Source organism: Pseudophryne corroboree, chromosome 3 (genome assembly GCF_028390025.1).
Source record: "Pseudophryne corroboree isolate aPseCor3 chromosome 3, aPseCor3.hap2, whole genome shotgun sequence".
NCBI classification, from domain to species: domain Eukaryota; kingdom Metazoa; phylum Chordata; class Amphibia; order Anura; family Myobatrachidae; genus Pseudophryne; species Pseudophryne corroboree.
The window spans coordinates 349,689,646-349,833,824 of NC_086446.1; the positions used below are offsets into that span (position 1 = coordinate 349,689,646).

General features: G+C 46.1%; 2 protein-coding genes across 2 annotated transcripts; both read left to right on the forward strand.

Moving 5' to 3' along the window:
* Positions 1 to 53,241: 53,241 nt before the first annotated feature.
* Positions 53,242 to 95,552, forward strand: LOC135057776 (melanoregulin-like). Its single transcript, XM_063963530.1, has 5 exons — positions 53,242 to 53,448; positions 72,341 to 72,500; positions 76,148 to 76,238; positions 90,999 to 91,162; positions 95,069 to 95,552. The coding sequence occupies exons 1-5, from the start codon at positions 53,369 to 53,371 to the stop codon at positions 95,282 to 95,284; spliced, it is 711 nt and encodes a 236-aa protein (XP_063819600.1). The 5' UTR covers positions 53,242 to 53,368; the 3' UTR covers positions 95,285 to 95,552.
* Positions 95,553 to 109,698: 14,146 nt separating this feature from the next.
* TCAP (titin-cap) lies at positions 109,699 to 112,250 on the forward strand. Its single transcript, XM_063959732.1, has 2 exons — positions 109,699 to 109,927; positions 110,750 to 112,250. The coding sequence occupies exons 1-2, from the start codon at positions 109,785 to 109,787 to the stop codon at positions 111,165 to 111,167; spliced, it is 561 nt and encodes a 186-aa protein (XP_063815802.1). The 5' UTR covers positions 109,699 to 109,784; the 3' UTR covers positions 111,168 to 112,250.
* Positions 112,251 to 144,179: the final 31,929 nt, after the last annotated feature.

Consider the following 144,179-nt stretch of genomic DNA (forward strand, 5'->3'; position numbering starts at 1 on the left):
GATGAATCTTGCCCTTGGATTGCTAAATCCTACCTTGTTTTGTCCATCTCCTCTGGGCACAGTTCTCTAACTGAGGTCTGGAGGAGGGGCATGGAGGGAGGAGCCAGTGTACACCCATAGTCAAAGTTCTTTTTAGGTGCCCTATCTCCTGCGGAGCCCGTCTATACCCCATGGTCCTTACGGAGTCCCCAGCATCCTCTACGGACTAGGAGAAATAGATTTACCGGTAGGTTTAAAATCTTATTATTCTGTACCCTGAGGGGGGCTAAATGCGTCAGGGTTTTCATATAATAGTGTTTCACAGAATATACTACTTTGGTATTTTTCTTTGTGTTTTACAGTCACCACATACCTCTTAAATCCTCTGTGCTCTGCTTTGCAGTCACACTATACAGGATTTTTTTGTCAGGTAATTTGTCTTCTTATATTGTACTATTACACCCTAAGGTTACGCTTACATATAATGGGTGAGATTCAAATGATATATCACACCCAATTTCCTTTCTGAAATGATCTCCGTTATCACGCATATTGCGCCCATAGTAATCAGATTTAGCTGTGTAAAGGGTTGGGTGCCTCGATACTCCGGGGGTAGTGAGCTGAAATAATGATACAACGTCCCTGAGGGCAGAAACAGAATGGGTGTGGAAAGGGGTGAAAAGAATTGAATCCCGCCCAATGTCTGCAAAACAGGGTGGTAGATCCATGGCTGATCCTGCACCATGCAGTGCTGACGCCACAGACTACTCTGAGGAAAACATAGCAACTGAGGTTTCAGGTACTGGGGGTTCTATATACCCCCTGGTCAGTCTGCAGCAACGGGGGCAAATCAATACTCGCCTTGGGCTGCTTTCTCTAATTTACGGACTACGCTAGTAACTAGACTTGCGCCCCCTATGGGACCTCCTGTGCCATTACAGCCACATATTGTCCCTGCAATTAATCCGCCATGGGCAGATACACTGTCCTCTCAGTTACAGCAATTAAATCAGTCTCTGGCTAAGCAAAATCCTGACTCTCGCCCGCCTAAGACCAAGGGGTCATCTAAACGGGCCATTACTTCCTCACAATCCACACATGTTTCGGATACCTCATCCGGTGAAGATGGCGTATATACTGACCCATCAGACACTGATGCAGATGCTGCTGATGGGGAATCTCTGACACAAGTGGATGTTCCTGACCTCTTGGAGGCTATCAGGCTGATTCTTTAAATCGATGATGACGAAGAGCCTCCAGCTACCTCTAAGAAACCAGATAAGTTTAAACGTCAGAAGGTTACTAAATTAGTTTTACCTCATTCTGACCGCTTGGTTGACATTCGTCAGGAATCCTGGGAAAATCCAGGAAATACATTTTCCCTGTCTAAAAAGATGCTAGCTCGTTACCCCCTCGCTGCAGAGTTAAGTAAAAATTGGGAAACACCTCCGCCGGTGGATTCACAAGTCGCGTGTCTGGTGGTTTCCTCTGCTCTGCCTGTCACTACCGTTACCTCGCTGAAGGAACCTACAGATAAGTGTGTGGAGGGTTGCTTGAAGTCCATTTACACTCTTGCTGGAGCTGTGCATAGACCCACTATTGCGGCTTCTTGGGCGGCAAAAGCTATTGAAGTCTGGCTTCAGTAAGCCGTAGCGGAGCTACCGTCGGATTTTCCTGATAATGCTAGACAATTTCTTTCATATATTATTACAGCCTCTCATTATATTCAGGAGGCGGCATCTGATGCTGGCGGCCACGGCGTCTACTACGTCCATTCTGGCTCGCCGGATTCTCTGGTTGCGGTCCTGGTCTGTAGATCTGGGCACTACAAAGACCTTGGAGGTGATCCTTTTAAGGGGAACATTCTTTTTGGGGAAGAGCTCAACAAGATTGTTGCTGACTCTGCATCAGCTAAGACTGCATGTCTGCCTAGTACTTCTCCTTCGGCTCCGAAGGCTAAGCGTACTTCCTTTCATTCCTTTCGACCTCCAGGTTAAGCAAAGGGTTAGGCGTACCCGAAACAGGCTTGCACGTCCAAAACCTCTAAGCCCACACCTAAACGTGCCTGGGTTGCCCGTCGGCCTGCTTCCAAAACGGCAAGCCTGTTGCATGACAGGGCTGGCCTCCCCCTTCCAAATTCCGTATGGAAACTCTTCGCTCTATTGTTTTGGCTTTGGAGCCCAAGGACTAGATGGTATCCCTGGACATACAGGATGCTTACCTGCATATACCTATTGCAGTGTCGCATCAGCAATACCTGCGGTTTGCTATTGGCAACCTACATTTTCAATTCCAGGCCTTCCCTTTCGGTCTGATCACGGCTCCAAGAATTTTCACTAATGTCATGATGGCTCTACTCCGCCGTCATGGTATCAGGATCCTGCCGTATCTCGACGACTTGTTGATCCTGGCAAACTCTCCAGAGGTTCTCCTCTGTCATCTGGAACTGACGGTCCAATTCCTGCAAGCCCACGAGTGGCTCATCAACTGGAAGAAATCTTCCCTGGTCCCTGCTCAGAGCATGGTGCACCTGGGAGCACTATTGGACACCCACAACCAGCGATTGTTTTAGTCTCCGGAGAAGGTCCTGAAACTTCAGGACAAGATAAGATGCTTCCTCTCTCGCCCACTTGTGTCAGTACACTCGGCGATGCAAGTACTAGGCCTCATGGTGTCGGCTTTCGACATGGTGGAGTACGCTCAATTTCATTCCCGCCCTCTGAAGAGGTTGATACTCTCCATGTGGGACGGCCTGCCTCACCGGATCAGGACTCGCATGATCTCCTTGACTCCGGAGGTCCGCTTGTCACTGAGCTGGTGGCTACAGGAGCAGCAACTGAGCAGAGGTCGTCCCTTCTGGATCTCCAACTGGGTCCTTCTGACGATGGATGCCAGTCTGCGGGGCTGGGGCGTTGTGTTGGAGCAACACTCTCTTCAGGGTCTGTGGTCCAGGGAGGAATCTCTTTTCCCGATAAACATTCTGGAATTGTAGGCAGTGTTCAATGCGTTGACACTAGACGTACCTCTAGTACAGAACAGGCCTGTTCAAGTACAGTCAGACAATGCCACCACAGTGGCGTACATAAATCATTAAGGCGGCACTCGGAGCCGCATGGCAATGATGGAAGTATCAAAAATCCTTTGTTGGGCTGAACGCCATCTGCCAGCCATATCGGCAGTGTTCATTCCGGGAGTCCTCAACTGGAAAGCGGACTTCCCTCCGGTGTCCCTACTGCCCAGGGTAATAAGGAAGTTCAAGCAAGAAGGAGGAATACTACTTCTAATCGCTCCAGCGTGGCCCAGATGGAGTTGGTTCTCAGACCTGCAGGGTCTCTCGATAGAGCGTCCTCTTCTTCTTCCGCAACGCCCAGACCTCCTCGTTCAGGGCCCTTGTGTCTACCAGGATTTGGACTGGCTGGCTTTGACGGCGTGGCTCTTGAAGCTTCTGTACTGAGGGCCAAAGGATTTTCTGAGGCGGTCATTCAAACTATGTTGAAGGCCCGTAAACCGTCTTTTGCTCGAATTTATTATAGGGTCTGGAATTCTTACTTCACGTGGTGTGCTGCTAAGAATTATGATGTATTCAAGTTCAGTATTGCCAATATTTTGGCTTTCCTGCAACAGGGCCTGGACTTAGGCCTTCGTCTGGCCTCCGTCAAAGTTCATATTTCTGCCTTGCCGATATGGTTTCAGAGAAAAATTGCGACTCTCCCTGATGTTCATACATTCACTCAGGGTGTTTTACGGATTCAACCTCCCCATGTTCCGCCTGTGGCTCTTTGGGATTTGTCGGTTGTTCTGGACACCTTTTACAAGAGTCTCCGTTTGAACCTCTTGAGTCTGTGGACCTTGCGTGCCTTACTCTTAAGGTATTGTTCTTGCTGGCTATTGCCTCTGCTAGATGGGTTTCAGACTTGGGTGCCTTGTCCTGTCGGTCACCCTTTCTGATTTTTCACCATGATCGGGCGGTTCTTAGAACTCGACCTGGTTATTTGCCTAAGGTGGTATCGTCTTTCCACCTTAACCAGGAAATTGTGGTTCCGGCATTTACCTCTCCAGGTTTATCCTCCAAAGAGCGGTTTTTGGATGTGGTACAGGCTCTGTATTTATGTGAAGAGAGCAGCTTTTCTTAAGCGACCTGATTCCCTCTTTGTCCTTTTTGGTTTTCACAAACGTTACTGGCCTGCTAATAAGCAGACCTTGGCCAGATGTATTAGAATGGTGATTGCATATGCTTATGTATAGGCTCGCCTTCCAGCTCCTGCTACCATCAAAGCCCATTCTACTCGATCCCACCCTGACGCACCTGATTTGAGGTTCCTTTTTCTCACTAGCCTCTTCCTTCTTGTACGGAAGGGTGTGCATGTGTGTTCTTATCGCCTAATTAGGGCTCTTTATGATGCTCCTGTGTTGAGCTTTGGAATACAACTGATTTGCCTGAGCCAGGAGGCGGGGATCTATGGACGGGCCCATTGCATGCTGGGAGGCCGGAAAGCTTTGACCGATAGGTGAAAATCCGCTGTCGCTTGATCATATCCCATTGTTATCCTGTGGATTTATGAGAAATACCGTTATCAATGGTAAGTTCTTACCATAACATATATTTGATGTGTATATGCTTCTGTAAATACTATCTGCATCAACAATGAATGCTATTGTTACCACTAAATTGTCACAATTATACCATTTCAATGCATACTATTAGCTCAGCCTATGGCTCCTTCAAGGTGTGGTGGCCTGGGATTCATTCCCCAAGAGACTTCCTTACTTTGAGGCACCATTCTCAACGTGACTGCAAGCAGCTGCCCCTCATTGTCTGGGAGGCAGAGCTTCTGCCTGCATGAGTGCCTGGCTGGAAGGGGAGATGAGAGTAGCAGCAGGAGGAGGGGGAGCTGCGCTGGCTGGTGCAGTCACACAATTGCAACAATAGGAGCAGGGGCTACAGCCATCATAGTCACAGGCATCAGATAATGCTTGGACAGTGTCGGCGTTGACCTGTGCTGGAAGCTAGCTGGAACAACCGAGTAAAGGCTAGCTCTTTTGCCTCCCGCAGTTCCGCCCCTTGGTCTTGGGAGACCTAGCTACACACTAGCCTGATACACCCCAATCAAGTGGGCTTTGTTCTCTCCAGACAAGCATTAGACAACACTCTTTGCACTATTGATTTGATCCATTATGTACATGTCTGTATGGGATGTACTTAATATACCGGCTGTCGGGATCTTGGCGTTCAGGATCTCGACGCCGGAATCCCAACAGCCGGTAAAATGCCGGTGGATGGATACCGACCATACCCTCTGTATTCCCACTTGGGTGGAGGGTCCACGCCATCGCCCTAGGTAAAATAGAACCCATGGCGAGCGAAGCTCGCACCTTGCCATAAGTGTGGCAAGCCTGTGAGAGGACTCACTGCACTCGTTGACAGTATTATAGCTGGCGGGATACCTCTGGTAGGATCCTGACGGCCGGCATCCCATCAGCTACGATATCGTATCTAACACGTCTGTACATTAACCTCTCTGGAGCTTGTTTTGGATGCGGAGAGAGCCTTCAATAGAATCTATTGGCCATTCATGATAGAGATGCTCTGTATGTTCAGGTTTCAAGCTACTTAATCTCCCTATCATAACCCTTCTATTAGAATACTGGGAGGGTGACCTGACAGGGTTGCCCCCTGCTCCCCTCATCTTTGCTGTAGTTAGCATGTAGGATCAGTCCCAACCATGATATTTCTGGCATCCAGGTAGGGGCAGAGGTGTTACAAGGTGGATTGTTTTTCCCTTCCAAGGAGTGACACCAAAATGCTGTATCCTCCGCAGTGACAGGAGCCAGGTGCTGCAGTGTGACATCCTGCAGCACTCTGCTCCTGTCAGTGAGAAGGAACCGGCAGTGTTGGAAGAGTCTCTGGGGGATTCTCCTGTGGGGCCATGCCCCCTTTGGTGCTGCCAGCAGGGCTCCTGCGAGACCACCTCCCTCTCCATGAAGCCACACACCCTTTTTGAGTGCGCACCTCAGGGGTTCTTTTGGCCTCATTGGGTGTCATCGTCACTGTGCCGACACTGGGTAAGGGAATTCCCAATACAAACTCTCTTCACGGATGACATTCATCTAAATCTGACCAACCCACTAACATCTCTTCTTTATTCACGGAAATGTCCAAGTTTAGTACTTTGGGGGTGTATCCAATTAGCTGCAATATCGTGGTTTCGCAATAAATTATTGCAAATCCAATGATTACGTATCCTATTAGCGGCGATAAGTTTCCATAGGGTTTATCGTGGATTTCTCTAAACGATCTCGGAGCTGGGGGGATAAGTAGTGCAAATTCCCTAAATTTAAGTTAAAAATGTTAGGATTGGCTCAGAACCCCTGGGCCGCCCCCTTCTCCCTCCTGAATGACTAATAAGGCACTTAGAAGTTTTCAATTATTTTTAATTAGTCAATAACGATGTCGTTTTTGGGGTCAAAACATGAAGAGTGATGTAAATTGGGACAGGTATATTGGGGTGCTTTATGAGTGGGACAAGTGGTTTTAGGCTTGCAGGTGGGAGTAATCGGTCCGTTTCCACTTTTTTTTATTTTTTAAGTCCCCTTAATTGACCCAAATAAATACTTTAATGAGAACACTAATTTTGCAGAAAAAAAAATAGCTCTCTATCATTTTTCAGCATGTTTAAAAAAAAAAATGCATATAACAGCCATTTGACCCGATTAAATGACACCAATTAGTTATATTATGGCCACTAATAGACTTCTATAATATTTTCCGATATTAATTTGTTATTTTGGGGGGTACAGGCACATTTTTCAACGTTTCCCTATGCTTTTGCTGCCTAGAATTATGACGTGATTGCTGTTATTAACGGTTTGAAATAGGATTTGTGCGATAAATGTGATTGCGCAGTCTGCAATAACCCGATTTTTCGGGAAATAGGTGCAGTACCCCCCTTTGTCCAGATATAAAATTAACAAGAAGTCTGAATCCCTCTCTCTCCCTAAACCCTTGCAAAAGCTACTCTGGCTGAGCTTTACATTTTGTTTTTAAACCTGTTTCTCTTACGTCCTAGAGGATGCTGGGGACTCCAAAAGGACCATGGGGTATAGACGGGATCCGCAGGAGATTGGGCACACTAAAAAGACTTTAACTGGGTGTGAATTTTCTCCTCCCTCTATGCTCCTCCCTCAGACCTCAGTTAGACTTTGTGCCCAGGAGTGACTGGACACACACTAGGGGAGCTCTTCAGAGTTTCTCTGGAAAGACTTTTGTTAGGTTTTTTATTTTCAGGGAGACCTGCTGGCTACAGGCTCCCTGCATCGTGGGAGTGAGGGGAGAGAAGTCAGACCTACTTCTTCTTAGTTAAGGGCGCTGCTTCTTAGGCTACTGGACACCATTAGCTCCAGAGGGTTCGATCACTTGGTTCGCCTAGCTGCTTGTTCCCGGAGCCGCGCCGTCACCCCCCTCACAGAAGCCAGAAGAAAGAAGCCAGGTGAGTATTAGAAGAACTGAAGACTTCAGTGACGGCAGAAGACTTCAGTAACGAGGTACAGCGCAGCGGTAGCGCTGCGCTCCATGCTCCCACACACATCACCAACGGCTCTGGCTGGGTGCAGGACGCTAGGGGGGACTGCCCTGGGCAGCCAGTTACTGGAGTTAAATGCCTGCAATACAACAGCATATACGGTGTCCGGACGCTGTGTGTGTGTATATGTGTGTGTGTGTGTGTATGTATGTATATAATTATCTACTGAATAAACATCCCAAGGTAGCTACGTTCTACCACATACCAAAATTACACAAAGATTCACAAAACCCCCCCGGCCGCCCTATTATAGCCGGTATCGGATCATTAACCTCACGTATATCAGAGTTTGTAGATATTTATATAAAGAAATATGTGCCACTTCTAAAATCATATATACGTGATTCTACTCACATTCTACAGGTTATAAATAATTTGGAATGGAAATCTAATTATATGTGGTGTACTATCGATGTACAATCGTTATACACGGCCATCCCGCATTTGAAGGGAATAAATAGTGTTAGAAACATGTTGTTGCAAGATCCAGAATTAAATGCTCTCCTTGTGGACTTCATATGTGAGTGTCTGCACTTTGTATTAAAACGGAACTATTTTACTTTCCTGGATGACTGGTTTTTGCAGTCATGCGGGACGGCGATGGGGACGATTTGCGCACCCAGCCTAGCGAATATATACATGGGTGAATGGGAAAGCCAATCCCTAGATGTCTTTAAGGAACATATTGTACTGTTTAAAAGATTTATTGATGACGTCCTAATAGTGTGGAGCGGTGATGAAAAACAATTAGAAATATTTATTGACACCATTAATGTGAATGACTACAATCTTAAATTCACCCACACAGTAAATAGAAATAAAATTGAATTTTTAGATCTCATACTTGATAGTTCTGAATCTGCTGGGTCAGTAAAAATTAATACTTATACATATTTCAAAAAGATAGACTGTAATAGCTATCTAGAATTTGGAAGTTGTCATTTGCCAAACTGGAAAAGGAATATCCCGTTCTCACAATATACTAGATTGAGGAGGAATTGTGCTAATGTAGAGAAATATGACGAGCAGGCATCCACTTATACTAAGAGATTCTTGGAACGAGGGTATCCAGAGAACCTCATAGAACAGTCTAGGATACGAGCTAGAGAGAAATCCAGACAGGATCTGCTTATTTATAAGGACAAGACACACGCTAGTGGCAAATCTGTGGTAACAGCAGATGCACATGAAATTAATTGCCCCTTTGTTACAGATTATAATGTGGAAGCTGGTGCCATTAAAAATGTGCTTAGAAAGAACTGGCACATTCTACAGTTAGACCCAGTATTGGGTAACCTTCTCCCTAAAAATCCGGGTGTGGTCTTTAGGAGAGCTAAGAATGTAAAATCCTTTGTTTCCCGCAGCCGATTAGAACCAATAAAAGAACAAAAGGATAAACAAAACTTTTTAGAGAATCTGAAAGGTTGCTATGCGTGTGGAGGATGTAAAGTTTGTAAACTAATGGATAAAAACAAGACCACTTTTTCGGATAGTAATAATTGTAAATCTTTCCATGTAAAGAGCTTCATTAATTGTAACACCACCTTTGTGGTTTATATGTTGACCTGTCCCTGTGGTTATAAATACATAGGTAAGACTAAAAGGATGCTGAAGATACGTATTTTAGAACATACTAGAAACATCAAAAATAAAATTAACAATCATAGCATTCCGCGACATTTTCAGGATTGTCATGCCAGTGACCCCACAAAGTTATCCTTTAAAGGTATAGAACATATAAGGTTAAATAAAATGGGAGGTAATAGAGAGAAAGATTTGGAAAAAAGGGAAACCTTTTGGATATTAACCCTTAATACCATTAAACCAAAGGGTCTAAATGAAGGGTTTGAAATAACACCTTTTCTCAACTAGTCGACCAGGAATATACTTGTAGAAAAAATAAAATAACAAATAAAACATAAAAATTGAAAGACATTATTTAAAATAATAATCATTAAAAATAATCATTAAAAACACTTATTAAAAATAAAAATATATATTGATTAGCTAAGAGGTTTTGCATCTAGCTTATAGGATAATAATGGAATATCTATAGATAATATGCATTTTATGGTATTAATGAATGTTATTCTAAAATACGGCTTGGAGGCACTAATTACATCAATCTTAGTGGCCGCATGCTATTTATCCTCAATTAATTATAACTATATATATATTTATATACCACCTTGGAGATACCATCGGAGTATAAGTGACACTCTACAAAAATCTTCTATTGATAAAAATCTTCTATTGATCAATATTTAATAAATTAATATGGATTGGATCTGATTAAGGCGTCCAATGCCGTTTATTAGGTACAAATGAATTGTAATTATGTACAACTATGTATAATTTCACGGGCTTGATCTATAAAAGTTGATCACAGCGTCAGATACTCCAGCCTTCTGACGAAGTCGATGACGAAACGCGTTAAGGCGGAGCTTACTGACGCATGTACTCGCTGGGGCTGTTGAATCCTGAAGTCCACGGCTGATGTGTTCCTACTCGCGGCCCTCAAAAGGCAGCAGCTAACGGCGGGGTGAGGATTCCAATACGGACTAAGTGACTTCTGGTTCCAGCCTTTGTCGGGAGATTATTGTAAAATCATGTGGTAACCAGCCCACACTGGTTACCTTGCGGTACGAGTTTAATCTTATTTTGTACGTCTGTCTATTTTTATTAAATACTTTTATGCACTATGGAGCGCCCCCTATATATGCTTTTTTAACAGATATAATATATATATATATATATATATATAATGTGTGTGTGTGTGTTCCCCCGTCAGTGTGCAGGTTTGAAATTTAGCAGGCTGAGGCACGCCGGGAAGGGGCGGAGCTTAGCCGCATGTTGCTCACCAGCGCCATTTTCTCATATCTCTACAGTGCTGCGGAGACGCTTCCTGGTCCTCCACGCTCCCGCAAGTACACGGGGAGGAAAAACGGGGGGGGGGACACATAAAGTTGGTGCTTTTTTGTTTGTGTTACACAGCGCTGAGCATATATACTAGTTTTTTTTAGTGTATGGGCGCTGAGGTGTGAGCTGACATACTCCCTCTGTGTGTCTCCCTAGGGGCTCTCTGTGGGTATGTCCCCGGGCTTGTGGACTGTGTGGGGGTGTCGACATGTCGGAGCCTGGGTGTTCCTCCCCGGAGGAGGTTATGGGGGGTGCGGAAAAGGAGTTAGGGGGGTGTGTCTGTCGGCACAGCCGACTGCTGATTGGATGACTATGCTGAGTACAATGAATGCGAATGTGGCTTTATTGGCCCAAGAGACTGGATAAATCTGATTCTCAGACACAAGCATGGATGGAGACAGTCTGTGGAGGACGCTTTGTCTCAGGTACAGTCAGGGTCACAAAAGCGTGTTTTTAACCAGATGGCAGATACAGGTACCGACACGGACTCTGACTCCGATGTTGATTTGAATGAGGCCTCTTTGCATCCACGGGTTGTCAAGAGTATTCACTACATGATTATAGCCATTAAAGAGGTTTTACGTATATCTGAGGAACCGGCCGTTCCTGACACGAGGGTTTGTTTATTTAAAGGGAAAAGACCTGAGGTAAAGTTTCCCCCTCTCATGAAACGAATGAGCTTTGTGAAAAGGCTTGGGAGACGCCTGAAAAACGGTGGCAGATTCCCAAGCGAATTTTGATGGCATATCCTTTCCCCTCTGCCGATAGGAAAAATGGGAGTCGTCGCCAAATGTGGACAAGGCTCTCTCGCGATTGTCCAAGAAGGTGGCACTTCCGTCTCCTGACACGGCTGCTCTCAAGGATCCGGCGGATCGCAAGCTGGAGACGACATTGAAGTCCATTTTCCTAAATACTGGTGCATTGCTCAGACCTGCTGTGGCGTCTGTATTGGGTGAGTAGTGCTATTGCAAAGTGGGCTGAAAATTTGGCTTCTGATATGGATGCTCTTGATGAAGATAATATTCTTTTGACTCTTGGTTATATCAAGGATGCTGCGTATTACCTAAAGGATGCGGCGAGGGATGTTGGCCTCTTGGGATCAAGAGCCAATGCCATGGCGATTTCGGCCAGGAGGGCGCTGTGGGTTCATCAATGGAATGCTGATGCCGACTCCAAGAAGAATATGGAAGCTCTCCCTTTTAAAGGTAGTGTCTTGTTCGGTGACGGCCTCGCTGACCTGGTGTCGACCACTATGGCGGGTAAGTCATCTTTTCTTCCCTATGTTCCCACACAACAGAAGAAGGCACCCCATCAGCAGATGCAGTCCTTTCGGCCTAGTAAATACAAAAGAGGTAAGGGCTCGTCCTTCCTCGCTTCAAAGGGTAGAGGTAGGGGAAGGAAGTCGCCTGCAGTGTCAGGCACCCAGGACCAAAAGTCCTCCCCTGCCTCTACCAAGTCCACCGCATGACGCTGGGGCTCCCCTGGGGGAGTCCCTGCCGGTGGGGGGGCCGTCTCCGATTCTTCAGTCAGGTATGGGTTCGTTCAGCTCTCGATCCTTGGGTATTAGACATAGTGTCCCAAGGGTACAGACTGGAGTTTCAGGAGATGCCCCCCAATCGGTTTTTCGTGTCGGCCTTGCCAACTTCTCTTCCCGGAAGAGAGGTGGTAAGGGATGCGATACAAAAGTTGTGTCAACAGAGGGTTGTGGTACCAATTCCCACGTCAGATCGGGGAAAAGGGTTCTATTCAAGCCTCTTTGTGGTGTTATGATACCAGTACGTCTGACCAGAGGTGATCTTATGACGGAGGTCAGAGTACTGGAATGGAATGCTGGTTACGGGAGCAGGAAAGCCTAGTAACCCCTGGCGCCCTAACTCCGTTGTCTCGCCCGTGTTATCAGAAATCCCCTGCGAGACTATGGTTGCTTGAGCCCATGGCAGCCGCGTTTGAAGGGCGGATTATGTCTGCCCAACTCCGATGCCCCCTCAGGTCTTAATGGGAGACAAAGGGAAATCCGAGACAGGGTGATAACAAGGGGCCCTCTGACTAAGCAACCAGGCCAGGGGCTACAAGCTAACTAACTTAAACCAGAAGTATGTGCGGACAAACCGCCAGGGAAAAGGACAACCAAAAATCCACGAATCCGTTACTCCTATCCAGCACCGCTGGATACCAGAGTGGATTTGTGGGAGCGGAATCCTCCGCAAAAGCTCCGAAACACAATATAACCAAATAATAAATAGTAAGCGGTCAAGCCGCAACACACGGCTACGCCGCGACTCACGAACACCACAGGATGTTAAAGGTGCTCGGTCAGGACTCCAGGAAAAGATGACAACTTCCGAGTATTGGACCACTGAGGACAGGAACGACCGGATAGACAGGACTGGAAAACTCTCTGCAACAGACACAGCAAACAGGAAGCTATTACCGGCGTCTGTGAGAAGTCCAGAGAGTGCTTTTAACTGGGAGCTCTCCAATCAGGAGCCAGACAGGGTAATTAACAATCATGCCGTGCAGCTGCATGCTGCACGGCCAGGATACCAATGAGGTGATTAATCTAGACCCAGCAACGGGGAACGCGGTCCGACAGTGGCGTCCCCGTTGCTAGGGTCTGAGCGGCTCCGTGCGCCCGGCGTCTAGCGTTGCTAGGGAGCCGGCGGCTGTCCGCATGCGGCGTCCCTAGTTGCTAGGCGCCGGGCCGCACTGACGGGCGGACCCTCGGCGCCTAACAGTACCCCCCCCTTGAGGAGGGGTCAAGGAACCCCTAAGGCCAGGTTTCTGAGGAAATTCTCGAAAAAATGCCTTTTTGAGCCTCGGGGCATGGAGATCCTCATCCAGGACCCAAGACCTTTCTTCTGGACCATAACCTCTCCAATGTACCAAAAAATAAAGCCGACCCCGGGACAACTTGGAATCGAGAACCTTCTCCACCGAGAACTCCTGCTGACCCTGTACATCTATTGGTGATTTCCCCTGAGAGATCTTCCGAGGAAATCTACTGGAAGAAACGTATGGTTTCAACAGGGAGCAATGGAAAGTATTTCCGATCCGGAGAGTTCTTGGTAAACGTAACCGGAAAGCAACTGGATTGATTTTTTTTATAATATGAAATGGTCCAATAAATTTAGGGCCCAATCTGGCTGAGGTTTGTCGAAGTCTAATGTTGCGAGTCGACAACCACACCCTATCTCCAACTTTAAAAGTGCACGGCCGCCGGAGCCTGTCAGAAAAAATTTTCTCCCGAAATGCCGCTTTTCTGAGAGCAAGGTGCACTTTTCTCCAAATGAGTCTGAGATGAGCGGTCAAGGTCAGTGAGGAGACAGAGGAATGTTGAAAAAAGGAATTAGCTCTGGGGTGAAAACCAAAAACTGTAAAAAATGGAGACACATTGGTGGAGGAATGACAGGCATTGTTGTAAGCAAACTCCGCCAACGGAAGAAACTCGGACCAGTCATTTTGGAGTTTGGCCGAGTACAAACGCAAATATTGTTTTAATGATTGATTAACTCGCTCAGTCTGCCCGTTGGATTGGGGATGGTAGCCAGACGTTAAAGACAATTTCATCTTTAAAGAGGCACAAAAAGACTTCCAAAATTGTGCAATGAATTGTGGACCCCGATCAGAAACAATATCAGTGGGTAACCCATGGAGTCTGAAAACATGGCGGAGGAACAAAACTGCCAATCCCTGGGCAGATGGCAATCGGGGAAGAGCAATGAAATGGGCCATCTTGCTAAAACGGTCAACTACCACCCATATGACTCGGCATCCGGCTGACAGAGGGAGGTCCACCACAAAATCCATGGAAATATGAGACCATGGCCTGAGAGGAACATTCAAGGGCATAAGTTGACCGATAGGCAAGGAACGGGGAACTTTATGCTGTGCACAGACCTGACACGAAAAAACAAACTCCTTAATGTCTTTGGAAAGACCAGGCCACCATACTGAGCGGGAGACTAATTCCAAAGTCTTAGCGATCCCCGGATGCCCGGCAACTTTGCTATCATGAAACTCCGTCAAAACAGTTGCTCTCAAAAACTCAGGGACATAAAGACGACCAGCAGGAGTATTTCCAGGAGCTTGATGTTGAAGCTGCTTTAACTGGGTAAATAAATCTTGTGTGAGGCCTGCCCGAATGACTGAAGACGGAAGTATGGGAGTAACAGGACTGTTATCATGAACTGGAAGAAAACTGCGTGACAGGGCATCCGCCTTGGCATTCTTGGAACCTGGCCTGAAGGTGATAATAAACTTGAAACGAGTAAAAAATAAAGCCCAACGAGCTTGCCGGGCATTCAGCCGTTTAGCTGATTCAATGTACTGAAGATTTTTGTGATCAGTCAAAACTGAAATGGTATGTGTTGCTCCCTCAAGCCAATGCCTCCACTCCTCGAAAGCCCATTTAATAGCCAGTAATTCCCGGTTACCAACATCGTAGTTGGATTCAGCAGATGAGAATTTCCTGGACATAAAGGCACAAGGATGTAATTCTAGAGAATCCGGATCCTTCTGAGATAGGATAGCCCCTACTCCAACCTCCGAGGCATCAACCTCAACAATGAAAGGCAATTCTGGGTTGGGATGTCTGAGGACCGGGGCTGAGACAAAGGCTTGTTTCAAGGCCTGAAAAGATAACTCAGCTTCACGTGACCAGTTGGTTGGATCCGCTCCCTTCTTAGTCAGTGCCACAATGGGAGCAACTAGGTCGGAGAAAGAGTGAATAAATCTTCTATAATAATTCGCAAACCCTAAAAAGCGCTGAATTGCTTTTAAGTTGGTGGGTTGCGCCCAACTAAGGATGGCTTGGAGCTTCTTCGGTTCCATACAGAATCCCCGAGGGGAAATAATGTACCCTAAAAAGGATACCTCCGTGACATGAAATTCACACTTCTCCAGCTTGGCATATAGGTGATTTTCACGTAATTTTTTTAGAACCTGACGCACCTGGGTAACGTGTTGTTCAATAGAGTCAGAATATATCAAGATATCGTCTAAATAGACTACTACGAATCTTCCAAGAAAATCACGGAGCACATCGTTAATGAGATCCTGGAAAACTGCCGGAGCGTTAGACAGGCCGAATGGCATAACCAGATACTCATAGTGACCCGACTGAGTACTGAATGCCGTTTTCCACTCATCCCCTGACTTGATTCGGATGAGGTTATATGCTCCTCTCAGGTCAATCTTAGAAAAAAATCACAGCCGAACGTAGCTGATCAAAGAGGACAGAAATCAGCGGCAAAGGGTAAGTATTTTTTACTGAGATTTTATTCAAGGCTCTAAAGTCAATGCAAGGTCTGAGTGATCCATCCTTCTTCTCCACAAAGAAGAAGCCTGCACTTAAAGGGGATTTAGGCGGCCTGATAAATCCTTTCCCTAGGCTTTCTTTAACATATTCATTCATGGCCACAGTTTCTGGTCCGGACAATGCATATAACCTTCCCTTAGGCAAAGTGGCACCAGGAATTAGCTCAATAGCACAATCATAAGGCCGATGGGGAGGCAGAATGTCCGCATTGCCCTTGGAAAATACATCAACAAAATCCTGGTATTCCACAGGAATGGGTGCGGGAATGACAGCAGCTATTCTGATGGGAAGCGTAATACATTCCTTATTACAGATGGTACCCCACTGTGAGATCTCCCCCGACTGCCAATCAATGATGGGATTATGAAAGGCCAGCCAAGGGTGACCCAGAACCACTGGAACTGCTGGGCAATGGGTAAGGAAAAATTCAATTTTTTCGGAATGAAGAGCTCCTACCGAAAATAGTACAGGAGGTGTACAGAGAGAAATAACCCCATTGGACAAGGGACTCCCATCTAAACCATGCATGGTGATACACCTACCCAAGGCTAACTGAGGAATACCTAAGGCCTTGGCCCACGTTAAGTCCATAAAGTTCCCTGCAGCTCCACTGTCAACAAAAGCCGACACCGAGGAACAGAGGCTGCCAAAGGAAACTTTAGCTGGGACTAACAGTGAATTATTTGAGGAGATAAGCTGCAGACCAAAGTGAACCCCCTCACAATTCACTTGGACGAGGCGTTTCCCGACTTGTTCGGACAATTACGGGCAAAATGTCCCTTACTCCCACAGTACAAACAAAGACCAGAATTTTGCCTTCTGGTTCTTTCTTCAGGAGACAGCTTGGAGAGACCTATCTGCATGGGCTCCTCTATGTCCACAGGAATGGAAAAAACACCAGGAGTAGACCCGACAGATGCTCCTTTTTCAGCCCTCCGCTCTCTGAGACGACGATCAATCTTAATAGAAAGCTCCATGAGTTTATCAAGAGTCTCAGGAGCGGGATACTGAAGGAGACTGTCTTTTATAGACTCAGATAAGCCGAGGCGAAACTGACTGCGCAGGGCTGGGTCATTCCATCCACAGTCGTTCGACCAACGGCGAAACTCCGTACAATAAATCTCTGCGGGATTCTTACCCTGTCTGAGAGCACGCAAATGACTCTCGGCGGATGCCTCTCTATCAGGGTCATCATACAATAGCCCTAAAGACCCCAGAAAGGCGTCTACAGACAACAATGCCGGATCGTCAGTTCTTAAACCAAAAGCCCAGGTCTGGGGATCCCCCTGAAGTAAAGAAATAATAATTCCGACCCGCTGAGATTCCGTACCTGAGGAGACTGGTCTTAAATGAAAATAAAGTTTACAAGACTCTTTAAAATTAAAAAACTGCTTTCTATCCCCAGAAAAACGGTCAGGCAAATGCATTTTTGGTTCAGGAACGACCCTCGGGGAAGTCCGTAACAGATCTTCCTGTGACCTCACCCGAAGGGATAGATCCTGAACCATCTGAGTAAGTTCTTGAATCTGACTAACTAGAAGCTGGCCAGGATTTGGCCCTACACCAGTGGGATTCATGAGGCCGACAAATCTTCCAAACTGAAATAAGGGAAAAAATCAAACCCTGTTTAATTTTAAATTTTAGTTGGGCCGGTAATAATGTTATGATACCAGTACGTCTGACCAGAGGTGATCTTATGACGGAGGTCAGAGTACTGGAATGGAATGCTGGTTACGGGAGCAGGAAAGCCTAGTAACCCCTGGCGCCCTAACTCCGTTGTCTCGCCCGTGTTATCAGAAATCCCCTGCGAGACTATGGTTGCTTGAGCCCATGGCAGCCGCGTTTGAAGGGCGGATTATGTCTGCCCAACTCCGATGCCCCCTCAGGTCTTAATGGGAGACAAAGGGAAATCCGAGACAGGGTGATAACAAGGGGCCCTCTGACTAAGCAACCAGGCCAGGGGCTACAAGCTAACTAACCTAAACCAGAAGTATGTGCGGACAAACCGCCAGGGAAAAGGACAACCAAAAATCCACGAATCCGTTACTCCTATCCAGCACCGCTGGATACCAGAGTGGATTTATGGGAGCGGAATCCTCTGCAAAAGCTCCGAAACACAATATAACCAAATAATAAATAGTAAGCGGTCAAGCCGCAACACACGGCTACGCCGCGACTCACGAACACCACAGGATGTTAAAGGTGCTCGGTCAGGACTCCAGGAAAAGATGACAACTTCCGAGTATTGGACCACTGAGGACAGGAACGACCGGATAGACAGGACTGGAAAACTCTCTGCAACAGACACAGCAAACAGGAAGCTATTACCGGCGTCTGTGAGAAGTCCAGAGAGTGCTTTTAACTGGGAGCTCTCCAATCAGGAGCCAGACAGGGTAATTAACAATCATGCCGTGCAGCTGCATGCTGCACGGCCAGGATACCAATGAGGTGATTAATCTAGACCCAGCAACGGGGAACGCGGTCCGACAGTGGCGTCCCCGTTGCTAGGGTCTGAGCGGCTCCGTGCGCCCGGCGTCTAGCGTTGCTAGGGAGCCGGCGGCTGTCCGCATGCGGCGTCCCTAGTTGCTAGGCGCCGGGCCGCACTGACGGGCGGACCCTCGGCGCCTAACATGTGGTGCCGTAGCCGGACGGCTCGGTCAGACCGATTCTGAACCTGAAATCCCTCAATCCATACTTAAAAATTTTCACGTTCAAGATGGAGTCTCTTCGAGCGGTGATCTCCAGCCTCGAAGGGGGGGATTTTATTGCGTCAGTCGACATAAAGGATGCTTACTTACACATCCCAATATACCCCCCTCATCAGGCCTTCCTGAGGTTCGCGGTGCAGGATTGTCATTACCAATTTCAGGCGTTGCCGTTTGGGCTTTCCATGGCCCCAAGGGTTTTCACCAAGGTAATGGCGGAAATGATGGTCCTCCTTCGCAAGCAAGGGGTCGCAATTATCCCGTACTTGGACGATCTCCTGATAAAGGCGAGGTCCAAGGAACAGTTGTTAAGAAATGTGGATCTCTCACTGTCTGTTCTGCGTCGTCACGGTTGGATTCTAAATCTGCCAAAGTCTCAGTTGATCCTGGCCACTCGGCTGCCTTTCCTGGGCATGATCCTAGACACTGAGATACAGAGAGTGTTTGTTAGGACAAAGCTCTGGAAATCCAGACCATGGTCAGGGAGCTTCTGAGGCCAACAAGTGTGTCGATTAATCAATGCACTCGGGTACTAGGGAAGATGGTTGCGGCTTACGAAGCCATTCAGTTTGGCAGGTTTCATGCCCGGGTGTTTCAGTGGGATCTGCTGAAGAAATGGTCCGGGTCTCACCTGCACATGCACCGGAAAATATGTCTATCTTCCAGGGCCAGGATTTCTCCCTGTGGTGGCTGCAAGGCTCTCACATTCTAGAGGGACGCCGATTCGGAATCCAGGACTGGGTCCTGCTGACAACAGATGCAAGTCTCCGAGGTTGGGGCGCAGTCACGCAAGGAAGAAATTTCCAGGGAAAATGGTCAAGCCAGGAATCTTGTCTCCACATAAATGTTCTCGAGTTGAGAGCCATTTTCAACGGCCTGCTGCAAGCAAAGAACCTTCTTCAGGGTCTTCCTGTCCTGATCCAGTCGGACAACATAACAGCAGTAGCGTACGTAAACAGACAAGAAACAGGGCGGCTATGGCGGAGGCCACAAGAATCCTTCACTGGGCGGAACAGCACGTGAGCGCTCTGTCAGCAGTCTTCCTCCCGGGCATGGGCAACTGGGAAGCAGACTTCCTCAGCAGACACGATCTCCATCCGGGAGAGGGCTCTTCATCAAGAGGTATTTGCAGAAGTGACAAGGCGTTGGGGAATTCCTCTGATAGACATGATAGCGTCTTGGCTCAACAAGAAGCTTCCAAGGTATTGTTCCAGGTCAAGGGACCCCCAGGCCAGTGCAGTGGACGCCCTGGTGACTCCGTGGGTGTTTCAGTCGGTGTATGTGTTCCCTCCGCTTCCTCTCATTCCGAAGGTACTGAGGCTCGTACGACGGAACAGGGGTTCAGGCGATACTCGTCGTTCCAGATTGGCCAAGGAGGGCCTGGTATCCGGAAACTTCAGGAATTGCTAGTGGAAGATCCCTGGCCACTTCCTGTAAGAGAGGACCTGTTAATGCAGGGGCCATGCGTATTTCAGGACTTACCGCGGCTGCGTTTGACGGCGTGGAAGTTGATCGCCAAATCTTTGCTAGGAAAGGTATTCCCGGGGAGGTCATCCCCACTCTCCTTAAAGCTAGGAAGGAGGTTACGGCGAAACATTATCACCGTATTTGGAGAAAGTATGTTTCGTGGTGTGAAACCAAAGCAGCACCTGCGGAGGAGTTTCTTCATTTTTTGCAGGCAGGCGTAGATGCAGGCCTGAAATTGGGCTCCATCAAAGTGCAGATTTCGGCTTTATCTATTTTCTTTCAGAAAGAATTGGCCGTCCTTCCAGAGGTTCAGACTTTCGTGAAGGGGGTGCTGCATATCCATCCTTCATCAGTGCCGCCGGTGGCGCCGTGGGATCTTGAAGTGGGCTTGCAGTTCCTTATGTCTCACTGGTTTGAACCGTTGCGTAAGGTTGAGTTAAAGTTTCTTTTTTTTTTATTCAATACTTTTTTTATTAATTTTCTATTTTTCATTAAACAAATTACAAAGAAAAAACAACAACACAACCCACAGTATATCCCCAACCCAGGGAATACGTAGATTCCCATGTCCACTAGGGACCAATTATCACAGTTATCATAGGAAACCGGTGCAGGCCTAAATTCCGAAACATAGGTTGTAAGTTAGAATCAATATCGCATGTTAACAAGGCGCGTATAGATCAATGAAAGCTGTACACAGACATCTATGGCAACACATCATAAATATTGAGCTAATCACAGAGCTAAAGCAATGGCACGGGAACGGGAATGGCTGACCGCAGGCGCCAGGGGACAACACAAACAAAAAGAGGCAGTGTACCCGATGCAGATCAAAAGTCACACACCCACTCTAATCCCCCGCTGCATATCTAGACACTCCGGGTCCCATAAAGCGGGGACTCAAGTCATCGACCCCACAGGTCCTGATATTTTTTCTCCGCTTTTCTAGCTAGGTATACATATTTCTCGTGAGAGACCGTATTATTTACAAGGGAGACCCAGGATCGTAGTGTGGGTGCATCCTTGGCTAGCCAAAGCCTGGCGATACACACCTTGGCCAGGCCACACAGATTAATTACATATCGTTTGGCAGGGGGGTCCAGGGCATCCTCCTCCACAGCAGATAACACACATGTCGTCGGGGAGCATACAGATGAGGGAATACCCGTTGACACCAGGGCCAATATTTACTAAGAATTTGAGTTTGTCCGTTTTGTGTTTTTTTTTCTAAGTCCCAATCCGGGAATTCACTAAGCACCAATCTCGGCAGTGTTTGGACTATTCGTAATGGTTTGATTTGCAAAGTTCAGAAATACGAATGAATAGACCATCGGTCAAACGCGGCTGTTATTTCATACAATACGGGAATTCACTATTCATTCGTATTTGGGTGTTCGTTTCTGAGTGCTCAATTGCGGTCGTATTTTTTTGCGAATCGGTAAAAAAAGCGGCAAAAAAATAGACCTGCTTTTTTCAATCGTGTTTACATGTGTTGCAACTCAAAAATCAATCACACCTGAGTTAGGATGCCTATAAAAGGATGTTAGGCCCATTTCAATACACCTACACTCAGAAATGGCAGCAGGACTGTGGGCCAGTGATCTTTTGTGTGCTGTGGGATTCCTCAGACTCAGACATCAGCCTGTAAGTACCCAGGGACAAGAAACTGAACATGGTCAGCAGGTTGTACAGGTTCCGCGGAGGCTGCGCAGGCCTCGTTTTTTTAGGGGGCGTTTAAACTTGAACGCATTGTCCAATGATAAGGTCATACAGATGTTCCGTCTAAATCGTAGCAACATTTTCCGTTTGTATGACCTTGTCAAACTGGGCCTAGACCCTGAGACAGCACGCTCTCGCTCTGTCTCAGGCCTGCACAAACTCCTGGCTGTGTTGCACTTTCTGGCTACTGGCAGCTTTCAGGCTGTGTCTGGGGATGTCATAGGAATCTCACAGCCCTCATTTTCCAGAATCTTAACACAGGTGATGTATACCTAACTACCTCTTCTGTTTTTTGTTTGTTTTAATTTCTTGGTGGCCAGTTCTGTCCTAAAATCTCATGTTTATTGTTCTTTAAAATATACACACAGGTGTTGGCTGTTTTGCAGCCCCACATCGAGGCCTCAATCTGCTTCCCTACCCAGGAGTCTCAGTGGCATGCCGTCAGGGTAGATTTCTATGAGCTGGCTGGCATGCCCAATGTGCTTGGAGCCGTAGATTGCACACACATTCAGCTGAGACCACCTAGGGGCAGGCAGCACATATATACTAATCGCCATTTTGAATACTCCACAAATGTGCAGGTGGTTTGTGATGCAAATCTCAAAATAATGAGTGTTGTTGCTGGTTACCCTGAGGGCTGCCATGACTCCTTCATCCTCAGTCAGTCATCCCTCTTTGATAAGTTTGAGGACGGACAAATGCCAGATGGATGGCTGCTGGGTATGTAATTTGATATGTGCAGGCCTGCGTATACTTTGTCCAAATACAGGTGCAGATGTATTAACCTGTAGAAGGCATAAGGAAGTGAGAAACCAGTGATATGTGCAAGGTGATATAGGCACCAGCCAATCAGCTCCAATATGTAAATGAACATTTAGGAACAGATTGCTGCCTTTATTACCTTGCACATATCACTGGTTTATCACTTCCTTATGCCTTGTACAGGTTAATACATCTGCCCCACTGTGTGTTACTTATGTGTTGCTGTATCTTAACATGAATCACCTTACTATATCTGTCTTTTAGGTGATGGAGGATATGGCTGTTTCTCTTGGCTTCTAACTCCATTGTCCCAACCTGATACCCCTGCTGAACACAATTACAATCATGCACATAAGTCCACGCGGAATGTGATAGAAAGATGTTTTGGTGTGCTGAAATCTAGGTTTCGGTGTCTGAATAAGTCTGGTGGCCTTTTGTTGTATAGTCCCTCCAAGGTGACTCAAATTGTGTTCTGCTGCTGCTTTCTTCATAACATGTGTTTGCAACAACATCTGCCACATGTTGAGGAGGAGGAAGAAAGCAGCCAGCAAGCAGAGGAATTAGAGACATCTGGTGATACTTGGAGTACATATGTAGGGAGGCAGGTTAGGCAAGAGCTCATCACTCGCTATTTCTAAGGTAAGTTTGATTTGCTTATTTCATTTGTTGTGTAATCATAAATAGATGTTTTGCCATTTTTATTGGCAAAACCATTACTCAGAATGTGTCTGTCTCCTTGACACATACAAACATACCCTCGCTTTATGCAAAACAAATGTCGCATGTGTATTGTGTGTATTTTAAAACTCAAAACAACAGATTATGAGTGGCATGCATTAAGTCTGGATAAGTGATCGTAAACTTGCAGTGCTAATTTATTACAAGCACACATAATCCATTTAGTATTTTACTTTATCATTGTGTGTAACGTCCTAATGCACAGGTTCACAAACTCGGCCCTCAGGACCACACACAGTGCATGTTTTTCACGTAACCCAGTAGAAGCACAGGTGTATGAATTATTCACAGACATATGTTAAAAGGTTCACAGGTGGAGCTAATTATGTCACTTGTGATTCTGTGAGTAGACCTGCAAAACATGCACTGTGTGGGGTCCTGAGGGCCGAGTTTGAGAACCTGTGTTCCCAAAAAACACTCCTCAACATATAATATGTTAGCCTTGAGGAATACATGTGTCCCTATGTGTGATGCTCCATCATATTTAAGGGACACAAACTTACTGTAATCAGAAATAATTTCCTAATGTTTGATGCAGTAAACTTGCTGATGTGTAAGTAAATACACAGTTTGCCACATATATACATTATTATACACATTCTTTGTTTTTGGATAAAAAGTTCTTATTTGTTGGTTTCTGCATCATGTGTAATAACATTCTTACTAATTTTTAACACACACAAACATGTCCCAACAATACTGACATTCATTTTGTCAATGTTTTTATAAAAATTCAATGCCAACATATTAAAAGCTTTTTACGCAACTCAATTGTGTTGTTCTTGTAATGTTGTATAGAGAAGAAAGGTAAAATAGTTATCAATAACATTGTAATTTGGATTGTCTGCAGGAAATGAGAATGATTGGAATCTAGAAAGAGTAATGATTAGAAAAAAATCAAGTGGTCTGTTTACTTCCTGCTAAAGACATTCTGCCTGGCTGCCAATTATTGTGTCTGCAGGAAATGAGAATGATTGGAATCTAGAAAGAGTAATGATTAGAAAAAATTCAAGTGGTCTGTTTACTTCCTGCTAACATGTATGTGCGGCTCCATCAACATTTCCCTCCTCCAATACAAAAAAAAAAATGGTAAAGAATAAATGTGCGTACAAATTTTATGTTGTTGTTTGTACCACTTATAATTAATGATGTTGTATAAATTGTCAAGGAGCTAAGTGTTATATATTTTTTGCCAAACATACACTATTTTGAGTTACTTATCACAAATGTCTAACTTGTATTTTTTTCACGTTTTTTTTGGTGGCTGCTTGTCCTGCCCTTTGCCTTTAGCACTGTCATGTTGTCGTGCTCTGGTGGAGCGTCTTGGTGGTGATGAGACTGGCGTGATATTTGGAGTAGTCGTACCAGAACTGCTGCTTGTTTGCTGTTGGTGCATGCATCTGAGTGTTTCATTCAGGTTAGTGAGGGTGGCATTGAGTTCACGTGTAGCAGCATTTTGAGTGTCTACAATTCGGAATAAACTTTCATTAATCTTTTGATTGTTTTGAAAAATGTTCATATAACTTTGCTGTTGTCTGTGCTGTTCTTCCATTAGTCTGTGCTGTTCTTCCATTATGCGCTGTAAGTTGCCCATGACCTGTGTAATGTCTGTACGCATGAGTTCCATGGTATTGCCTATTCTGGTTGTTTGTTCGTTTTGTCTACTCAGATTTCTTGATATTCTTCTGAGGTGAGATGGTAGGCTTGCAAACATTTGTGTCTGCCTACGCAGGCAATCTTCATTAGTGGCCTGCTGTCTAGCCCAAATAGTCCAAAACACCTGATCAGGGCCTTGTGTTCCTGGTGTTGTTGGGCTGTGTTGCTGTGGTGGTGTACTCACAGGTGCTGAGGGGCTCATTCCTTGCCTTAATGGCTGCATTTCTAAGATGTTTGTCTCCTCCATGTCACTGTGTTGCTGTTGTTGCAGAGGGATGCTGTTCCCAGGACTAGAAGCTGAAATGTTAAACAAATCTCCGTTAGCTATCCATATGTTTGAGAAATGTAAACAAATCACTACACATGGAACACATGTCATTCACTGTTGCTTTCAACTATTCTGCCTAGCAACATCATCACTCATAACTTAAATACATACATATGCCTGTTTGTGGCAAATGTGTGTGGTTACTTAATTGTGAAAGCAAACACTTTAGTTTTATTGTAGCTCACACATACTCCACCATAAAAACACATTGGAATCCATAATGTGTTACCTTATAGCTTTGATCAAACAAACATAGTAATGTTTTTATATGTATTTTGCAATGTTACCTCAAACACACATGTGAAATTTGGAAAAACAACCTTACTTTTTTCAATAAAAAAACATGCTTTTTTGTTGCAGCATCTTACACACAATGTCATACTGTATGGCTCAAGTGGACATGCATATCTTTACTGGATGTGGACAAGGCCATTTAGCTTGGATTCCATTTCAGGTTTTACTTACTGCGGTAAGTATCTAAGTTTTTGATGTGTTTTGACTTAATGCGGTTAAGAAAAATTTTGATTACTTTCTGAAATTTTTTACATTTATTTCAGTTTGATACTCACAATTAAGATGAGGGGAGTGTGGATGACGTCTTGGAGGTGTGTCCAAAATTTGGAGTGGGGGGACAGAACATACGGACGATAATCTTCGTGGCGGGGTAGCCTGCTGTGGTTGGCCCGGGACATACGACCTTGCTTTCTTTTCGGCCACAGGTTTTTTGTGGTGATGTCTTACAGAAGTCCCACTTCTGCTGCTCCATACTTCTTTTGATGGACCTTTTAATGAAAGTGCAATTTTGTTATGGCCATTCCTTTACAAACATACCCTATACTACAATGGACACTTTACCTGCTTCTGCAGCGTCATCATCATCAGATGTGATAGGAGTTACTGGCCGACGAGTAGTACTGCTTTTTTCAAACACTGTATAAAAAAAAATGCATGCTATTGTTGATACATCCACCCATTATGCTTATAAACATTTATTCTTTAAGAAATGCTTGCTTTATTTCTTAAAAAAACATAAGGACAGGAAACAAAAAAAATAATACATAAAACAATAAACATTGTCCAATAGACATATGCACTATGGAAAAATCAACACAGGAAAACATGTACAGGACACTGACATAGGCCACAAGTAAAAAAAAACAAAAAACTACCAACCAAAAACACACACATCTTCATTTTGTAATGAAAGGAAATATATTACAGATGCAATATATAAATTGCTCTGTGATGTGGCACTCCAAACACACATTACCACTATATGAGCCAAACCAAAATGTATAAATATTTTAAAAATTACACTGCAGTGTGGTGTCACGGTACAAATACAAGCTAAAAATTATCAAAGAAATAGTGTTATTTTGTTTAAAAATATTACATTATCTAATAATGACATTACACATGTAAGTGGTTTCCAAACCACTTTCCACTACTCCAGCCTCTAACATGACAACCACTGTTTTTTAAACATTGCACATGGATCACATAAATATAAAACATAGTCACAATTATTTTTAAAAAAAGGCCCAAAAGGAAAACATTATTGCAGGACAATTCAGAGACACACCAAGTCCAAACTACACATGCAAAATATCTTTCATAAAAACACATGACATACAATAAAGTAAGATGTTACATTGGCTTTTGTATAAAACATTAACAAAAACAATGTATTTGCTGACACACACTTGAAGATGGGAGTAATATGCAACGTCACATGACACACATTTAAAAAATAAAATAAAAAAATAAATAAGGTCATAGAATGTAAATGCAAATACACATGCTCACCATTCTTCCTGGGCCTATCTGAATCCCGGACATGGGTTGCAGAGACTACTTCAGGAGGTATTACACTCTGCATGGGCTCCTCATACTCCAGATATCTTGCAATATAGGGCTGCCCACCACCGGTTTTTCGAGCCGACTTCGCCTCCTTGGCCATTTTGGACTTGACACGTCGCTTTATGTCATAGTACCGTTTGCGGCACATGTCCTCCGTCCGCTTGACCACCCCCTCACTATTGACAGCAGCAACAACTTTCGCCCACAACACCGTCTTCCTCAGTGTTGGCACCTTGGCGGACTCGGGGCCAAATAGCTGCCTCTGATACTTCATCAGCTCACGCACCAATGCCACATTTTCTGCAAAACTAAACTTTACATTCCGCCCAGTCTTAGTAGTGGTGCGTGGCTGCGGAGCACTCTGACTGTCACTATCACTTGAGGCTGCTGCAGCAACCTCACCCACCTCCTCCACCTCACTAACACTCACCTCCTCCACCTGACCAACCTCCTCCCCCTCACTCACACCCTCCACCTCACCCACCTCTGAGTCGCACATAATTGTGTGTCTAAACAGGTAACACAGAAAAAAAAAGACAAACACACTCCTCCACTACCACTACACAACTCACTCACACACACACACACACACACACACACACACAAAAACACTGACAAGGGACTATAAAGAAAAATAACTTGGACTAAAAATGAAACAAAACCACAAAATACAAGACTACAAGAATGACAAGACGACTTTCAAACACAATACCACACTCAGAAATCGCTACCAACACTCCTCACCAAACCACAAATTCACCTACCTCCACAGCACAACCTCCCTCCTCCTCACCACTAACTAAACCCACGAGGTGCGGACGGTTTGGGGCGTATTTATATGGTTGCGCACAGACACTCCTACCATCTGAAACGCAACCAATCACGAACGGGGATGAAAATTGAAACTGAAAGTGAAAATGCGGCCGCGGGGAAAAAAAAACCCTGCCGCGTTTAACTTAGGAAAAAAACAGCAAATACAACAAAAACACGTACGCAAACGACAATGACGGCCGTAAATGTGCCAAAAAAAAATGACTGGCATCGACATCGGAAAACACGAAAACCATAAAGTCGACTGCTTCGTAACTTTGCGTATATGGATTCAAAAAGTTGCATGAAAATGCACCCCATACAAAATGAGTTTAAACACTACACAAACCGAATCAAACACGAATATTAGTAAATATTGCCCCAGGGCGTCAATAACATCCGACCAGAATACGGCTACCTTGGGACATAGCCAGAGAATGTGCCAAAAGTCTGCATCCAGACTATCGCACTTAGGACATCTAGAGGAGTGGGTACCCCCTATATGTCGCATACGCACTGGCGTCATATATACTCTGTGTATTATAAACAGTTGGATTTGTTGATATCTAGTGGTGGTAGTGGATAATCGTGGAGAACATAAAGCACCCTCCCAGATCTCATCAGAGATGGCACCCAAGTCAGACTCCCACTTGTTCCTGAGAAGGGACAACGGGTCAGAATAGTGAGAGCGAAGCATGCTTGCATAAATGTTGGACACCAGATGTCCGCTTCCCAGGGACTGCAGGAGAGACTTGACCGGGGAGTCAGCAATCATTGGAGGAGTATCGGGAAATTGTGCGTTAAGCGCATGTCTCAGCTGCAGGTATCGGTAGAAATGTGAAGAGGGTATACTGTAATCCTGTTGAAGCTGCAGGAAGGACCTCAGTATACCATCGTTATATAAGTGACCCAGGGACGTCACACCCCACCTCCCCCACACCGCCCCAGTCCGCAGCGAAGCCAATTCTGGGAAGCCAAGGGCATTGTCCAGAGGAGTATCCGGGTCAATACCCTGGCCTAATAGGATAACATGTACCTGTTTCCATATGAGGACGGCCTGTTTTATTATAGGGATCTTGGACAAGTTAGGGTTCCCACAAAGAAGCATCTGTAATGGAGAGCCGGCAGGGTAAACCTGGAAAAGCAATTGGGAGTGTATAGTGAGAGCATCCGGGGCATTCACCCACTCCCATATATGTGCCAACTGCGCAGCATAGTAGTAAAATCGAAATATAGGGAGAGCTAAGCCTCCCAACACTTTCGGCCTGGACAGAACGTCAAGTCTCAGCCGTGCTCTCCTGCTGGCCCATATTAAAGAAGAAAGCAAACTGTCAATCTGTCGAAATGTCTTCAAGTTAATATATATAGGGGATTGCTGGAGAACATAAAGGAGTTTAGGCAAGTATACCATCTTTACCAAATTGACCCTGCCAGTAACAGTCAGGGGCAGAGACCCCCAAACCCTGACCTTCGAGCGGAGATACCCCATCAGCGGCATGACATTAAGGGAAACATAGGTACAAGGGTCATTCGATACCCATACACCCAGGTATTTGAAGGAGTCTACCCATTTAAGGGGGGTTTGAATCACTGGGGCCTCTAAGTGGAGTAATGGTGGATTTATCCCAGTTAATTTTGAGCCCGGAGAAACGTCCATAGTCAGTTATCAAGTCAAGAAGTTTAGGTAAGGAGGAAACAGAATCGTCCACAAAGAGCAACAGGTCATCAGCGTATAACGCTATCCTGTCCTCCCTTGCGCCAACCCTAATACCCACAATATCTTGAGTTGCCCTAATCAAACATGCCAGTGGCTCAATAGCAATAGCAAACAGATTCGGGGACAGAGGGCAGCCCTGCCTCGTTCCCCTGGATAGGGGGAAGGAGTCCGAAACAAACCCGTTCACCGAGACTCTGGCCATGGGCTGAAAACATAACAATTTAACATAATTGATAAAGTTGGGGCCCACACCAAACCTACTCATAGCCTCCCAGAGGAAGGTCCACTCCACCGAATCAAAGGCCTTTGCGGCATCTAAGGAGGCTATAACGGCAGAGCAGTCCTCCTCCCGAGAACCCTGAAAATGAGTAAACAGGCGCCTCAAATTCACAGCAGTGAAGCCCGTTTGGTCAGGGTGAATAATTTGGGAGACAACCCGGCCAAGTCTGGAAGCTAGAACCTTGGCCAGGATTTTAATATCCGTGGGCAACAGGGAAATAGGACGGTAGGTTTCAACCCTCCTGGGGTCTTTATCCGGCTTGGGAATCACTATAATCAAAGCCTCCGCCATAGACGGGGGAAGCGCACTTTGGGCAAAAATTTCACTGAACAACTCAAGCAACTGAGGGGCAAAGAATTTTATATATTTCTTATACAGTTCTGACGGGATGCCATCAAGGCCAGGGGCCTTACCATCGGGGGAGGCAGAGATCGCAGTCTCAATCTCCTCCACCGACAAAGGAGCATCTATAAGGGCCCTGTCCTCACTGGAGATGCAGGGAAAGTGGACCCCATCCAAGTAGTCACATAGCTCTAGTGGGGAACAGATCAACTGAGAACTATATAATGCCTGATAGTATGAGACAAATTCCGCCACGATCTGGGGGGTGCGGTCCAGCACCGACCCAGCTGAATCCAAAATCTCCACTACAGTATGAGAGGAACGGTCACCCCTTGCAAAATTGGCCAAATAAGAACCTGGTCTATCCCCAGTAGCATACTGGACATGCAAGGAGAAGAGAAGTCTGTGCTGGGTTTTCCCCCACAGATAATCCTTCCATTCACCCTGCGCATGAAGCCACACCAAATTAGAAGCATCCAAGCCATCCCGCACATACGTCACCTCTGAAGCAACCACCCGAGCCTCCAATTCAGACTCATGTTTTCTAAAGGAGGATTTAAGACTCCCCACCCGTTTAATCAATGTTCCTCTCAAGAAAGCCTTGAAAGTGTCCCATAGCAGAGACACATCCGTGGTGTCATCATGCATAACAAAGAATTCTGACCAGCTAGCCTCCAAATCGGATCCCTCACCCATATGCGTCAGCCAAAAGGGATTAAATTTCCACACTGCTTGGCCTCGCTGACAGTTTAAGTCAATATGTAACGATATAGGGGAGTGATCCGAGATACCCCTAGTCTCATATTTGACATTCTGAACTTTGGGCAAAAGCTCCCGGGACAGAAGAGCCAAATCTATCCTAGAGATGGAAGAGTGAGAGCGTGAAAAACATGAGTTATTGCCTCAAATCGGGATTCTTCAATCTCCAGGGGTCGATCAGACCCAACTCCGACACAGTGTCTGCAAACGGGGAATGCCTGGGCTGCGGGTTGGAGGACGCCCAGGACAACCTATCCAACTCGTGATTTAAAACGTTGTTAAAGTCCCCCATACAGATAACGGCTATGTCAGGGGAAGCAGCCATAAAGGCAGACACCTTTTTAAGGACATCGTGCGAATATGGAGGGGGTACATGCACAGCCAGCAATAACAAGGGGACGGAGTTAATTCTGCACTTGAGAAATACATATCTACCCCATTGATCCGTTTGCACAGAATCAAGCGCAAAGGGAACAGATTTCCTAATTAGGATTGACACTCCCCGGGACGCTGCAGTATGCATAGAATGGTAAGCCCAGCCCACCCATGGTTTTTTAAGGGACATAATCTTAGTACCCAGTAAGTGGGTTTCCATCAAGCAAATTATATCCGAAGCATAAAATTTAATCTGTCGAAGGATCAAGGAGCGCTTAACTTTGTCATTGATCCCCCGCACATTCCACGACAGAAACTTAACCAACGCCACAACAGGGCATTGTTGTGATTTTGTCCAGTCGCTGCTTGCGGGTAAGTATAGTATACCAAAACTGACCAGTGACCGTGTATAATATCGGAAGTATCAGCCTCTGTCAGCACCGAATAAATAATTGCAACAGGATATAAAAATCTTTCCTCCCCTCCCAGCATATGGGGCACATGCAGCACAGAACTGGATCCAATGAGCTGAAATGAAATGTGTGCTAGGAAGCTGAGATTGACCAACGTAACACAAAGCTCTGCAAGGGTTAATAGCACACTGCTCACTGTCCTAATGGAGCAGAGCTCAGCAAGGCAGCAGTTGTATGGGGAGGGCACAGGCACTTATAGAATCCAGCCGTGCCGTGCACCTCCTCCCCAGCAGCAGAACACAGTGCAGGAGCCAGAGGGTACAGGCTGGGGCCCGCCGGAGCGAGCAGGGAGAGCGGCAGCGGGTCACGTGATAGTGCCGCGGCTGGGGACCGCTCGCAGACGCTCCCGAGCAGAGACCGGAGCAAGGCAGGAGACAGGAGAGGCGCCCGCCACAGCGTCCCCAGCAACAGCAGAGGGGAAGCCGCGGACTTGGTGTGAGCAGCGCTCAAGACGGGAGCCGGGTGCAGGTCTCGGTGCGGGCAGGAGGATGGCGGCGTCCCACGTGTTAGCAGGCCCGGGGCCCCCGCACACTAGAAGCACTCTACTGCAGCGGATAGCTGGCTGACGGGTCCCAAAGCGGCACAGGGGTACCCCCACACTATATTGCAGGTATTGGGGTGGACTGCAGGCCCAGGGGGGGACACAGGATGGTGATTTAGGATAAAATAGCTGGAGAGACACACAGCCTGTGTGCTACTCCATGTCCGCCGAAGCCACGCCCCAAGTTAAAGTTTCTTACTTGGAAAGTGGTCATGCTTTTGGCTCTGGCGTCTGCCAGGCGAGTGTCCGAGTTGGCAGCCTTGTCTCACAAGAGCCCATATTTGATCTTTCATTCATTCAAGCGAAATTGAGGACTCGTCAACAATTTCTGCCGAAGGTGGTTTCTTCGTTTCATATAAACTAACCTATTGTGGTACCTGTGGCTACGGATGCTGTGGCGGTTCCAAAATCTCTTGATGTTGTAAGGGCCTTGAAGGTTTATGTCGCCAGGACGGCTCTTACTAGGAGAACAGAGGCTCTATTTGTCCTGAATGCTTCCAACAAGATTGGAAATCCTGCTTCTAAGCAAACTATTGCACGCTGGATTTGTAATACGATTCAGCACGCTCATTCTTCGGCTGGGCTACCGTTACCGAAGTCTGTAAAGGCCCATTCTACCAGGAAGGTGGGCTCATCTTGGGCGGCTGCTCGAGGGGTCTCGGCACTTCAACTTTGCCGAGCAGCTACGTGGTCGGGTTCAAACACTTTTGCTAAGTTCTACAAGTTTGATACCCTGGCTGATGAGGACCTTATGTTTGCTCAATCGGTGCTGCAGAGTCGTCCGCACTCTCCCGCCCGTTCTGGAGCTTTGGTATAGACCCCATGGTCCTTTTGGATTCCCCAGCATCCTCTAGGACGTAAGAGAAAATAGGATTTTAATACCTACCGGTAAATCCTTTTCTCCTAGTCCGTAGAGGATGCTGGGCGCCCATCCCAGTGCGGACTGTTACTTGCAGTTGTTGTATTTCTGGTCATATTTGTTACACGTGGGTTGTGTATTAGTTATATTCAGCTTGTTGCTGTTGTTAATTCATACTGTGTTCTGGTTTGTTGATACTCCGGTTGTACGGTATGTTTGTGGTGTGGGCTGGTGTGTTTCTCGCCCTTAGTTTAAACAAAAATCCTTTCCTTGAAATGTCTGTCTCTCCTGGGCACAGTTCCTGTAACTGAGGTCTGGGGGAGGGGCATAGAGGGAGGAGCCAGTTCACACCCAGTTAAAGTCTTTTTAGTGTACCCAATCTCCTGCGGATCCCGTCTATACCCCATGGTCCTTTTGGAGTCCCCAGCATCCTCTACGGACTAGGAGAAAAGGATTTACCGGTAGGTATTAAAATCCTATTTCTCTAACGTCCTAGTGGGTGCTGGGGACTCCGTAAGGACCATGGGGAATAGACAGGCTCCGCAGGAGACTGGGCACTCTATAAGAAAGATTTGGTACTATCTGGTGTGCACTGGCTCCTCCCTCTATGCCCCTCCTCCAGACCTCAGTTAGATTTCTGTGCCCGGCCCGAGCTGGTTGCACACTAGGAGCTCTCCTGAGCTGCTAGAAAGAAAGTTTAAATTAGGTTTTTTATTTTACAGTGAGACCTGCTGGCAACAGGCTCACTGCATCGAGGGACTAAGGGGAGAAGAAGCGAACCTACCTGCTTGCAGCTAGCTTGGGCTTCTTAGGCTACTGGACACCATTAGCTCCAGAGGGATCGACCGCAGGACTCGTCCTTGGTGTTCGTTCCCGGAGCCGCGCCGCCGTCCCCCTTACAGAGCCAGAAGCATGAAGATGGTCCGGAAAATCGGCGGCAGAAGACTTCAGTCTTCACCAAGGTAGCGCACAGCACTGCAGCTGTGCGCCATTGCTCCTAATACACACTTCACACTCCGGTCACTGAGGGTGCAGGGCGCTGGGGGGGGGGGCCCTGAGCAGCAATAATATCACCTTGGCTGGCAAAATAACCACAATATATAGTCCCAGAGGCTATATATGTGGTAATTACCCCTGCCAGAATACAGAAAAAAGCGGGAGAATGGCCGCCGAAAAAGGGGCGGAGCCTTCTCCCTCAGCACACTGGCGCCATTATTCCCTCACGGTTCCGCTGGAAGGAAGCTCCCTGACTCTCCCCTGCAGTCTACACTACGGAAAGGGTAAAAAAGAGAGGGGGGCACTAAATTTGGGCGCAGTTTAATATAATAAGCAGCTATAAAGGGTCATAATTCAGTTAGTCCCTGTATTATTATAGCGCTCTGGTGTGTGCTGGCATACTTTCTCTCTGTCTCCCCAAAGGGCTTTTGGGGGGTCCTGTCTCCTTGTAAGAGCATTCCCTGTGTGTGTGTGTGGTGTGTCGGTACGGCTGTGTCGACATGTTTGATGAGGAGACTTATGTGGAGGCGGAGCAGATGCCTATTAATGTGATGTCACCCCCTGCGGGGCAGACACCTGAGTGGATGGATTTATGGAAGGAATTACGTGCAAGTGTCGACTCCTTACATAAAAAATTTGACGACATGCCAAATGCGGGACAGCCGGCTTCTCAGCTCGTGCCTGCCCAGACGATTCAAAGGCCGTCAGGGGCCCTGAAACGACCACTACCTCAGATGGCAGACACAGATGTCGACACGGATACTGATGCAAGTGTCGACGACGATGAGTCAAATTTAATGTCCACTAGGGCCATTTGTGGCATGATTGAGGCAATGAAGGAGGTATTACACCTTACTGATATAAACCCGGGTACTTCAAAGAAGGGTATTATGTTTGGGGAGAAAAAACTACCTATAGTTTTTCCCCCATCTGAGGAATTGAATGAGGTGTGTGAAGAAGCGTGGGCTTTCCCCAATAAAAAATTGGTGATTTCAAAAAAATTACTAATGGCGTTCCCTTTCTCGCCAGAGGATAGGTCACGTTGGGAAACTCCCCCTAGGGTGGATAAAGCGCTCACACGTTTGTCTAAAAAGGTGGCACTACCGTCTCCGGATACGGCCGCCCTAAAGGAACCTGCTGATAGAAAGCAGGAGGCTATCCTAAAATCTATTTACACACACACTGGTGTTATACTGAGACCAGCTATTGCCTCAGCCTGGATGTGCAGTGCTGCTGCTGCCTGGTCAGATTCCCTGTCGGAAAATATTGACACCCTAGACAGAGACACTATATTGCTAACCATAGAGCATATAAAAGACTCGGTCTTATACATGAGAGATGCACAGAGGGAGATCTGCCGGCTGGCATCTAGAATAAGTGCTTTGTCCATTTCTGCTAGGAGAGGTTTATGGACTCGGCAGTGGACAGGAGATGCAGATTCTAGAAGGCACATGGAAGTTTTGCCTTATAAGGGTGAGGAGTTATTCGGGGACGGTCTCTCAGACCTTGTTTCCACAGCAACGGCTGGGAAGTCTGCATTTTTGCCCCATGTCCCCTCACAGCCTAAGAAAGCACCGTATTACCAAGTACAGTCCTTTCGACCCCAGAAAAACAGGCGCGGAAAAGGCGGGTCCTTTCTGTCTAGAGGCAGAGGAAGGGGGAAAAAGCTGCAACACACAGCAGGTTCCCAGGACCAAAAGTCCTCCCCCGCTTCTTCCAAATCCGCCGCATGACGGTGGGGCTCCACAGGCGGAGCCAGGTACGGTGGGGGGCCGCCTCAAGATTTTCAGCGATCAGTGGGCTCGCTCACGGGTGGATCCCTGGATCCTTCAAGTAGTATCTCAGGGGTACAAGCTGGAATTCGAGGCGCCGCCCCCCCGCCGTTTCCTCAAATCAGCCTTACCGACGACTTCATCGGGCAGGGAGGCTGTGCTAGAGGCCATTCACAAGCTGTATTCCCAGCAGGTGATAGTCAAGGTACCCCTACTTCAACAAGGCCGGGGCTACTATTCCACACTGTTTGTGGTACCGAAACCAGACGGTTCGGTGAGACCCATTTTAAATTTGAAATCCTTGAACACTTACATAACAAAATTCAAGTTCAAGATGGAATCGCTCAGGGCGGTTATTGCAAGCCTGGACGAGGGGGATTACATGGTATCCCTGGACATCAAGGATGCTTACCTGCATGTCCCTATTTACCTTCCTCACCAGGAGTACCTCAGATTTGTGGTACAGGATTGCCATTACCAATTCCAGACACTACCGTTTGGACTGTCCACGGCACCGAGGGTGTTTACCAAGGTAATGGCAGAAATGATGATACTCCTTCGAAAAAAGGGAGTTTTAATTATCCCATACTTGGACGATCTCCTTATAAAGGCGAGGTCCAGGGAGCAGTTACTGGTCGGTGTAGCACTATCTCAGGAAGTGCTACAACAGCATGGCTGGATTCTGAACATTCCAAAGTCACAGCTGGTTCCTTCCACTCGCTTACTGTTCCTGGGGATGATTTTGGACACAGAACTGAAAAGTGTTTCTCCCGCAGGAGAAAGCCAAGGAGCTGTTATCTCTAGTCAGAGACCTCCTAAAACCAAAACGGGTATCGGTGCATCGCTGCACACGAGTCCTGGGAAAAATGGTGGCTTCATACGAAGCAATTCCATTCGGCAGGTTCCATGCGAGGACCTTCCAGTGGGACCTCTTGGACAAGTAGTCGGGATCGCATCTTCAGATGCATCAAATGATAACCCTGTCTCCAAGGACCAGGGTGTCTCTACTGTGGTGGCTGCAGAGTGCTCATCTTCTAGAGGGCCGCAGATTCGGCATACAGGACTGGGTCCTGGTGACCACGGATGCCAGCCTTCGAGGCTGGGGAGCAGTCGCACAGGGAAGAAACTTCCAAGGACTATGGTCAAGTCAGGAGACTTCCCTACACATAAATATTCTGGAACTAAGGGCCATTTACAATGCCCTAAGTCAGGCAAGACCCCTGCTTCAAAACCAGCCGGTACTGATCCAGTCAGACAACATCACGGCAGTCGCCCATGTGAACCGACAGGGCGGCACAAGAAGCAGGATGGCAATGGCGGAAGCCACAAGGATTCTCCGATGGCCGGAAAATCACGTACTAGCACTGTCAGCAGTGTTCATTCCGGGAGTGGACAACTGGGAAGCAGACTTCCTCAGCAGACACGACCTACACCCGGGAGAGTGGGGACTTCATCCAGAAGTCTTCCTACTGTTGGTAAACCGTTGGGAAAGGCCACAGGTGGACATGATGGCGTCCCGCCTCAACAAAAAGCTAAAGAGATATTGCGCCAGGTCAAGGGACCCTCAGGCGATAGCTGTGGACGCTCTAGTGACACCGTGGGTGTACCAGTCAGTTTATGTGTTCCCTCCTCTGCCTCTCATACCAAAGGTACTGAGAATAATAAGAAGGCGAGGAGTAAGAACGATACTCGTGGTTCCGGATTGGCCAAGAAGGGCTTGGTACCCGGAACTTCAAGAAATGATATCAGAGGACCCATGGCCTCTACCGCTCAGACAGGATCTGCTGCAGCAGGGGCCCTGTCTGTTCCAATACTTACCGCGGCTGCGTTTGACGGCATGGCGGTTGAATTCCGGATCCAAAAGGAAAAGGGCATTCCGGAGGAAGTCATTCCTACGCTAATAAAAGCCAGGAAAGAAGTAACCGCGAACCATTATCACCGTATTTGGCGAAGATATGTTGCGTGGTGTGAGGCCAGGAAGGCCCCAACAGAGGAATTTCAGCTGGGTCGCTTTCTACACTTCCTACAGTCGGGAGTGACTATGGGCCTAAACTTGGGTTCCATTAAAGTCCAGATTTCAGCCCTGTCGATTTTCTTCCAGAAAGAACTGGCTTCACTGCCTGAAGTTCAGACTTTTGTAAAGGGAGTGCTTCATATTCAGCCCCCTTTTGTGCCTCCCGTGGCACCTTGGGATCTCAATGTGGTGTTGAATTTCCTAAAATCACATTGGTTTGAACCACTTAAAACTGTGGATATGAAGTATCTCACGTGGAAAGTGGTCATGTTGTTGGCCTTGGCTTCGGCCAGGCGTGTGTCAGAATTGGCGGCTTTGTCTTGTAAAAGCCCTTATCTGATTTTTCATATGGATAGGGCAGAATTGAGGACTCGTCCCCAGTTTCTCCCTAAGGTGGTATCTGCTTTTCACTTGAACCAACCTATTGTGGTGCCTGCGGCTACTGGGGACTTGGAAGATTCCAAGTTACTGGATGTAGTCAGGGCCCTGAAACTTTGTTTCCAGGACGGCTGGAGTCAGAAAGACTGACTCGCTTTTTGTCCTGTACGCACCCAACAAGATAGGTGCTCCTGCTTCTAAGCAGTCTATTGCGCGCTGGATTTGTAGCACTATTCAGCTGGCGCATTCTGCGGTAGGCTTACCGCAGCCTAAATCTGTAAAAGCCCATTCCACACGGAGCGTGGGCTCATCTTGGGCGGCTGCCCGAGGGGTCTCGGCTTTACAACTTTGCCGAGCTGCTACTTGGTCAGGGGCAAACACGTTTGCAAAATTCTACAAATTTGATACCCTGGCTGAGGAGGACCTGGAGTTCTCTCATTCGGTGCTGCAGAGTCATCCGCACTCTCCCGCCCCGTTTGGGAGCTTTGGTATAATCCCCATGGTCCTTACGGAGTCCCCAGCATCCACTAGGACGTTAGAGAAAATAAGATTTTACTCACCGGTAAATCTATTTCTCGTAGTCCGTAGTGGATGCTGGGCGCCCATCCCAAGTGCGGAGTGTCTGCAATACTTGTATATAGTTATTGCCTAACTAAAGGGTTATTGTTGAGCCATCTGTTGAGAGGCTCAGTTATATTTCATACTGTTAACTGGGTATAGTATCACGAGTTATACGGTGTGATTGGTGTGGCTGGTATGAGTCTTACCCGGGATTCAAAAATCCTTCCTTATTGTGTCAGCTCTTCCGGGCACAGTATCCTAACTGAGGTCTGGAGGAGGGGCATAGAGGGAGGAGCCAGTGCACACCAGATAGTACCAAATCTTTCTTATAGAGTGCCCAGTCTCCTGCGGAGCCCGTCTATTCCCCATGGTCCTTACGGAGTCCCCAGCATCCACTACGGACTACGAGAAATAGATTTACCGGTGAGTAAAATCTTATTTTTTTATTGTTTGAAGCACCACAAAGCAGACATTGCAAACGTACAATCTCCGTAGATAATAAAGGTCTCGTATATCCATGACAGTAGGTATACACATAAGTAACTAAGTACAGTATAATAATGTAACAGTAAGTGAGGATAGACAATCAAAAATATCTATCACTCTTGCATACTTCCTTAGTAAACAAACGTACAGGCAACAATATACCGTAAATTATAGCAATGTATGATCAATAGAAAATCAATCGTGAACTTTGACTTTTAATGGCACGCTCACTTTTTTTACATTATAAAAGGAATTAATCTGACTCTATCATGCAACCATCTTTATAAAGCTAATCACCCTCGCCGAGTTAGACACGTTGCATTGCTTGTGATGCACTGGTGTAAGCTTTATGCATCCTGGTTTGGGCGTATAGACTCCTTTTAAAATTAATATCCTACCACGCATGCGCTACTTGTTTTAGACTGGTAGCGGTTCCTCTCCAGTCAATTTTTTTGGGATTGCAGGAAACCACGTATCCATAGGGATGTTCTGTCGAGACATTGAGAGGATGCTTGGGTGTACCTGTGCTTACGAGATATGTTGATGTCGTCTGCCTTAGCCAGATGAGTACCTTGCACTCCCCTCCCAACATCAAGAGGGGTGTGGTTCATTAGGTCGACATACATTGGGACATACACTGAAGGTCGACATGAGGTTTTTGACTGTTTTTGGAGTCGTTTTCTTTGTAAAGTGACTGGGAACCCCAATTAGTGCACTGTGTTCCCTCACTTCGCTCGCCATGCTTCGGGCAAGGTTCCTCGCTGCACTCGGCACAGGTCACCATTCCCAATTGTAGTCCATGTGGATCGTTAAGTATGAAAAAGGTGAAAAAATGAAAACAATTGTGAAAAACTCATGTCGACCTTTTTCCATGTCGACCTAGTGACCATGTTGACCTTCAGTGGTCGACCCAATGTATGTCGACCTAATGCTTGTCGACCTAACGACCACCTCCCCATCTAGAGATGGGTTGACCTAGAACAGTTTAGCATAGGTTGGAATTTTCTCCCTTTTTTTCCCATTTTAAGCCTCTCAGTCCACTTACGGCATCCCCAATCCCATTCATTACACTCATACTCCTCCTGGGATAGACTGAATACACCCTTTCATTTCTCTGCATATCCCTGTCTATTTACACCAATTCAGAACCATCCCCTCTTCCCCCCCAGGTCTTTGTGCCTTTATGGCTTACCTCTGGCGTCGCCCAAATTCACCATATAGTGCAAATTTCTACCAATATGTGCAGATCCCGCCTTTTTGTTCAATACTCCCTTTACTCATCTTCCCACAGACAGCTGTCCTCTCCATGAATATTACTGTTTATACCACCAAGGGGCTGTATTTCCTTCCTCTATTGATAAAACCTAGGAGCAGAGTCCTCGCTCCTTATAGCCCATGACTTTGCTAGGGAGTCCAATTTGGAGCAGTCTTTGGGTCCCATTCGGTGTACTGTCTCTAAATGCTCTGAGTGTTTTGGTTAGTGAAAAGTCTTATAAACTTTACTCCAGATGATGGCTCAGAGTTATCAAGCCTTGGAGAGTGATAAATAGCACGGTGATAAAGTACTTTGGCATCTCAACTGGTCCTGGCCACAGGTTTCTGATGTCTGGGATAAAGTAACCTGGGCTATTTCCTCCTGCTGTGTATCTTTTGGGTACACTAGATGACCAACAACTTGATATCCTAGCTTTGGTGAAAGTGTGCATTGCCAGGGTTTGGATGGCCCCTCGAGATCCTGTCTTTAATGACTGGGTTATGCTGGTAAATAACACTATAACACTGTTGCTCATAAGAAATTTCTATATACCAGTTTTAATACTCTGTCCAATTTTGAGCACACATAGGCTCATTGGTTGAACTCCCCATACAACTGTGTTGTGCCTGCAGGCACTTCTCTCATAAATCCTCGTCCACCACCGACCCCTTAATATGGCCCTATCACTCCAATCCTATTTCTGTGTCTTTAAGCAGCCCCACTGGATATTCTTTTTTTTTTCCAAAATATTTTATTGGACATTCACAAAAAAGCATACATTTCAGTATACAACAATTTATAGCAGGTAACAGCGGATCAGCATGGCATAAGAAAAAGACAACATCATAGATAAAGTAAAGGAAGAAAAAGGTTACAAACATTGTCAGTTTCACAGTTCCTAGAAAGGTGGGTGACCTAGGGTGAGCAATTCAAGATTGTACCAGGTAGTATATTTTACAGCCTGCCGAAGGGGAGTTTTAATAGTTGCATCTAGCATCTGTACATAAGGGAGCCAAATGTCAAAGAATTTTTAAATTTTTACGTTCTTTATCTATAGACATTTCAAGCCACTCCATGTGAAAAAGGTATGATAACCGTGGCAATAACAAAGCTAGGGACAATGAATCAGTAGCTACCCATTGTGATAGAATAGTCTTTTTACTTGCGGCTGCTATTTTAGTCAGCAGCCGGCGCTGGCCAAGGGACAGCCCAGGCGTTAAAGATTGGCAGTGGACGTCCCAGATAGCCCATTCAGGGGTGGCCACCACACCGATATGCAGCTCAGTTTTGATATAGTTTTGTACTAGACCCCAGAACTTGAACTTCAGGACAGCTCCATAAACAATGATATATGTCTACAAAAAAAGGGGGGTGAGTCAGTTGTCTCCTTTGGCGCATGGGAAAAGGGAACAAGGGAGACCTGTGGAAACGATACAGATTATTTCCCTCAGTATATTGAAACTAAGCTTGAAGGGAATAGTTTGCGTACCCCCACTCACACTGTACGGGGGTGAGATGTATCCATAAAGGTATCTTTCTCAATCGTAAACCGGGGTTTACATGTATCAAGGCCTTCTCTCGGGCAGGCAGTCAGAAATGTAGGGAAGAAAAAACGAAGGGTCGTACCCCAACTCACATGACACGGAACTTGATGACTCCTATACATCTCACCCCCGTACAGTGTGAGTGGGGGTACGCAAACTATTCCCTTCAAGCTTAGTTTCAATATACTGAGGGAAATAATCTGTATCGTTTCCACAGGTCTCCCTTGTTCCCTTTTCCCATGCGCCAAAGGAGACAACTGACTCACCCCCCTTTTTTTGTATATGTTTTTGGATAAAGGTGAAATCCTGTTTTGAGTCAGCGTTTTCCCAGGCAGCATTTCCCTTGCGCCACTTTTTGTATTTGTTACAGTAACACCATTCTTTCACACCTTAATGATATATGTCTGCCTCAGATGCTCCGCATTTAAAACATTTGGAGTCAGAAGCCGTGCCCATTTGGAACCGTAATTTCGGTGTAATATAGGAGCGATGCAGTATTTGATAGTTCATCTCGGCATAAGATGCTGACGAGAGGGTTTTGTTAATTTTGTTAAATGCTTGTAAGCATATCAGATGTGGTGATAGTTGGGAAGTCCACCGCCCATTTGGTCATTCCTGATTGAGTAGTGTCCCAGTCTATAATTTTTTTGAGAAATGTATAAAGCAAGGCCATAGAATGATGAACTTTAGGTGTGGCTTGTAAAGCGACATCGAAGTTGTTAGTTTTGTCTTGCATTGTCATTGTGGTTAGTAATTTGTGAAGGTAGCTACGAATCTGGAAGTATGCAAATAGTGGGATTGTAAGTTGTGGAAGCCTCTCGCAAAGAGTAGTATACGTGCACATCTGGTAGGTGTCTCGGTCGATCAACTGGTACAATAATCTAATGTCTTGGTTTGCCAGAGTAGCCAACGTGATTTGTATAGTCGTCCCGCAAAAACCTGGGTTGTGTGATAAGGGGAGAAAGGTGGTGTTATGGCTGGAGACGCCCATCCTAGAACGTGCTTGTCTCCAGGCCATGCATGTTGACATTAATAGGATGTTGCTTTGTATCTGAGGAGGGAAAGAGGACGGACGTGTGTGTAGCAAGTCAACGAGCGGGATGTCAGGGCAAAAGGCCTGTTCCAAGCCGGTGTTAGCGAAAATCTCCGTCCCATGTATCCAGTCGACTGCATAACGATAATTGGCAGCCAGCATATAACTTCTGATGCAGGGTAGGTTCACACCGCCCAACTTTTGCGATTGGCACAACTTGAATAACGAAATTCTAGGTTTTTTATGTGCCCAGATAAATTCGCTAAAGGCCCTGTTGAGAATTTTCAGGTCTGCCTCAGATATCAGTAATGGTAGCATTTGAATGGGGTATAGTAGTCTCGGGAAGGTGATCATTTTAATCAGTTGACATCTCCCCACTGGATATTCTAATGTTGTTTACAATTACTTATGTAGAAATCCTGTCGTGTTTCCAGTTTTTGGTATTTTTTTGTAGGACTTATACTGTAATATGTACTTCCTCTCTTGTTTAACTAAAATTCAATAAAAATACCTTATTTTTTTAAAATAAAAAAGGTGTTTAAACACAGGTGATTGCAATCATAACTTAAGAGGGAAGTCTAGGTAGAGAGAATCCCTCCTGGAATGGGTCATGTTGGGATGTATGGATTGTGTATATTAAATTTAAACCAATGGTGTATATTAGATGTTTAATAGTTTAATAATGTCTGGGTACTGTTACAGCTCCACCTAATTGAAAGACAACTATTTTATAAAGTTTTCTTGTAGTGGAACAAAGACAACTTAAACAACCTTAAAATTCACATAGAAAAACAAAATCTATAATTTATCTTGTCACCTGCAAGAATAGCAGCAGCCTCTGTACTACTTACACATTGGGACAGGACTCAGGAGGACTCTGTGTGTATACCTTCCAACATCCACAGTAACAGACCCGGGGGCATGGCCTTGCGGGAATGCTGCGTTCTTAAGCCACACCTTTCGTTTTCATCACTGAGGGGCATGCCCAGCACTCTATGAGCTGCTTGCATGTCCCTAGGCACTCTGCCTCCTGTGAATTCACTTCAGCGAGTGACAGGGAGCCTCCCAACTGTGGGTCACTGCAGCCCGTGGGTGGGACAGTGCCCAAAAAACAGGACTGTCGTGCGAAAATCGGGACAGTTGGGAGGTATGTGTCTCTCTAGACCAGGCATGTCCAAACTTCGGCCCTCCAGCTGTTGAGAATTACACATCCCAGCATGCCCTGACACAGCTTTAGCATTCTCTGACAGCAAAACTGTATCAGGGCATGCTGGGATATGTAGTTTCACAACAGCTGGAGGGCCGCAGTTTGGACATGCCTGCTCTAGACCCTCAATAGATAATAGGTAACACAGGACCCAGGCAGGGAGGAGGAGGTTCTGGGATCCCTGTGTCACTTACAGCTCTCTCCACCCTCCTATGTCTCCTGTGGTCGGAAAGCTCCATCGGTAGCTCATGAAACCTGATAATCTTATGTCTCTGACTGCACTGCAGTGCCGATATGGACAGGGGAGCACCCTGTCACTGAGCGGGCACTGCCAGTGTCTGACATGGGGGAGAAGCGATATCAGTGCACATAACGAGCGCTGAAACTACGTCTCCCCCATAACGAAGATTAATACAGGTTGAGTATCCCATATCCAAATATTCCGAAATACGGAATATTCCGAAATACGGACTTTTTTGAGTGAGAGTGAGATAGTGAAACCTTTGTTTTTTGATGGCTCAATGTACACAAACTTTGTTTAATACACAGAGTTATTAAAAATATTGTATTAAATGACCTTCAGGCTGTGTGTATAAGGTGTATATGAAACATAAATGAATTGTGTGAATGTAGACACACTTTGTTTAATGCACAAAGTTATAAAAAATATTGGTTAAAATGACCTTCAGGCTGTGTGTATAAGGTGTATATGTAACATAAATGCATTCTGTGCTTAGATTTAGGTCCCATCACCATGATATCTGATTATGGTATGCAGTTATTCCAAAATACGGAAAAATCCCATATCCAAAATACCTCTGGTCCCAAGCATTTTGGATAAGGGAGACTCAACCTGTATATTTAACCCATAAGTCTTTGCACAGCTCACTTCTACAGTTCCCTTAATAACGTCACTCTCCTTTACTTCCAGCTATATACTGTGCATTAGAATACATAAATTCCTGTTTAATACACAGGTCACATTAATACAGTGGCAAAAAGGTACTCGAATTTAATTTTCTTAGAATAGTTTTTGTTCTTACCAGTGAATACTAACTACTGTACTATGGTGCCTAATAAAGCATATCTAGTGTATGTGTTGAGATGGGGGGGTTATCTCTAACCTGGAAAAAAAAGCAGAACTAATAAAAAAAAAAACTATTCTGATACAATTGGCTAGCTTTAGAGGCCACATCATTAATTGACTGGAGGCCACCTGTTACATACAATTTCATAATAAATCTGTAACTCTGTGTGAGGCTTCACAGTAGGTGAGGGAATTTTCTTGTTAGAAATCCCCAACAATTTTTAATATCCTCAGGGCACTGTTACGTCTGTCATAAAGAAGCAGAAGTAATCTAGCACAGCTATAAAATTATTTAATAGACTGCACTTTCTAGGGATGCTACTAATACGGTATGGCCATTCTGGTTAGTCTGCCACATGAGAAACTGCTTGGAATAACCAGGGCACAACACAAAGTTGCTCTTTATTGTGAGCACAGTGACATCACTTGTCACATGACTTGGCTCATGTTCAGTGATGAGGATCACCTTATATAAGCAACTTGCTTGGTTTCAAATAGAGACTTGTATTATAAACAATAATTTATCTTGACTTTAAAATAGTAAGGATATTATAGGTCACCCCAGCATTCTGGGTCCTATATAAAAGTGCTGGGCAGCAGTCTTGTGCTTTATATGGCCACGACACTAATTTGTTGCATATAGTCACTTTATATTTAACGGTAAGGTATATTATTATTCACATATCATGTTTCACTCTCTTACAATGTCTCCCTCTAAGTATTTGGTGATTGTACATTGTACTGATATAAGGAAAAGGTGATAAAGAAGTAGACTGCGCAAAATAAACCTTATGAAATAATCAGCCTTTTTTTCCACAAAATGAAAGAAACGCAAACTTTCAATTGGAACAATGAAATCTAGATAAGTGGATACTTGGGCGCCAGTCTCATGAGGAAAATGTTCATGAATGAATCATACCTCCCAACATGACCTTCTCCAGGAGGGACAGAATGCTCTGCTCCTGGACTTCCCTCTTAATTTATGATTGCCATCACCTGTGCTGAAACACCTTTCTTATCCATTACCTGTTCAACACAGGTGCCGGCAATCATAAATAATGAGAAAAGTCCAGGAGCAGAGCATTCTGTCCCTTCTGGAGAGGGTCATGTTGGGAGGTATGATGAATTATTCTTTCAAAAACATGATTAGTGTTTTCATACATTTAAAATACTGAATCAGTGTTCCCTTAGTTCACAACAACCTCCTTAATGGATTATATTGAGGAGTTCATGTAAACAACACAAATTTAATGGTGACACAGAAAGTGGACAATATACAGTACAAAGGGGGTAATTCCAAGTTGATCGCAGCAGGAAATTTTTCTCTGACGTCCTAGTGGATGCTGGGACTCCGTCAGGACCATGGGGAATAGCGGCTCCGCAGGAGACAGGGCACAAAATTTAAAAGTTTGACCACTAGGTGGTGTGTACTGGCTCCTCCCCCTATGACCCTCCTCCAAGCCTCAGTTAGATTTTTGTGCCCGTCCGAGCAGGGTGCAATCTAGGTGGCTCTCCTAAAGAGCTGCTTAGAAAAAGTTTGTTAGGTTTTTTATTTTTAGTGAGTCCTGCTGGCAACAGGCTCACTGCAACGAGGGACTTAGGGGAGAAGAAGTGAACTCACCTGCGTGCAGGATGGATTTGCTTCTTAGGCTACTGGACACTAGCTCCAGAGGGACGATCACAGGTACAGCCTGGATGGGTCACCGGAGCCGCGCCGCCGACCCCCTTGCAGATGCCGAATAGAGAAGAGGTCCAGAAACCGGCGGCAGAAGACGTCTCAGTCTTCATGAGGTAGCGCACAGCACTGCAGCTGTGCGCCATTGCTCTCCGCACACTTCACACCAGCGGTCACTGAGGGTGCAGGGCGCTGAGGGGGGCGCCCTGGGCAGCAATGTAATATACCTATTCTGGCTAAAATATATCACATATAGCCCCTGGGGCTATATGGATGTATTTAACCCCTGCCAGGTTCCAAAAAAAACGGGAGAAGAAGCCCGCCGAAAAGGGGGCGGGGCCTATTCTCCTCAGCACACAGCGCCATTTTCCTGCCCAGCTCCGCTGCGAGGAAGGCTCCCAGGACTCTCCCCTGCACTGCACTACAGAAACAGGGTAAAAACAGAGAGGGGGGGCACTTATTGGCGATATTTATAATATTTGAGCTGCTATAAAGGGAACACACTTATTAAGGTTGTCCCTATATATATTTATAGCGCTTGGGTGTGTGCTGGCAAACTCTCCCTCTGTCTCCCCAAAGGGCTAGTGGGGTCCTGCCTTCTATCAGAGCATTCCCTGTGTGTCTGCTGTGTGTCGGTACGTGTGTGTCGACATGTATGAGGACGATGTTGGCGTGGAGACGGAGCAATTGCCTGTAATGGTGATGTCACCCCCTAGGGAGTCGACACCAGAATGGATGGCTTTGTTTATGGAATTACGGGATAGTGTCAGCACGCTACAAAAGTCGGTTGACGACATGAGACAGCCGGCAAACCAGTTAGTACCTGTCCAGGCGTCTCAGACACCGTCAGGGGCTGTAAAACGCCCTTTACCTCAGTCGGTCGACACAGACCCAGACACTGACACTGAATCCAGTGTCGACGGTGAAGAAACAAACGTATTTTCCAGTAGGGCCACACGTTATATGATCACGGCAATGAAGGAGGCTTTGCATATCTCTGATACTGCAAGTACCACAAAAAGGGGTATTATGTGGGGTGTGAAAAAACTACCGATAGTTTTTCCTGAATCAGAGGAACTGAATGAAGTGTGTGATGAAGCGTGGGTTACCCCAGATAGAAAACTGCTAATTTCAAAGAAGTTATTGGCATTATACCCTTTCCCGCCAGAGGTTAGGGCGCGCTGGGAAACACCTCCTAGGGTGGATAAGGCGCTCACACGCTTATCAAAGCAAGTGGCGTTACCGTCTCCTGATACGGCCGCCCTCAAGGATCCAGCTGATAGGAGGCTGGAGAATACATTAAAAAGTATATACACACATATGGGTGTTATACTGAGACCAGCAATCGCCTCAGCCTGGATGTGCAGTGCTGGCGTGGCTTGGTCGGAGTCACTGTCTGAAAATATTGATACCCTGGATAGGGACAGTATTTTACTGACTATAGAGCAGTTAAAGGATGCATTTCTTTATATGCGAGATGCACAGAGAGATATTTGCACTCTGTCATCAAGAGTAAGTGCGATGTCCATATCTGCCAGAAGAAGTTTATGGACGCGCCAGTGGTCAGGTGATGCGGATTCCAAACGACATATGGAAGTATTGCCGTATAAGGGGGAGGAATTATTTGGGGTCGGTCTATCGGATCTGGTGGCCACGGCAACGGCCGGAAAATCCACCTTTTTACCCCAGGTCACCTCCCAGCAGAAAAAGCCGCAGGCTTTTCAGCCGCAGTCCTTTCGTTCCTATAAGAACAAACGAGCAAAATGACATTCCTATTTGCCCCGAGGCAAAGGAAAGGGTAAGAGACTGCAACAAGCAGCTCCTTCCCAGGAGCAGAAGCCCTCCCCGGCTTCTACAAAGGCGTCAGCATGACGCTGGGACCTTACAAGCAGACTCAGGGGCGGTGGGGGGTCGCCTCAAACATTTCAGCGCACAGTGGGCTCACTCGCAGGTGGACCCCTGGATCCTGCAGGTAGTATCTCAGGGTTACAGGTTGGAATTCGAGAAGTCCCCTCCTCGCCGTTTCCTAAAGTCTGCTTTGCCAACGTCTCCCTCCGACAGGGCGACGGTATTGGAGGCCATTCACAAACTGTATTCTCAGCAGGTGATAGTCAAGGTACCCCTCCTACAACAGGGACAGGGGTATTACTCCACGCTATTTGTGGTACCGAAGCCGGACGGCTCGGTAAGACCGATTCTAAATCTAAAATCTCTGAACCTGTACATACAAAAATTCAAGTTCAAGATGGAGTCACTCAGAGCAGTGATAGCGAATCTGGAAGAAGGGGATTTTATGGTGTCCTTGGACATCAAGGATGCTTACCTTCATGTTCCAATTTGTCCTTCACACCAAGGGTACCTCAGGTTCGTGGTCCAAAACTGTCATTATCAGTTTCAGACGCTGCCGTTTGGATTGTCCACGGCACCCCGGGTCTTTACCAAGGTAATGGCCGAAATGATGATCCTTCTTCGAAGAGAAGGCGTCTTAATTATCCCTTACTTGGACGATCTCCTGATAAGGGCAAGATCCAGAGAACAGCTGGAGGTCGGAGTAGCACTAACCCAAGTAGTGCTCCAACAACACGGGTGGATTCTGAATTTTCCAAAATCCCAACTGATCCCGACGACACGTTTGTTGTTCCTAGGGATGATTCTGGACACTGTTCAGAAAAAGGTATTTCTTCCGGAGGAGAAAGCCAGGGAGTTATCCGATCTAGTCAGGAACCTCCTAAAACCAGGAAAAGTATCTGTGCATCAATGCACAAGAGTCCTGGGAAAAATGGTAGCTTCTTACGAAGCGATTCCATTCGGCAGATTCCATGCACGAACTTTTCAGTGGGATCTGCTGGACAAATGGTCCGGATCGCATCTGCAGATGCATCAGCGGATAAAATTGTCCACAAGGACAAGAGTGTCTCTGCTATGGTGGTTGCAGAGTGCTCATCTGTTAGAGGGCCGCAGATTCGGCATACAGAACTGGGTCCTAGTGACCACGGATGCCAGCCTGAGAGGCTGGGGAGCGGTCACACAGGGAAGAAACTTCCAGGGCGTGTGGTCAAGCCTGGAGACGTCTCTTCACATAAATATACTGGAGCTAAGAGCAATCTACAATGCTCTAAGCCTGGCAAAACCTCTGCTTCAGGGTCAGCCGGTGTTGATTCAGTCGAACAACATCACGGCAGTCGCCCACGTAAACAGACAGGGCGGCACAAGAAGCAGGAGGGCAATGGCAGAAGCTGCAAGGATTCTCCGCTGGGCAGAAAATCATGTGTTAGCACTGTCAGCTGTGTTCATCCCGGGAGTGGACAACTGGGAAGCAGACTTCCTCAGCAGAATTGCGCCAGGTCAAGAGACCCTCAGGCAATAGCTGTAGACGCTCTGGTAACACCATGGGTGTACCAGTCAGTGTATGTGTTTCCTCCTCTGCCTCTCATACCAAAAGTACTGAGAATTATACGGCAAAGGGGAGTAAGAACGATACTCGTGGCTCCGGATTGGCCAAGAAGAACTTGGTACCCGGAACTTCAGGAGATGCTCACGGAAGATCCGTGGCCTCTACCTCTAAGACGGGACCTGCTTCAGCAGGGACCGTGTCTATTCCAAGACTTACCGCGGCTGCGTTTGACGGCATGGCGGTTGAACGCCGAATCCTAAGGGAAAAAGGCATTCCGGAAGAGGTCATCCCTACCCTGGTAAAAGCCAGGAAGGAGGTGACTGCACAACATTATCACCGCATTTGGAGAAAATATGTTGCGTGGTGTGAGGCCAGGAAGGCCCCGACGGAGGAATTTCAACTGGGTCGATTCCTACATTTCCTGCAAACAGGATTGTCTATGGGCCTCAAATTAGGGTCCATTAAGGTTCAAATTTCGGCCCTGTCGATTTTCTTCCAGAAAGAATTGGCTTCAGTTCCTGAAGTCCAGACTTTTGTAAAAGGAGTACTACATATACAGCCCCCGGTTGTGCCCCCAGTAGCACCGTGGGATCTTAATGTAGTTTTGGATTTTCTCAAATCCCATTGGTTTGAGCCACTCAAATCGGTGGATTTGAAATATCTTACATGGAAAGTAACCATGCTACTGGCCCTGGCTTCAGCCAGGAGAGTGTCAGAATTGGCGGCTTTATCGTATAAAAGCCCATATCTGATTTTCCATTCGGACAGGGCAGAACTGCGGACGCGTCCTCACTTTCTGCCTAAGGTGGTTTCAGCGTTTCACCTGAACCAGCCTATTGTGCCTGCGGCTACTAGCGATTTGGAGGATTCCAAGTTGCTGGACGTTGTCAGAGCATTGAAAATATATATTTCAAGGACGGCTGGAGTCAGAAAATCTGACTCGCTGTTTATACTGTATGCACCCAACAAGCTGGGTGCTCCTGCTTCTAAGCAGACGATTGCTCGTTGGATTTGTAGCACAATTCAACTTGCACATTCTGTGGCAGGCCTGCCACAGCCTAAATCTGTCAAGGCCCATTCCACAAGGAAGGTGGGCTCATCTTGGGCGGCTGCCCGAGGGGTCTCGGCATTACAACTCTGCCGAGCAGCTACGTGGTCAGGGGAGAACACGTTTGTAAAATTCTACAAATTTGATACCCTGGCTAAGGAGGACCTGGAGTTCTCTCATTCGGTGCTGCAGAGTCATCCGCACTCTCCCGCCCGTTTGGGAGCTTTGGTATAATCCCCATGGTCCTGACGGAGTCCCAGCATCCACTAGGACGTCAGAGAAAATAAGATTTTACTTACCGATAAATCTATTTCTCGTAGTCCGTAGTGGATGCTGGGCGCCCATCCCAAGTGCGGATTGTCTGCAATACTTGTACATAGTTATTGTTACAAAAAAATCGGGTTGTTATTGTTGTGAGCCGTCTGTTCAGAGGCTCCTACGTTTGTTATACTGTTAACTGGGTTCAGATCACAAGTTGTACGGTGTGATTGGTGTGGCTGGTATGAGTCTTACCCGGGATTCAAAATCCTTCCTTATTGTGTACGCTCGTCCGGGCACAGTATCCTAACTGAGGCTTGGAGGAGGGTCATAGGGGGAGGAGCCAGTACACACCACCTAGTGGTCAAACTTTTAAATTTTGTGCCCTGTCTCCTGCGGAGCCGCTATTCCCCATGGTCCTGACGGAGTCCCAGCATCCACTACGGACTACGAGAAATAGATTTATCGGTAAGTAAAATCTTATTTTTAGCAGTTGGGCAAAACCATGTGCACTGCAGGGGGGGCAGATATAACATGTGCAGAGAGAGATAGATTTGGGTGTGGTGAATTCAATCTGCAATCTAAATTGCAATGTAAAAATAAAGCAGCCAGTATTTACCCTGCACAGAAACACAATAACCCACCCAAATCTAACTCTCTCTGCAAAAGTTAAATCTGCCCCCCCCCCTGCAGTGCACATGGTTTTGCCCAACTGCTAAAAAATATCCTGCTGCGATCAACTTGGAATTACCCCCAAAAGCAGGTTAAAAAACAATAAAAAAGCAATTCATGGGAGACGAGGGATAACCCTTTTTCCTTACCCTTTAGAGGTGGTGCGGCGTGCTATGCTAAATAGCAATAAGTAGTCCCGGACAGACGGCTCGGCACCACTGCAAGACGTTTTGTGGTGGGATGGGGTCCTGTGATATCGGTTTGCAGTCCCTCTATGTCCCCCTCATGGCCGCCGTGCAACGCGTTTCGAATCTGAAATCCTTTGTCAGGTACGGATCCGTCTTGCGGTGGTGCCGAACTATTTGCAGGGACTACAAATACATTGTACATTGCAATTATGCCAATATGAGTAGTGTCTCCTGATATATATATATATATATATATATATATATATATATATATACACACACACACACACACATATAAATTGTGTCTTCGTGTCCCCTATATAGTGTGCAGCACTGTCATAGTCCCTCTCCTGAATCCTGATCTCTTGAGTGTGAACCATGCTGCTGCTGAATATTTCTGTGTGCCCTATCCGCAAACCATATGATAGGAGGTGCCTTTATTATGCTACCACTAACTTATCATGCTTCTTAGCTTGAGGCATCAAGTTGTTCTGCCGTCCATGTGACTGTCTTGTTCTTTCATCCCAATTACACTGAATTAATTGTTGGTTAACACCACCCATGTTAAGACCCCAAATCTAGCACTCCTGTGCCTCGCAGTACTGACCCCCAGTATGGCAGTGCACAGATCTTTCTACCGTTTCTTCTGCTGCTGCTGCTGTGAAGAGAGACCAGAGAAGAGTCCTTTAATCAGGTAACAGTCACAGGTGCAGATGTATTAACCTGGAGAAGGGATAAAGCAGTGATAAGCGCAGCAGCCAATCATTACGGATTTGAAAAACGACAGTTAGGAGCTGATTGGCTGGTGCGTTACCACCTTGCAGTTATCCCGTCTCCAGCCTTAATCCATCTGTCCCTAGTCTGATATGAGCGAAATCCGTAAGAAACCTCATAATTACTGTAGTAAGCTCTACAGCAGGGCTGGCCAAACCAGTCCTCGAGATCTACCAACGGTTCACATTTTCCAGCCCACCTTGCAAGAGCACAGGTGTAGTCATTACTAATTAAGATGTGCTGCATTCATTCCTAACTGACAATTCTACAGATCTCCAGGAGGCCTAGAAAACATGAACTGTTGGTAGATCTCGAGGACCGGTTTGGCCAGCCCTGCTCTACAGGATAGAAATCCTTTAAGCACACTACTGTGGACGCTGTTGTCAGTACATATTGTGGCTGTTTTTGGACTTTACATATACAAAATATGATGAAAATGTGGTTTCATGCTTATGTTTCTGCAGTATTGTGTTTGTTTTTTATGTTTATATGGTGCAGTTTTCAGTAGGGTGAGGATACTATGCATGCACTATTCCACAGGTTCTCAAACTCGGTCCTCAGGACCCCACACAGTGCATGTTTTGCAGGTCTCCTCACAGAATCGCAAGTGAAATAATTAGCTCCACCTGTGGACCTTTTAAAATGTGTCAGTGAGTAATTAATACACCTGTGCACTTGCTGGGTAACCTGCAAAACATGCACTGTGTGGGGTCCTGAGGACCGAGTTTGAGAACCACTGCACTATTCTATCCTGGTGTCATACTAGCCTCACAACCTAATGCTACACAGCAGAACTGTGGTCCTAGCTGTTGCATAACTACAAGCCCCAGCTTACCCTGTCAATAAGGTCATTACCCATTTTCCCAAAATAGACAATTACTGCATATTTGTGTAAAATGTGCATGAATATAAAGGACAATGCCGAGCAGTCAGAGTTACATGAAGGCTTAAATAAAATAGGATTAGAAAACTGAAATGTACAGAAAGGTAGACAAGCTATGGTAGTGCATTCTGGGGCTTATAATTAAACAGCAGCTGCGGTATTTGATATTTTCTTAGACCTTTTGAAAAAGTTTACAATAATTTTAGACAACCGAAGAAGAGCGCGGAGTAGATTAATTGTTTCAATTTACACTGTAAATGTTTTCAGTTATGTTTGAACTTGTACTGGATACTTAATATTATTCTGCAGTCTCTAAAGCTGGGTACACACCACAGCGGGATGCTCCCCAACTGCCCGTTGCACCGATTCAAGTAAGCATATACACTTGATCGGCTGCTCAATATGTCGGTCCTTACATCACAACTGGGCAGGCATTTGAATCGCCCGTCCAGCTGTAATGCCAATCCCTGCAGCAAATGTACGGATGGTCAGCGGAGTGCCCGTACACACATCCAAATGCGCCGGATATATCTGCCATCATCTGTGCTGCAGGGTCGTTGCGATGTGTGTAAATTATGCATAGACTCTTAGACCCAATTGTTATCAATATATTGGTCATTCACTTGAATGAATGTTATATCATCAGTATGTACCCAGCTTAAGGAAAGGGAGGGTAAATTGTACAGTGGTCAACATACACTGGCATATTTACAATAGGTACAGTGTGTGTAGTGCACACAGGTCCCTGGGGTCCAGTGGGACACACCCTGCAACCATTTTTTTTCAATACTTACCCTCCGGAGTCCCATGTCGCAGCAGCAGCGCTGCAGAAATCACTGTGAAATGGTGCTGCTGCCATTTTCCTGGTGTTTTGTGCAAATGCAGTAGGAAAAAATGCTTACCGAGCCATTTTCCATGAGACCTGTGCATGCATAGCCAGATTAAAGAGGGGATGCAGGGCATACTGTACCCTGCGCCCCCCTTTGTCAGGGGGCCCCCTTGCCAGTGCACACTGACATCATTCGCTTTCCTTCTTAAGCAGCAGTAGAATCAGCAGCCAGAATGTGAGCAGGACAGTATGCAGTGCAGGCAGAGACACAGGAATATCATGTTTCATGTGCTCAGAGCCGGCCCTAGCCAATTTGATGCCCTAGGCAAAATTTTGTCTGGTGCCCCCTAGCTCCGCCGCTAGTTCTGCATCTGTACCTGCAACGCTCAGGTAGTGGGGCCCACCGGGGGGGTTACCCTGTGGGCCAGTTCAACTCTGCACAATGCCACACAGTAATGACCATAATACAAATAAATCCACACAGTAAAGGAACCTTACACATATGCCCCACATTAGTAATGCCCATAATACACATAATGCCACACAGTAATGCACCTTACACATATGCCCCACATTAGTAATGCCCATTTCTCTAACGTCCTAAGTGGATGCTGGGGACTCCGTAAGGACCATGGGGAATAGCGGCTCCGCAGGAGACTGGGCACATCTAAAGAAAGCTTTAGGACTATCTGGTGTGCACTGGCTCCTCCCCCTATGACCCTCCTCCAAGCCTCAGTTAGATCTCTGTGCCAGAACGAGAAGGGTGCACACTAGGGGCTCTCCTGAGCTTCTTAGTGAAAGTTTTAGATTAGGTTTTTTATTTTCAGTGAGACCTGCTGGCAACAGACTCACTGCATCGAGGGACTAAGGGGAGAAGAAGCGAACTCACCTGCGTGCAGAGTGGATTGGGCTTCTTAGGCTACTGGACATTAGCTCCAGAGGGACGATCACAGGCCCAGCTTGGATGGGTCCCAGAGCCGCGCCGCCGGCCCCCTTACAGAGCCAGAAGGCAGAAGAGGTCCGGAAAATCGGCGGCAGAAGACGTCCTGTCTTCAACAAGGTAGCGCACAGCACTGCAGCTGTGCGCCATTGCTCTCAGCACACTTCACACTTCGGTCACTGAGGGTGCAGGGCGCTGGGGGGGGCGCCCTGAGATGCAATAAAAACACCTTGGATGGCAAAAAAAAAAAAAAAATGCATCACCTATAGCTCCTGGGCTATATGGATGCATTTAACCCCTGCCAGAATCCATAAAAAAGCAGGAGAAAAGTCCGTGAAAAAGGGGCGGAGCCTATCTCCTCAGCACACTGGCGCCATTTTCCCTCACAGCTCCGTTGGAGGGAAGCTCCCTGTCTCTCCCCTGCAGTCACTACACTACAGAAAGGGTTAAAAAAAAGAGAGGGGGGCACTAATTAGGCGCAGTATTAACTATACAGCAGCTATAAGGGGAAAAACACTTATATAAGGTTATCCCTGTATATATATAGCGCTCTGGTGTGTGCTGGCAAACTCTCCCTCTGTCTCCCCAAAGGGCTAGTGGGGTCCTGTCCTCTATCAGAGCATTCCCTGTGTGTGTGCTGTATGTCGGTACTTTTGTGTCGACATGTATGAGGAGAAAAATGATGTGGAGACGGAGCAGATTGCCTGTAATAGTGATGTCACCCCCTAGGGGGTCGACACCTGAGTGGATGAACTGTTGGAAGGAATTACGTGACAGTGTCAGCTCTGTATAAAAGACAGTGGTTGACATGAGACAGCCGGCTATTCAGCTTGTGCCTGTCCAGACGTCTCATAGGCCGTCCGGGGCTCTAAAGCTCCCGTTACCTCAGATGGCAGATATAGACGCCGACACGGATACTGACTCCAGTGTCGACGGTGAAGAGACGAATGTGACTTCCAGTAGGGCCACACGTTACATGATTGAGGCAATGAAAAATGTTTTACACATTTCTGATAATACGAGTACCACCAAAAAAGAGGTATTATGTTCGGTGAGGAAAAACTACCTGTAGTTTTCCTGAATCTGAGAAATTAAATGTAGTGTGTGATGATGCGTGGGTTTTCCCCCGATAACAACGGATAATTTCTAAAATGTTATTGGCATTATATCCTTTCCCGCCAGAGGTTAGGGTGCGTTGGGAAACACCCCCTAGGGGGATAAAGCGCTCACACGCTTGTAAGGGCTCTACCTTCGCCTGAGATGGCCGCCCTTAAGGATCCTGCTGGTAGAAAGCAGGAGGGTATCCTAAAAGGTATTTACACACATACTGGTGTTATACTGCGACCAGCAATCGCCTCAGCCTGGATGTGCAGTGCTGGGTTGGCGTGGTCGGATTCCCTGACTGAAAATATTGATACCCTAGATAGGGACAGTATATTTTTGCCTATAGAGCATTTAAAAGATGCATTTTTATATATGCGTGATGCACAGCGGAATATTTGCCGACTGGCATCAAGTCTAAGCGCGTTGTCCATTTCTATCAGTAGAGGGTTATGGACACGTCAGTGGTCAGGTGATGCGTATTCCAAACGGCATTTGGAAGTATTGCTTTATTAAGGGAGGAGTTATTTGGGGTCGGTCTTTCAGACCTGGTGGCCACGGCAACAGCTGGGAATTCCACGTTTGTACCCCAGGTCGCCTCTCAACATGAGAAGACGCCGTATTATCAGGCGCAGTCTTTTCGTGGACAAGCGGGCAAAAGGTTCCTCATTTCTGCCCCGTGACAGAGGGAGAGGAAAAAGGCTGCAGAAATCAGCCAGTTCCCAGGAACAGAAACCCTCTCCCGCCTCTGCCAAGCCCTCAGTATACGCTGGGGCTTTACAAGCAGAATCAGGCACGGTGGGGGGCCCGTCTCAATTAATTTCAGCGCGCAGTGGGCACACTCGCAAGTAGACCCCTGGATCCTTCAGGTGATATCTCAGGGGTACAAATTAGAATTCGAGACGTCTCCCCCTCGCCGTTTCCTAAAGTCGGCTTTACCGATGTCTCCTTCTGACAGGGAGACAGTTTTGGAAGCCATTCACAAGCTGTATTCCCAGCAGGTGATAATCAAGATACCCCTCCTGCAACAGGGAACGGGGTATTATTCCACACTGTTGTGGTACCGAAGCCGGACGGCTCGGTGAGACCGATTCTAAATCTAAAATCTTTGAACACTTACGTACAGAGGTTCAAATTCAAGATTGAGTCACTCAGAGCAGTGATTGCGAACCTGGAAGAAGGGGACTACATGATGTCTCGGGACATCAAGGATGCTTACCTTCATGTCAAAATTTACCCTTCTCACCAAGGGTACCTCAGGTTTAGGGTACAGAACTGTCACTATCAGTTCAGACGCTGCCGTATGGATGGTACACGGCACCCCGGGTCTTTACCAAGGTAATGGCCGAAATGATGATATTCCTTCGAAGGAAGTGAATTTTAGTTATCCCTTCCTTGGACAATTCCCTGATAAGGGTAAGATCCAGGGAACAGTTGGAGGTCGGTGTAGCACTATCTCAGGTAGTGTTGCGGCAGCACGATTGGATTCTCAATATTCCAAAATCGCACCTGGTTCCGACGACGTGTCTTCTGTTCCTAGGGATGATCCTGGACACAGTCCAGAAAAAGGTGTTTCTCCCGGAGGAGAAAGCCGGGGAGTTATCCGAGCTAGTCAGGAACCTCCTAAAACCGAGCCAAGTCTCAGTGCATCAATGCACAAGGGTTCTGGGTAAAATGGTGGCTTCCTACGAAGCAATCCCATTCGGCAGATTCCACGCAAGAACTTTCCAGTGGGACCTGCGGGACAAATGGTCCGGATCGCATCTTCAGATGCATCAGCGGATAACCCTGTCACCAAGGACAAGGGTGTCCCTCCTGTGGTGGTTGCAGAGTGCTCATCTTCTAGAGGGCCGCAGATTAGGCATTCAGGACTGGGTCCTGGTGACCACTGATGCCAGCCTGCGAGGCTGGGGAGCAGTCACACAGGGAAGGAATATCCAGGGCTTATGGTCAAGCCTGGAGACATCACTTCACATAAATATCCTGAAGCTAAGGGACATTTACAATGCTCTAAGCTTAGCAAGACCTCTGCTTCAAGGTCAGCCGGTGTTGATCCAGTCGGACAACATCACGGCAGTCACCCACGTAAACAGACAGGGTATCACCAGAAGCAGGAGGGCAATGGCAGAAGCTGCAAGGATTCTTCGCTGGGCGGAAAATCATGTGATAGCACTGTCAGCAGTATTCATTCCGGGAGTGGACAACTGGGAAGCAGACTTCCTCAGCACGACCTCCACCCGGGAGAGTGGGGACTTCACCCAGAAGTCTTCCACATGATTAAAAACTCGACATGTATTGCGCCAGGTCCAGGGACCCTCAGGCAATAAGCTGTAGACGCTCTGGTAACACCGTGGGTGTACCAGTCAGGGTATGTGTTCCCTCCTCTGCCTCTCATACCCAAGGTACTGAGATTGATAAGATGGAGAGGAGTAAGCACTATATTCGTGGTTCCGGATTGGCCAAGAAGGACTTGGTAACCGGAACTTCAAGAGATGCTCACGGAGGATCCGTGGCCTCTACCTCTAAGAAGGGACCTGCTCCAGCAAGGACCCTGTCTGTTCCAAGACTTACCGCGGCTGCGTTTGACGGCATGGTGGTTGAACGCCGGATCCTGAAGGAAAAAAGGCATTCCGGATGAAGTCATCCCTATCCTGATCAAAGCCAGGAAGGATGTAACTGCAAAAACATTATCACCGCAATTGGCGAAAATATGTTGCGTGGTGCGAGGCCAGTAAGGCCCGACGGAGGAAATTCAACTGGGTCGATTCCTACATTTCCTGCAAACAGGAGTGTCTATGGGCCTGAAATTGGGGTCCATTAAGGTTCAAATTTCGGCCCTGTCAATTTTCTTCCAAAAAGAACTAGCTTCAGTCCCTGAAGTTCAGACGTTTGTAAAAGGGGTACTGCATATACAGCCTCCTTTTGTGCCTCCAGTGGCACTTTGGGATCTCAATGTAGTTTTGGGTTCCAAAAGTCACATTGGTTTGAACCACTTAAATCTGTGGAGTTAAAATATCTCACATGGAAAGTGGTCATGCTGTTGGCCCTGGCCTGGGCCAGGCGCGTGTCAGAATTGGCGGCTTTATCCTGAAAAAGCCCTTTTCTGATTTTCCATTCGGACAGAGCGGAATTGAGGACTCGTCCTCAGTTTCTCCCCAAGGTGGTTTCAGCGTCTCACCTGAACCAACCTATTGGTGGTGCCTGCGGCTACTAGGGACTTGGAGGCCTCCAAGTTGCTAGACGTTGTCAGTGCCCTGAAAATATATGTTTCCAGGACGGCTGGAGTCAGGAAATCTGACTCGCTGTTTATCCTGTGTGCACCCAACAAGCTGGGTGCTCCTGCTTCTAAGCAGACTATTGCTCGTTGGATTGGTAGTACAATTCAGCTTGCACATTCTGTGGCAGGCCTGCCACAGCCAAAAATCTGTAAATGCCCACTCCACAAGGAAGGTGGGCTCATCTTGGGCGGCTGCCCGAGGGGTCTCGGCTTTACAACTTTGCCGAGCAGCTACTTGGTCAGGAGCAAATACGTTTGTAAAATTCTACAAAATTGATATCCTGGCTGAGGAGGACCTGCAGTTCTCTCATTTGGTGCTGCAGAGTCATCCGCACTCTCCCGCCCGTTTGGGAGCTTTGGTATAATCCCCATGGTCCTTACGGAGTCCCCAGCATCCACTTAGGACGTTAGAGAAAATAAGAATTTACTTACCGATAATTCTATTTCTCATAGTCCGTAGTGGATGCTGGGCGCCCATCCCAAGTGCGGATTGTCTGCAATACTTGTACATAGTTATTGTTACAAAAATCGGGTTATTATTGTTGTGAGCCATCTTTCAGAGGCTCCTCTGTTATCATGCTGTTAACTGGGTTCAGATCACAGGTTATACGGTGTGATTGGTGTGGCTGGTATGAGTCTTACCCGGGATTCAAAATCCTTCCTTATTGTGTACGCTCGTCCGGGCACAGTATCCTAACTGAGGCTTGGAGGAGGGTCATAGCAGCAATTAGTTTACCTTTTTGGCACAAATAGCACATAATACAGTGTATAGCACTGTATATGTGCAAAAAAACCCCGCCATTAACATTATAAAAAGCGGGAGCCCGCCGCTGAGGGGGCGGGGCTATCTTCCTCAGCACAGCCAGCGCCATTTTCTCTTCACAGCTCCGCTGGAAGGATGCTCCCCAGGCTCTCCCCTGCAGTATCCAGTACAACAAGGGTAAAAAAGAGAGGGGGGGCACATAAATTTAGGCGCAATTTGTGTTAATAAGCAGCTATTGGGAAAAATCACTCAGTATAGTGAAAATCCCTGTGTTATATAGCGCTGTGGTGTGTGCTGGCATACTCTCTCTCTGTCTCCCCAAAGGACTTTGTGGGGTCCTGTCCTCAGTCAGAGCATTCCCTGTGTGTCTGCGGTGTGTCGGTACGGCTGTGTCGACATGTTTGATGAGGGCTACGTGGAGGCGGAGCAGGAGCCGATAAGTGTGATGTCGCCCCCTACGGGGCCGACACCGGAGTGGATGGATATGTGGAAGGTATTAACCGACAGTGTCAACTCTTTACATAAAGGTTTGATGACGTAACAGCCTTGGGACAGCTGGAATCTCAGCCCGCGCCTGCCCAGGCGTCTCAGAGGCCATCAGGGGCTCAAAAACGCCCGCTAGCTCAGATGGCAGACACAGATGTCGACACGGAGTCTGACTCCAGTGTAGACGAGGATGGTACAAATGTACAGTCCACAAGGGCCATCCGATGCATGATTACGGCAATGAAAAATGTGTTGCACATTTCTGACATTAACCCGGTTACCACTAAAAAGGGTATTATGTTTGGGGAGAAAAAGCAGCCAGTGACTTTTCCCCCATCTGATGAATTAAATTAATTGTGTGAAGAAGCGTGGTGTTCCCCTGATAAGAATCTAGTGATTTCTAAGAGGTTACTGATGGCGTACCCTTTCCCGCCAACGGATTGGTTACGCTGGGAGACATCCCCTAGGGTGGACAAGGCGCTCACACGATCTAAAAGGGTGGCACTGCCGTCTCAGGATACGGCCGCCCTAAAGGAGCCTGCAGATAGAAAGCAGGAGGCAATCCTGAAGTCTGTATATACACACTCAGGTACTATACTGAGACCTGCTATTGCTTCAGCATGGATGTGTAGTGCTGCAGCAGCATGGTCTGATACCCTGTCAGACAACATTGATACCCTCGACAGGGATGCTATTTTGCTAACCATAGAGCATATAAAGGACGTCGTCTTGTATATGAGGGATGCACAGAGGGACATTTGCCGGCTGGCATCTAGAATTAATGCAATGTCCATTTCTGCCAGGAGAGTATTATGGACTCGGCAGTGGACAGGTGATGCTGATTCTAAAAGGCACATGGAGGTTTTGCCTTATAAGGGTGAGGAATTGTTTGGGGACGGTCTCTCGGACCTCGTATCCACAGCAACAGCTGGGAAGTCGACTTTTTTACCTCAGGTTCCCTCACAGCCTAAGAAAGCACCGTATTATCAAGTACAGTCCTTTCGGCCTCAGAAAGGCAAGCGGGTCAGAGGCGCATCCTTTCTGCCCAGAGGCAGGGGTAGAGGAAAAAAGCTGCACCAGACAGCCAGTTCCCAGGAACAAAAATCCTCCCCTGCTTCCACTAAGTCCACCGCATGACGCTGAGGCTCCACAGGTGGAGCCAGGTGCGGTGGGGGCGCGTCTCCGGAACTTCAGCGACCAGTGGGTTCGCTCACAGATGGATCTCTGGGTTCTACAAGTGGTATCTCAGGGATACATGCTGGAGTTCGAGGCGACTCCCCCTCGCCGTTACCTCAAATCAGCCTTGCCAGCGGCTCCCAGGGAAAGGGAGGTAGTGCTGGCGGCTATTCACAAGCTGTACCTTCAGCAGGTGATAATCAAGGTTCCCCTCCTTCAACAGGGACGGGGTTACTATTCCACAATGTTTGTGGTACCGAAACCAGACGGTTCGGTGAGACCCATTCTAAATTTAAAATCCTTGAACACTTATGTAAGGAAGTTCAAGTTCAAAATGGAATCGCTCAGGGCGGTTATTGCAAGCCTGGAAGAGGGGGATTTTATGGTGTCGCTGGACATCAAGGACGCTTATCTGCATGTCCCCATTTACCCACCTCACCTGGAGTACCTCAGGTTTGTGGTACAGGACTGTCATTACCAATTCCAGACGTTGCCGTTTGGTCTGTCCACAGCACCGAGGGTATTTACCAAGGTAATGGCCGAAATGATGATACTCCTTCGGAAGAAGGGAGTTATAATTATCCCGTACTTGGACGATCTCCTTATAAAGGCGAGGTCCAAGGAGCAGTTGTTAGTCAACGTAGCACTATCTCGGGAAGTGCTGCAACAGCACGGCTGGATTCTGAATATCCCAAAGTCGCAGCTGATTCCTGCGACGCGTCTGCTGTTCTTGGGCATGATTCTGGACACAGAACAGAAGATGGTGTTTCTCCCGGTGGAGAAGGCCCAGGAATTGTCATCTCTGGTCAGGGACCTCCTGAAACCAAAACAGGTGTCGGTGCATCACTGCACGCGAGTCCTGGGAAAGATGGTAGCTTCTTACGAAGCAATTCCCTTCGGCAGATTCCATGCAAGGATCTTTCAGTGGGATCTGTTAGACAAGCGGTCCGGATCGCATCTTCAGATGCATCGGCTGATCACCCTGTCCCCGAGGGCCAGGGTGTCTCTGCTGTGGTGGCTGCAGAGTGCTCATCTTCTCGAGGGCCGCAGATACGGCATACAGGACTGGGTCCTGGTGACCACGGATGCAAGCCTCCAAGGTTGGGGGGCAGTCACTCAGGGAAGGAACTTCCAAGGACAGTGGTCAAGTCAGGAGACTTCCCTTCACATAAATATTCTGGAACTAAGGGCCATTTACAACGCCCTGAGTCAAGCAAAACCCCTGCTTCAAAACCAACCGGTGCTGATTCAGTCAGACAACATCACGGCGGTCGCCCATGTAAACTGACAGGGCGGCACAAGAAGTAGGATGGCGATGGCAGAAGCCACAAGGATTCTTCGATGGGCGGAGAATCACGTGCTAGCACTGTCAGCAGTGTTCATTCCGGGAGTGGACAACTGGGAAGCAGACTTCCTCAGCAGGCACGACCTCCACCCGGGAGAGTGGGGACTTCATCCAGAAGTCTTCACGCTGATTGTAAATCGTTGGGAACGGCCACAGGTAGACATGATGGCGTCCCGTCTCAACAAAAAGCTAAAAAAATATTGCGCCAGGTCAAGAGACCCTCAGGCGATAGCTGTGGATGCACTAGTGACACCATGGGTCTACCAGTCGGTTTATGTGTTCCCTCCTCTTCCTCTCATACCCAAGGTACTGAGGATTGTAAGAAAGAGAGGAGTAAGAACTTTACTCATCGTTCCGGATAGGCCAAGAAGAACTTGGTACCCAGAACTACAAGAAATGATCTCAGAGGACCCATGGCCTCTGCCTCTCAGACAGGACCTGTTACAGCAGGGGCCCTGTCTGTTCCAAGAGTTACCGCGGCTGCGTTTGACGGCATGGCGGTTGAACGCCGGATCCTAACGGAAAAGGGCATTCCAGATGAAGTGATTCCTACGCTGATAAAGGCTAGGAAAGACGTGACAGCACAACATTATCACCGTATATGGCGAAAATATGTTGCTTGGTGTGAGGCCAGGAAGGCCCCTACAGAGGAATTCCAGCTGGGTCGATTCCTGCACTTCCTACAGTCAGGAATGACTATGGGCCTAAAATTAGGATCCATAAAGGTCCAGATTTCGGCCCTATCTATTTTCTTTCAAAAAGAACTGGCTTCACTGCCTGAAGTTCAGACGTTTGTTAAGGGAGTGCTGCATATTCAGCCCCCTTTTGTGCCTCCAGTGGCACCTTGGGATCTTAACGTTGTGTTGGATTTCCTGAAATCCCACTGGTTTGAGCCACTTAAGACCGTGGAGCTAAAATATCTCACGTGGAAAGTGGTCATGCTATTGGCCTTAGCTTCGGCTAGGCGTGTGTCAGAATTGGCGGCTTTGTCGTGTAAAAGCCCTTATCTGATCTTCCATATGGACAGGGCAGAATTGAGGACTCGTCCCCAATTTCTCCCTAAGGTGGTATCAGCGTTTCATTTGAACCAACCTATTGTGGTGCCTGCGGCTACTAGGGACTTGGAGGACTCCAAGTTACTAGATGTAGTCAGGGCTTTGAAAATCTATGTAGCCAGGACGACTGGAGTCAGGAAAACTGACTCGCTGTTTATCCTGCATGCGCCCAACAAGCTAGGTGCTCCTGCTTCAAAGCAAACTATTGCGCGCTGGATCTGTAACACGATTCAGCAAGCTCATTCTGCGGCAGGATTGCCGCATCCTAAATCAGTGTAAGCCCATTCCACAAGGAAGGTGGGCTCTTCTTGGGCGGCTGCCCGAGGGGTCTCGGCTTTACAGCTTTGCCGAGCTGCTACTTGGTCGGGTTCAAACACATTTGCTAAGTTCTACAAGTTTGATACCCAGGCTGAGGAGGACCTTGCCTTTGCTCATTCGGTGCTGCAGAGTCATCCGCACTCTCCCGCCCGTTTGGGAGCTTTGGTATAATCCCCATGGTCCTTACGGAGTTCCCAGCATCCACTAGGACGTCAGAGAAAATAAGAATTTACTCACCGGTAATTCTATTTCTCGTAGTCCGTAGTGGATGCTGGGCGCCCGTCCCAAGTGCGGACTCTCTGCAATACATGTATATAGTTATTGCTTAACTAAAGGGTTATTGTTATGAGCCATCTGTTACTGAAGCTCAGTTGTTGTTCATACTGTTAACTGGGTATGTTTATCACGAGTTGAACAGTGTGATTGGTGTGCCTGGTATGAGTCTTACCCTGGATTCCGAATCCTTTCCTGGTAATGTCAGCTCTTCCGGGCACAGTTTCCCTAACTGAGGTCTGGAGGAGGGGCATAGAGGGAGGAGCCAGTGCACACCAGATATAGTACCTAATCTTTCTTTTAAGAGTGCCCAGTCTCCTGCGGAGCCCGTCTATTCCCCATGGTCCTTACGGAGTTCCCAGCATCCACTACGGACTACGAGAAATAGAATTACCGGTGAGTAAATTCTTATTTTTTCTGTGTATTTTAAGGTTAAGTTGTATTAATTCCACTACAAGAAAAGTTTATAAAATAGTTGTCTTTCAATTAGGTGGAGCTATAAACAGTACCCAGACATTATTAAACTATTAGTTAAAACAGGTGTGGTATGGTATGCCGGTGGCCGGGCTCCCGGCGACCAGCATACCGGCACCAGAAGCCCGACCGCCGGCATACCGACAGCGTGGCGAGCGCAAATGAGCCCCTTGTGGGCACGGTGGCGCGCTGCGGGTGCCACACTATTTATTCTCCCTCCAGGGGGTCGTGGACCCCCACGAGGGAGAAAAAGTGTCGGTATGCCGGCTGTCGGGATTCCGGCGCCGGTATACTGTGTGCCGGGATCCCGCCAGTCGGCAACCTGAAGACCACCCGTTAAAACTAATATACACCATTGTTATAAATTTAATATACACAATCGATACCTCCCACCATGACCCATTCCAGGAGGTACAAAATGCTCTCTACCTGGACTTCCTTCTTAATTTATGATTGCAATCACCTATGTTGAAACACCTTTCTTATCAATTAAATAGTTTAACACAGGTGACGCCAATCATATATTAAGTGGGAAGTCCAGGTAGAGAGCATTTTGTCCCTCCTGGAATGGGTCATGTTGGGAGGTATGTACAATTTAATATACATCCCCCACCTTCCATCAGGCCCCCCCTGTCTTAAGTGCCCCGGATACCACCAAGGCTTAATCCAGGTCTGTTTGCAGGCGCACTAGACTCAGGGACAGCGCTAGGGTCCCCTAGTGATTCTAGGGCCCAAAGTCAAAAGCGCTGCTGGCTAGAGAGGTCGGGGCCTAGAAGGAGACTGCACTTGGGCCTCCTCTTCTCTGAAGACCCCTGTCCACATACAGTATATATATTTACAGGAAATGTGTGGTCCTTAAGTTGATTTCTTATATAACTGAACTGCATTGTTCACTAAATTGGGTTTGCCATTTGGTGTTCAAGGTGCCATCCACACTATATACAGACATGTCAACTTCCACCTTTACTTTTTTGCTTCATTTGGCATAATATGCATAGCATGGCTAAGCTGCTTTTCCATGAGTAGCGATTGAATGGATTCTGAATAAAAATTTTGGTACAAAATAATTTGTAAAAGTAGCAGCTTAAAGTAGCAAATTTTAAGAAAAACCACAAGGCGTGGCTAAGTCAGAGTTTATAGCGTGTCAAATCGAGCCATATGTCTAGATTTTAGGAAAAGTGTATGTAGACACATCTGTATTAGCCACAATGATATAGACAGGCAAGAAAGATACCTGTCATTCGTTATGTCACATGACCGACAGCGGCATCTGACACCGGACTGGGTAATTATTTTAACCCTTCCCTCCCCTAACGCTAGCCCTCCAGGTAGAGCCGGATTAAGGGAGGGCTCTGGGGGTAAGTACCCCTGGGCCCAATGCTGTTAGAGGGCCCTCTGACACCTGCCACAGATCAGATCTCTATTACCGATCCGATCTGTGACGCTGAGCTCCCTGCTCACACCACTGACCGATATCAAACAGCCGCTACCACTGCTACCACTGCAGAGTTTTTCTTGGCAGCCAAGCCGAACGATGGCTCTGCTGTCCAATGATAAGTGAAGCTACATCTGGCGTTTCTGTGACTGGTTGGAGCGCAGGCTGCAGGGAAGAAGGAGGCGGTATTCTGGGCATGCACAGCCTTGGGCGGTTGGAGGTGCTTGTACCCAGTGGAGGAGAAAGAGGAACGTGCTCTCTTCCTGTTTTGTGTGCGTCACTCATCACAACCTGTCTCCCATCAGAACAGCAGTGCAAAAGGCAGACTGCATTAACTTTTTTGTATGTTATTGAAATTTGAAGTTAATGTCCTGGGATATATATATATATATATATATATATATATATATATATATATATTATTATTTTTTTTTTTTTTCATTTTAGGCCTAAGGACCCCCTTGTTTAAAGTACTCCAGGCTCTCCGAAGCCTTAATCTAGCTCTGGGGTGGTAGCTATGGCTAACCCTCCGGGTGTGGCGGCCATGGCTAATCCTCAGGGGGTGTTTGCTATGGCTAACCATATACCCTAGTGAGTGATGTTTACTTATTTTCTAAGCAATCTGACTAGATTGTTTAAAAATTAAGAACACATCGCTCAATCCCCCCCCCCCCCCACGCTCAGCACACATCTCTGATCACATCTCCCCGTGTGTACTAGGCTCATAGGCATGCACAGAACATTTTATTAGGGGGTGCACCGTCAGAGGGGTGTGTTTAGCACCACCTACTGGGCCAGATACATATTTGCCCACAGCAGTGCCAGATATACATATGCCCCCAGCGGTGCCAGATATATATGCCTGCAGCGGTGCCAGATACATAAATGCCCCCAGCAGTGCCAGATACATATGCCCCCAGAGGTGCCATATACATAAATGCCCCCAGTGGTGCCAGATATATGAATGCCCTCAGTGGTGCCAGATACATACAGTATATGCCTCCCAGCGGTGCCAGATACATGAATGCCTCCCAGCGGTGCCAGATACATATGCGCCCAACAGTGCCAGATACATACAGTATATGCCCCCAGTGCTGCCAGATACACAAATGCCCCCAGCGGTGCTCTGCTCACCCTCCTCTGCTGCCGTCAATTCCTGTCTCTGATGCTGAGGGGAGGAGAGCGCAGGGCGCGTCTCTCCTGTGCCTCACCTCACTCACAGTGTCCCTGGCTGTCAGCCAATCAAAGCTCACGGACCAGCAGCCAATCAAGAGCCGGTCCGCGAGCCGAGAGAAATTTGAAATTACTGCCGGAGACGGGGACACAGTGAGGGGCAGGAGAGACATGCGCTTCGCTCTCCTCCCTTCAGCATCAGAGACAGGAATTGGCGGCAGCAGCAGCAGAAGGCGTGTGTGCAGGGGTGCCGGACATTAGGGGGTGCCTATGCACACCAGGCACCCCCCGTGCGCATGCCTATGGTCTGGAACATGATTCCAACCTAGGACAGAACCTTTTTACATTGCAGCTCCGACCTGGGTTATTCCCAGGTAGGTCCCATTTACACTGCACACAAGTGTTAACTACTGCCGGCACTTGTAGATGACATCCATATGCTGTAAGTGGGACCTGTTCACACTGCCCTGTTACCTGGATCCATCCCATGTCCATCCATGCTAGCTACCTGGGCTGGATTCCCGGGTCACAGGACCTGGGTTATTTCTCTGGTATCCTTTCACACCAAGCTGCAACCCAGGTTTACTCCTCAATAACGGGTTATTTTGGCAGTGCGAAAAGGGTATAACTAACTAGGGTGGCCAATCCCGGGAATCGGGATTGAAAAATGTTCAATCCCAGGAATTGGGATTGAAAAATCAAAAAGGACTAAACTGGAAGATACTGGAAAATAAAGCAGCAATTATTTACTAGCCAAAACTAGCCTGGTATCGCAATGTAAATAATTGCAGTTTTAAACATATGGACATTCTCGTACAAACTCCTGAGGACGCTCAACGCTGCCCGACATATCCTAAAATAAATTACTGGCCAATCCCGAAATCCCCGGGATTAGAAGCTCCAACCCGAGATTGAATCCTGGCCAATTTTAGGCTGGGATCCCGCCGATCCCTCCCCCGGGATTGGCTACCCTATAACTAACAAAGCCTAATGAAGAACATAACATGCTTAACAAGAAACAACATTCAACACTCAGGGAGGTAATGCAGTGTCACCCAGATGGATTACAAGGGATGGATTTTATGCTGAGTACAAAAAAAATCTCTGTCCTCTATCATACAATATGGGGGACACTGCTAGCCTCTGGAACTTCCCAAAGCAAGTATAAAAGGGGATTCGCACTGACCGTACACAAATCTTTATGCCCAAAGCTGGCACATATTAAAGCAAATGTATGAAACTGGTATAACTTGATAAATGTGTCCCACAGAGAACCAGGTAGAAGCCTTGCACAGTTGCTTGACTGAGGCACCCTGCCTGCTGCACATGAAACACAGCTTGAATAGAGTGACTGCTTCCTAGTGAAATCTGTCACCTTCCTGTCCATGGAAACATAAGCCTGTCTGATAATTGTGTGATTCATAGCTTGGAGGCCAGCCAGCCTCTCCTATGAGCATCATACAGCACCTATAGGCTATCAGTCTGATGGACAGGTTAAGTATGTTCAAGGTAGATCTACATGGTCTGTACCACAAAATATGCAGAGGATTTGTGAAACCAGACTGCTAAAAGGCTGGAAGGACAATATTCTGGTTCAAATGAAAGCTGGACACCACCTTAGGCTGAAATGTTGTCCAGGATTTAAGATCAATAGTGGGGACTTACAAGAAAGGGCTGCCTATTAAGATATCCTTTTAGCAGAAGCAATGACTAACAGTAAGGATACCTACTACTGTAAGTAACGAATCACAGCTCCACAGACTGAACAGGTCCTTCTGGAGGGCCTCCAAGACAAGATTTAAATTACAGTGAGGAACAATTAGGACATAAGGACGCTGAATATTTATTAGCAGTTAATTAAATACTTGGCAATTCACATCCGTCCCTGCCCCAGTGGACCTTACAATCTATATTCGCTAGGGTGAATTCTGTTGGGAGCCGATTAACCTACCAGTATATTTTTCGGGATGTGGGAGCAAATTGGAGTACCCAGCAGAAACCCATGCTAGCACAGGGAGAAAATGTTCCAAATCCACACAACGCCGTGGTGGGACTCAAACCCAAGACCTCAGTACTGTGAGGCAGTAATGCTAACCATTACACCGTCTGTGCTGCTTATGTAGCACACCCTGCTTGAAGGTCTGTACATCATAGATCAAGGCCAGACTTTTCTGGAACAAAACAGACAAGGATGAAATCTGTACCTTTAAGGAAGACATATAGGGGGTCATTCCGAGTTGATCGCTAGCTGAAAATGTTCGCTGCGCAGCGATGAAGCAAAAAAACGGCACTTCTGCCCATGCTTTCGCAATGGCCGATGCAGTTTTACACAAGGTCTAGCGAAGATATTCAGTCACCCTGCTGCCCACAGAGTGATTGACATGAAGTGGGCGTTTCTGGGTGTGAACTGACCGTTTTCAGGGAGTGTTCGGAAAAACGCAGGCGTGCCAGGAAAAACGCAGGTGTGGCTGGGTGAACGCAGGGCGTGTTTGTGACGTCAAAACAGGAACTGAACAGTCTGAAGTGATTGCAAGCACTGAGTAGGTCTGGAGCTACTCTGAAACTGCACAATTTTTTTTGTAGCCGCTCTGCGATCCTTTCGTTCTCACTTCTGCTAAGCTAAAATACACTCCCAGAGGGCGGCGGCTTAGCGTTTGCACGGCTGCTAAAAACTGCTAGCGAGCGATCAACTCTGAATGACCCCCGTAATGCCCATGACCCCAAAAAATTTGCAGTATCTGACATTATGTGACTGCTTGTCAACTGACGGGGCTGGAATGTCTCATTGCTAGAGACAGCCAGCCATGGAAGTGTCCTGTTCTTTAGGCTCCTGACTGACCCCTGAATGCAGAGAACGATCCTGCATAGGAAATCAAAAAGGCCTAAACTGGAAGTTAATGGAAGATAAAGCAGCAATTATTTACAAGCCTGATTTTGCTTTGTAAATAATTGCAGCTTTAACCATATGGGCATTATCGTACAAACCCCTGCGCCTCCAGCTTCTCATATACTATTACATTTACCCCAACGTGTTTTATGAAAATAATTTTGCCCCACAACCACAATCCAGTTTTATCTAACAGAAATTTTATTTTGATAACCTCAAAGGAATTGTATAAATTTATAGGTTATAGATTTATATGTGAATGATACCAGTATGTCCTGTATAAATCACCCTTTAATCCTACAAAAGACATGTACAAAAGCTTGTTTCTTTGGATTTTAATATAACTATTTTAAATAGTAATTGATGGTTTAATTAACAATTCCCCCTGTTATTCTAGTGATACACTCTTGTACTTTGATCAGGAGGTGAAGCGGCGGAGAGCCGAGGAGGCGAACTTGTGGAATGAGCCTCAAGATGTATCTCACACTGAGAGAGATGATGACCGGGACCTATACAACTTGCTTAAGAAAAGATCACAAACACGACGGGGGTCAGAGGTCAGTGATTGAGGTCAAGGCAGAAATATGAACACAGGGATTACATATTAGGCATGATTTCCAAATGTCATTATAATATTAGTGAAAGTATTCTCATGTCAATAAAGAAAAATTAGACAAGTACAAATGATTACTAAGATAGTAAATGTCTCCATGGTGCTTTATGCTCTGAACTGACTGGCATCTTGGCTCTGTAGATGCCATTAATGTCACATGGGGAGCCGCTGTGGTCGGTGAATGAAATAAGCACCCTCAATACATGGGACATAAGTACCCTAAAAGGTTCCTCAGATAGCTTCCTCCTCTACTTCAGTCTGGTAGATGTCACAGAAAATAATATAATATATTAATAAATGATAAAATGTAAACAAAACAAAAAAAAACCTGCGCAATTTAAAGTTAGTATAATATAAAAGATGGTACACAGTTATACAGAAAATAAGGAATACATATTAACAATTGACGGGGGTATTGAGTATGGGCTGACACACAGTAAGAAGTACTTCATGTGAATGGTTATTAAAAATTCTCTGTACAACACTGCGTAATATTGTGTTATATTATTAAACAACCTGCTCTACGGGCAGAGATGATTTCCTAAGGAGTATGATGGAGTACTGCCCACAGCACCCTTGGCAATCAGACAAGAAGACAGACTTATTTCAGTAATATTCAAAGCACGATGCTTTTGTTAATTAGAGGGATTCTGTATGGTATCCCGGCAGTCATAAGACCGATGCCGAAATCCCGATGGTGAGCGCAGAGTGTCACCTTGTGGGCTCGCACTCGCCGCGCTTCGGCCCCGGGGTGAGCTTTGCTCGCCACACTAATTTATTCCCCATTGGGGGGTGGCGTGGAGTGAGGATTCCTGGCACCAATCAGGATTCTGACTGCCGGGTTTCCCTTGGCTGTCGGGATTCCGGCGTCGGTATCCTGACCGCTGCAATCCGGACAGTCAGGAAACTAACTGCTTCCCAATTAGAGTAACGTGTTTTGGATAAAGCTTGTACACATGGGCTTTGAAATGAGGTGATCAACTTCTTAAAGCTTGCAAAATGCAGTGACAGGTGATATATTTATGTAATGGACCAGTACACACACACTTTCCAATAACAGTTTGCTTTACGTACAATATAAGTCACGTGCTAGCATGTATATTAATCTGGCATTCTGTGAGAGCGTTCATTAGTGTGATGCACAGAAAACATTAGAAGATGCTTTGAATATTCTGTTAAAAGTGAGCAAAAAGTAGAAGGTTCTGCGTTTGCTTAAGCTTTAACAACCATCGTTTTCTTTGCCCATATTTACAGGGCCTAATATATATATATATATATATATATATATATATATATATATATATACACCTTCCTCATGTGGGAGGTCATGTCAGAGCACACGCAATGTATGCATTATAGGCAGGATAAATAGCCTAATGTGTCACAAAGTGATATTTATGAAATCATTATTCTTCAACATATCTTAGATGTTATACAATCTCATTGAGTTTATTAATTACAGGGAAATGTTTCTATTATCTGTATTATCACCTGAAGGTGAATCATATTGGAACATTCTTGATACGTAAGGGAACATTTTTATTTGTTTTTATACTATGTTTCTGTTTTATTTATAAATAATCATATCTGTGGGTGTGTAATGATTTATTTAATGAATTTCATAGAAAAACTCGGGTTTTTGCTGAAGAGAAAATACCGGGTCTGCAGCAGGATCATTCCCGGGTCATATGTCTGAAATGGGTATGAAAGGGGTATTTGTCACACACTTATCCATTTGCTCTATTTTGTTATGTACGAGTTGTGACTTGGCCTATTTTCTATGCATACCGGTATATTACATAAAGTATTTGCAGATAGGGATTAAACGTAAATGTCACCTGAAGAAGAAGCTCAAAAATAATTAATATTACGTTAATAAACTTCAGCATCCTTTTCTGATAAAAGACCAATGGCAACATAAATGCGCTTGACACAACACTCACCTGGCTTTTGGGAACCCTGCTCCAATCTTGTAGTATTGGCTTCATACCTGCCTGTATTTCTCACATATAGGAGGAGATGTGCTAAGCTTTAAAAAGTGATAAAGTGGAAAGAGATAAAGTACCAGGCTGTGTTTGAAAAATGACTGCTAGGAGCTGATTGGTTGTCAATTTATCTCTCTCCATTTTATCGTTCTCCAAGGCTTAGTACATCTGCCCTATAGTAACATATAGTGGTGCGCTCACACAATTATATTGGTAGACAACTCACTGCTCCCACAACATTAGCATTCTCTGCTGTCTCTCAAATAGTCTGTGTTGCTGTGAACACTACAATCTGATTGGCTATAGGTTGGTATATCCCCACCCACTTCAAAACTGAGCACTCTTTTAAAGCCTGATGTGTGTGCTTCAAAACACCCTCTGCAGTGCAAAAACTGTGCTGGTGGCATGGAACTTTGGACCCTCTCCAGAAGGAGAAGGGCCCCAGTACTCCCCTTCCCCTAAGAGCTAGAAGTCCCAATGGGAGGAAAAGAGAATCTTCAGGTCCCCCTTTGCCGAAGCTCGGAGGAACCCCTTGAATCCTCGACCTCTGCCCAAAGGCACCTTAAGGGGCAAGGGACTTCAGGCTTCCCTCCACCACATGGTTCAAGGTTGTCCCTTTCTCCCCAGTGTTGGCTGAAGCTTTCCCTGGGGAACAGATTCTTTGGCTCTCCCCAAAAGGAGAGAGCCTCAGGAGACATGGGGAGAGGGCTGCCCATAAGGGTCAGCCTATAAGGGTCTTTTCCAGACACCTATAAATGTGACGCACTCACAAAAAGGTGAGGATGAGAAGCGCAAAAAAAAAAATGCAAACAAACATGAAAAAAGTGAAATAAATAAATAGACCCCAGCCCTGAGACTAAGGGAAATAAAAATGTATCCTTGCCCCAGGCAGAAAACCTGGGCAAAGGGAAAATGGTACAGTCTGAAACATAAGGTGCAATCTAAAGGGCCTTACTAGTGTATAGGTGAATCCCAACACCAGTGCATGTTAAGGTACCGCTGGATCAGCAGGCACCAGGGACACATAGAACCCTGGGGTTCAAGCTGCCGGCCTGTTAGCCAGAGGTTCAAGTGACGGCCCATCGACTACTGGGGGCACCCTTAAGCCCACCAGTATATTTGGTCATCTACACTTGATCTTAGCCACAAGAACTGAGGACACCCCAGATGAATAGAAGATGAGGCTTACATGCACAAAGGTGCTCTGACTCCATAAAACATACTCCAACTGGACATTTATAATATAGGGGAGAGAATATAATTGACTGGAATGCTTGGGCATTATGCAGCCAGTAACATGTCTTATTTTCCCACTGAATTTGCACACCTCGCAGTGCAGAGGCCAAGCATCTGACACATGGAATAAGAGGTTACTAACAATGATTAGAGGACAAGAACTGGAGATTTGGAATATGCTGTAAAGGAATTAAGGAACATCACAGAGGGAAGTGTAATGTGACAGAGATAGTAAAAGATTAAATATTGGAGATAGGTGATATATGAGGACATTAATGTTTAGGGTGTTGAAGATGACAGTGCATAAATGTTATGGTGAATGGTTGGGTTCATGAAAATTTCTGTTTGTCATTTTCTGTCCTTTGCTCAGGGTTACCGCAGGTTGAGTTTTGATATCAGCGCTCATAGGCAGGTGCGCAGAGATGTGAAGGATCGATGGAGGGTGCTATTGGATAATCTAGGTGAGCCAAATACATCAGAGCAACCTCTACATATACAGTATGTATATATGCATGCACACAGATACACATGTTCAAAAAAGTCATCATAGCTCTGTGTATAGCATCAAGTCACTGCTGTGTATAGTGTGTAAATAGTATGATTCTTCATTTTTGCTCCCGCTACTACCAGATACACAGTTGCTGCAGAGGGGCTGTTGTACTCGGAACCAAAAATAAATAAATAAATTGTAAATGGCCACAGTCCCTTCACATGTACACACATTAACATGTGCCCATTGCAAGCCATCATACATATAAGTCCTCATCAGGGCCAGTGCAAAGTTTTGTGGCACATTAAGCAAATCGTTTGATCACTGCCCCCCCCCCCTCCCACCGCTTATACACCCACAGAAATAGTGGCGACAAACATATGCCATGGGTTATTGTACACAGGAAGCAATATAATAATGACAAGAGTGATCAAGAAAACAATGCAGACAATCAGCCGCTAAAAAGCAATGTCTTATTGCACACAACCAGTAGCCATAGCGCACACCAAAAGCCAAGGTCTCCCAGACACCATGTAAGACAGTATAGAAGACTGGTCACAACATGATGACCGATACAAACTATATATCCTAGATAACTGACTAGACAAAGCACAACTAAATTTTGGGTTTAACACTCATACCAGATTGCAGACCACAAAACTAGCTTGCAAATGAAAGCCCAAGCTGATCAAAAAGATCAGTTACAAATCAACAGATCCAACAAAACTTCACAAAGTGGATCATGTTCACTGAGAGGGCATCACATCACAATCCGCTGTCTAGAATGGCATGATGTTGGCCCTGCGCTCTTGGTCAGCCATTACAGTGGCTGTCAATAGGGCAGTAACATCTGCAGCTGTCGAAATCTATAGCGACAGGTGTCGGATCAGCCAATGCCACTGACCGTTCTTACATTGCCCTGCATATTGGTGTGCTATCTTAAAGATAGCAGTGCCGATAAGGACAGGGGCACATAGTACCTGTCACCATGCATTGCACACCGCCGCATTAATACATGGGGTGGAACAGTATCAGCGCACATAACATGCGCTGGTACCACTTCTCCCCATGTCACCGCTTCATACATCTACCCTATTGTGCACTTTAGGCTCTAGTATTTAAGAGACAATTTGTAGCAGTTTTTCAAGAGTATACAGTACACCCAATTACAAATATCGGGCATGGGTTTTCCCTCACCTGTGTCTCTTTACCTAAGCAGCTATTGCCTGAATACACATATAAAATATTGGTGTACTCATACTCACATTCTTGCACATTCTTGTATTACATAACACCCAAATTCCTCCACTGTAGATTATTCAGACCAGTACACTCTGGAGTAGTAGATCCTTGATATCGAACCTAGTTTTCCTGTGTAAAAAAAAAATTGTTGCAATGCATAAATAACTCAACACATCTCAAAAGTCAGGGGTCAATCTACAAGAGTGTAAACATGCAGCTGTATGCAGAGGTATGCTCTGGGTAGTGCAGTGCACAGGAGACAGGCCGGTGTACCAGTACCTCCCGACCTCCATTGCCTCGCAACTCAGAACAACACATATATTATACAACTTAAAGGGTACAAATCACAGTATACACGAACCAGTATTGCCCAGGTGAAAAGTGTTTAATCAAATGCTCCGTGATATTCAAAAGTCAGGAGCCATATACATGAAAATGAACCCCACAGCTTCGGATGGAGCTGTTCCAGGGGCATAACTAGAACTTTGTGGGCCACGTAGCAAAATCTTGAAACCCCCCCCCCCCCCATCCCACACACACCAGTGCCACTACAATGCCCCTTAGGGGGGCAGGAGAGAGAGGGGAGTGAAAGACAAGGAGGGTGTCAAAAGTAGAGAAAGAGGAGCAAGAAAGAAGATTTAATGAAAAAAGAGGAATGAGAGAGGGGAGATAGAGATGGTGTTAGGGAGAAAGAGAGAAAAAGGGAAGAGATGGGAGAGAGAGGGTGTCAGAGAGAGAAAGGGAGGAGGAGCAAGAGAGAGTGAGGGGTGTGAGCGGGAGTGAGAGAAAGAGTGAGTGCCAGGGAGGGAGGGAGAAAGAGGGGAGCAAGAGAGAGTGAGTGAGTTTCAGGGAGAGAAAGAGGGACAGAGAGAGGGCATCATTGAGAGAGATAATGATAGAGAGAGACAGTCAGGGAAAGAGAGAGGACGGAGGGAGAGAGAAAGACAGTGTCAGAGAGAGAGTGAGACAATGTCAGAGAGAGAGAGAGTGTCAAGAAAGAGAGACAGTGTCAGGGAGAGAGAGAGCAATAAAAGAGAGAGGCGCAAGAGAGAGAGTGTTAGGGAGAGGAGAGAGATGGAGGAGGAGCGAGCGAGACAGACACTACTTAACTACAGCACAGGATGGGGGGGCATAGACAGACAGAGCACCATATGGGGGCATAGATAAAAAGATGGGCAGACGGACGGGGAGTATAGACAGACAAAGCACCATATGGGGGCATAGATGGATAGACGGACGTAGGGTGGGCATAGATTGACGAGGGCATAGATGGGCAGGGCACATTATGGGGGCATAGATGGACAGAGCATAGACGGACAGATGGATGGACATGGGGGCATAGAAGGATGGACATGGTGTCAGAAGAAGTTTAACTTGGACTGTTAGTGCTCAGAGTGTGACAGGATTCTTGAGACGTCTGTAAAGCTGTGATACACAGTGTCTGCAAAGCCTGCTGTGTGCTCCTCTCTTCAAACAGTGAGTAACCATGGATAATCTTTCTCCTCCAACAGGCATGCTGATGTCTGGTAACTTGTCTGAGAACTGGAAAAGATTTAAGCAAAGGTTTAATATATATAATATATATAGCTGATACAGAGGCTGATAAAACTAGGGCATCCATTTTCCTCCATGTGATAGGAGAGGATGTGCTGGACAGGGATGCGGTCAAGATCCCGCCGGACGGGATCCCGGCGGTCGGAATCCCGACACCGGGATCCTGACTGGCACAATCCCAACATATTCTCCCTCTGTGGGTGTCCAATACACCCATACAGGGAGAATAAATTAGTGCAGCGTGGCGAGCGCAGTGAGCCCGCAAGGGGCTGCATTGCATTCGCCCCCCTGTCGGGATTGTGCCGGTTGGGATCCCGGTGACTGTATTCCGACCGCCGGGATCTCGTCCAGCGGGATCTCGGATTGATCCCGCTGGGCTTTTATAATAGTTTACAGTTTGATGAGGGGCAGAATATGGTGCTATCTTCTATAATGCAAAAGTTTGAAGATTACTTTGTGCCAAGGAAAATTGTAACATATGAAAGATATAAGTTTTTCACATGTGATCAGAAGTCTGGAGATGGATTTGATCAGTATGTTACAGAGCTGCAATCACTCAGTAAAACCTGTGAGTTTGGTGATTTAAAGGATTCACTGATTAGAGATCGTATTGTCTGTGGAATACCTGATAATGGACTCAGAGAGAGATTGCGGAGACAGCAAGACCTAAAGGGGGGTACACACAGAGAGATTTGTGCTTAAATTCTAAGCAATCTGACTAGATTGCTTCGAAGTTAAGGGGGGTACTCATGGAGCGATAATCTAAGCAATCTGACTAAATTGCTTAGATTTTAAGCATGATCACTCCGTGTGTACCCCCCACAGCGATAGCGATGTGCAGCCCCGCGCAGTGCTATCGCTGGTGCTAGATTGGCCTGCATGCAGGCTCAATCTAGCAGGTCGCTCATTTCACCCGCTGGGAGAAATTAGCATCCCCCCGTCCGTCCCCCGCACGCTCAGCACACATCGCGCTGTGCTGAGCGGGGGAAGAGATATGTGCTGAGCGGTTCACTCAGCACACATCTCTCCTCAGATCTGCCCATGAATACGGGCCTTTAAGCACTGATATCTCCGTGTGTACCCCTACAGCGATAGCGATTCGCGTTGCTATTGCCGATGCTAGATTGGCCAATCTAGCACATCACTCATTTCACCAGCTGGGTGAAATGAGCGCCCCCCACCCATCCGTTGCCCTCGCTCAGCATACATCGCACTGTGCTAAGCGGGGGGAGAGATGTGTGCTGATCGGGGGGAGAGTTGTGTGCTGAGCGGTCTGTGTTAAGATCGCTCAGCACACATCTCTCACGTCAGCACTGGCCTGTACACTAGACAAGGCAGTGACTCTGTGCAGATCTGCAGAAATAACTAGGGGGGTCATTCCGAGTTGTTCGCTTGCAAGCCGTTTTTAGCAGCTTTGCACACGCTAAGCCTACGCCTACTGGGAGTGAATCTTAGCATAGTAAAATTGCGAACGAAAGATTCGCAATATTGCGAAAAGACATCTCTGTGCAGTTTCTGAGTAGCTCCAGACTTACTCGGCATCTGCGATCAGTTCAGAGCTTGTCGTTCCTGGTTTGACATCACAAACACACCCAGCGTTCGCCCAGACACTCCTCCATTTCTCCAGCCACTCCCGCGTTTTTCCCAGAAACGGTAGCGTTTTTTCCCACACGCCCATAAAACGGCCTGTTTCCGCCCAGAAACACCCACTTCCTGTCAATCACATTACGATCGCCTGAACGAAGAAAAAGCCGTGAGTAAAATACCTAACTTCATAGCAAATTTACTTGGCGCAGTCGCAGTGCGAACATTGCGCATGCGCACTAAGCGAAAAATCGCTGCGATGCGATGAAATTTACCGAGCGAACAACTCGGAATGACCCCCTAGATTTCAAGCCAAAAATTACACAAGTAAGCTGATGGTGCTATACATGAAGGGGGTAATTCTGAGATGATCGCAGCAGAAAGTTTGTTAGCAATTGGGCAAAACCATGTGCACTGCAGGTGGGGCAGATATAACATGTGCAGAGAGAGTTAGATTTGGGTGGGTTATTTCATTTCTGTGCAGGGTAAATATTGGCTGCTTTATTTGTACACTGCAATTTAGATTTCAGTTTGAACACACCCCACCCAAATCTAACTCTCTGCACATGTTATATCTGCCCCCCCCCCCCCTGCAGTGCACATGGTTTTGCCCAACTGCTAACAAATTTACTGCTGTGATCAACTCAGAATTAGGCCCGTAGTGCAGAAAACAGAGCGAAGCAAACCACCACTCTCAAGAATTAAGCAGTCTAAGCCACAGTCTAACAAGGAAATTTGTAGTAGATGTGGAAATGCTCACAATCCTAAAATGTGCCCTGCTTATGGTAAAACTTGCATGAAATGTGGTAGACTTAATCACTTACCAAATGTAAAATGAAAAGTGAAACAACCAAAGTACATACTGTTAAACAAGCAGATTAATTATTTGTGGATTGCATTGAACTTTGCAGTGCAGATAAGAAAGAATGGATTGTCCCTTTAACTTTGAACGAGATTGTCATTCCCTTTAAGCTTGATACTGGCATGCAGGTGAATTTAATATAATTTCAAGACTACAAGACTTTTAGAGTAAAACCTAAAATTCATCCAGCCAAAGTGAAAGTTACAGGGTACACTGGGGAGGAAATTCCTGTCAAAGGTACATACTTAGTGACACCAAAATATAAAGGACAACAGTTTAAAACATCTCTACTGATTGTGGATAAAGATGTGCAACCGATTCTAGGATTAATTTCCTGTGAGAAACTAAGATTGCTAAAAAAAAAAATTTATGGTGACATCACAAGTAGAAGATGACTGCAAATCGATGTTTACAGAATATAGAGACGTGTTTGAAGATCTAGGTTTGCCTGGAGAGCATAAAATAAATATAGACATGCAAGTTTCTTCAGTGATACACCCCTGTAGAAAAGTTCCATTTGCACTGAGAGAAAAACTAAAACAAGAGTTAAACCACATGGAAGCCTTGGGTGTGATACAGAAAGTTGATTAGCCTACTGAATGTGTGAGCTCCTTAGTAATTGTTGAAAAGAAAAATGGACAACTCAGAATATGTCTAGACCCATGAGATTTAAACAAAGCTATTAAGAACATTTCAAACTACCAACCAGAGATGAAATCATGTTGCAATTTGGTTCAGTAAATTGGACGCATCTTCAGGATTCTGGCAAATGAAGCTAGATGAGGCCAGCTCAAAGCTTTGTACATTTAATACACCAGAAGGTCGATACAGATTTCTTCGACTACCATATGGAATATTGTCTGCTCCAGAAGTATATCACAAAAGGATGCACATGATTTTTGAACATATCCAGGTGTTGAAACAATGATGGATGACATTATTGTCTGGGGATCTACAAAGGAAGAACATGATTCTAGATTGAGATAAGTAATGGAACTTGTCAAGAAAGTGAATCTAAAGCTAAACAAGAACAAATGTGAATTTGGCGTGAATACACTTACCTTTATGGGCGACGTGGTTTCGGATCAAGGTGTAAAACCAGACCCAAGGAAAATATCAGCCATAGTGGACATGGAACATCCTAACAACAAAAATGACGTCAGAAGATTCCTAAGAATGATTACTTACTTAGGAAAGTTTATTTCTCAACTCTCTGAACGAACAGCCTCTCTTAGATGGTTGTTGGACAAAGATGATGAGTGGATGTGGTCACATGAACAAGAAGAAAGTTGACAAAACTTGAAACAGATCATTACAGAGCAACCAGTACTAAGATTCTTTGATCCTACAAAAAGATTAAGAATTTCTGCAGATGCTTCACAATTTGGCCTAGGTTCAGTGCTGTTACAAGAACATGAGGATACATGGCAACCAGTAATCTATGCATCAAGTGCACTGACAAGTGCTGAAACAAGGTATGCTCAGAGAAAAAAGAACTTCTAGCGATCACATATGCATGTAACCGATTTCATCAACTTGTGTATGGTCAAACATTACAGTGGAAACTGACGACAAGCCATTGGTAGCTATCATGACTAAATGGCCAGTCCTGAACGACTCTGATCTTCTCCGGATCAGGCATCACGCCCTCGGCGCTTATGACATGTCCAAGATACTGGACTTTGGGCTTGAGCAGGTGACATTTGCTCGGTTTAAGCTTCAGGCCGCAGTTGGTCAATTGTTGGAACACTTCTTCCAAATGTCGCAGATGGTCCTCGTAGTTTCTTGAGAAGATTATCACATTGTCAAGGTACAACAGGACCATCTCGAAGTTGCGGTGTCCGAGACAGTGCTCCATGACGTGCTGGAAGGTGGCCGGAGCGTTGCAGAGCCCGAATGGCATCCTCATGAATTCGAATAAGCCCATTGGCATAGTGAAGGCCGTCTTCTGGATGTCTTCAGGGGCCATTTGGACCTGCCAGTAGCCGCTGGTGAGGTCCATTGTGGAGAAATACGCCGCCGTCTTTAAGGCCATCACAGATTCTTCAATTTGGGGAAGCGGATAGGCGTCCTTGTGAGTTGCAGCATTGAGCCTGCGATAATCTACGCAGAAGCGCGGACTACCGTCTTTCTTCTTCACTATCACCAGTGGAGCGGCCCATGGGCTGTGGCTTTCACGGATGACTCCAGCCTCTTTCACCTCTGCAATCATGTTCCTCACTGGCTGGTACATGGCTGGCGGGAGGGGTCGGTGTTGTTCCTTGATAGAAGGGGTTGTCCCCGTGGGAATGTGATGATACACTTCATCCGCTTGCCCAAAATCAGAAGGGTGTTGGCTGAATGCAGCAGCGTTGCGTTGCAAAATCTGTAATACTCCGTCTCTTTTATCAGTGGGGGTGTCAATATCGCCGATCTGGATCCCGGCCCACCATGGGGGTTCTTCCTCAGTCGCCGACGTTTCTCCGTCTGCCGCTCCTGATTGAGCCACGGTTACACACTGTCCCACGATGTCTTGGAAGTCGATCCAACTGACCTTCGCCACCGGACAGTACTTGTAGAGTCTGATGGCATACGAGTGTGGGTTCAGAAGACGGACTGGTACCCTCCCGTGTACCACTTTGGCTAGTGTCCTCGCCACAGCGAATGGCTGTTGTCCATCCCAGTCACAGGGTTCCACCAGAGCCTCGTAGTCTCTCCCCCCGGACCAATTCTTGTTTTGCACCACACCACTTGCTCAGAGTTCGGTCTCAGCAGAACGGGTTGGCGGTCGGGCTTTTCCAATCTCACCCTGACCATTAACGAATTTCCTTTGGCCCTCTAGCACTTTGATGGTCTGTTGCAGGGCCTTTCGTTCCTTAGGGGCCGCGGTCTTCATCTCGTGTCATAGGGCTTCTACTAGTTCCTCTGGACAGTTTCTCAGAATGTTCATGCCCAGGATCACGGGTGGCAAGTGCGCGCTGGGCGCGGAGGTGATGAGGTATCCTTGGAGGGTCAAGGCGGCGTTTCCTACTTCCACGTCGGCTTCCCAGTAGCCTTGGAAGGCAATGGGTTGTCCATTGCTGGCTAGCAGGTGGAGCCACGTAGCGTGTGGGGACACAATGGTGGCTTCGTCCCAGTGTTGAAGTAATTCTGTGAATCGGATTGTAGAGACTTGTGAGCCCGTATCCAAGAGAGCCGGTATCTCGATCCCATTGATGCAGATGTTCAGGTGAGGGCACTCTCCTACATACTGGGGCCACCAATCCCGCGACGACGGACCTGTCAGTGGTTCTCCTCCCGAGGGTCGGTCCCTCGCCTTGGGGTCCCCCCATTTAAACGGTCAAGCGGGCAGTTCCGTTCGATGTGTCCGCTCTGGTGGCATCCCCTACAAATCGGTCGACCCTGTGGGTCAAACGTCGGCCTGACTTTCTCGTGACCCCCCATCGAGGGTGGCTTCTTCCACCGCGTTCCTGACGCCATTCTCTGGGTCGGCTTCCACTTGGTTCTTTGCCGAGTTCTTCTAGCCTCTGGCTCATCCGGGATAGGCTGAGCGTCACTTCTGACATCTGTCGGTTCAGGGGTTCGATAGGGTATGGCCCTGGTGGGGCCTGTGCCTGCTGAAGGACTGCCCCCGCTCGGGTGGTGGCATCTACATTTTTGTACGGAGGGATACTCTGGAGGCTTTCTTCGTCCACTTTCCTTGGTGCCTCGTCGTCTTCAGTCCCGTCGCCCTGATTCAATCCTAATATCTGTAGAACACCTTTACACGCAGAGAAAGAACTGTCTGGCTTTTGGCGTCTCCACATTCGTAATTGTGACCGAATTGCTTCGCCTTGCGCTCCCTCAATAAATAAATTAATTAGGGTGTCATCGGTCAGTCCGACATACAGTGGATCCAGTGCTCGTACAGCCCTCAAGGCTTCCTGTAGGCCTAGTGCAAATTCCCGTTAAGATTCACCTGGTCATTGCTTTCTCACGTACAGACGGCTCTTTAGTTCTGCTACCGTTTTGCATTCAAATATGTTCCTTAATTTCTGGAGTATACAATCTGCACTCTTCTTCTCATTATCCTCCCATGCTTCTACTTTCCTCAGTGCTGGGCCTGTTAATTGTCCCTTCAGGATCTCTACTTTTTGCTCTTCCGTGAGTGTATATAGGCGAAACATGGAGAGCATTTTGTCTCTGAATGTCTTGAAAGTACTTGAGCTAGGGACTTGCTCTCCTGCGTATGTCGGCAACCATGGGGCCTCAAAGTAATACGGCATGGTGATAGGCAATGCAGTTGTTCCTGTCAGGTTTCCGGGTGCCGCTGGTGGTTGTCCCTGTCCCGAGGACGACTCAGGAATGTCTGGGCTTGACATCTTGAAACGATCCTGTTCGCGGACGCCAAGTGTAATATCGCTATAAAGTGGGTTCGTACCTGAAGCTCAGTCGTCTTCGTGGTCGGCCGTATCCACTCTTCAACGATGTCGAGGCCAGCGACTATTCTTTCCTGCACCTGGAGGGTTGGGGCAGAAGGACCAGGAGGACCCCGGAAGGACAACCCAAATACAATATACTCAAGGACCACTAGATATGGGGACGGTGATAACCATTTATTGCACTGAAGATATCAGTCACCGCTATAACTCAATTCTCACTTCGAGCAATTGCATATAATAAACATCATCACAATACCCTATTTCTTTCCCTGTCTATAACAGTATTCACAGTTTAGGTATCTCAAAGGTAGGACAATACTTTGGTCAAATAATTGTACATAACACATACAATAGCAAGCGTTTGGAATGTAATAATATTCTGGGGTAAGAAATGTCCTGACAGTAATTTGGAAGTACTTCCTAACCTGTCCATAAGGTGGCGTTACACGCCGGGCACTAATGTTCAGTTCCTGTGCTTCAGCGGGCGTTTGCGGTCAATGTCCCCTTTGACAGAACTCTTGCACCCTAACAGAGAACTCCTGGGAAGACGTCAGTGGACGTTAGGTAAGTATTCGTAGGAAAGTGTGCAGAACTAACTGTTGGTAATACAACACAGCAGCAATGTCTAACGGTACTAACTGTCTTTGTATCCACGGAAAAGTAAGGCAGCGGGAGTAACACTATTCTAGTAAAACACCGTTCCAGGCAGTCGGGCACTCCGTGTAAGCGTGTGACTTCATAAACAGATTCTGGCTTTTGAAAGGGGATCATATAAAACAAGCGCAGGTATGATGTCCCTTAATAGGCAAGGCATAGTTAAGCATAGGGAGAACTTTTGTACTGGGGTGTTTCTGGGCAGGGGCATCCCCCTTTTTACCCGGAATGTACCGTTACAGATGGACCCCATTTATATGCAGGAATGTTTGGGTGACCCGATACCTGCCATACTTCCTGTTGATTGTCTCCTGGTTATCAGCTGCAACAGCGTCCTCTGTGTGGTTCTCCCTTCTGTGGTGGCTGTAAGTGCTGCGGCGTTGCTTCTAGGGACCAGCTGCCAGGCGGCTCCGGCTCCCCTGTCCCCAAGAGTGGCTGTGATGGGTGGCTTTGCGCTGCTGCCAGCCCTGTCTGTGCTCTGGCCAACCGCGGCTCCCTGCACACACGCGGCAGGTCTCTCTCTCTCCTCTCACCAGGCGGCTATTCTCCTCGTCTTAGCGCGGGTCCCGGCACGTGGCTGCAGCGGGCGGCTTTCGTCTCTTCTACCGCGCAGTGAATGGGCAGCGTGTCCGGCCTCTTTCTTGTATCTCCTCACGCGCGCTTCTTCCTCTCTCCTCCCCCTTCTTCTCTTGGCGCGCAGCTCCCGACCATCCTGCGGGTCCAGGACTTCCCGCTCTCAAGATCTGACGGCCGGACTTCCCTGGGTCCTTGTGTCCGCTTGCAGGGGGAAGGTTAACCCTCTCAGCGTCGGGGTTTGCGAAGGCAGCGTTGGCTGCAGTTAAAGCTATAAGGGGGCTGCTAGGGGTATCACCAAACGTGGGTACCACATATACTGAGTGGTGTTTTGCTGCATCTGCGGAGCCAATAACACATAAATGTAAAGAAAAAGTCACTACGCTACACCACTAAGCACAGCTCACGCACACTAGGAATCTCACGCCACATGTTGTATTGAGGCTTGGTGTATGGGGACACATCTGTATGTCCCTTACAAGCCATAAGACCATCAAATATGTGTTGTGAGTTGCTGCTGCGGCTTATTTGTGTTTGTGTTTCTGGCTGTCTCGTTGCAACCTGGAAGCTTGCTACTGTGTGTAGCAGCACACCTGCTAGGAATGCTTCGTTACCTGGCTCCAGCCTGTTGTCTCTTGTGAAAGTCATGAGGTTGATGGATGTGCAGCAGCACAGCTGCAGAGAGTTGGTAATTAGGGGAGGCTGGCTGTGACTCCTTGCAGTTCCAGTGGTAACCCTTGTCTGTAGGTTCTAGTACTAGCCGTGGATTCCTTTGTGTGCTTATTCCTCTACCATCCTCTATAGTATTCCTGTGTCCAGTTCTGTGTCTGTTGCATAATTATCAGCATCCTACTGTGTCAGTTGCATTATCTGTCTTAATGATTTTATTTCTGCTTATAGTACTCATCGTCTTCTTGCTATACAGTCTTGTGTTTCCTCAGTTATCTGTCTCACCCGCATACCCTCAGTACTCCCAATGCCAGTGGCTCTGTCTCCTTGTTGTTTTGTCTAACTTCTTTGTATAATGTATTGTCTGTTTACATACTTTATGTTCTCTCCTCGTCTGAAAGCTGTCCAGAGTTTGGGAGAGTTCTGTGTTTAAGTGTGTACTGTTTGTTCTCCAGTCTCTTGTCTTAGAGCAGCTCCTATTCTCTTTTGGTCTTTCACTCCATCGACATTGACTCGAGTCACACCTTAAAGGAAAAGTTCCTATTATAGGCAAGAAGAGCTGCTGCTGGTGAGTTCTGCGAGTCTTAACCAGTAATGTACAAGGGTCACTGCCCAGGAGACCACTGTGAGTTCCGCCCTTCTTGGAAGGAGAACCGTTGCTAGCTGTAACTATATGCCCCATACATGCCCTTCAGACTGAGCCACACATCATTATATCTCACACAATGCCATTTACATGCCCATCAAATAAACCCATACGTGCAGCAGATGATCCAGATGATCCATCACTATATGCCCATTACAGCCCATCAGTTCTTTCACTATGCCCCTTACATGTCAATAAAATTCACTCACATTGCATAGGATCAAATCTCCTCCACATGCCATCAGATACCCTCATGCCAATCAGATGTCCACCAATGCCCCACCTACAGTATGCCCATAAAACCTCCTCAAAGCATCTTACACCTCTCCTCAACTTACTTTATGTTTCTGAATCCCATGTAAAGCAGATAAACCAAAAAGTGGCAGAGCACAATCCCCTCCTCATCCTGCTCCAATGTAAGGGCCTTTTCTGTGACCGCACTGCCTGGACCTCACCATTGTCTGTCTGTGAAACAGTACTGCAGGGCCTTCATAAACCACTGTAGCACCATACAGGTTCACAGCCTCAGCAACCAATTGCATCTGTGGGGGTCATTCCGAGTTGTTCACTCGTTGCCGATTTATGCAACGGAGCGATTAAGGCAAAAATGCGCATGCGCATGGTACGCAGTGCGCATGCGGTAAGTATTTTAGCACAAAACTTAGTAGATTTATTCATGTCTGAACTAAGAGTTTTCACCGTTGAAGTGATCGGAGTGTGATTGACAGGAAGTGGGTGTTTCTGGCCAGAAACTGGCCGTTTTCTGGGAGTGTGCGGAAAAACGCAGGCGTGCCAGGAAAAAACGCGGGAGTGTCTGGAGAAACAGGGGAGTGGCTGGCCGAACGCAGGGCGTGTGTGTGACATCAAAACGGGAACGAAACGGCCTGAGCTGATCGCAATCTGTGAGTAGGTCTGGAGCTACTCAGAAACTGCTAAGAATTTCTATTCGCAATTCTGCTAATCTTTCGTTCGCTATTCTGCTAAGATAAGATGCACACCCAGAGGGCGGCGGCCTAGCGTGTGCAATGCAGCTAAAATCTGCTAGCGAGCGAACAACTCGGAATGACCCCCTATGTGCGTGGCTGCTTGCAAGGAAGAGCTTATGGCTTTCATCAGGAAAAAAACTGGACATCTTAACATACAGGTAGTCGGTGACAGGCATGTCCTCTAGGTATGGAGGGCCTAGGTAAGTGCCTGTATTGCATTGTCGATAAGCCTAGGTAAGTGGCTGTACTGCCCTGTCAATAAGCCAACCCTGAGTTGGTGACATCTCTTCCCTAGACTACTAACGTAATAAGATAGAAATCTGCAGAAAAAAAATCCTGGTTTGCATATACATAATAGAGACCCACAGCCATGACAACTCTTCTGCACCATTCAATGGTTACTTACATTAGAGAGTGGCCATCGAATGGAACAAACCTTCTACTATCGATGTCCATCTAACCCTAACTCATTTTAAATGAGGCCCTTCATTCGTTGGTTACCCTAGCTTTCAGGGGTCCATTTATCAATAATTGCATTTGCCGTGCGGTCTGGGTGTAATATTAGTACCCAGGGCCGGTTCTAGCCCTTGTGGTGCCCCGGGCGGGAAATAGGGGCGTGGCTTCATACAGGGGCGTGGTCAGTTACGCCCCCTGTAGAGTTGTGCCCCCATTTGTGCCCCCAGTAGCGCCATTTGTGCCCCCAGTAGCGCCATTTGTGTCCCCAGTAGCGCCGCTTAAAAAAAAAAAAAGGATACTTACAATCCCTGCTTCCGAGTCCCGGCCGTTGCAGACCTCCTCCGCCGCCGCTCCTCTCGTCGGATCTATGGGAGAGACGTCATGACGTCTCTCCCATAGCACAGCATAGACACTAGAGGTCAATCATGACCCCTAGCGTCTGTGCCAGTCCCACAATGCTGTGCGGTGCGCGATGACGTCATCGCGCACCGCACAGCAAAGGTCCTCTGCACGAAGGGAAACTAGACGGATAGCGTCTAGTTCCCTTCACTGCGGGGGGACCAGCGGGGGACACAGCGGCAGCGGGGGGAACAGTGGCGGATCTTGCCATGGTGCGGCGCCCTCCGGATGGCGGCGCCCCGGGCAAAAGTCCTGCTTGCCCGTGGCAAGATCCGCTACTGTTAGTACCCATAATTGAATTGCAATATGCGTTTATACCAGTGGGATGTATGAATGAAAACATGTAGGGATAGGGGTTCCGAGATGTGCTCATTCCTGTGTAGGGTCTCCTGCACATATGCAGCCCTCTATTGCCAGCGAGGGTTCTGGATGGAACCCTTTCCTAGTGATTTTTGCAAATTGTAGCCCTTAGGCTACAACAGGTTAACGCCGTCTACAGGTGGCATTAGCTGTGGGGGCCAAACTGGCATTCTGTGGCTTGGTAAATCTGACATCACAACTCCCTAAGAAACCTATGGGGGCTGCAGCTGCTGTAGGAAATGGAGGGACAGCAGAAGAGATATATATATTTATTGATAAATGGGCCTCTCCATCTTTGTAGTGATTTCTCCCTAGTCTCATTTCAAATTCTCTCCTTCATGTCCAGGTTTTCATAATGAAGCGGACTCCCTGCTTACTGTCACTTCTAATTCATCGTACAATAGTATGCGTGACCCCACAGAGGCTCGACGGCTGCTTAATCTGTTAGCCCAGGATACCAGCATATTTGAACAGCACAGCATCCCCCCTGAGAGGTACCTCTTTGTACTGGTATGTACCCCTTGTATCTACTAACTATAGCAAACTTTGATTCAACCCACAGCACTCATACTTTTGATACCAAATGCTCTGCCCCTTATACTCCAGGCCTGATTCAGAGGTGGATGCCATGCTGATGTTTTGTTTGTACTGCGCATGCGATGCGATGCCGGTCGCAAAGTGAATATGGACGCAGAGTAATTGACTACCAGTGCGTTTGTGGGATGTAATAGGGGATGGCTAGCCAAACCCAGGTGTGTTGCAAGCGTTTCTTGGGGTGCCACAGCCATCAACTGCATATTAGTTCCCATAGGGTTGCTCAGATGTTGGATCCTGTGACTGACGTGCGACCGATTGTGCATCTGTACACGTAAGCAGTGCATTAGAGAGCGTCTCTGTACAAATGCCGGTGGCTGCAGCATTAGTATATTTTCTCAGAACTGCTGCATAAAAAAAGATTCCTGGCTCAGGTCCTCATTATTGCAAAACCACCAAAGGCCCCATTACACCCAGATGTCCTGAATACTGCAACAGAAGCACAGAGTGAATGGACTTAAACAGAGGGCTCACATGTGAGCTGTTTTATTATCCTTAAAAACACCAAGGGATTTATTTATTAATTACTTAACTGACAATTTTTTCCCCACAAAACCGCTCAGAAATTGTCATTTTTGTATTACTTATTACATTATAAAAAGTATTTTTAATATATTAAAATATTTTGTTTAAAAAATAAATATATCTAGGGGGTGTTTTTATGATGATGATGATGATTATTATTTTAGCCCCCTCTGCTCTCCAGCATAATTTAACTTTATATTATGCCTCCCAAACCCCCACTAGTAACTGATCCCCACTCACCCCCATAGGCATACATTGCCACCCCCTCCCCCACATGCAGAGCACAGCGTAGCGTGCACCATCGCATCTCACAGTGTGCGCATGCGCAGTGCGGCTTCTGTGTGTGCGCAAACTTCAAAAGGCCCCAGCATGTGAACGCTGCCGCAGCAGAATTCCATGCTGAATTAGACCCTAATACAACAATCATAAGTCCAATATTCTGATCTGGACTGACAAAGGTACAGGTACTGAGGGCTAGGCCAAATCTGGGAAGCATGGCCATGTCCCCTTCCCTCCAATAATATATAAAATACTATGCGTGACAGTGCTGCACGCTGGAAAGAGTGACAGGGAGAGGCATAGGGTGACAGGGAGAGGCATAGGGTGACAGGGAGAGGCATAGGGTGACAGGGAGAGGCATAGGGTGACAGGGAGAGGCATAGGGTGACAGCGAGAGGCAGAGGGTGACAGGGAAAGGCAGAGGGTGACAGGGGAAGGCAGAAGGGTGACATCGAGAGGAAAAGGATGATAGGGAGAGGCACTGGGCGACTGGGGAAAGGTAGTGGGTGACTGGGGAGAGACTGTGGATGACAATGACAGTGTTCTCATCAGAATGTTTGAAACCGGGTGGCATTATGAAGTAGGTGGGAAGGGGATCAGGGTGGGGGTGTTAAAGTGTAGACTATGGGCGAGGGGTGGACTTGATGTCTGTGGTGGCATCAGGTCTCAGGGGCCTCTGAGGCTACTTTTGCCTTCACAAATGTGATTTGGGTCTCATGGGGGCAGCAGCAGCATGTGTGAGTGTTAGCAGGAACACAGCCTGCTGCTGTGGCTGGGGATAGACCAGAACTCTGACTCTATAAAAGCTGGTGGCTGAGGGCCCCGATGCAATGCATCGGCTGCACCGGCGTAAGTTCTGCCACTGGCTGTGCCCTCAGATGCAGTGTGTACTGGCTCTGCAGCATGATTTTCCTGGACATCCTGAGGGTTACTCAGATGTCCGATGGTCACTATGTCTTTGCATGAAGTACCGGATCAGAGATGCTGGCAGGTGGTGTCTATTTGTGCCATTTACATATTGTTGCACAGTCTCTGCATACAGAGACAATAACATCCACCTCTGAATCAGCCCCATAAAGCATAGGACCTGGACCAGTATGATAGCGTTATGCTAAAACCGTGTATGCCGACTTTTAAAAATGCATTTCAGGGAGATTGTGAATGCAACACCTATAAGTGCAGTGTTAAAGTTGATGTGTACTGCTACATCTGAGAGGCGTGTCATAGAAAGGCCTTCCAACCAATGGAAATGAGCCACACAGCAGTTAGTAAAATCTACTTGTTGATGAAGACACTGAGACTTTTAAGGGCTTGCCCATGTATGCATATTGTGTTATACATACTGTATAAGTGGCCATGAGAAACCATACTTGAAAATGCATGTAGCCATAGGGATCAATTGGGTAAATGTATGATCTGGCAATATTGGGGAGAAGCGGTATCAGCGCACGTTATGTGTGCTATAATGCTGTATGATGGCTGCGGTGCACATTGACAGGGGCTCTATGCAGCACTGCTATCTAAAAGTATGAACGGTCATCATCAATTTAGACAGCAGGGACATAACTGTCCTTGTCTGTAGTGGGTGCCGGCTCCGGACTGCGCTGGGGATCTCGTGTGAGTAGCGAGATCCTGCACATGTGCACAGGAGCCGGCCGGGAAGGAGATACAGTGTATCAGAGCTAATGCGCTGTGTTGTTAGAGGGACATCGCCGGAGGGAGAAGCTCTTGCTCCCCTGCTTCAGCAGACAAGATGTTCTTACATCTTACCGATGTCCCTTCCTGCTATGATGCGTGCCGCTATAATACATTTACCTAATTGTGCCTTATAACCAATCAAGGAGATCTCTAGACTCTTCAGGGAGATTGCTGCTATTTCAGGAATTCTCCCTGACAATCAGCTCTTCACCAGTCAGGGCAAGTTGGCAAGTATGGCGATAACACTGCTTCCAGCTCTTCGCCAGGACGGGCTCTTATCAGGTCCTGTCTCCTGGCAATAGAAACATTGGGGGTAATACCAAGTTGATCGCAGCAGGAAATTTTTTAGCAGTTGGGCAAAACCATGTGCACTGCAGGGGAGGCAGATATAACATTTGCAGAGAGAGTTAGATTTGGGTGGGTTATTTTGTTTCTGTGCTGGGTAAATACTGGCTGCTTTATTTTTACACTGCAAATTAGATTGCAGATTGAACACACCACACCCAAATCTAGCTCTCTCTGCACAGGTTATATCTGACCCCCCTGCAGTGCACATGGTTTTGCCCAATTGCTAACTAAATTCCTGCTGCTATCAACTTGGAATTACCCCCATTGTACATTTAGGTGGAAATATACATTTTCATGTGGCAAATTTACTTGAAAAATATCACATCAGCATTCAGCATTAAAGATGCGGATTGTGATAAATATGCTCCTTTCAAAAGTACTTAGATATTAAGCTACATGTTATGCTATAACTCAGATGATCAAATAATTTTGATCTGTGTTTCATCCATTAGTCCCTGTATATTACATTAATTCTAGTGCTGATATTATTCACCAGGTACAACCCAGACCACTCTTAAAACATTTAGCATTATCCATTATCACATAACATAACCATTTTCATCAACAGATCCCAAATCCTGGGGCTGTTCTAGGAAATCAGATTACGTTGTACAGAAATGGTTGCTAAACAGGGTGCACCGTCAGCGTTATGATATAAATCTGCGGAACATGGACATAAATTGTTTCTCCATGTCCCTCATCTCTGGGCCTCTGCAGGCTTTGTTACCCAGTCTTCTGGATTGTGTGATTCACTGCAAGTGGTGACACTACAGTCCCTAATTACAGGTGCTAAATGTCAGCTCTGGAGTGTTTCATTACACAGAGGATGTCTGTAAGTGCTGACAGAAATGAGGAAGCCTCTGTGAAGTAGACGGAGAAACCATGTCACACATTAGTCTCCTGTAATGTATCTGTGAGCTTTACACAACTAGAGACCATTTGTTTATGAAGCAGAGACATTGTATGTTTCAGGACCGTCTCATCGTTCTTGATATGGGGACAGAGTTTGTGTCCATTGCCAGACGTTTTTATCCCCCTGACACATTGGACAGCTTTGAGAAGGAGAGTGTGGGGCTTGGCCCTGCGGTCCTGGTGAGCCCTGGCTGGCAGAACGTGGATGATGGTGCAGAGAAGGAGGAGGAGTGCACTGAAGCGGATGAAGATAATTTCCTAGTCAATCTGCTCTAGTGAAAATGATTAGCTGGATTCCCTTTCTCAGACATGGTCCTGTCTTTAGTTCTGTGTTTTGTCATCACATACTCATAATAAACAACTGTTATGCATAACCTCCCAAATCTTAGTCACAGTCCCCTACCAATCTCTTAACTTCCTCTTAATGATAATATGTGTAGCACTCTCACACCCTTACAATCTGACTTTTATCCTATACCACCCTGGTGTCTTTAAAATTGTGTGTTTCTAATAACAGAAAGTAACTTCTCCCAAAACTACTTTTTCAACTACTAGAATGTCTGCTGAATCTTTCCTCATCCTTATTTTTAGTATAATGTCACTGGCATTAGGGAGGGAATGTCCGTAAAGCAGAGATAGCGAATTTTGTAAATCATTTCTGCTAGCATAATACACAACCTCTAGCTTGATATATATTTCCAAATGATAACTTTTCTGGTGATATATTCACAGGAGTGTGCCTACTAGGCCTAGCCATTTATTGCCTGAGGGGCAGTGGTGCCAAGAGAGGGGGGGAGGGTATAAATTACCAGGGCCCAGGTCATACTTACCTACTTTGCTGCCTCCTCCTCCGGGAGGAGGCAGCGTTGTAGGTGCATAGGGGCGTGGCCGGCAGCAGGATGGGCGGTTCGGGGCGTGGCCGGCAGCAGGATGGGCGGTCCGGGGGCGTTGCATCAGGACCCCCTCGGGCCGCCCACTTGTTCTCTGCTGCGGGCGGCTAAGGGGGAAAGCGGGAGGCTTGCCCACCTTTTTGGGGGGCCGGGAGGGTCACCCGATTTTCGGGAGCCTCCCGGCCATTCTGGGAGGGTAGACAAGTATGGCCCAGGTCTGATGGAGGGGCCCAGGTCCTCCTCCCCGTACCTGGAAGCAGCAGCTGCAGCTTTTCTTCTCAGCCCAGCACATGTTGCTGTGTGCTGGGCTGCAGTGTGGCCAGGGAAGTGCTTAAAATATTTTTTTCTAAGGGTGCATGGCCACGCCTCCTGTGATTAGGCCATGCCCCCTGAACAGGTACCTGGGCCCGGCAAGTCTCTCTACTGCCCTGCTGAGGGGATAACTAAAAAGGGATTATTCTCTTCTAAAAACACATTGGGCAATATTTATATACTGTAAAGGCACAATTATAATAATGTCTGTATTTTCTGTACTTTCTTGACCCCCTTCTTCTATCATATGCCTGCATATAGCAAATCTTTTCAATGTAAAAAATTAGGACATAATAGGTCATGCACTGAATCCACCCAACCATGGGGAGGTAGTTGGCATCCCAACTTTTGAAATGCTGGTGGTCAGAATACCAGAGCCGGAATTCCGACGTCCGTCAGAATGCTGACGTTGGAGTCCCGACAACCGACATCCCGGATATCAGTATGCCGGGGAGAGTTAGGGTTAGGCAGTGACGGACTGGGGCATGAAAGGCCCACTGGGGGAATGCAGTGGTAGGGGCCCATGTTGAGGGGTGTGGCCAGTCTCCAGAGGGAGTATGGCCAGCCACTATATTGGTTTGCCTAACCAGTAGAGAGTGCATGAGCTGGGGTCTTTGATAAATATATATTTATAGTTAGAAAATTACTGATAGCATATGCGTGATAATGTACCAGATTAAACCCAGAATTTTATTACCAGTTATTTATATAGCGCACACATATTCCGCAGTGCTTTACAGAGAATATTTGGTCATTCACATCAGTCCCTGCCCCAGTGGAGCTTACAATCTATATTACCTAAAACATGTACACGCGCACACATTCATACTAGGGTTCAATTAACCTACCAGCATATTTTTGGATTGTGGGAGGAAACCGGAATACCCGGAGGAAACCCACGCAAGTACGGGGAGAATATACAAACTCCACACAGGTAGAGCCATGGTGGGAATTGAACCCATAACCTCAGTGCTGTGAGGCAGTAATGCTAACCATTACACCATCCGTAATACATAGTCCTGTGCAGTATAAGGTAACATATATATAATGTATAACTTAAGTGCACAGTCTGGAACCTGATCCCTAATGGAGGAGGAGGGCCCCCAGGTAGTAGGGCCCACTGGTGGTTTCACCTGTACCCCTGTGGGCTAGTCCAGCCCTGGGCTTAGGCTGCGGGGAAGATGAGGTTAAGGGTTAGGCACTAGGGTGAAGGTTAGGGTTAGGCTGTGGGAAGGGAGGGTTAAGGTTAGGCTGTGGGAAGTGAGGGTTAGGCTGTGGGAAGGGAGGGTTATGGTTGGGAGAGGGTTAGTACTTACATATGGTGAGGGGATCCTAAACTTCGGAATGCTGCTGTCGGTCATGTGACCGCCGGCATTCTAAGTGCCAGTCTCGCGTACCCAACTCCAACCATACCACCATATGTGAACACCCGTCCATAAACTGATAGGCAATACATTTTGTGTGTGGGAAATTGGAACTTCCCTACAGAAAAAAGTTGCCAGTGTCCAGAAGAAAAGCATCAGTAGCTTTTTAATTGACATGCAACAACCTCTGCTTCTGTTTATCATCACTGGAAATGCCTCCAATGACTCTGGCATAACAGAGTTTTCAGTACATAATCCTTCCTTTTGTTCTCCTTTTCCCTCGATTTCCATCTGTACTATCCTGCTTCTTTGTTTCTCATTTCTTAGTACTTCAGTCTTATTTGATTATTAAAGTGGATTATCACTTTGAGAAGCACTAAACATAGGTGTTTCCACTTTGTTGTTGATTGTGAATTAAAGTGCACCAGTTGACTATATTTAGTGGAGGCAGACATCTTCTGTGCCTAATAATCAATATTGATAGCATACACAGAACCACAGACTTGTGCAGCATTATTTCAGTGACTAAGGGGCAGATTTATCAAGCCTGGTGAAGTGATAAAGTGGAAGGTGATAATGCACCAGCCAATCAGCTCCTAAATGTCATTTTTCAAACCCAGCCTGTAACATGAATGTTAGGAGCTGATTGGCTGGTGTGTTATCATCTTCCACTTTATCACTTCACCTGGCTTAATAAATCTGCCCCTTAAACACTGAGTGACATAGGTGCTTTGTAGTCTAGCATCAGCCCTGAATACAGACTATTAATTCACATGGAGCCAGTGACATCAATCTGTTACTAAGCAGTAGGGATTGCAGGTGGCTGAAAACTGATGGAATTGATTGATGGCAGATTCTAAGCCACAAAAGCACATTTACTAAAGGTCCTTTTGCCCTTCTAAAAATAACCTGCAATCAAACCCAACTGGTTCCTAAACCCCTAACCTACTGCAAACTCATCACAAATCTGCCGCAGTTTTCAAGCACAGCACAGATCCCTCAGATCTATTCTGTGCTTCATAAATGCACCAGTCCATGTCTCTATTTCACATTGAAGTCACTTCTAACTTTGGGCCTTATTCAGCTTGGATTGCATCCGCGATGCAAACGCATTTTCCTGTTTTCAGAACCAGGGCCCTCATTGCACGCGTGCAGGCTTGGCAATGCGATCGAATCGCATTAATGCGAACGCCTCTGCCTGATTGACAGGCAGTGGCATTTGCGGGGTGGTTGGAGGCAGCGATGCAGCATTGGGGAGGTGTGGCAGAAGATCCAGGCCGATTTTGGGGCGGCCATGTGGCATCACACGCAGCAGCTGCGATGGGTAAAATGGTGGCGGTCCAACTACCTTTGCAGCCAGGCTGTTCAGGACTCACTGGCGGCAATTAGCATGTTGTGCGACCTTGCCCAGTGCTGGGCAGCCCCCAGCATGCAAGTGCTAGCAGTTGCTGTTTTACTAAATTAGCAAAATTGCAACCGAAGCTGAAAAAGGTCCTTTTTTTGATCACTTATCCTGATTTCCATTCTACTTATCAACTTGCTCCTTCAATAGCATATTGTATAGGTGTTGTCGGGGTTCGGATTCCTATTACCGGTTCCGGGGGTGTCACCTTACCATGACCTGTGTCCAAGCTGGCTGCCTGCGGCATCCCTGAGAACTGTGGCCACTCTTCTGTATGCATTAGTGGCATCTCACTCCCAGCAGTTCCCACCATTCTGAACCATAGGGTTCGTCATCTCGAGAGGGATCACATGACTCCCTAGAGATCAGTACCTTGGCTTCTAGCTTTGTTCTTCAAATCTGCATTCTGACAGTTACCAGCTCCAGTATTCACTTCTCAACATTTTGCACCTGTTCTAGTTGCCAGCTCCAGTATTTGCTTCTCAGCATTCTGTACCTGTTCCAGTTAACAGCTCCAGCATTTGCTTCTCAGCATTCTACACCTGTTCTAGTTGACAGCTCCAGTATTTTGCTTCTCAGCATTCTGCACCTGTTCCAGTTACCAGCTCCAGTATTTGCTTCCCAGCATTTTGTACCTGTTCCAGTTACCAGCTCCAGCATTTGCTTCTCAGCATTCTGCACCTGTTCCAGTTACCGGTTCCAGTACTTGCTTCCCAGCATTCTGCACCTCTTCCAGTTGCCAGCTCCAACATTTGCTTTACAGCATTCTACACCTGTTCTAGTTGCCAGCTCCAGTATTTGCTTCTCAGCATTCTGCACCTGTTCCAGTTACCACCTCCAGTGTTTGTTTCTCATCATTCTGCACCTGTTCCAGTTACCACCTCCAGTGTTTGTTTCTCAGCATTCTACACCTGTTCTAGTTGCCAGCTCCAGTATTTGCTTCTCAGCATTCTGCACCTGTTCCAGTTACCACCTCCAGTGTTTGTTTCTCAGCATTCTGCACCTGTTCCAGTTACCACCTCCAGTGTTTGTTTCTCAGCATTCTGCACCTGTTCCAGTTACCACCTCCAGTATTTGCCTCTCAGCATTCTGCACCTGTTCCAGTTACCACCTTCAGCATTTGCTTCTCAGCATTCTGTACCTGTTCCAGTTACCAGCTCCAGCATTTGCTTCTCAGCATTCTGTACCTGTTCCAGTTACCAGCTCCAGCATTTGCTTCTCAGCATTCTGCACCTGTTCAAGTTACCGGTTCCAGTATTTGCTTCCCAGCATTCTACACCTGTTCCAGTTGCCAGCTCCAACATTTGCTTTACAGCATTCTACACCTGTTCTAGTTGCCGTCTCCAGTATTTGCTTCTCAGCATTCTGCACCTGTTCCAGTTACCAGCTCCAGTGTTTGCTTCTCAGCATTCTGCACCTGTTCCAGTTACCACCTCCAGTATTTGCCTCTCAGCATTCTGCACCTGTTCCAGTTACCAGCTCAAGCATTTGCTTCTCAACATTCTGCACCTGTTCGTTACCAGCTCCAGTGTTTGCTTCTCAACATTCTGCACCTGTTCCAGTTACCAACTCCAGTGTTTGCTTCTCAACATTCTGCACCTGTTCCAGTTACCTGTTTAGAAGGTCTTTCCAGCACTCAGTCATGATACTTTCCTACAACCTGTTTCTAGCACCCTGTTCCAGTTACTAGCTCCAGTGTTTGCTTCTCAACATTCTGCACCTGTGCCAGTTACCAGCTCCAGCATTTGCTTAACAGCATTCTGCACCTGTTCCAGTTACCTGCTTAGTAGTGCTTTCCAGCACTCAGTCATGATACTTCCCTACAACCTGTTTTTAGCAGCCTGTTCCAGTGTCTCAAGCAGCCTGCGTCAGTTGTGCTTCAGGCACCTAGTTCTCCAGTTCCTGCAGCCTACTTCTATTGTTCTACAGCACCCTGTTCCACTAACTACAACAGACTGTTCCAGCTGTTTTACTGGCACCCGGCTCCAGTGTATTATTATTATTATTATTATTATTATTATTGTTGTTTGTTCCAGACTGACCAATATACTACTATTAACATGGTTTATCTTGATAACCTACACTTAGTCTTAGTGCCTGCCCCACATCATTCTGCAACATCAGTCTCTGCTGCCTCCTATGGACTGCATGTCGAATAGTATAGACTGGCCATCCAGCAAATACAGCTAGTCCAAGGGGTCCCAACTCAAATCAACAAAACCCTAGTGGCGTGACAGGTGTCATCCTTGACATAGAACAATCCTTTGTTCCCAAAATCTAATCTGTATCCATATCCAGTTACATACGTGTATAATCATAAACAGTTACATATATGTTTCCCACATAAGACACTTCAAAAACTTGAATTCATGTATTCATAGTTTCCCACATTGTATGTTGCAATTCTCATCTTACCAGATGGTCATCCTTACAATCCTTACAATACATTTTATATTAGCAGTTAGACTAATTTAACTTGTCAAACATTCCTCTACAGGATTGGTAAATAAAATCGGTGGGTGGCATCCTGGCCGTCAGTATACTGTCAGCGGGATCCCGGTCACTGGTATGCCGGCAGCAGGACGAGTGCTAGCAAGCCGCTTGCAGGCTCACTGCGCTCACCCCGATGCGGGCACAGTGACTAGCTGCGCTCGCCACAGGATTTATTCTCTCTCTCTATGGGTGTTGTGGACACCCATATAGGGAGGAAAGGCTGTGGCGCCGGGATTCCGGCATCTGTAATTCCCTGCTAGTCGGGATTCCGGCATCTGTATTTCCCCACTAGTCGGGATTCCGGCATCTGTAATTCCCTGCTAGTCGGGATTCCGGCATCTGCATTACGACTTCCGGGATCCCGACTAGCGGTATGGGGACCGCCAAGGGTGTAGCTACCATAGGTGCAGGCAGTGCAGCTGCTATGGGGCCCAGAGCTGAGAGGGGCCCATCTTCCCTGTCATAGTTACACGTGTTACAGGTTGAGTATCTCATATCCAAATATTCCGAAATACGGAATTTTTTGAGTGAAAGTGAGATAGTGAAACTTTTGTTTTCTGATGGCTCAGTGTACACAAACTTTGTTTAATACACAAAGTTATAAAAAATATTGTATTAAATGACCTTCAGACTGTGTGTATAAGGTGTATATGAAACATAAATGAATTGTGTGAATGTACACGCACTTTGTTTAATGCACAAAATTATTAAAAATATTGGCTAACATTACCTTCAGGCTGTGTGTATAAGGTGCATATGAAACATAAATGCATTCTGTGCTTAGACTTGGATCCTATCAACTAGATATCTTATTATGGTATGCAATTATTCCAAAATATGTAAAAATCCAATATCCAAAATACTTCTGGTCCCAAGCATTTTTGATAAGGGATACTCAACCTGTACATACATTTTTGCCATTGGGTGGTACGTTGGGGTCCTTTCAAACTTTTTCCTTGGGGCCTGCAATATATCTATGTATGCCCCTGGACCTGCTCATTGTAGTGTGGTATAAAATGAACTGAGGGCATTATAATATTATATAATATGAACCGGGGCACTGTAATGAGGCACAATATGAATGGGGAGCACTATATATCATAATGTGAATTAGGGGTTCTGTGCGGCATGATGTGTACTGGCAGCTCTGAAATGTGACATAGGGTAATTTTAAGCACTAATACGATTCATAAAAGAAACTAGGGCACTATTATGGGGCATAACATTAAATAAGGCTCTACTATGGTCCAGAAAATTAACTAGGGCACTATTATAGAGCATAAAATTACCAACTGCTGCAGAGATGTGTCTCTAGAAGCATTGGGACGGGGGCCCATTCAAAATGTGGCTATGGGGCCCACAAAGTTCTGGCTACACCCCTGGTGACCGCTTCCCTTCCTCTACAGCTGTCCTCTCTGTCAGGTACATTGGTTGCATGTATTTTTCTGAATCCAATGTAAAATACTTCCACAAAAATACAAAGCCATTATGGAAAACTATATATACATCTCTTAATTTGTCACAAAATATCTCCCATGCAATCCCTAATCTTTCTCATACCCATACTCATTCCAGCAACTTTCACTAAATAAAACAGCAAAAATTGTGAAACACAGGCAAAGTAATATTTAATTTGTTAAAGAAAATATAATTATATTAATCAGACTTTATACTGAGGCGGTAACTAATAGCTATAAGAGTATAGTAGTGGTCGATAGACTTAAATTGGCTTGAAAGAGGTAAGCTGTGAAGACCATCACCATCAATAGATATCGCTAGCCAGGGGTGGCTGCTTAAATAATTTAGTGCTTGTCTCCCAATAAGTGGGCCACTTATTCTCTGTCTATAGTCCAATATCTTACTGATCCCAAAACCAATATTTCTGTGTGACTAAATCTCACATCCCTACTAAGCATGTTTTACTATTGCAATCCTGACACTATGGGGTCTATTTACTAAGCCTTAGTTGGAGATAAAGTGCATGGAGATAAAGAACCAGCTCCTAACTGTCATTTTTCAAACCCAGCCTGTGACATTCTAGTTAGATGCTGATTGGCTGGTACTTTATCTCCATGCACTTTATCTCCAGCTAAGGCTTAGTAAATAGACCCCAATATCTATTATAATTATTATATTATCAATGGCGATTGCAAAACCAGGGCTGCAGCGTAGTCTAAACTTAAAAGAGGGGAGCCAGGCAACAATATCCGCAGCCCCAAACACTGCCCAACATTGCCAGGAAACGGCAGGAGCTGGTTGGCACTAGAGTCTGGGGGGCTGGCTGATCCACCATTGCTGTGGTGCACCTGGCTGGTCCCCTGTTGGCTGCTATTCCCCGTTTCCCACCAACTCCCGGCGATGTTGGGCGACGTTTGGGGGGTGCGGTTGGTATAGTCCAGCTCCCATCTTTTATTTTTAAACTGCGCTGCAGCCCTGGCATTCTACTGCAACTGATTATTATTACTGATAGTAGTAGCAGTAGCGGGAATGTTATTATTAGCTTCAGATGTCACAAGGAGCTAAATTCACATTCATGAATACGCCAAAAAGACATAAAGTGGTTTGTAATGCAGAAGGTGACAAATAGGTTTAGAAATCTGCAAATGTAGTGATAGGATTTGCATGTTTGCTAAGTGAGGACATTTACCCATTTTTCCCAATAACCAAGCAAAGCAAAGCTCCCTACTGAATTTGGGTATGGTATGCAAGGTCGACAGTAACTAGGTCGACAACTATTGGTTGACAGTAACTACTGTAGGTCGACAGGGACTCTAGGTCGACAAGTCAAAAGGTCGACATGAGTTTTGTAAAAAATATTGGTGTCGTTTTCACCTTACAGTGACCGGGAACCCCATGCTTCAGGTTACCGTTCCCAATCAAAGTCCACATGGATCATAAAGTATGAAAAAGTTCAAAAAAAGATTTATTTATTTTTAAAAACCCTATGTCGATACCCTGAATTTTGACCTGTCGACCTAGTTACTGTTGACCAATAGTGGTCGACCTAGACACTGTCAACCTAGAGAACGGATACCCTGAATTTATTTAGAATGGATTCATTTTTATTCTTAAATCAGAAAGCAAGATACTGGAATCTGCAAGTGCTGTGGGTACATGCTTTAAAATGCCTTTCTCAAATTGCAAATTGGCAAGGCATCAGGCATGGAGATTAATGACCCTGAACTTCTTTTTTTTTGTGGAGGAGCTTTGTGAAGGTCACACTGACCCCTCTAACAGCCATTTATATAAATAAGCAAGATAGGGATGTTCTTTTAATATTCTGAATTAATTAAAATATAATACAGAACTAAAGATGCATCTGAGATGTCAGTGAAAAGATAGAAAATGTTAGGGCTTCAGTGAAATTTCGAAATGGGACCCCCACCAATCTGAGGCTATGGACTCTTCATTGCAGAGAACCCCACTGCTCAGTTATCCTCATTGCACTAAATTTTCCCTCACGCATACTTTATACTATGGGCGTGGAGGAGGCCCATGTGCAGCGTCCGTCCAGGCGGGCCCCCTTCTCTGTAGCCGGCAGGGCAATAGAAGCTCAGACTCTAGCACGCAAGTGCAGATCTACGTGAAAATAGCTTGGCGGGCTTTTTCTCGCAATTTTCCTACTGCGCATGGGCAAAACATCTGTAAAATGGGATTCAGTATGGGATCCCAATGGTTGGGATCCCAGCGGTAATAAGACCGACGCCGGAATCCCGACAGCGAGCGCAGTGTGTCCCCTCTCAGGCTCGCTGGGCTAGTCATGATTCGGGCCCGGTGGCGAGTTTTGCTCACCACACAAATTTATTCCCCCTCAGGGGTGCCATGGACCACCCCCCGAGTGGGGATTTCTGACTCAGGTTGGGATTCCGACCTCTGAGATTCCCTTGGTTGTCGGGATTCCGGCGTCGGTATCCTGACCGCCGGGATCCCGACTGCTGGGAAACTAACTGCTTCCTGTAAAATGCCCGCTGCGCCATTTTCCTGGTGAATTACAGAGAGCTGCTGCCGCTGATGGTTGACTCGGACAGGTGAATATTTAAATGGATGCGGTGTGGGTCCCCCGGGACTGAGGGGCCCATGTGCATCATACACACTGCACCCATTATAGCTAAAAACCACTGCATGATACTAGTTACACACAGACCATTTTCACTTGTGCATTAGAATCCTCTACACAGTGGCCAACACCTACAGCTATTTCCTACTTACCTTGTTCCAAGTGGTAGTGTAGTGTTCCACAGTTCAATTCATACATATGAGCATTGGTATGTGCAAATGTGCAAATAACCTCCAGAGATTCCAGGGACACAGAGATTCCATTCCAAAGCAGGCTCTTCACATCTTGTACATCTTGTACTAATGAATCCGGCTTTCCACACTGACTGATTACAATCTAGTTTCTGCTAGGAACCCATGGAAACAAAGTGACTTGTCAATCATTACAAGCAATGTTCCCTCTACAATTAAGCTACACAGTCCTCCAGATGGGATACATATGATATCCTGGCAGAGGGATGCCGGCTGTCACTATACCGATAGCGTCATCCCATCTGCCGGAATCCCGGCGGAAAGACAGCGAGTCCTCTCGTGGGCTCACCGCGCACGCCACGCATTTGGGACCGGTGGCTTGCTTTGCTCGTCACAGGTTCTATTCCCTCTCGGTTAGTGGCATGGGACCCGGGCTTGGTCTCCTGAACACCGGGATCCTGACGGCCGGTATATTGACTGCATCCCCTCCAGATAAATGGAAGATAAACACTCCTAGGCCTTCACTTCCAGCGTCTTCACATCACTTCAAGGATCATCCATGATTACAGTAGCTTTTGTCATTGATCCAGCCTGTATTTCTCTCTCTTTCACTCTTTACAGCCTTTCTCCTTTTTTTTCTCTCTCCTGCCACTTTGTCTCTTTCTTGTCTCCACTCTTTCTTATCACTGGCACTTTTACAAGGGCAGGGATGTGCGAGCAGTGCCCTCGCACAGACTGCAGGACTCTGGGGGTCGTAAAGTTGCTGGCTCACAGTGCATGCATCTGTCTTGCAGGGTGCCTGGAACAGCAATCTACAGCCAGTAACGCTGCTGCAGTACTAAGTGGAGAGTCTTTAGGATGCTCCGGACATGCTCACTGCAGTCTGTACTGCGCCTTGGAGCATCTTGAGGATGCTACCGGCAATGTTGTTTATCCTGGTCGTTGGTGGTTCAGCCCCCCCCAGAATAACATCGTGACTATGTGCCTTAAAGCCGTTATGGGGCTGGAGCGGGGTCATACCAATTGTCATTGTATGCCAACGTGATGACATCATTTTGATCAGCAGTCAAGTATAAATATATATATATATATATATATATATATATATCTCAAGTTCACAGTTTTATTTGGGCTCTGGACTGGGTCCACTAGGCAGGTCTGGTTAGAACTGGCGTGAATGAAGTTAGGTGGTCTAATGATGCTTCTTAATCAGTGTTACCGTCTGGATACTTAATGAGCAGGAAGGAGAACAGATGAATTACTAGGCTGAAGTACTGGTACAGTATGCTGTCCTGCAGTGGTAGCCTAGCTGAAGCTTTGAACACAGATGTAAGAGGATTGCTCACTGTATGTGATTTGTGTCAGCTACACACAAGTATGCACACAACTGGTAAAAGTAATAATGCACACTAAAATGTATGTGCACACTGCAGGTTGTGTTTGGTAGTAAAAGAGAGAAAATAATGTAGGCGCTCAAAAACAGAATGTTGATACAGCTGCTGGTTTGACAAATAATCAATTTATTTTTCAAAGAATTTTATTTTTGGAAAGATAAGTGTGATATCACTGTCAGAACAATTTATAATATATTGTCCGCCCTATTCTTTCTTTTGTTTGAATTGTCTAAGTATATACCCTTGGAAGGTAATATTTAGTATATTCCTACTCTGAATACGATCCTTCTTTCTTGAATAATATTCGCTTATCCCTACATTTTTATATATACCCTTATTTTCTTGCCTTTGACCAGAATGTCTTGTCTTTAGAAAATTATCTGGTTTAGTACAAATGATTATGTTTTAGTGTATTGCTCAGGAACATGAGTGCATGCAGGACTGTAATGAATTTGACTATGTAATATTTTATACTTCATAGTAAACAAATATAAATAAGGAGATATTGTCTCATCTGTATGATTTGTAGTCCAAGTGATACACCTATTATAAGTGCACAGAAACACCATGTAAGTGCACTTTATCTTGGTATGCACCCATGTTTTCTGATTTGGTATTGATTATTGACTGTTATTTATTAATTTTATTGTTGGTACTTATTCTGAAGAATATAATAGCCCGATGACTAAGCACCTCATTATATATTTTATTAATATTGAATTTTTATTGTATTATAAAAACTATGTGTTTGTTAGATATATCTTATTGCTATGTGATTAAGATCAAGTAGCTGCTGGTTTTCAAATAGTTTGCGGGCTGCCACATCCAAGTCTCAAACTCAGGACCCAGATAAGGGTAATTAACAACTAATGTAGTTGCAACCAATCAGGATCCCGCAATGGGGATAAATAGAGACTTTGGAGATGGACAGCCATACCTCTGATGAAACCGCTGCCCAGAGGGTGGAGAAACGCGTCCGTAGACTGGAATTACGACCGTGGATCGCAGGTGGAATGCACCGGAAGTCCCGAACCTGGAAGTCGCAGCATGTGACCGCTAATAGCATCCCCCGTTCTATTGGAAACAGCTACACAGCTCCCAGCAGCAGCACATGCCGTTTAGAGCGTCCTTTATCCCACTGGACTTTGCCATACAGCTCTAAGGTACTGTTGTGCCGTACAAGCCGCCGTACAAACTAAGACATGCAGCTGACAAAATCAGGTTGGGACTGAATCCCTATAAGCAAAGAGTTGCACCACCGCATCTACTATGGATATTATAACATCTGCACCTTGAAACTTGGTGAAGTATTGCTTCTATTGTTTATTAAGCAGAGACTGTCATATTATCACTAACAAACTGTGCATCTGCTTTATCTATATGTGTTGCCACTAACAGCCGGCTTATGCATGGCCTAACAATCTTTGCCTAAAAACCAGCAAGTCCGAGTGTATTTATGAAAAGACAGTACTGTCCAGCAATTTACTGTTCCTATGTCGTATTTTATATATTGTTCTTTAAGTGATATCACACTTATCTTTTTTTTTAATTCTTTGAAAAAGAAATTGATTATTTGTCAAACCAGCAGCTGTATCAGCATTCGCTGGTATTGGATGTGCACGCTGCAGGCTGTGCATGATAGTGTACAGTTATTTAGGAAATGTACTCTGCAGGCTAAATGGTGATGCACGCTGTTGTTTGATGAATTAGCGCTGAGTACTGTGCAAAATCCAGGCAGCAACTGGAAGCTGCAGCACAGAGATAGGAGTCAAAGAACCAAGAAACACTGATGTGTAGCATAAAGTGTGCACTAGACCTCAATAACCAGGAATCCGAGCTGCTGACACTGGAGACAGGAACAGGTAGGGTACAAATTGTACTGGCAATGAGCAGATGCAGTTGAGGGGATTAAATAGGGTGGCTCAAGTCATGTAGGAACTACCTCCCCATTGATTGGACAAACCCAGAGTCAGCTGATCAATACAATATGATAGTGTCCATACGGTGCTGTTTTCATGAGAAACGCCAACACTACTAATTTGACATAGCATGTTTATGTAGTGAGGCATGGTGGAAAAGGGTTATACTACTGGTAGATTGGGAGTGTCCTTGTAATAGGTGGCTTAAAGTTTTAGGTATCTGAGATATAGTGAGTCCTGTCTGATCATTCAGAAGCACAGTGGACATGAAAGTTATTTTCAAATCAATTAAACAGAGATAAAAAATGTAACTTGATCCACAGTAAGGATTTGCAAGTATAAAATATAAGATTGAAATACAGTCCTGTGTCAGTACTGATCTGATGACACCTTCCTGTAACAGATTAGAATTTAACAACAGTACCTTGTGTTGGGAACTGTGTAATACTAATCCTGATGACAAAACCTAATAACACTCTTCACATCTTGCTGCTGTGACTGTGTTCCTATATGCAGTGACGGCTGGGCACAGCTCTATATCTGTCCTGTGTGTCACTCAGTGGTCACTGTGTGTGGGTGTGAGGGGATGGGGGGTGAGACTCAGTGCAGATATAGATAGTGACAAAGCAGAATGAAAATAGACCAGGCAAGTGTATATAAACCCAGAGTACAGCAGTGTATGGCAGAGCAAGACTCAGGGGAAACAAACAACAAATAGAATCACCATAACCTGTAAACACAAACTCATCCCAAGATGCTGGGGAAGCCTGAGACGAGTAATCCTTCCAACACTATGACTGAACTGAGCTGTCAGGTGAAAGAAGACAACATAACTCAGCATGAGCACTACTCCGCAGAATGGCTTGACACTTCTCTCTTCAGCAGACCAGAGGAGAGGTGAGATAACAGAGACACAACTTTCACACCTCAGGTGGACAAAGGCAGAATTCATTGACTGAATTGTGTATGTCCCCATGCAACTTTGACAAACTACATTGTTTCATGTTTCTGATTTCCTCCTGTCCTTTCATAATGTCTTTATATTATCTGGTAGAGCTATTTATTTCCTGTGTCCTTGGATACCATGTAGCTCTGCTGTGTTCTGTGCATTAAATATAGCTTTAGCCAAAGAACAGTTTTGTTTAGTAATCAAGGGCAAAAATAAATGTCTGCCTAGATTATAAGAAGAAATTTTGCTGAAAAGCACACATGGCAGCCTGATGATATAGCGGCATATGTAGTTACAGTTGTGGTAGGGTACCAACAAAAAGTAACACATGAAGCCTGATTAAAGTAACACAAAAACCCCTTTAAGTACAGAATTCCAAGAAATACAAAGAAAATGAAAATTAGACAGTGAGAAGCAAAGAGGTCCAAAATATAAAATCTTTTTAAAATACAGACTGTGGGACTATCCAATACAGTAATAAATTGCATATGATCTAGACAAAGCAGGGCTGTATTAGAATGGGTCAGACTTATACAACACATCATAATGCTGTTTTTATGTCTAGTGTGTTGAGAAGGCTGACTTGAAAGGATGTGAAGTACAGTTGTGCAGAGGTGCAAGTAAGCACCATCTAATGTCCCTTAGGAGCAGCAAATGTCTAAAGTGGGAAAAGTTTTGAAGTGGGAAAAAAAAGATTTGGAGGGGGATATTTAGGTTATCCTAATATTTGTATGGGCAAAATGCTTAATTTCTATACTTGCCTTTCACAGCTGCAATGCCCGTGATGCCAATATTTGGAGGAGAGAAAGCTTCAGACAACAGGGTGAGACACGTTTCCTGGTTCAGCGCTCTCCAGCACAGGTCATGAGAATGGGTCGTCTTGGTCACCGTCTTACCCAGTATCAGCTGCCCTACCAGCGACCACTGCCTCTGCCCATCTTCAAGCCTGCAGACCTTACCACAAAAATGGATCGCATTGCAACTCCACCACAGCTGCGTGGCATGATTGAGTTTGAGAGGGCTCTCAGCTACCCAGGCAGTGATGGGATGTGTCAAGACAAGACACCAGTCTCTCAGATCACCAAAGAACTTCCGCCAGTAATGCAGCCAGCACGCATGGAGCTTGTCAAACCTGGCTTGGCACAATCCTTCTCTAGGTCTCTGTCTCAGGAGGCCCAGCGAGGTTAAAGGACCTACTGTAGATGGACAGAGCCATGGGTGTGTGCCATCTCACCTATATAATAGACTTAGGAAGGCCAGATTAGAATGCAGGGTATCTGCATTGTGTTTTCACTAGAATCTCAGTTCATATCCAGCTGCAAAATATCCATTAGAAAATTATTTTAATTTAATGTCAAGCTACACATACGTTTCCAGCTTATGATGAGAAAATTACAGAAATATCTGTATCTGAAAAAAGTTATCTTATTTAGAAAATTAACAATATGTTGCAACGTTTAGACTACATGGTGCTGGTCTCCTGCTACTTTTATTTACACCAGATATAATATCCAGTGATACCTATTCAGTCACGTTCAGCCTGCATATGGACCTCACAGTGAAATGGGGAAGGTTTCTGTAAAATTCATGGTCTTTTCATGTCCACAGATATTAAATAGGAGGTGTGCATCTTGCACTAGCTCAGAGGGGAGTGGGAAGCCCTTGTTTTCCGTTGCCTTACCTTTTGTCCACATATGTTGTTGGTAAGATTTGTTTTATGATGTGATGTAACTAGCATCCATACATAAATTATAACAATAGGCAACGGGCTATAGTAATGTAAATGTAAGTGAAAGAGGAATGGGCGCAGGGCAGTTTTAGAGGAGGCATTGAAGAATAGGATCGTATGCTCTTTAAACCTATTCTCAGACAGAGTGGGCAGCAATAGCTTGCAGCACCTCCTCCTGATAAGAAGGTTGGTAAGAAGTAATATGGAGTGACGGTGTGAGACGTTACGAAGTCACAAAGAGAAAGTTCTGAGGACTTTGGGAATTAACTCTATGGGTGGGAGGTAGCCAAGTCTATGGCTAACTAAAGCTGGATTGTCAAAACATATAAGCTACTTATTACAAATCTGACTTGCCTTTAAAAGGGTTAATGCTGTTACAATACAATTAACAGAGACTATATGTTGCTGTGGATAGCAAATACTTTGCACAATTTTATATGTAGATATCTGAACAATTATATTTATATAATTCTGTATTATATATTTGTGTGATGTAACGATAATTTACATTTTTTTTAGATGTAATAAAACAAATAAATAAATATCTATGTTTGTGTGTGCCTCTGTTCCCATCAGAGTAATATAATAAGTAGAACGCTATGACATAATCTTTATAGCTGGCAACTGTCTATAATTTCTATGTATAACAACAGCTTTTACAGAAGTGCCCTATGTCTCAGCCAGTTGTACATACTATCGTTCCTCTTATTCTGTATAAGAGAGACTACTGCACCTATTCATTTTAAATGGCTTTAATATTTATTGCAGAGGAGTGTTACAAAACAAACTAAACATTCTAACCAAGTTCACTAACATATTCACTAACACATCATAGAGAGTCAGCTACAGCACATTTTTATACTGCACAATTTTAAAAAAGAGCCATTAAATATTTTTTGTATCATGAAAATGACTGAAATTATGCATTATTTTCCACAATTTTAATCACAAGACATTTATCACAATATAACTGATTTCAATATAGTTAACAATCACTAGTTACAAGAAAATAACTCTTTAATATGGTAAACGATTTAATAATGTAATATAATAATAAATGGGGCTATTCAATTGTTGGCAAGAGTGTTTTAACTAATAGGTCGTCTATCGGAGCTATTCAATTGTTGCTCCAATCAGACGCCCATTAGCCACGGCAGTCATATCTCAGCTCGTATCTCCAGAGGCAGTTAGCTGAAATGTGTGAAAAGTCAGCTGTTTTAGATAACTAAACCCTGTCTATGTGGGCGCGACAAGCGCGTTAATTAAAGGGCGCCCAAAACAATTGGATAGCAACAATGGGCGTCCATTAATTATCGTGTTAGGATGAACAACTGAATAGCCCCCTAAGAATCTAACACAGTGGTTCTCAATCCTTTCTCAGTTGGGATGGCACAGTCGCCTACCAATAGACCAGAGGTTCCCAAATGTGGTCCTCAAGGCACCCCAACGGTCCAGGTTTTAAATGTATCCATGCATTGCCACAGGTGACTTAATTAGCACCTCAATCAATTTGATTTAACCATCTGTGCTGAGCCATGGATATACCTAAATCCTGGACTGTTGGGATGCCTTGAGGACCGCGTTTGGGAAACACTGCAATAGACTGTATAGCCTGTCTGACAATTAAACAACCTCAAGAACAGATTCTGGAAGCCCACACGGGATGTGTTGACCCACAGGTTGCACAATCTGATATAACAACCAGTTCTAAAGGTGTGTACACACGGTGAGATGTCTCCTTTTGATTTTGACTATATAGTCAAAATCGCAAGAAAAGTTAGTGGAAATTGCAAGGTGTTAGGCATCTGCCATACCGATTAAATCCCAATGCACAGTCCTGTGGGGGCCGTATCGCAAGGCTAGACTGTGCATGCAAGTCAATCTTGACTATATAGTGTACGAAGTATAGTCAATATTGGCACTTTCGTACATACACAAAATCGAAAATACAGATAGTCAAAATCTGTACTATCTGTGTTTCTGGGCTCTGGGGGAGTTCAAGGGAAATCGCATAGTCAAAATCAGGCATAGCAAGGATCTCACCGTTTTTATGACATACAGTAGCCACAGCAGATAAGAATTATTTTGGATTAGTGGTAGATTTGAATTAATAATACATGACTTGTTTATGGGCATACAACATGTGAGGTATTTAAGGAGATCAAATATTCTTTATATGCTGTATGTATGTACAGTATGTGAAGCACGACTGCTCTGTGTACTTGTTTTTATTTATGGATCGTTATGTCTGCTGCATGCATTAGGTGTGTGTGAGGGGGGGTTGTCATGTGTGTTATATTTAAAATGACTTGTTATGTGTGTTGTCTCAGTGGTTTACTGGAAAGTTGGCCAGTGTTAGGAATTCACACCTAGTGGAATGTACCATGCCAAGAGAGGGATTTAAAGTGTTCTTTATTAGATGCCACATGCTGGGGACAGAAAAAGATGTTTAAAAGGAAGTTAACCCCTCATGCGCTAAAAGACAATTCACACATTTTCAGGAAAGAGTTTTTATTATTAACAAAATGTGATCACCAGGAAATTGAACATAAATTGTAAACACACACTTGCCAACGTGTGTAAATAAATTCCCGGGACATATGGCAACTGAGCAAGTGGCAATAGTGTCTAGGTGCTCTACCTATCATCACTAAAAGAGTCATTCTTGCCAACGTATGTAAATTATTTCCAGGGACATATACTGTACCTTGCAAACATGGAACAGTGCCAGTAAATTAGGGACAGATTGTTACTATGGGCACCACGTACACAAAACATAACCTCTGTCTATAGAGGATATGGACATCCTACAGTATATATAGCACTCCCAGGAATGTAATCTTTGAGACACTACCCCGCAACTAGCATCTACAATCAGACAATAGGGTATTCTGTAAACCCAACTATAACACTACATAAAGGCAATTGGAACCCATCTCTCTGAAGTTCTCCACAAAGCCAGGAGCAATGTGACATGATGTAATGTGGTACATACTGAGATGGACTATGTTAAGACGAGACAGAACAGCTTGTGCTATCACACATGGCTACGCAGGGGACAGCTGTCATACTCAGGGATTTGCAGAACGTAATATTATATCATCCAATTCATTGTCGTAACTCAAGAACCACAGAGGGAGAGGAAACAGAGAGACTATGGGAAAAACAGCAAAGAATTACAGTAAATCTGTGGGAGAAAAATTCAAAATCTAGTATCCAAACAAGATAATAGAAATAATTCAGGTATAGCACGTGTCACTAAAATATTTGCCCATCCTACTGCTGCATGGTCTTACAAAGCAGTATAAAGTAGCATGGAACATTACACAGAGGGGTATAATATCACAGCACAGTTTATTGTATACTTAGAACAAATTGCTTGGATTATTACTAGTGCAATCCAAGCAGAATATGGTCTGGGGCCATGCCATAAACATGTGCATTTTATTTGGTTATGCCATTGATTATGATAAGCAGGTTATAATATAGGAGCTGATTCTGGGTCGGACAGATGCAAATGGTGTGCTTCAGTCAGTGCTTAAAAAGTGGTCACCCCCCCCCAAGCTCATTCAATAAAGGGACTGCATGTGCCGAAAAAGAGGGGTGTGGTCTCAAAGTGCAGGGTCTCAAAAATAAAGGGGCATGATCATCCAATAGTATTCTCAATTTAAATTACACCACACAGTAGCACAATCTTATTCACATTACACCGCACATAGTGCCCCTGATTTACATTGCACCACATAGTAGTGTCCCTTATTCATTATGACACACAGTACTGCCCCTTTTACACAATGCCCACATTAGTGCCCCTTATACACAATGGGGGTCATTCAGACCCGATCGCACGCTGCTTTTTTTCGCAGCCGTGCGATCGGGTCTGAACAGCGCATGCGTATGTACCTCAATGCTCAAGCGCGTCGTCCGCAGGCAACAGGGATCGCCGGGCAGCGACAGAACAGAGAATGTGATCGCTCCAGCGATCGCAAGAAGATTGACAGGCAGAAGGCGTTCGTGGGCGGCAACTCACTGTTTTCAGGGAGTGTCTGGAAAAACGCAGGCCTGTCCAGCCATTTGGGAGGAGGATTCCGGATGTCAGCACCGGCCCGGATTGTAGCAGCAGCTGAGTAAGTCCTGTACTGTGCAGAAACTACACAAACTTTTGTTTGCGCAGCTCACTGCATAGCCGATCGCACCCCTGCATAGCGATTACCCCCTCCCCTGTAGGCGGCGATTACCTGGTCGCAGCAGTGCAAAAAAACGCCTGCATGCAACCAGGTCTGAATTAGGCCCAATGCCCACAATAGTAGTGCCCCTTATGACCATAATGCCCACAGCAGTAGTACCCCTTATAGAATGCTCACAGCAGTAGTGCCCTGTTAGGAATGCCCACTGTAGTGGTAATGCCCCTTATGCAGAGCCCACAGTTGTGATGCCCCTTAAGCAGTGCCCCCAGGAGTGGTGCCACTTATGCAGTGCCCCCTATAAAATTCCGCCATAAATATTGCCTCCAGTAAAAATGCCCCCCTGTAATAGTGCCCCCAGAGGTTATGCCCCCATTTGAAGTGCCCCCAGTAGTAATGCTCTCAGTAGTAGTGTCCCCAGTAGTAATGCCCCCCGTAGTAGTGCCCCCAGTAGTAATGCCCTGTAGTAGTGTCCCCAGTGGTAATGCTCCTTGTAGTAGTGCCTACAGTGGTAATGTCCCTCTTAGAAGCACCCCCCATAGTAATGCCCCCTGTAGTAGTGCCCCCAGTGGTAATGTCCACTGTAGTAGCTCAGCGCAATTTCAAGTCATGCGTACTGGTAAAGGAAGCTGTTTCCAAGGGATCTGTTGCACCTAGCATTGGGCTGGTTCAAGTGCTGATACTAAGGATGGGAAATCCGTGAACAGCATGGGTTTACCCTTACAGATGCACAAACCCACACATTAGCTCCTACGGAATCATCTATGGGATGAAAAACACGGGTAGAAATAAAATTTTAAGAAATGAAATGGGGGCAGAGCTCTAACTAGTAGTAGAGGTGTGCACCAAGTTAGGCCCATATAAGTTTATTTATTAATTACCAGTAATTTATATAGCATACACATATTCTGCAGCGCTTTACAGAGAATAGTTGGCCGTTCACATCAGTCCCTGCCCCAGTGGAGCTTACAATCTATTTTCTCTACCACATGTACACACAAACACACTAGGGTTAATTTTGTTGGGAGCCAATTAACCTACCAGTTTATTTTTGAATTGTGGAAGGAAACCGGAGTACCGGGAGGAAACCCACGCAAGTACGGGGAGAATATACAAACTCCGCACTGTTAGGGCCATGTTGGGAATCAAACCCATGACCTCAGTGCTGTGAGGCAGTAATGCTAACCATTACACCGTCCGTGATGCCCATAAGTTGGGAGCAATTTGAACAAGATATCTGAAAGATTCAAGGAAGCAAAACCAATAGAGGAAGACTGGCTGTAAGCATACCAAGGGATCCATATCTGAGAAAAGGTCAGTGACTAATTGTGAAGGTACGCTGTTATCTTCTCCATAGCAGCTATGTGCCAAATTTTGTTGATAAACATTTCAAGGGAGGGATGATCAGGGTTCTTCCAGTGAGAAGCAATAAGGCACTGAGCTGCATTAAGTAGTGCTGTTTCTTGGGCCGTGCGAGCCATGTGAAAGCCCCTCTCCTGCTTCTTACTTCCTGCTGGATCTGGATGAGCTGGAAAACCCTGACTTCTCTTTTTCCACTTGGAGCTGTGCAATCCGGAAAGCCCAGAGTTCCACATTTCTACTGCAGGTGCAGAATGTACAGGTCTTGCTATCCTCTCCCTTTGAGGGAGCTGATTGCACCAAAATGTGAACAAATCAGGTGAGAGACCACCCCTCTCACCACAGCCGTGACTATTCAGGCTTTTCAAGTTTTTGTGACGTGTCTGCATTTTATTGTTGAGTCCCAGGCCGATGCTGTATGACAAACTTGTAATGTTGTAGAGTCAAGAACCAAAACGTAACCCTAGGGTTGACCTTTGTTAAGGTGCGTGATCTGTGACTAGGACTAACTCCCTTCCCAGGAGATAATACTTCAAGGCTTCGACAGCCCACTTGATCGCCAAGCACTCTAGCTCGACAATAGCATACTTTGTTTTTCATGGTAACAATTTTCTACTTAAGTAGGGGACCGGCTTTTCTTTTCCCATAACAGACTGTGATAAAACATCACCCAAGCCTTTCATGGAGGCGTCCATTTGCAGAACAAAGGTGTTTTTTTAAATCAGGTACCTGCAGAACTACTTTGATACACAGAGCCATCCTCATATCTTCCCAGGCTGCTTCAACTGTTTTGGTCCAGATATTTTCTCCACTTGAGCCTCCTTAAGGGTCTCTGTCTGGGGTAATACTCTGGGTGCAAAATTTTTAATTAATCTGCTGTAATAGCCTACCAATCCTAGGAAAGTTCTCATCTGTTTCTTGGTGGAGGGTCTTGGCAAGGATTGAATTGTCTCCACTTTCTGCAGCTGAGGCTTCACTTGTACATTGCCGATCACATATCCTAAATAATTGGCCTCTGAAAGTTCAGTGGTACACTTGACTGGATTAGCCATAAACCCATGCTGTCTCAAGCTGTTTAGCACTTCTTGGACTCTGGGCAAGTGTTCTTCCCAACTTTTTGTATAGACAACAATGTAATCTATAGCATACCCCTGGTGTGGTCTTAACAGCCGATCCATGGCACGCTGAAAGGTTGCTGGTGCCCCAAGAAGACCAAAAGGAAGCACCTTATATTGATATAGCCCATCAGGCGTTGAGAAGGCAGTCTTCTCCTTGGCTGTCTCGCTAAGAGGAATTTTCCAATATCCCCTCATGAGGTCCAAAGTTGTAAGATACTGTCTGCTTGCCAAAATTTCCACTAATGTGTCTGCCTGTGGTAGTGGGTATTCATCAAACCTGGACACTTGATTCAGCTCCCTGAAGTCATTGCAAAAACGTATTGTGAAGATACCGGGTTCCAAATCTCTCAGGTATGGTGGTAGATGAAATACCAACAGTGGTTTATTCCACAGAATGGGTTATAAACAGTTCAGCACACTTCTATAATCCAATTCCACATGACAATTCCCACCACAATCTCCTGACAGAACATCACTTCTTAAGGGAGGTACACACGGAGAGATCCGTGTTTAAAATCTAAGCAATCTGACTAGATTACTTAGATTTTAAACACGGATCTGCCGTGTGTATGCCCCCCAGCGTTAGCGATGCGCGGCCCCATGCATCGCTATTGCCGGTGCTAGATTGAGCCTGCATGCAGGCTCAATCTAGCGGGTCACTCACTTCACCACTGTGTCAAGTGAGCGGCCCCCCGGTCCGTCCGTCCCCTCGCTCAGCACATCGCGCTGTGCTGAGCGGGGGGAGAGATGTGTGCCGAGCGATCTGTGTTAAGATCGCTCAGCACACATTACTCCCGTCAGTGGCCCCCTTTAGTCTAGGAGCAAAGAATCTCCCTTCAGCTCTCTGGGAAGCTCTACTTATACCCCCAGAAGTTTCATATTGCAGGGGTGTGTTTAGCTTCTTTGTTTTAGGATCTTACAGCACTGGAATACAATACATATTCTAATCAAGGTGATTACAGTGAGCCACCCTGTCTGGCCAGCTCACTGTTGGACAATAGGGAGTAAACAAAAAGGGACAATGGTACCTTATATGACTCAACCTTTGAGTGTCCACTGTGGTGTTAGTAAACAATAGGAAACTAGGTCTAACATGAATACATTATCTAAAGGGTAAAAGATAACATAACACCATTGCATGTATTAACAATATTAAGACTGATTCAAACACAATATGGGGGTGAGCAGAGACATGCTATGGGGAATGAATCAACAAACAGATGAATTGAATGTATAGGGATATGGGAATAAAAAGTACATATTTGACATGGGAAATGACGCAGAGCTATTTTAATTGTCACAGACCTCTCATTTCCTCACACGTATGGACTTGACGAATTACTTCTGGACTCCTCAATGAATCTATGTTGGAGAATCTCTTTCACCTCTTGCTGGACTGCTTGCTGCCGAGCCTCAGGTAAGCGATACACTCGCTGCTTTATGACTACTCCTTCAGGTGTATTTAGCTCATGCCCCACCAAGGTAGTGCACCCTGGCAGGGAGGAAAACACATCCTGATTATCGCAAACTCAACCAGTGGAACTTCTGTAGGGCCTGATGAACTAGAGCGGGCCCCAGATAGCTGAGGGGAGGCGGTTTTCAGCACATCCATAGCAACATCTGTACTGGGTATATCATATCTGTAAATATTTTTGTTTGGCTGCAACCGGGTAAAGCATTGAGGATTCCTTTACTCTGATATTATTTGCACAGAGGTTCCCTCTCCAAAGAGGACTGGCTGTGCTCTTCCACTATTCTTCCACTATGGGGCAGGATGTGCCTCACGTGGATTGTTCATACAGGTTATATCATACGACTACACAAGTGCCCGTTCTCCCATGTATGCATTGGGCCATGTATGGCTTACCTCCCAGTGTAGCCTCTCTAGTGCGCCCAATATGGCTGCCTCATCTGGTACGCTTGTGGATGGGATGAAAATACATGGACCTGATAGTTTTGTTTGTACCCTACTCTGAATGTTAGGATGCTGCAATCACCTCCATTTTGGGTCACCTCTTCTAGGGATGGACTATTCCACCCAGGGTAATCCTACGCTGTGCGCCAAAGATGGCTGCCGCACCTGGTACCCTGTGAGAGTGGAATACACAGCCCATGGAAGTTATTACCCAAAATGCCTACACCAACTCTGCATTATGATTACTCTATGCATTTTAGATTTTAATTTTTATGCCTGTGTATTGCTGTATTAATCTTCTGTATTATGCTTGTTTTGATGTAAAGCACCTTGAGTCCTGTTTGGAGAAAGAGTGCTATATAAATAAAATTATTATTATTATTATTCTCCCTTTTATGAGGTAGGGCCTTGGAGACTTTACAGTGGCCTTGTCACTGTGGTTCCTTTAAGAGTTAACTAAACCCTGGAAAATTGCGTCCCAATATGAGAGGATAGGGGAGCTTAGGACCAACTGCGGCAAACACCTCATAAGTGTGCTCCTTTATGGAGAGGCTTCCGTGTACCCGGGAGAATTTTCTTTGGCCCATAAATGCAGAATACTTCAACAAACCCTGGAAATTTTTCCACTGCCCTGGGCAGGACAGTGTCTGAGATTAGGGTCAGCTCACTCCCTGAGTCTATAATAGCTGGGAGTTCTCGGCCATTTAGTAACACAGTTTCCCACATTAACAGGGGTCTGGAATCCAGGGCTCTATTTTTCTGGGACAGTCCTGCCTTATATGACCTGGTTCTCTGCACTCATAGCAAACAAACCTGGCATCTCCAGCAGTGTTTTCTTGAGGAGTGGTGACAGGCATGGTCACAGGCCACTGGGGCGCCATCTTAAATGGTTGTCCATTCCCTGGTTTCTTTTCTGGCAACTTTGACATATTCCTGCAGTCTCATACTGCTCCAATATTGTAATTAATTCCTCTAAATTCTGAGGTTCATCGCTGCATATTCCGCCTTATGGTTCTTATACACTTGTCAGTAACCACCATCTCTACAATCTGAGCAGGAGTGCAGACTTCTGGCTGGAGCCAACTCCACCCCTGTTTGGCAAGTTCTGCTACCTGCTTCCAAGTTGGGACCAATGGTAATAGGGCCCATTTGTGGAAGTGCTGTGCTTCCCCAGAAGGAGTGACATCTTTGCTAGCTAGAATGGTACTTTTATGTCATAGTTCACTGCATCAGCAGGTGATAGATCAGCATAGAATTTCTGAGCCTCAACAGTAAAATAGGGGGCAAGCTTATCAGCTCAAGTATCCACTGGCCATTTTAAGCGCTGTGCCGACCTCTCAAATATTAACAAATATGCCTCTGGGTCATCTGAAGCAGACATTTTCTTCAGATGCCCTGCAGTATTTGTTGTGCCCATTGATTGAGTCACTAATTGTAACATTTGCTCTTCTGTCTTTGGATGTGAAGCTAGCAAATTTACCACAATATAGAAAAGATCCTCCATTTTTACAGACAGACGTGTGCACGAACTTTGGTACTTTTAAATAAGAAGCCAGTTTACACTAATACAAATGTCTTTAGTGCTGTACACAGCCAACTAAGTTCAGCACAGTAGAAACAAAACACTGTGTTGTTTTTTTCCAGCAATGCAGGGGTTAAACAGAACACAGGAAAAAAAAATGTTTTGTTTTTTTTCTTTCAGCAATGCAGTGCAATGCAACCTCATACCCCTTTCACACCGCAGCTTGTACCCGGTAATTTGCCATTTTTACTGGCTTCCTAAACGGTTCGAGCTGCGATGTGAAAGGGTCACCTTCAATTTACCGTTTACAAAATACCGGTATTTTGAAACGGTAAAAAAGCAGGGTCCTACCCGTTTCAGACCTGTTTAATTGTGCAGTGTGAAAGGGTCTGAAACGGTATTTGCAAGCCCCAGAAGGTGATCCAGGCATGTCCAAACTGCGGCCCTCCAGCTGTTGAGAAACTACACATCCCAGCATGCCCTGACACAGCTTTAGCATTCTCTGACAGCAAAACTGTGTCAGGGCATGCTGGGATATGTAGTTTCACAACAGCTGGAGGGCCGCAGTTTGGACATGCCTGTGATAGGCTGTCTCCATGTGTGATCTCACCAGGCAGAAGCAGGAAATAAACATTTAAAATGACAACCACTGTTTTGTATGGGTGAAACGGGTTCAGTGTGAAAGGTACCAAAACGGTAATGAATTGGTAATATACTGGTTACAACATGCGATGTGAATGGGGTTTAACTGCTCAGACCTGTTTTAAGAACCGTTTAAAGAACCGTTTCAAAAGCAGGTTTTGCGATGTGAAAGCAGCATTAGTATGTGTGCTCTGCCCTGCTATCAGGTGTACTTGATTACACAGCAGCCAAATCTATCTTTTGAATAGCAGACAGCATTTGAATTTATGAGAAAAAAACTAAATAAGCAACTGTTTCTCTTCCCAGTGGCAAGTTACGTACTCAGATTACCCAGTGATTTAATATAACTACGGTTATTTATGTCTGCCAACCATTACTCATGTAAACCGGAATGTTTGCCTTCAAATCCTTGGACATGCCAGAGGTATCTGTCTTTTGCTTGGTGACTCAGCAGCACAAATTTGTCCCAGAGTATGGGCCGCCATATGTAAAACAGGTACATGAAATAAGGACTCAGTAGTAAGGTTTTCCGGTAAAACACAGTGGGCCAGATGTGTGAAAGTGTGCTGTGGTTCCCGCTGACCACAGCGCACCTTAAGGCAGCATTTTGTGCTGCACTCATATGTATGAACGGCGTGTTAACGCCGTATGCCCTGGCCGCCGCGCGCCCCCGCCACTTACCGCTTCCCCGCAGTACTGGACGGGAGACGAAGAGCAGAGGCAATGTATGATTGCCTCTGCTGTCCCTTTTCGTCTCCTCAAGCCGCCGGTCTGGAACGCCTCCCCCGGGCAGGCGATGTGGTCAAAATGTGCAGTGGCTTCGTTTTTTTTTTTACTTTATTTAACGTGGACATTCTTCTGCTGGTCCACACAGCTCTACTGCGCATGTGCCGGGGGCCTCCGGCGGTGCACACAGGAAGGGAGAAGGGCGCATGCGCACACATTGCGGCGCCGAGCCGATGTGGAAGGTGCGCTACCGCGGGACAAGTAGGATAACATACTCCCACATTGGCGGGGGCCTTAATCATACATTGTGGCAGCGGCTGCAGGCATATCACCATGATAATGTGGTGATACGCCCCTGGACACAATGTCTCTTAGGACGTTTTTTCATACATCACCCCCATTGTCTTTACTGGCATCAGACACTGGACATACCCATACACAGGCTTGGGCCTGGTCACACAGTTACATAATTTAAAAATTAACAAATAAAAGTAAATATCTTAGCACTCACTGTGCTCAACAGTTATTCTGCTACAATGACCTGCGGCCACCATCCGCCATGATCTCCTGGCACAGTCAATTTCCACAGTCCCTGATACTATAAAACTGCAGCCTACTCACTTATCGCTAACAGACATCAGTGTCATGTGTAGTGGGTATTTGAGAGTTGTAAACCCCTCTCTTGCTTCTGACTTCCTGCTGGATCTGGGTGAGCTGGAAAACCCAGACTTTTTCCATTTAGAGTTGTGCAATCCTGAAAGCCAAGAGTTCCACACTTCTACTGCAGGTGCAGAATGTGCAGGTCTTGTTTTCCTCTCCCTTGGAGGAAGCTGCTCCCACCAGAATGTGAACAAATCATATAATATATGTACCTAAGTGTGAAATGCCATTAGCGTTAGCCTGCTCCTGCTTACTGAAAGAGGACATGGGGTGCGAAGAGAGATCTAAATGGTTCCGCCTCACATACGGCTAGTCCACATGGGAATCTGCACTGAATCAGCGGCTGCACCCCCGCAACCCTGCGCCTCCAAGTCTCTGCAGTGGCTGCGAGGGCTGTAGTTATGTCACTGGCAGGTGCACTGCTGTGATGGAGAAGGGCACCATGAAGGGGAGTTCTTGGATAGCACTTGCGACAGGCATTGGTTAACGTACCAGTCCCCAGTGACAGTGTGCTGCTGCATGAGTATATCTCCCTGACACTCACTTTGTCTCTGACTTAAATCACTCTCTCCCCTGCTCCCCTAAGAAGCATAGTAGTGACAATGGCAGGAGGCAGAGTTAATATTATTAGTGGGGGCCTCCTTCTAGCCTTAATCCAGTCCTGACAAGGAGGGAGAGAAAAGCAGAGCTGCAACTTGCAGAAATCGCAGAGCTAGGATATAGGCAGGGCCGGTGCTAGGGTGTTCGGCGCCCCCCTGCAAACTATAAATTTGCGCCCTCCCATTCATACTGCAGTTAATAAAGTGAGAGCGTGAGCCGAAGGCCGCAAAAAAGGATTATGGTTTCCCACAGGGTGTGACCATACAACAGTACCCTCAATTCAAATTATGTCACACAGTATCACAATCTTATTCACATTTCACCGCACATAGAATGAGCCAAAATTCACATTATAGCACACAGAATGAGCCGAAATTCACATTATAGCACACAGAATGAGCCGAAATTCACATTAAAGCACACAGAATGAGCCGAAATTCACATTATAGCACACAGAATGAGCCGAAATTCACATTATAGCACACGGTATGAGCCGAAATTCACATTATAGCACACAGAATGAGCCGAAATTCACATTATAGCACACTGAATGAGCCGAAATTCATATTATAGCACACTGAATGAGCTGAAATTCACATTATACCTCACAGAATGAGCCAAAATTTACATTATAGCACACTGAATGAGCCGAAATTCACATTATACCACATGGAGACAAAATTCAGGGAGAGTGACAGCAAGGACAGGGAGAGAGAGGGAGAGGGAAAGTGACAGCAGGGACATAGGGACAGGGAGAGTGACAGAGGGACAGGGAAAGTGACAGCAGGGGGAGAGTGACAGAGGGACAGGGAAAGTGACAGCAGGGACATAGGGACAGGGAGAGTGAGAGAGAGGGATGGCAAGGGCATAAAATAGGGACTAGGGAGAGAGAAAGGCAGCAGGGTAAGATTACCTATTTAGCAGCGGCGGTGTATTATGAGGCTCTGGTCGGCATGAGGCTGGCAGTGCAGAGAAGGACTGAGGGCGGCAGTGGGGCGATTGAGGGTGGCGGTGGTATAGCAGAGGAGGAGGCAGAGGGTGGTGGCGGTGCAAGGAGGAGGAAGCTGTGGTCGGTGGCACTGCGGCTGCTATGACCACAGCGTCACTATTTCAAATCCGCCATGTACCTGCAGCCAATCAGGAGGGGGCAGGATAAGATCAGTGGTGAGGAGCAGGAGGGGGTAGGATAGAAGCAGTGATATGGAGCAGGAGGGGGCAGAATGGGAGCAGTGGGGCAGAGCAGGAGGGGGCAGGATGGGAGTAGTGGTGCGGAGCAGGAGGGGGCAGGATGGGAGCAGTGGTGCGGAGCAGGAGGGGGCAGGATGGGAGCAGTGGTGTGGAGCAGGTGGGGACAGGTTAGGAGCAGTGGTGCGGAGCAGGGGGGGCAGGATGGGAGCAGTGGTGCAGAGCAGTGGGGCAGGATGGGAGCAGTGGTGCGGAGCAGGGGGGGCAGGATGGTAGTGAAAGGTACTCACTCTCGAAGTTAAACTAGAATGTCACCTGCTCCCCACAGCTCCTGGGTCCCAGCCGCTGTTGTTCCCTCTGTGAACAGTGGCAGCAGCCTCACACAGGGGCCGTGGTGCTAAGACAGATAGCCAGAGCAAGTGTCCCATCAACAGAGCAGCTCTCCTGTCCTCCAGGAGCCTCATACCGGGGAGTCGACAGGAGAAGCGCGGAGACACTGCATGGCACACGAACATATACATATATACATACACACACACATATACATACATACACACATATACATATATACATATACATACACACACATATACATACATACATACATACATACATACACACCTATACATACATACATACATACATACACACCAGTGAGCGCGGAGCAAAAATAAAAGTGGGTCCCATGGACCCTTCACTTTAAAAAATCTGGGTCCTACTCCATTTTTTGGGGAGCCTATATAAATCAATAGTGCATAATATAAGTACTATAATAAAATAAATCTGATATAGATAGATAGATAGATAGATAGATAGATAGATAGATAGATAGATAGATAGATAGATATAGAGAGAGAGATAATGCAATATTGATTTATGCACCACATATTGCAATCCATGTACTTATGACCCAGAGAGGGGATGGCACAGCTCTGGGAAATGGGAGGTGTGGGTGTGTGTGTGTTTAGGTATACTGTTCCTCTTCAGCCACTGTGTGTGGAAGCACAAGTCTCAGAATAGCCAGAGGTTGGAGAGCCACAGGTTGCCCCGTTTAGCCTGATGTAACAATGTAACAGAAAGGTGAGCCCTTCTGTTACATTGTGCAACCCCCATCTTTGCATACCATACACTTGCGCCTAGTCCTGCTGCTAGCATACCGACTCCATTCAGGAGTCGATCCATCATCCCACCGGCTACTGCTGCTTAGCCGGTACCCGCAGGGAGAGTCCAAGTGATGTGGGAGGGGAAGCTGTGGTATTCGCTGTGTAAGGAGTCGCCCCCATGCAGGAAGTGTCACAGCACGGCACGCCGGGCTGACTGGGGATCACATGCCGCTCGCTGTAATGCAGTGCTCACTGCGGCGACTGTGACCCAGTCTGAGCGGCGGAATCAGCAGCAGCGCTAACTGTGGTTTGTTTCCCCTGGACTCAGTATGCCTATCCGCGGTAAGGGGGCGGGCATTCTCGGAGCAGAGCAAGTGGAGCTGTCCTGACGGGGAGATGTGGCGGTGATTTGACGTGGAGTGTGAGGATTCCTATTGGCGAAGTGAGACAGTGCGTCCAATGAGACCCACTAATTTTTTTAAACCGGGTCCCTCACTTTCTATAGCTCGTAAAAATGTGCTATGCCACGTATTTTGCGATCACTGCGACACATATACATACATACACACATACATACACACACATATATATACATATATACATACACACATATACATACATACACACACTTCTCACCTTTTTTCCATCCACTTACAGCCCCACAGTCTGGTTAGCAGGAAGTGATCTGCCTTAGCTTGGGGGTTCCGTGTAGCTCCGCCCCTTTTCGATAGTGTAGCCCCGCCCCTTTTCGCCCGCGTAGCTCCGCCCACTTTCCATCCGTTCATCATGCCTCTGCCACGGGAGGAGGGAAGGAGGGAGGGCTTTAAACTGACGGCTCTGCTGCCTGTCAGTTTGCAATTGTAGGCGGCGGCAGCAGCAGGGGGACAGGCCAGGCCCAGGACGGCGCAGCACAGGAATGCAGAGCAGGAAGGCGCCTTTCCGATCAGGCGCCTACCTGCTTTGCATCCCTTTGCTGAGCGGGTAGCGCCGGCCCTGGATATAGGGTTGAAGGCTTTTGTGGTCAGGAAGCTCAGTTAGTAGCTCATGAAACCTGATACTCCTGTGTCTCTGCCTGCACTGCATACTGTCCTGCATGCATTCTGGCTGCCTGCTTCTACTGCTGCACAAGAGGGAGAGCTAGCGACAGTGTCGGACTGGGGCGTGTAGGGCCCACCGGGGGAATGCAGTGGTAGGGGCCCATGTTAGGGGTGTGGCCAGTCCACAGAGGGGGTGTGGCCTGCTACCTCAATGGTTTGACTAACCATTAGAGAGTACAACTTTTGGGCCCCTTCATAAATATGTACAGTAAATTCAGATGCTGCATGCATGATAATGTACCAGATTAATAACAGAATAACAGCAATGCACTGTAGAAAATACACCATAGTCCAGTATAAGGTAACATATGTCTAATGTATAATTCATGTGCACAGTCTGGAACCTTATCCTTAGAGCAGGAGGTGGGTCCCCGGGCAGTAGGGCCCACCCGGTGGTTTCCCCTGTACCCCTGTGGGCCAGTCCAAGCCTGGCTAGCGATGTCAGTGTGCTCTGGCCAGGTGGCCCCTTGACAGAGGGGGGCCCAAAGTACAGTATCCCCTGCGCCCCCACCTTAATCTGGTTATGCATGTAGCTATGTATGATTGATTCTAGAACGTTCTAAATATTTATATACTGGCTACCCGAGAAACATGAACATTGTTGGTAGATCATATGAGTAACAGCTGTTCTGGAAAGTATTCCAAAATATAGCTAAAACTTAGACTGTTCACAGCATTTGTTGGGGTTAAATGCAAGAATGTTTTCATTTGTATAAAACATTTTACATTTCCTAGACACAAAGCATTTATATCATATAGGCTGTGCTGTTAATTTGTATTGGCCTTTTGGTTGAAAGAACATAATAACAAACACAAAAAACCCCATAAATTGTCAGGCACTATATTTAGAAAAGCTTCAGGAGATCATGTATAAAACAGTAATTAAAGTTGTCTGATGGTGGAAATACACTTAAAATTATAGTAAGGCTAAGTACAACTAGGGATGCTTTCACCTCATGTAAACAACTTCTGGATCATACAGTATCAGATTTTCACAAGATGCTGGTAACTAAATAAAGTGTGACATAAATACATCATTCGCCTAGCTTGCCTCCTCATTCAGCAGGAGCTCTGACTCATGATGGAAAATCACCAGCTAATTAAAATCTGCCACTAGGAAGATCCTTGTTTATGTCCTGCTTTATTTTGCACTAAGTCACTGCAAAGACTGTCCATAGTGACTGATGAAAAGTTTCTATGGCCTATTACCATGCATCATACAGATACTGAAAGTGCAACAATCATTCAAAAAAGCAGGAAGCCATTTTGTGTCTCATTCGCCAATAATGTCACTAGTTTCTAGTGAATTAATAGGCTGATAATATGGTTTCTCACAAAATGGCTTCTTGCACTCTTAAACACTATAAAAGTAGCACTATTACCCACCTACCGCAAACATTTTGCTGACTGGCTGATTCCTCTAGCTGGAACTACAGAATTGGCATATCTATTTTGTTTGAAAAGGTGTTGAGAATACTGCTTGTGAACAGTTGCTCTCACACCCTCCCAGGGCCAGCAACAGAAATTTTGGGGCCCGGTAAAACGTTAAAGATGCTTTTTTTATTACTCCTGTCACCAGTTTCAACTCAAATGTTAGGGCCCCTTAATGTACACTGTATGTCAAACCATGCCCCAAATTCACATTATATGTCACAGTGCCCCCAATTCACATTATATGCCACACAGTGCCTCCAAATCACATGGCAGTGTGAGGAGCAGCTGGGGAGATCAGCACAGACTGTGGGCAGCAGGATCGGAGAATATAATCCTGCAAGCAAAGCAACTCAGTGGGGGAGGATTGTGCTGGGGCCCCTTGCAAACTCGGGTCCCGGCACATGTGTATCCTTGATCCCCCCCGTCACCAGGCCTGCACCCTCTGCAGCATTGCACTATTCTGGCTATGGTTCGGGACTGTGAGAAAAACTAAGGAGCTCTGCAAAAAAATAAAAAAAGAATGCATGGAACAGCTGTGGAGCTCTGGCTGGATAACAACATTTATGTGGTCGGTGGTAATGCAGCTGTACTGTGCAAATGTTTTAGGCAGGTGAGGGAAAAATGCTGCAAACTAAGAATATTTTCAAAAATAGTTTATTTTTATCAATTAACAAAATGCAAATTGAATAAATCTAAATCAAATCAATATTTCAATATCTATATCAAATCACACTTTTCCTTCTAAACAGCATCAATTCTTCTAGGTACACTTGCACATAGTTTTTGAAATAACTCAGAAGGGAGGTTGTTCCAAACAACTTGGACAACTAATCACAGATCTTCAATTGATGTAGGATCCTTCCTGATGGAAAGGATCTGACAGTTCAGTATTCAATTTGAGGCCAAATCCACCAGGTTTTGGCCGTTTTCGACAATGTCAATTCCACTTTTTTTTAAAGTCATATTGACATTGACGAAAACAGACCAAAAATCTGTTGGATTTGGCCGCAAATCTGACAAAACTTGTGGATCTGCGGCTAATCCGCCGATCCACGTGTTTTCTGACAAGTCGGAATTGCCGACAAGTCAGAAAAACGGCAGCCCCATTGAATAAGTAGAATCATGATTCAACCTAAAAAGTCGGAAACCACCATCTTTCCGACTAGATGGCAGTTCCGACTAGAATTGAAAAGACCCCTTTGGTCTTGCTCAAATCCTTCTGTCTCTTCCTGTAATATCAGACAGACTCGATATAGTTGAGATCAGGGTGCTGTGTTGGGGCCATATAGCATAACTTCCAGGACTCCTTGTTTTTCTTCACGCTGCAGATAGTTCTTAATGACATAAACTGTTTGTTTGGGGTAGTTGTACTGCTCAGGAATAAATTTGGAGCCAATTAGATGCTTCTCTCATGGTATTGCATGATGGATAAGGAATCTGACAGGTATACAAGTTGCCTATAAGGTTGCAGGGGAGGCTCTTCATTGACTGTGCGGTCCCCATGGTGGGAGGTTTGGGAATTCTATCATTGTAATCTCTGTCTCTACAGCCTACCCTTTCCCCTACCCTTACCTATTGTTATTTCCTGCTTTGTCTTGTTTGTAACTACTTCCACTATTACCGCTCTCATTTTCTCAATTTTCATTTGGTTTATCTGGAAATTAATGTATGTGCTGTTTGTATGGTATTGAGCATATTCATTACCACTTTTTGTTTCCCAGTGAATGCTAATAAACATTGAGCGCATTAAAAAATAAACGAAAGGTGCATACACACGGTGCAATTCTGCCTATGTGGCAGATTTGCACTATGCCATTTCCCTTGATCACCCCAGAGTCAAAACCCACCGATATACACACGGTGCTATTTTGGATCTGTGTGATTTTTGCTATTGTCAGTTTTGACTGTACAATGTACTAGATTGTACACTTTACAGTCACAATTGACCTGCTTGCACAGTCTAATTTTACTTGCGATGACGACCATGAGTGAGCGCGCATCAGCATTGCAAGCTGCATACACACGGTGAGATATACACTATGTTTACTACTGATATGGACTATATAGTCCATTTCGGTGTAGTTAAATCACACCATGTGTATTCTCCATTACGTTTGGCTACATGTCATGTATAGAGATGCACAAACTGTTTCTAACAGTTTCAGAATTGGTATTAAGTGTCTGTTTGGGATCAGTACGAAATCCCGCCGGACGGGATCACAGCGGTCGGAATACCGTCACCGGAATCCCGACCAGCACTATCCCGACAGGTGGGCGGGATCTTGACCGCATCCCGTCTGTTTATGTCTTTAGCATCTTCTGTTTCCAGGCACCTGTGATTTCCTCTAAACATGTTACTGTTTGTCCATCACTTCACTGTAATCATCTCTGGTCCCATAACAAAAACATCCTAAAGTTTATGTAAATTTCCAGACAAAACCATTAATATTATTAATCTTTATATAATACCAACATATTATTACCAAGTGCCTAATAGAGATTGTTTAATCATTCACATCAGTCCCTGACCCAGTGTAGCATGTTAATTTGCTCATAAAACGATCAATCTATCTGTATGTTTTTGTCACTGGGAGAACATACAAACTAGATCCAGATCATCTAAAACAGGAATAGAGTCAATAGCTTCTTTTGGCGCATGGGAAAAAAACCATGAGAGATGAGGAAGTAATTGTACTTTCCTAATTACAATAGTATGGTATTGTTATTCAGCGTACCCCCACTCACGCTGATATAGAGTAGGTTACACACATCAAGGTATCTTTTATTCTCCCGTATCAAACTCAAGGTATAAAGATAATCCTGGGTATCGTACCCCAACTCACACAGCAATGAATATCAGGACTCCCATCAAGGTTTCTTTAAATCGTCCTTCTCAGAATAGTTCATGGAAGTGCATTCTCAATGTGTAATAGCCTCATAAGCATGAAATCAAAAGAAATATCCAATGTGTAGTAAATTCTATTAACTTATATTACATATATGATTTATAATGATAAATCACTCCCGTGCCTAAATTGCACCCTTGTTTATTCCACCGGGGGAAGTATCCTTATAGTTCCATGTGCAACATCGACATGTGAGCCCTTCACCGAAATATGTATAAGGTATGCGTACCCCTCACTCACACAATGAATATGGGGAAAACTCATATAACAGTATCTTTATGTGGAGAAATATGCCTAGCGGGCGTACCCCAACTCACACATGGGTATGAAAGCTGAATCTCATCAAGGTATCTTTATCCAGTCCTTCCTCCCAACTGGTATCGAGTCGCAAAAAAAAAAGCATGTCTTGAAAAAGGTCCAAGAGACCGAAACACGTTGACAGACCATTGTGTGAGTAGCCATTCTTCCAACGGAATTACTTGATGGATTTATGCTTATAACTATTTGCATGCTTTTTAGATGAATTTTTATGAATTGTTTTATTGGCTCGTTTTAAATAAAATTTTGTGAAACATTTCGTTTTCACGTTTGGGATTTGCATGATTTTGGAGTAAGAAAAGACCCTTCTGAACCCCTTTTTTACTTTGAATTTGGAGGTCAAGTGTTTCCACTTTAAAGTGCTATAGAGGTTTTTGCGACTCGATACCAGTTGGGAGGAAGGACTGGATAAAGATACCTTGATGAGATTCAGCTTTCATACCCATGTGTGAGTTGGGGTACGCCCGCTAGGCATATTTCTCCACATAAAGATACTGTTATATGAGTTTTCCCCATATTCATTGTGTGAGTGAGGGGTACGCATACCTTATACATATTTCGGTGAAGGGCTCACATGTCGATGTTGCATATGGAACTATAAGGATACTTCACCAGGTGGAATGAACAAGGATGCAATTTAGGCACGGGAGTGATTTATCATTATAAATCATATATGTAATATAAGTTAATAGAATTTACTACACATTGGATATTTCTTTTGATTTCATGCTTATGAGGCTATTACACATTGAGGATGCACTTCCATGAACTATTCTGAGAAGGACGATTTAAAGAAACCTTGATGGGAGTCCTGATATTCATTGCTGTGTGAGTTGGGGGTACGATACCCAGGATTATCTTTATACCTTGAGTTTGATACGGGAGAATAAAAGATACCTTGATGTGTGTAACCTACTCTATATCAGCGTGAGTGCGGGTACGCTGAATAACAATACCATACTATTGTAACTAGGAAAGTACAATTACTTCCTCATCTCTCATGTTTTTTTTCCCATGCGCCAAAAGAAGCTATTGACTCTCTTCCTGTTTTAGATGTGTACAATTTATTTTGGATTAAGGGGTGATATCCAGTTGAGTCAACAGTTTTTACTGGGCCGCATTCCCCTTGAGCCAATTGATAGAGTGTACAGAAATTTTCTCCTTTTGAATTAGATCCAGATCATGTCTTGGTAAAAAACAGAACCAATTACCCCAGAATATGGAGGCAGCAACAATTTCCCAACATCATAGTTTTGGAGTCCTGGTAGGAAAATGTTATTCAACAAACTGATGGCTTCATCACTAAAGACATTCTGAATATAAAGAACTCACGTCAGACTTTGGGGATGGGTTTTATGATGCTGCTTGTGGCCTCAGGGTCCCCAGCCCTGCTATGTAAACTAAAAAGCATAGCAGAGCCCTCTTTCAGCACATACAGTTGTCACTGTCCATGCATTGTTTTCCTCAGAGCATTGCACAGAGGCGGTCTCTGAAAGGGGGAAGACAGTCTCGGAGTGGGTCTGTACTGCCTGTTCCCCACTGTACAACAATTCCGTCATTGGACTAATCCCTAGTCGGTTACATTTATATTTCCACACTCACAATAGAACTAAGGCTTTAACAAACTCCATCACTGAACAGAAGCACAGCTTGTTCACTAATAACTTTATCCTTCCCTCTATAAACCAGTAAGTTATTCCACACACAAATCAAAGACTTTGCTAACACTTATATCCTGCAGATAGGCCGCTGGCCTACTTTTAATATCTCAACACACAACTTTATCCTTTATTAACAAGCCAAATATTAGGCTCACCAGCAACAGTAACATGGGAACAGTTGCTATTGAGGGACAGATTATAGAAGAAGAAAATAAATACAAATAAGAAAGGGTATTTTATAAATATTTGTGAAGGGAAATAAAATTGCAAATGTTACGTTTAATGACCATAGGGCCTGATTCTTATTTGTACGCAAAGCCGATGTATATTGGTCTGCGCATGCACAAGACACGTACTGCACATGTGCAGAACAGATTCTGCGATATTGCTAGAAGCCTTCCCCTTTGCTGCATGATTGCCATGCTGCGGCGTTTGTGGGACTGCAACCTGTACCATTCTTCAAAATACAGGTGTGTGGCCCCAGTTTATAGGTGTGCCGGCTTACACAGACTGATCACGGTCAGCTATTAAAATGAGTTGATGGTGATCCGATGCTCGGACATACCTCTCAACTGTTCCAATTCCAGGTCTGCTCTGCAAAACAGCAAGTGATCCCTGAATACATGCAATGTGCATGTGCACTGCATTTATTCAGTGCTGAGGGGTGAGCAAGGGGCTGCCGCACGCCCCCAAAATGACAGAAAACAGGTTCATGTTGCGAGGCCACACCCACTAGTCAGAGGTCACTCCCCTCCTATCAGATGCCAAGCCCCTTTCCGGTTCACACACGCCTCCGCCGTGCAAGGATCCTGGCTCTCTTCATTGAAAAGTTGGGAGGTATGTATCTTCTGTATGTGCCTCCTGCTGTATTGCATTCTATTTGTACAGTATAGCAAAGCCGCTTCCCAGCAGCTGTGCAATACCTTACAAACCGGAATCAGGCATATAGTTAATTTGAAGACAGGATTTGTATTTACAAAGGAAATAATATCACTGATTTGTATTGTGGCCTGTCTCTGTTTTAATTCTCTTCTGCTATGCAGACTGCAGTTTATGTCCTTTTTATCAATAGGCAAAGAGTGAAGCATCAGATGGTATTATCCCATACTCCTATATGTTGTTTCTGCAAGCAAAACTGGAGAGGCTTGGCTGGATCCCCTGCTGGTTATGTGTCAATGGGCATGCGCAAATTGCCTGAACTTCTTGCTGTGTTAGCGTTAGAATTCTTGGGGGGGGAGGGGGGAGGAGTTCAGAAAATCACTGATTTGAGTGGTGTTTTCGCCGGGTCTTCGAGAGGTGCCCAGAATTGATACACTGGGGCAAACTACATACTGTATTACAGCAGCAATGTAAAATGCAAACGCTGTACCACCGATAAAAAATGGACCCCATGTTGAACTGTTTCAATAGATATCATGACCTATGCTGTATTGTAGCTTCTATTCCCTACCCCAGAGGTTCTCAAATGCTGTCGAACGTATCCCGTCACCCCAACAGTCCAGGTTATGGGTATATCCATGGCTTAGATGGTTAAATCAAATTTACTGAGGTACTAATTTAGGGGTTTAGTATGGTCAGGGTCCCGGCGCACAGCATACCAGCACCGGAATCCCGACCGCCGGCATACCGACAGCATGGCAAGCTCAAAAAAGCCCCTTGCGGGCTCGCTGCGCTCGCCACACTGCGGGCACGGTGGCGTGCTACGCATGCCACGCTATCTATTCTCCCTCCAGGGGGGTTGTGGACCCCCAAGAGGGAGAAACGGTGTTGGTATTCCGGCTGTCGGGATGCCGATGGTCAAGTAACCGACGCCGGAATCCCAACACCTCTCAGGAGTCCAGCGACTGGTATTTAAGATGGGATGTTGCCCATAGCAACCAATCAGATTACAGGTATTATCTTCTAGAAAGTGCTAGATAAATGAGAAGTTGAATCTGATTGGTTGCTATGGGCAACATCCCATCTTAGTAAATTTACCCCTTGGCCCGTTGGTGTGCATTGAGGACCGCGTTTGAGAACCTCTGCCCTACCTCCTGTTCCTACCTGATACAATTTTTCTTTAGTGTACCCTAATTATCTTTTAAGTACATAAAAAATAATAATATAAAAAATGTACTATGATTATTTCGTTAATACAGTACATTGTTTTTCAATAAAGGATTATCTAACCATTCAACATTCTAAAAAACACTCAAACATCTTATAATTAACTTGACACATTTACACAGGGTCATGGCAGAGTTGGGAGTAGTTGAGCGTAATGTACATTACTCAAAATAAACATATACGGAAAAATAGTGAATTTTTACACTTACGCAAAGTATATGTGTATATGCATACGCTCTGCACCACAGAGGAGCCTTATTTATTATAAGTCAGCATCAGTGCAGCATCAGACCAGCCCAGTGGTGGTTCTCTGGAAATCCCTGGAGTGCCTCACCCCCTCAGAACCTTGTTCTACAGTCCACAAAATACTGCAGTGACCAAAGTGAGATGTCACTGTCCTTCCATACTGGCCATCACGGACGTTGGGGGGGAGATTCAGAATGTACTGCCCGGCACAGACATCAGTGGTGGACAGAACAAAAGGGGCTAGACTTTGCCATTGCGGAAATGTAGGGAGTGCTTGCTGCTCCCTTCATATTGAGGACCACCTGACGCAGCCCCTTTATAACAGGTGTATATCGCTTGACCGGCATTCGTAAGCATACCGACGCCGGGATCCCGGCTTTGAGATTCCTGGCGGGGGGCGGAACGAAGCCCCTTGCAGGCTCACTACGGTCGCCACGCTGCAGACACCCACGAGTGGGAAAAGTCCCTGTTGGTTGGCATGCCGACCATCGGGATTGTAAGGGGGCAGGATGTAGGTGCCGGGATTGTGACCTGCGGTCCCTGACCGGCGGTCACATAACTATATCTCTTTATAACTGGGGCATGGTAATTTAAGCATTTTAACTATGTCAGTTTTACAACTTCCTTCATCATGATATAAATTAGTACATATGAAGTTGTAAAGCCAACACCCACAAAGTTCTGTAAATGATATTATTTACAGGTCAGCATCCACCTCACAGTGTTTACATTCCCAGTGTCAAACTTAACTTTCTAACTCAATCCTATGTAAACAGGGGGTCATAAGGTCCATAAACACTGGGCGTTTTTGCCCAGCGTGTATACACTATATAAGACTGGGGGGGGAACTAAGCATTGCATCCGTGATGGATGCAATGCTTAGTTCCCCCCCCCCCCCCAGTCTTATATAGTTTAATAACATCGCCAGTAAATAATTTTGACAATTTAGTTGACTTTGGGCCCCACAAACGTTAATCCAGCTCTGCAAACATACACTTCACTGTATTAGAAGTTGCCACATTTACGTCAAAAACTTTACATTGACACTTGGTGTACCAGATGAAGTATGATTTCCCCTGCACCTCATTAAGCCACTAGGGCAGATATACTGGAGCAAATATTATAGCTTCCGAATTGCCATAATGGAGATTAAAATAAATAAATAAATAAAGCTGGTGCTGCTGTTAAAAATATTTGGCGATGTAATTCGCGTAGCAAAATCACAGAAAAATCTGTCACTTTTGGGAAATCAGAAGCTGTTACATTTGACCCGCTGTCTCAAAAATTCTATTTGTCTCACTGAATTTCAACCATTCTTCACTCACGGCCAGAGGCGGCACCAGGGTCAGTGACACACAGTGTGGCAAATAATTTCCTTGAGTGCCTTCGGTGTGAGCGACAAAAAGGGGTGTAGCTACACTGAAAATGTTTATGATGGCAGAGGGCATGGCCTCACGGTGAGGGGCCTCACAAGAAATTTCCCCGCAACATCACTGCGGCGGCATGACCAGCATTGGGGAGATACTGGGCTGCACAGAAATTCTGTCTGCACTACCGTCTCTTCAGTGACATAAACAGGGCACTGCATCTGCATGGGACTGTCACAGTGCAGCACCCAGTTCCCTGTCACTGCAGAGGAGCCGGCATTTTGTTTACCTAAAAAGTGTTAGATTTAGAACAGTGAGTGACAATAAATAATCAGGTTGATGTATCAAGCAGTGAAAGAGTGGAGAAGTTTCCATATCAACTAATTAGCTATAAGGAAGCATTTCTGAAGAACATTCTTAAAAAGGACTGCTGTGCAGTGGCGAGCAGTGAGGTGAGGTAGAGCCAGGGGTTAAAGTGAGCCGGAACGGGGCGGAACTGCGTTCCGTCAGTTCCACTTGGAGACGGAACGCATTTCCGGCTCCTTCAGCTAACCTAACCCGCTGTGGGCCGCCGACGCAGGGAGATGCCGGGCGCCCGCTGAGATTGTGTTACCAGCGGGCGCCCGGCTCTCTCTCACAGCGGCAGCCAGAGGCAGGAGCTCAGTACTGAGCTCCGGCTTCCGGCTCAGTGAGTGCGCGCTACTGGAGAGACGTCCTAACGTTTCTCTCATAGTGCTCAGGAGCGGATGCTGGATGGACTGCAGCGGTTAGACGCGGGAGCAGGGCTCGGTGAGTATGGCGTTTTGTTTTTTTATGTGTGTGTATCTATTGGGGGGCTAACTACAAGGGGTCAAGCTACTGGGGGCAAACTACAGGGGCGCATTACTACTGGGGCACATTACTACTGGGAGCATTACTGCTGGGGGTATCACTAAAGGGGTTAAACTACTGGAGGCATTACTACTGGGGCACATCACTGCTGGGGGCATAACTACAGGGGTTGAACTGCTGGGGACATTACTACAGGGGGCATTATTACTGGGGGCATAACTACAGGGGTTAAACTACTGGGGGCATTACTACAGGGGGCATAACTACAGGGGATAAACTAGTGGGGGCATTACTACTGGGGGATACTCTACTGGGGGCATTACTACTTGGGGTAAACTACATGAGGCTAAACTACTGGGAGGCATTACTACTGGGAGGGGCTAAACTACTGGGGGCATAACTGCAGGGACTAAACTACAGGGGGCATTACCACTGGGGGCTAAACTACATGGGGAAAACTACATGGGGACTAAAGTACAGGGGCTAAACTACTGGGGGCATTACCACTTGGAGGCTAAACTAAAGGGGGGTGGGAGTACACTGCTGGGGTCATAACTGCAGGGGCATTACCAGTGGGGGCATAACTACTCGGGCTAAACTACAGGGGGCTAAATGACTGGGGGCATTACTACAGGTGACATTACTACTGGTGGCAATACTACACAGGGGCATTACCATCAAGGGCATTACTAATGGGGGCACTACTACTGGGGGCATTGCATAAGGAGCACCACTACTATGGGCTCTATATAAGGGGAACTACCACTGTGGGCACTACCAGTACAGTGGACATTGCATAAGGAGCACTACTACTATGGGCATTGTATAAGTGGCGCTACTGCTGTGGGCATTGTGTATTATGGGGTGCTACTACTGTGTGCATTATGTGTATTAGGGGTGCTACTACTGTGGGCATTATTACTATTGTGCGACTACACCGCTTTCTTTTGAGACCACGCCCCCTTTTTTGGCCACGCGCTGTAGGCGCGTGCAATACCTTTACTGCATGAGCGCCGGGGGGAGGGGGGGGGGATGAGTTCCACCACCTCTCTAGGACCACTTTAAGCACTGGGCAGAGCCTTTCCTGTCATACTAACGTATACACCAGAGTTTTTACTATATAAAGTATATGAAAAATAAGAATTTACTTACCGATAATTCTATTTCTCATAGTCCGTAGTGGATGCTGGGGACTCCGAAAGGACCATGGGGAATAGCGGCTCCGCAGGAGACTGGGCACAAAAGTAAAAGCTTTAGGACTACCTGGTGTGCACTGGCCCCTCCCCCTATGACCCTCCTCCAAGCCTCAGTTAGGATACTGTGCCCGGACGAGCGTACACAATAAGGAAGGATTTTGAATCCCGGGTAAGACTCATACCAGCCACACCAATCACACCGTACAACTTGTGATTTGAACCCAGTTAACAGCATGATAACAGAGGAGCCTCTGAAAAGATGGCTCACAACAATAATAACCCGATTTTTGTAACAATAACTATGTACAAGTATTGCAGACAATCCGCACTTGGGATGGGCGCCCAGCATCCACTACGGACTATGAGAAATAGAATTATCGGTAAGTAAATTCTTATTTTCTCTAACGTCCTAGTGGATGCTGGGGACTCCGAAAGGACCATGGGGATTATACCAAAGCTCCCAAACGGGCGGGAGAGTGCGGATGACTCTGCAGCACCGAATGAGAAAACTCCAGGTCCTCCTCAGCCAGGGTATCAAATTTGTAGAATTTTGCAAACGTATTTGCCCCTGACCAAGTAGCTGCTCGGCAAAGTTGTAAAGCCAAGACCCCTCGGGCAGCCGCCCAAGATGAGCCCACTTTCCGTGTGGAATGGGCTTTTACAGATTTTGGCTGTGGCAGGCCTGCCACAGAATGTGCAAGCTGAATTGTACTACAAATCCAACGAGCAATCGTCTGCTTAGAAGCAGGGGCACCCAGCTTGTTGGGTGCATACAGGATAAACAGCGAGTCAGATTTTCTGACTCCAGCCGTCCTGGAAACATATATTTTCAGGGCCCTGACTACGTCCAGCAACTTGGAATCCTCCAAGTCCCTAGTAGCCGCAGGCACCACAATAGGCTGGTTTAAGTGAAATGCTGAAACCACCTTAGGGAGAAATTGAGGACGAGTCCTCAATTCTGCCCTGTCCGTATGAAAAATTAGGTAAGGGCTTTTATAGGATAAAGCCGCCAATTCTGATACACGCCTGGCTGAAGCCAGGGCTAACAGCATTACCACTTTCCATGTGAGATATTTTAAGTCCACAGTGGTGAGTGGTTCAAACCAATGTGATTTTAGGAATCCCAAAACTACATTGAGATCCCAAGGTGCCACTGGAGGCACAAAAGGAGGCTGTATATGCAGTACCCCCTTGACAAACGTCTGAACTTCAGGAACTGAAGCTAGTTCTTTTTGGAAGAATATTGACAGGGCCGAAATTTGAACCTTAATGGACCCTAATTTGAGGCCCATAGACAGTCCTGTTTGCAGGAAATGCAGGAATCGACCCAGTTGAAATTCCTCTGTAGGGGCCTTCCTGGCCTCACACCACGCAACATATTTACGCCAAATACGGTGATAATGTTGCACAGTTACATCCTTCCTGGCTTTGATCAGGGTAGGGATAACTTCATCCGGAATGCCTTTTTCCTTCAGGATCCGGCGTTCAACCGCCATGCCGTCAAACGCAGCCGCGGTAAGTCTTGGAACAGACATGGTCCCTGCTGGAGCAGGTCCTTTCTTAGAGGTAGAGGCCACGGGTCTTCCGTGAGCATCTCTTGAATTTCCGGGTACCAAGTCCTTCTTGGCCAATCCGGAGCCACGAGTATAGTCTTTACACCTCTCCTTCTTATGATTCTCAGTACCTTGGGTATGAGAGGCAGAGGAGGGAACACATATACTGACTGGTACACCCACGGTGTTACCAGAGCGTCCACAGCTATTGCCTGAGGGTCCCTTGACCTGGCGCAATATCTGTCCAGTTTTTTGTTGAGGCGGTACGCCATCATGTCCACCTTTGGTTTTTCCAACGGTTCACAATCATGTGGAAGACTTCTGGGTGAAGTCCCCACTCCCCCGGGTGAAGATCGTGTCTGCTGAGGAAGTCTGCTTCCCAGTTGTCCACTCCTGGAATGAACACTGCTGACAGTGCTATCACATGATTTTCCGCCCAGCGAAGAATCCTTGCAACTTCCGTCATTGCCCTCCTGCTTCTTGTGCCGCCCTGTCTGTTTACGTGGGCGACTGCCGTGATGTTGTCCGACTGGATCAACACCGGCTGACCCTGAAGCAGAGGCCTTGCCTGACTTAGGGCATTGTAAATGGCCCTTAGTTCCAGGATATTTATGTGAAGTGACGTTTCCATGCTTGACCACAAGCCCTGGAAATTTTTTCCCTGTGTGACTGCTCCCCAGCCTCTCAGGCTGGCATCCGTGGTCACCAGGACCCAATCCTGAATGCCGAATCTGCGGCCCTCTAGGAGATGAGCACTCTGTAACCACCACAGGAGAGACACCCTTGTCCTTGGAGACAGGGTTATCCGCTGATGCATTTGAAGATGCGATCCGGACCATTTGTCCAGCAGATCCCACTGAAAAGTTATTGCGTGGAATCTGCCGAATGGAATCGCTTCGTAAGAAGCCACCATCTTTCCCAGGACCCTTGTGCATTGATGCACTGACACTTGGCCTGGTCTTAGGAGGATCCTGACTAGGTCGGATAACTCCCTGGCTTTCTCCTCCGGGAGAAACACCTTTTCTGTACTGTGTCCAGAATCATCCCTAGGAACAGCAGACGTGTCGTCGGAATCAGCTGCAATTTTGGAATATTTAGAATCCATCCGTGCTGTCGTAGTACTACTTGAGATAGTGCTACTCCGACCTCTAACTGTTCTCTGGACCTTGCCCTTATCAGGAGATCGTCCAAGTAAGGGATAATTAAGATGCCTTTTCTTCGAAGAAGAATCATCATTTCGGCCATTACCTTGGTAAAGACCCGGGGTGCCGTGGACAATCCAAACGGCAGCGTCTGAAACTGATAGTGACAGTTCTGTACCACAAACCTGAGGTACCCTTGGTGAGAAGGGCAAATTGGGACATGGAGGTAAGCATCCTTGATGTCCAGATACACCATATAGTCCCCTTCTTCCAGGTTCGCTATCACTGCTCTGAGTGACTCCATCTTGAACTTGAACCTTTTTATGTAAGTGTTCAAGGATTTCAGATTTAAAATGGGTCTCACCGAGCCGTCCGGCTTCGGTACCACAAACAGCGTGGAATAATACCCCTTCCCCTGTTGTAGGAGGGGTACCTTGATTATCACCTGCTGGGAATACAGCTTGTGAATGGCTTCCAATACTGCCTCCCTGTCGGGGGGAGACGTTGGTAAAGCAGACTTCAGGAACCGGCGAGGGGGAGACGTCTCGAATTCCAATTTGTACCCCTGAGATACTACCTGCAGGATCCAGGGGTCCACTTGCGAGTGAGCCCACTGCGTGCTGAAATTCTTGAGACGGGCCCCCACCGTGCCTGAGTCCGCTTGTAAGGCCCCAGCGTCATGCTGAGGACTTGGCAGAAGCGGGGGAGGGCTTCTGTTCGTGGGAAGAGGCTGTCTGCTGCAGTCTTTTTCCCCTTCCTCTGCCCCGGGGCAGATATGAGTGGCCTTTTGCCCGCTTGCCCTTATGGGGACGAAAGGACTGAGCCTGAAAAGACGGTATCTTTTTTTGCTGAGAGGTGACCTGGGGTAAAAAGGTGGATTTCTCAGCCGTTGCCGTGGCCACCAGGTCCGATAGACCGACCCCAAATAACTCCTCCCCTATACGGCAATACTTCCATATGCCGTTTGGAATCCGCATCACCTGACCACTGTCGCGTCCATAACCCTCTTCTGGCAGAAATGGACATCGCACTTACTCTTGATGCCAGAGTGCAAATATCCCTTTGTGCATCTCGCATATATAGAAATGCATCCTTTAAATGCTCTATAGTCAATAATATATTGTCCCTGTCCAGGGTATCAATATTTTCAGTCAGGGAATCCGACCAAGCCACCCCAGCACTGCACATCCAGGCTGAGGCGATTGCTGGTCGCAGTATAATACCAGTATGTGTGTATATACTTTTTAGGATATTTTCCAGCTTCCTATCAGCTGGTTCCTTGAGGGCGGCCGTATCAGAAGACGGTAACGCCACTTGTTTTGATAAGCGTGTGAGCGCCTTATCTACCCTAGGGGGTGTTTCCCAACGTGCCCTAACCTCTGGCGGGAAAGGGTATAATGCCAATAATTTTTTAGAAATTAGCAGTTTTTTATCGGGGGAAACCCACGCTTCATCACACACCTCATTTAATTCATCTGATTCAGGAAAAACTACGGGTAGTTTTTTCACACCCCACATAATACCCTTTTTTGTGGTACTTGTAGTATCAGAAATGTTCAAAACCTCCTTCATTGCCGTGATCATGTAACGTGTGGCCCTA

What these genes read in the sequence shown, in the direction of transcription:
- LOC135057776 (XM_063963530.1), top strand. Translation starts at nt 53,369, where the DNA reads ATGGCAGTGCACAGATCTTTCTACCGTTTCTTCTGCTGCTGCTGCTGT. An exon ending in AAACACGACGGGGGTCAGAG is followed by an intron (nt 72,501 to 76,147) that starts GTCAGTGATTGA and finishes TCCTTTGCTCAG; the next exon opens with GGTTACCGCAGGTTGAGTTT. An exon ending in AGAGGTACCTCTTTGTACTG is followed by an intron (nt 91,163 to 95,068) that starts GTATGTACCCCT and finishes TGTATGTTTCAG; the next exon opens with GACCGTCTCATCGTTCTTGA.
- TCAP (XM_063959732.1), top strand. Translation starts at nt 109,785, where the DNA reads ATGCTGGGGAAGCCTGAGACGAGTAATCCTTCCAACACTATGACTGAA. An exon ending in TTCAGCAGACCAGAGGAGAG is followed by an intron (nt 109,928 to 110,749) that starts GTGAGATAACAG and finishes TGCCTTTCACAG; the next exon opens with CTGCAATGCCCGTGATGCCA.